The 144,179-nt window shown below is 33.1% G+C and overlaps 11 protein-coding genes across 11 annotated transcripts; 3 read left to right on the forward strand and 8 right to left on the reverse strand.

Moving 5' to 3' along the window:
• Positions 1-12,003: 12,003 nt before the first annotated feature.
• LOC133316421 (ethylene-responsive transcription factor ERF061-like) lies at positions 12,004-13,611 on the reverse strand. The gene has a single exon (XM_061518168.1). The coding sequence runs from the start codon at positions 13,284-13,286 to the stop codon at positions 12,333-12,335; it is 954 nt and encodes a 317-aa protein (XP_061374152.1). The 5' UTR covers positions 13,287-13,611; the 3' UTR covers positions 12,004-12,332.
• Positions 13,612-34,620: 21,009 nt separating this feature from the next.
• Positions 34,621-35,931, reverse strand: LOC133316410 (probable protein phosphatase 2C 8). The gene is made up of 3 exons (XM_061518156.1): positions 35,305-35,931; positions 35,108-35,213; positions 34,621-34,922 (listed from the first exon to the last, which is right to left on the reverse strand). Exons 1-3 carry the CDS (start codon positions 35,920-35,922, stop codon positions 34,621-34,623), a joined length of 1,026 nt encoding a protein of 341 aa, XP_061374140.1. The 5' UTR covers positions 35,923-35,931.
• Positions 35,932-45,786: 9,855 nt separating this feature from the next.
• Positions 45,787-49,098, reverse strand: LOC133316411 (zinc finger BED domain-containing protein RICESLEEPER 2-like). Its single transcript, XM_061518158.1, has 4 exons — positions 48,433-49,098; positions 46,481-47,263; positions 46,051-46,372; positions 45,787-45,953 (listed from the first exon to the last, which is right to left on the reverse strand). The coding sequence occupies exons 1-4, from the start codon at positions 49,096-49,098 to the stop codon at positions 45,868-45,870; spliced, it is 1,857 nt and encodes a 618-aa protein (XP_061374142.1). The 3' UTR covers positions 45,787-45,867.
• A 3,694-nt stretch (positions 49,099-52,792) lies between these two features.
• LOC133316393 (long chain acyl-CoA synthetase 4) lies at positions 52,793-68,058 on the reverse strand. Its single transcript, XM_061518132.1, has 19 exons — positions 67,604-68,058; positions 66,944-67,007; positions 66,742-66,831; positions 65,944-66,000; positions 65,489-65,537; positions 64,740-64,816; positions 64,582-64,621; positions 64,405-64,499; positions 63,109-63,276; positions 62,781-62,891; positions 62,550-62,637; positions 62,063-62,129; positions 61,759-61,834; positions 61,550-61,667; positions 60,272-60,517; positions 60,039-60,178; positions 54,526-54,708; positions 53,967-54,086; positions 52,793-53,039 (listed from the first exon to the last, which is right to left on the reverse strand). Exons 1-19 carry the CDS (start codon positions 67,753-67,755, stop codon positions 52,992-52,994), a joined length of 1,989 nt encoding a protein of 662 aa, XP_061374116.1. The 5' UTR covers positions 67,756-68,058; the 3' UTR covers positions 52,793-52,991.
• Positions 68,059-73,978: 5,920 nt separating this feature from the next.
• Positions 73,979-78,176, reverse strand: LOC133316395 (uncharacterized). Its single transcript, XM_061518136.1, has 7 exons — positions 77,953-78,176; positions 77,345-77,411; positions 77,199-77,254; positions 77,006-77,095; positions 76,766-76,905; positions 75,006-75,060; positions 73,979-74,544 (listed from the first exon to the last, which is right to left on the reverse strand). The coding sequence occupies exons 2-7, from the start codon at positions 77,409-77,411 to the stop codon at positions 74,326-74,328; spliced, it is 627 nt and encodes a 208-aa protein (XP_061374120.1). The 5' UTR covers positions 77,953-78,176; the 3' UTR covers positions 73,979-74,325.
• A 2,856-nt stretch (positions 78,177-81,032) lies between these two features.
• LOC133316390 (uncharacterized) lies at positions 81,033-88,056 on the reverse strand. Its single transcript, XM_061518130.1, has 15 exons — positions 87,980-88,056; positions 87,045-87,202; positions 86,829-86,937; positions 86,659-86,741; positions 86,176-86,239; positions 85,952-86,069; positions 84,014-84,168; positions 83,786-83,837; positions 82,871-82,936; positions 82,627-82,758; positions 82,249-82,286; positions 82,084-82,134; positions 81,652-81,819; positions 81,430-81,542; positions 81,033-81,161 (listed from the first exon to the last, which is right to left on the reverse strand). The coding sequence occupies exons 2-15, from the start codon at positions 87,167-87,169 to the stop codon at positions 81,041-81,043; spliced, it is 1,395 nt and encodes a 464-aa protein (XP_061374114.1). The 5' UTR covers positions 87,170-87,202; positions 87,980-88,056; the 3' UTR covers positions 81,033-81,040.
• Positions 88,057-98,990: 10,934 nt separating this feature from the next.
• Positions 98,991-99,674, forward strand: LOC133316432 (uncharacterized). The gene has a single exon (XM_061518180.1). It carries the CDS (start codon positions 99,027-99,029, stop codon positions 99,429-99,431), a length of 405 nt encoding a protein of 134 aa, XP_061374164.1. The 5' UTR covers positions 98,991-99,026; the 3' UTR covers positions 99,432-99,674.
• Positions 99,675-107,644: 7,970 nt separating this feature from the next.
• LOC133316388 (uncharacterized) lies at positions 107,645-108,129 on the reverse strand. The gene has a single exon (XM_061518128.1). The coding sequence runs from the start codon at positions 108,034-108,036 to the stop codon at positions 107,716-107,718; it is 321 nt and encodes a 106-aa protein (XP_061374112.1). The 5' UTR covers positions 108,037-108,129; the 3' UTR covers positions 107,645-107,715.
• Positions 108,130-119,282: 11,153 nt separating this feature from the next.
• On the reverse strand, positions 119,283-123,660 carry LOC133316398 (uncharacterized). The gene is made up of 6 exons (XM_061518140.1): positions 123,593-123,660; positions 123,270-123,401; positions 122,005-122,163; positions 121,168-121,428; positions 119,772-120,443; positions 119,283-119,612 (listed from the first exon to the last, which is right to left on the reverse strand). The coding sequence occupies exons 2-6, from the start codon at positions 123,348-123,350 to the stop codon at positions 119,523-119,525; spliced, it is 1,263 nt and encodes a 420-aa protein (XP_061374124.1). The 5' UTR covers positions 123,351-123,401; positions 123,593-123,660; the 3' UTR covers positions 119,283-119,522.
• Positions 123,661-129,182: 5,522 nt separating this feature from the next.
• LOC133316412 (putative RING-H2 finger protein ATL21A) lies at positions 129,183-132,337 on the forward strand. The gene is made up of 2 exons (XM_061518159.1): positions 129,183-129,906; positions 131,862-132,337. The coding sequence occupies exons 1-2, from the start codon at positions 129,183-129,185 to the stop codon at positions 132,335-132,337; spliced, it is 1,200 nt and encodes a 399-aa protein (XP_061374143.1).
• Positions 132,338-137,072: 4,735 nt separating this feature from the next.
• LOC133316413 (putative RING-H2 finger protein ATL21A) lies at positions 137,073-138,393 on the forward strand. Its single transcript, XM_061518160.1, has 2 exons — positions 137,073-137,652; positions 137,948-138,393. The coding sequence occupies exons 1-2, from the start codon at positions 137,073-137,075 to the stop codon at positions 138,391-138,393; spliced, it is 1,026 nt and encodes a 341-aa protein (XP_061374144.1).
• Positions 138,394-144,179: the final 5,786 nt, after the last annotated feature.

Below are 144,179 nucleotides of genomic sequence, written 5' to 3' on the forward strand. Positions count from 1 at the left end.
AAAACGTTACAATCAGTAGGACTTTCCTGAAAAAACATGGATTTCCCAATCATGGGCTAGGTGCCCCATGCTAGCTAACTTGTCAGCTACTATGTTTCCCTCTCTGTGAATGTGAGTAAGCATAGTATTCCATTGCCTACTCAACATGCTTCTGATATTGTTTACCTTATCGCCTTTTTTTGTCTATAATCCCAGGCCCATCGCCTTAGCTCAGGAGTTAGGAGTCAGGCCGATTTTCCAGTTTTGATGGTTTAAATATTTAATTTTAATTAACTAGTGACACAAAACCTTATATTATAAATAAAATTTACCATGACATTTTTTTAATATAATATAATATAAATTTATTACTAATATATTAATCATTACTACCGTATTAAGTAGTCCTATCTGTTTTATTTGGTTTAAGAAAATATAAAATATGCTAAACTATTATAAAATTATATGTTGTTATTTATATTTTACATAGAAGACATTTTATACTTTAATAACTTTCTTATTAAGTGTAAAAATCCCACACTAACAGATGGTTCTTTACCATCACATAGAAGTTACAAGTGAAATAGAGGGGCGGGTGGTGTTTGGTAGAGGTTTTTGTTGTAGATGTCCAATCAACTTTCATTGGTATTCTCTCTTGACCATATTTGGTACAAGAGCCAAAAAAATATAACCAAGCAAATCATTTGTCCAGCATTTTGGTTTCTTTGCAAAATTTGAAGAAATTTAATGTTCCAAAAAATCACTTGTGAATTGTGATATGGTATTTTGAGATTTGCTGGAAAACAGAGAAAATGAGACCAAAATGGAGACAAAAATAATCCTAAAATGTACCGTTGTCATCACTCTCTTTCTTTTATTTGAGATTTAAAAATTAAAGGGGTTATTTTTGTAATTTTATTTTATTTTTCCATCAATATTTTACCTTGAATCAAACATAGAATTAGAAAATTTAATTAATTTTTTCAGTAATATTTTACCCTATCAAACAATTTTTTTTTTTTTTTTAATTTTACCAGCAAATTTACTTTCCAACCACTCCCCCAATAATTGTATCTGTCTCGTTAAAAAAAATTCTCCACTACCCCCGTAATACTCATCTGATACTATCATTCAACGAAGAGGCGAGCTGCATATCATGTGAAAAACAGTAAAATAGGGATAAGACATGAAAGGAATGTCAAACAAGAAACATATTTGCAGTAGCGCTCATGTGATTAAAGGTAAGGTTCAAGATGCCTTTAAGGGCCTAAAGCTGCTTTATTCTGTGTTATTGTCCTTCAAGGTTGCTAAAGGCCAACCTATCTTATTAATTATTCTTGCCAAAGGATGCTCGATCCCACGTTAAACCCTGTTATTATCAAATGAAACAAGGCTTAATCGATGTTTTTCTTCGTCTGATATGGTTACCTGATGGAATAAGGTTCCAACTTGAACAATCTTAGCATGGTGTTGAGCGTGTCTAATTTTATATGGGATAGATTTTGGAGATCCACGTAGGAAGGAATGAGATCTGATCTTGCCACAAAACTTCTGCCAAGATATGGAGACCCCACACTGCAAGGTCAATGGCTTCCACATTTTTGTCTTGTAACTTCTACTTTGTGCATAGTATAAGAAGGGCTTCTCTGAACCCTTCAAGGAATAAACCAAGTCAATTAGACAGAAATGAGCATCAAGAGATCGGTTGTTTATATTATATCTAGCTCCAATTAATTCCACGCAAATATGGGCCTGCTGCTGGTAGCACTCATTGCTCACTCTCCCTCAAGGGCTTCTGAAATTGCTTCCTAAGAAGCTTAGTCTGAGGTTCCTGGGGAGAGTGGATAATGTTTGTTACGCCTTAATTTTCTTGAAAGAAGAAACATATACACCGGTGTACCGTGGACTACTTCTTGAGGTTGGTTACATGTCCATTTTTCTCAATTTTAATTATTTGTTCCCTTATTTGTTTGCTGAAGCATTTTTTTGTTTTATAAGGTTGTGCTTAATAACATACAAACCAGTTTTATCAAAGAACAAATCACATACTTTATATTAAATTTAACTCATGGGGAGGTCATATTTTCTATCATTTTTTCTTATTATTTTTTACTATCAATTATGTTATCGTTGGATCAAAATCAAATCAACGGTTCTTATTTAATGTTATTTTGTAACTGTTGAATTGATTTTGATCCAATAATAAAAAAGTTGGTAAAAAGAAATAGTAAAAAAAGAATAGTAATAAGTATAACCTATCCTCGAACCTTGTATTTGAAAGGATATAGGAGATAACAAATGTCAAAATTTAGAACTTATATTATACTACTATATATGCGAAAAACTAATTCTATTAAAAACTTAAACTATGAGAAATAATCTGTTTATAAATTTTTGTAAATTACCTATGTACTCCCGGGAGAACATAGTGTAACTAGTATTCTTCGAGAAGAACATAGTGTAGTTTTTAAAAAAAAAGTTTGTAAATATAACCAGTGGCGGACGTACGTTTCTGCATGTGTCTGCATTTGCAGACACAAAAATTTGAGAATTTTTTTTTTCAAAGGGGTGAGTAATTTAGGTCAAGTAAAAAAAAAAGATTTAGGAAGATTGAAAAGACAAAAGTAAATATAGACCTAACCATGGTAGTTAAAATCGGGATCTTACCTAAAATCAGAAGGAGGATAAAAAATCGTAAAACACAAAATCTTAACATAAAAAAATCGTAAAAAATCATAAAATCGTAAAAGTGTTTGAAATTTTGGTGAAATCGTTTTGATTAAAAAAATCGTAAAATCACATATTTAAATCGGGATTTTAACTAACAAGGGCCCAACCCAACAACCTCTATAATTAAAAGCTTAAAACTTAAACTATACCCTATTGCTTTGTCTCTTCTTCTTTTTTTGAAACATAAACCTTATTAGCTCCAAATCTTAATAGACATCAATGATTCCTGAAATTTAATCTTTATCAAGTAGAGGAGAATTGCATGAGATTTTTCACGTTTTTTTGTAAAACAAAAGTGGCCAACTTTGGATCAAATTGACATCGACAGAGTTGAGTTTTTGATCAATTAATCCCTACAATTATACTATATTTTATAAATGTCTTTTTGTGGTGTTTATTTATTTTTTAATTATCATTATTGATTATTTCTCCAAAGCTTTACTTTTAAAGGAACGAAGAATCGAAGAATATTTTTGTGATCGTTGTATTGTAACAACTTAGTTGACTCTTGATTATTATTTTTTTTTATGTTAAGTTAATTTTTTTTTTTGTTTATATTTTTTTAATACATTTAAATTTTTTTTCAGAAATAATGCCCCGAACCCCATCCTAAACGTGGACACATAGAAAAAATTCCTACATGCGGCACTGAATATAACTCTCCCTTAAACTATTAGATGAAATAACATGTAAACTTTAGACAGAGAAGTAGACCAAGTCACACATAACTTGGCTCCAGTCACGTGGTCGGTTTCCCCACTCGCCCGCTGCTCGTCTATTCTCCATCTTCCGTTCTTTGCTTCAACAATCCGTATTAATTCGTCACAGTATCATTTTCCATTCGAAATTTTATTACTTCAACAATCACCATGGTCAACAGAGGCGTTGCTTCCTCCAGCACCATTCTCGTGTGCTTCCTTTTCTTTTTCTTTACCTTCTCATCTGCCCGTATTCCCTTCGATTCAACTGTGACTAACATTGACCACACCAACAGCGATTCGTTCTTAGTGTCTGAAAATAATCCTGCTGATCAGGTGGACGCCGACGCCATCCTCCTCCTCCCCAGCGACAAACCCGCAACACTGATCCAATGGGAAGCTGTTGAAACCACTGAGGAACCCAAAACTTCCGAGGCCAAAGCTGAAACCGTCGAATCAATGAAGGTGCCAACAGAATCATATAAACCTGTTCCTTTCAAGGTTTTCACTGTTCGTCCCATCATCCCTCGTATCCGTGGACGTCCTCCACCGTTAACCTTCCGCCTCGGTCACAGTTGCCGCCATAAGCATCATTACAAGCCGTGGAATCCGCGCCTCCCTCGCCGTGAAATATCGCACGGTAACGACGTGTTACAGGAAAATAAGGACTTTGATCCAGTAGCAGCACGTGGTGGAGTGAGTGATCAGGTTCCGGCTGATCAATGGATGAGGTTTGGCCCCGTTGAACCAATGTTCTCCCGCGAACGTAGCATGGCCATGGAGAGGAGTGAGTTGTTGAGGAAGCTTTATCATCGTTACCAGCATCGCCGCCCTGAGCCAGAGATTAAGGACACTGGATTGATTATAAGGATCCGCAAGTTCTTGAACCGCTTCTAGTTTTGATATATACAGATTAAAATACATTGTGGTAGACGATAGTCATAACGCTCATGTAACGTGCTCTTCAATTCTTATTTCATCTTTTCTGTTTTGTAAATAATTTTGATCTGCGTGAGATGTGGAAATATGCATGTCTTTTTTAATGTTTTAGAATGCTTTTATATATATATATATATATATATATATATATATATATATATAGCGGCAGTATCCTTTAACATGCCAAACTTCAAAATTTGACACCAAATCTTAACATTTGATTTCCGCCAATCAACGATTATCATTTATTGATAATTATTAATTAATTAATTAGTTTGATTGGTGAAAATGATAACCGTTGATTGGCGGAAATCAACAGTTAATATTTGATATCAAATTTTGAAGTTTGACAGCGGTGTCAAAAGATCCTACCACTATATATATATATATATATATATATCCACTTGTTCATCAATTATTTGAGTAGTGGAGTTCGAGTATAATCGGATTCATTATAGGAGGCGGCTCTCCCAATATCATTTTCTTCATTTCATCAATACCTCATAAAAAAAAAGAGTTGTATCTATATATTTACACGAAGGGGGTGTTTGGTAGGGAGACCCAGACAACTTAAAATGGTTTTTCAACTTGATTACGTTTGGTACAAGAGTCAAAAAAAAATTAGGTAGGAGAATTTTTTGCACAACCAACGTTATTTGTTTGCAAAATATCTTGTTTAGCACTGTTCCAAAAAATCATATTGACGGTGGTATTATTCGTTTATTGGGGAAAGGAAAAAATGAGCGAGAATTTGGTGACGAAATTGTCCCTGGTCTACTGTTGAAAGTATCTTTCGACTCTCTTTCTTGTTTGGTTCTCAGAAAATGAAAGAACATTTTGCAGAAGCCTATTAGACCAAAAAAAGGAAAACAGATTAAAAAACACAAGATTTCCAATGATAACATAAACCGGAAACCCCTTGTCAAGAAAGAAAATTGAACTTACTTACAAAAACTGTATACAAACCCAACAAGATAGAAAAAATCTCGAAAGACCCAGATGGATTTAAAGGCTTCTCTCAGTAGCAGAATGATAAAAATAAAAACTTGTAGAAGAGAAAACAAGATGGTACCTGAATGACCAGAAAAACTCGTAAAGAACCAACAATTTTAAGAACAAGAATTGAATAATCTTTTGGCAAGAGTTAATCTTTCATTTCATATTAAATTTTTTTACAAGGGTTATTTCTGTCATTTCAATTCATTTTTCTATCAATATTTTATTTTCAATTAAATCTAGACTCATAAAATTTAACCCATTTTTTGGGTAAGATTTTGACCTACTAAACATTTTTTTTTTTAATTTTCTTATCATATTTCTAGTAATTGTATTTCCCTAGTAAAAAAAACTTACTCCTCTACCAAACGCAGTGTAGTTTGAAATAAAGAAAGAGAGAGAGAGAACATCCTACATATAGCATCTATAAGGCGTAATTGAAATTCAATCTCTTGTCAAAATAAAATTTTCACCGTGTTTAGCTCCATTTTCATTGACACTTGTTATGGACTTGACATAAAGGTCCACATTTTAAAAGACTCAAGAAAGGCTAACAACTAAGAGGAAAATTAAGGAAAGATTCCTTAATTATACTAATAATAATACGACAACAATGTATCAAGAATTGGACTCCAATATCCTAAGATGACCAAAAATCCATTTTTGCTAAGTAACTCATTTGCTATAGTGGCACAATGATTTGCTGATCTCTGAGATATCTCTTTTATAAATGCCTACTAAGAGAGGGCATTCATATCCAATAGAAATATACCAAATATCATATTGGATATTTCGATTCACATGATCGAACAACAGTATAGAACAATGGATCACTACAAGAAGCTAAAAAGTTAAGTTAGAAATTGTTCAGGCAAATCTCCCGACCCAGCCAAAGTCGGTGGATTCCAAACTTACACCAGTCAATAAGATTAATTAACTGTGAAGATATACTCAATTCTCAATCAGCTTTAATAGGGTGTCTGGTCATAACGAGGGGAGGTCCTCGGCTATATTTATGACTTATTTTTGCTTTATGAACTATTTTATTTTATTGTCTAGATTTAAGTATGTTGAGTTAATTAAGCTCTATTAGACCCTGATGATACAAATTCCCTCAGCTTGGAAAGCTCGTGACCTAACATTTTAAGCTGAATCCTAGTCGTAGAATTATATCCCACCTATCTCTATTAGAGCCAAGGGTTTCCTAAAAATTTAAAGGCCTTATATGTAAGGTTATGATCCGATGACCCGTCACCCGGTAATATATAGATTACGACATATTGCACTATACACTTGCAGCTTAGCCGTGTTCCCAAGTCCTTAACTGCACATGTATGAGCTAAACCGAAGTGCGATCACTATAAGGCAAACTGCCGTTTATTCGCTTTGATTTGGACCTGAGTGTGGGAGACCGTTAGACAATTTTTTATGTGTCAGGCTGCGGGTTGTTGATGTACAAGTTTCAACCATGGATGCTATATTTGACTGATGTAGTGTGCTAATGTTATAACTCATAGTTATGTATTAAAATAAATTCATAGTTTTTGGGTTTGTCTTTAGTGATGTTGGAAGCCTCTTAAGCAGCTTATAGAGTTTGGCAAATATCCATTTTTTTTCACACTATTGTACACAAGAAGGTAACCAATAGACTACTTAACAAAGTTTTGGTGCATCTCATTTATGTAGTTTTCAAGTTTGGTACATAAACCTCCACTTTTAGTCTCTCGCTCATTGATACAAACCCAACAGCATCATGTCCATGTAAGCCACCAGCTCTAGCCCATGATCCCACGTAGCAAGCATGATTTCATTTTCATTTTTTTAGGATTTATTTCTCAGCATGTATCAGTTATTTTTATATTGTTAATAGTGCCTTTATTTTAGGAATCCAACCAATTGTTTGTAATCCCTATTTAAAAAGGTTTGTTATTTCAATGAAGGATAGAAAATTGCTCCATTTAATTTATTTTTCTCCTTTCCTTAAACTTGTCCTTTCTACTGAAAAACAACCTAACATTTGGTGCTCTCGTGCGTCTACTTAGTTTATTTTTTTCCTTTCCTTACGCTTATCATTTTTGCTAGAAAAAAACCTAACACTCATGTTGCCAGCAAATAGTGCTAGGATTGGTTTCTTGAGGAGTTGGTATTGTTTTCTCTTTCTTTTGTACAAAATTATTTTTTATAATTAAAAACACTTATAAAAAATAAAAAATCCAGTGAAATAAACACGTAGTGTAATAAATAAAAAAGTTAAGGCTTTGAGGCCTGGGCGATGCGAAACGATTTAGGCCTATTATCAAATGTGACTTGTGAATTTGGCCCATTAAACGATTGAAAAAGGATCGTAAATATAAATAGGGATATATATATATATATATTTTTTTTTTTGATAACAAGGGATATATTTTTCTTATGCTGTAGTAAAAATATTACCTCATGTTGTAGAAATAAAAGTATAAGTGGGACCCACATGTAAGAGGAGAGAGAAAAAAGAGTGGTGAGAGTCAATCTCTTTTTGTGTGTAGGAGAGTTGTTTATCTCATGTAAAATGAGATAAACATAACCCATATAAATAAGGGAAATATTATTCTATTTATTTATTTTTTCTATCTATTTTTTCTTATTGATAAATATAAAAGAAGAAACACTAAACAGAATATTTATTTCTTGTTATCCTTTTATTATTTCTTATTGATAAATATAAAAGAAGAAACACTAAACAGAATATTTATTTCTTGTTATCCTTTTATTATTTCTTTTTTTTAAAAAAAAAAAAAAAATCTTTAGGCTATGAGTTTCGACGTTCGCAATTTCCCACCACAAGAGCTTTTGTTCCCGCCGTCTCGAAACGAATCTCCTCTCTGCGATTTAAAATTTTGCGAGCCCGGTTCCTCATCATCGATCAGCGCCCACTTCTCTTTCTTTAGAACTCAACATGAGATATATTGATATCTATCACTCATAAAATTGACTAAATAAAAGGATAAGAATTGATAAAGGAAATCTCTCTGTTCTTAATTTGGTTATTAAGATAATGAAAAATTTAATATATTCTCCATAAAATTCTTAAATACAACGCACGCACGATTTTAATTCAATTCTACATGCATTAGATCTTACCTTTTATGATCAAATTGCATATCCACGAGAAGATTGAATGAAACACATGACGTGGTCATTGATGGCTATGAACCACATGGGCCACGGCAAAGACAGGGAAGTGGCGTCAGCAGCGCTGCAATTATCTCAAAATATATTACGGTAACATTGTCTCCTTTTCTGATTGCATTTTGAAATTTACTAGGTTTCTTTTCTATTCCCCGCCCCTTTTGTAGTCTAACTGTAATTTTGGTTCAACGTAACTATAGTCAAATTTTGCTTTTGTTTTGATGCCAAATCAGTTAGTATTTCAATATTTTATATCTTTTCTTATTGGTTGATGTTTTTCCCGTGGTCAGGAAAGCTATTGCATCATGTTCATATATTTAAATGGATATCTTACGGCACGGTAAGCTTAATTCCCTTTTCGAAGAGCGTATCATCTGTATAGATGTAACATCTTGTTGGTGAGGCCAGGCCTAGTGTGGGGTCGGATTTAGATTGAACCATGGCACTTGGATTCGTTGGGTTAAATAAAAGGAGTTGCATCCTATTTAACAATGATATTATATCTTTTGATTTAGTGGTAAACTCTAGATTTAACATTTGGTATCAGAGCTCAACGTCTTTCATTTCCCGAGATAACATATTGCAAAACCTCATTGGCTGCTGTGACCTTTTTTAGTAATTTCATGCTTCTGTTGTTTGTATCCCATAATTATTATTTAAAAGTTCTTAGAAGTCATATTGAATTGTCGAAACAAGTAATTTTTTTTTATGTTTTAGTTAGTATTATTGTTTACTTTCTGCAGGCACAAGGGCTACGTTGGTGCATTGAAGAGATTGTGTTTTCCTTTACTTATCCCAGACTTGATATGGAGGTTTGTCTGTCACCTGGCCCATTTTCCCTGTATTCTGTTGTTAATAACCTTCATATCAGCTTCAGTTGTACACATTCATAGTTCCTCCTTACCAGCTCTGTCTACAGTAGGAATTATTTAATTGAACCTATCTATGTTTTAGGTTTCAAAGCATATGTTTTCAGTATCACTTTTTATTTACAAAAGTTGTTGAATTGTTTATATGCTTGAATATGAGTGTCTACGGACACTAAAATCTTGTTTTATCTTTAATGTTCACTTTCCATGAGATAATTGAAAAAAATAAAGGTACCTTCCCTTTAAAATTAGTGATAAATGTTCTAGTTAATTTATGTTTTAACATTCTATGGTAATTTCTTCTTTGTTCTAGGCCGTTCTTGTGTCCCAATTGATCCAAATCTATGTGAGGAATTTGATCCTACCAATGTGCCAACCCTTTCACCGGTAGTCTTATAATGACAATTTTCTGAGTAAACTGCAGACTGCTTACCTGGGGAGGAGAGAAGAAACTTCCCTGGTCAATTATTTGCTTAACTTCCAATATAAAGAATGTTCTAGTAAATAATTGGGAGTGCCTGACATTATCATGTTGACACTTCCGGTTCCACTCTTTGCTTATACTATTTAACGTGAGCAAGTCATCTTTTGACTACTTAAAAGGGGACGCTTGAACCGGACTACGTTATTGCAACTGAATAATGCTTTTTTCATATTCATGAAAATTTCTTATGTGTATGTGAATCCTGATATCGCATAATTGCAGCTTTTAGAAGAGCTTAATAAGGAGGGTTTGAGAGCTGATGTTCATAGCGGTATGTTAGTTAATACTTGGACAATCCTAGTTTCCTTTTCGTAAATATTTTGCATGCCATGACAATAATCTATCAGCAAATAAGTAATTAGCCATGCATATGATGCTTGTTCCATTTTTTCATCCAAAATGCTGAGGGAAATGGGGTCCTGTTCATTCATATTTACCTTCTAATGCTAATTGCAACATGGCATTCAGTACAAGTGGTTTTAGTACCTTGCCTAATGACAGAATGAAATAAAACTTGCAAACACCATCAGGCTTTTCCGATCGTCATTCTTACAGGCTACAGCCTCTACTAAAAACTCGCAAAGTATGGATCTTTTGCGATCATCGTAAGTGTCAGGCGGGTCCCGGGGAAGCCCGTGGCGGGAGGCCACCACCAATGAGCTAAGCTACTCCAAGTACACCAAGTGGATCCGACACCACATCTCAACCCAAAACCTTAAGGCATTGGATTCATGGGTCCTTCCACTTATATACTCTTCACTTAGCCCATTACCAACCAATGTGTGACTCATCACACTTGAATATCCCACAATCTCTCCCTCAAGTGTGAAACCCAACATTGATATGTTTTCCCTCAACCGAGTACTCCAGGGCCCCTCAACCGAGTACTCCAGGGCCCAAAGTATTCAACCTGCCTCCTAGCCAATCACCAGGCTAGCTTGAGCCCAACCCGGCTCTGATACCACTGTCAGGCGAGTCCAGGGGAAGCCCGTGGTGGGGGACACCACCAATGAGCTAAGGCTACACCAACCGTAGCAAGTGGATCCGACACCATGTCTCAACCCAAAACCTTAAGGCTTTGAGTTCATAGGTCTTTCCACTTATATACTCTTCATTTAGCTCTTTACCAACCAATGTGGGACTCATCACACGTGAATATCCCAACAGTAAAGGTAGCACATGCAAAGTTTCCAGCTAGACAGCAATGTACCACATGCAAAAAGCTTACGGAACATTGTTTATAAAAACATGCTAAGAAGCATGACTCTTTTTCTGTTTCGTACTTGTGCATGCTCTTAAACTTTTATGCTACTAATTTGATTATAATACAAATTATGGTGTATTAGTGCTAATCTTGAACACTGCAGGAGGAGATAGAAAGTTCCTATTGTACGAAATTGCAGCAGTCAAGGAATCTCCTTTGTTGGTTGTGTCACTTGATTGGTTATGTACTCTTACCTAGCGTATGGAAGTCCATTCAATTGGGGTCGACTTGCAATATCTTCCCGAAACCTGTCTTCTTCATGTTAAAGGAAGGTATGAGAATTGAAATATTCATTCCATCCCACGTATAACTTTTGGATGATGAAGTTTCGGTGATGAGAATTATTTGGAATTAAGATTCAGAATTTCAGGTCCATCTAAAGTATAGCCTTAATTACAACCAAGAGGCTTGGATACTAAGAACTACTAGTTTCTTTCTTAGTTGATTTTCTGGAATTTGAAAAACTAAACGCAATATTTTTCACTTCTATATAATGTGTCCGTTCCAGCCTTCCAGGGAAAGGGATATCCATTCAATTACGGGTTGACTTATTTTATTATATTTTTGGTTGCTACGGCGATAGAGACCGAGGCAGGATCAAAGCTAAAAACCTGGTTTCCTGTCTAGGATGAAGGCAGAATCCATAGTTCAAGTGCTGAATGCTGGCATTTTTGTCTGTAATTCAAGCATACACAAGGTACCAAAACATGTTTGGTGTGATGGTGATTGATCAGGTACTGTTTCTGATATTAAATCATATGAAGACCTTTGGTCACTCACAACTGGAGTTCCAAATTAATGTTAGAAAGTATCCTGACAGACTAAATTTATTGCTAAATTAGATATAAACTGCAAGTGGATTGTATTAATTATGGATGAAGAAGAACACAGTTGTAGACACAAGATGCTATCAATAGGCAAAATTCATAATTGACAGAGAACTCCGTATGACAACAACTGTCAGGAAAAACTCCAGAAGCCCTGAGTAAAAAATCAAGGCCGAATTGACAGCCATAACAATCCTACTTAAGATGCTAAAGGATCTCTCACCATTCCCACAAACAAGACCTACACAGCTAAGAAGGCATACATACATACCATACCATACCATACCCAATGAGACCATAATCAAGACTATAATTTTCATTTACAGTACAGCGCTGGCTGAAAAGTAACTACTACTAATCAAAGGAAGAGTTTATCTTCTAAATGGCCAGAACATCCCAAATCAACTCGGGATCGAAGGATGGCATCCTTGCCAAGGAACATTCATCGAACTCTGATTCCTCTGTTACCATTGTTGGACATTCTGTCAAAACAGAGGCCGGGGAGTTCTCCCCTTTCCAAATTTCATCCTCCGAAACAGTTGGTGAAAACAAATCGTTCGCCCAATTATCACAAAAATTTGAATTTGACGGTGACAACATTAGCGAGGAAGAAGAACAGGAAGATGAGTTAATCTTGTGTGATTTCTCACCCTGTCCGCGGTTTTTGTCATTACCTGAATTAAGCTTCTTTGCAGCATTCTTTTTGGCTTTCTCTCTTTTCTTCACCTTTTGACATATAGCTTGAATTTTGGCATCCACGGAGCTCTTCAGAGCATTCAATCTCGCGGAATCTCCGAATCCTAACTTGCTTGGGTCCTTTAGATTTGGGAAATTCAAACGTGCATATTCTCCACGGAGCTTATAAGCTGCACGATCATAGGCATAAGCAGCAGCTTCGGCAGTGTCATAAGTGCCCAACCAGACTCTCATTCTATTCTGAGGGAGTCTAATCTCAGCGACCCATTTCCCCCAGTGCCTCTGTCTCACTCCCCTGTACAGATTTTTCTTGCAAGGATTCATGAAAGAACTCGCGTATGCAGAGCTCAGAGATGGATTTGCCAAGGAAGAGGGAACAAAAGACCCATTCCCTCGGCTTTCGTGGTAGAATTTTTGCAAGATGTCTCTTTGGCGGAGGTACACAGAGGATCCCAAAGGCTCAAACCCCAAAGACCCAAATGGCTCCAAGTAATCAGACACAGGGTTTGTGTTAGTAGTAGTGCCATTCGTTGGTGGATAATGAGAGAAAATTGAGTCCAAGGTGTTTGTCCCACTTGATAGTATGAGCTTTGATAAAGAGGATCCAATATCAGCACCATCTTGCATTCCCTCCATGATTTTCGGAAAACCTTTCAAGTGCTCCTTAGTAGAAAACTAGAAGCAAAAGTGGAAGAGTTTTTATAGGAAGATGGGCACTGAATAAAAATTGGTCCCTCTTCCTATCTAAAGGAAAGAAAAACAGTTTAACAATGCTTCAGATACGAGGAAAATGATATAAATTATGAAGGAAGTGAAGTAGTTATTGTAGCTTCAGAACGAAGTGATCCCGGGAAAACGGGAGGAACACCGAAACAAGGTGGAGAATATGTTTAAAAAGAAAATGGGAAAACAAAGAGAGGCACTCAAAGAATAAGAAGAAGAAGAGGATATGGCATTTGAGGGGGTTCGAAACAGTATGTTACGTCTCTTCCCATATCATGGGTGTATTTATAGCCAACATGAAGCGGTTCCTTTTAATCATACAGCGAATATGTTGGGTATGGCTCATACTTCACATGATGATGTTGGCTTTAATTGTCGGGGTCAGCAAAAAAACAACTGGGGTCCCGCTCCCAGGTGAGCGGGCGGGGGTCCGGGGGGCAGCGCCCCCAGGCCCGTAGAGGCTAGGTAATGTTTAGGCCTCTGTTTCTATTGTAATTTTCTTAGCAGTTTGGGCTTGGGCCCATGAATAGCTGCTGTTAGGGTTTTTTGTAATCCTATTTATATTTGCCTTGTAAACCGAGAGACTTGTAACGAGTGGCGGTGAGGTGAATATAGTACAGACAAGCTGGACGTAGCCTATATTGGGTGAACTAGGATAAATCATCGTGTCGATCTCTCTACTCTTATTTCTTTTTCTGTTTTCTCGATTCTGTGTGATTGTCGATTTCCAATAGAATCCTCGTTCACATCTTGAAAGTCTCAATTCGGCGGTGTGGCCTGGCCTCCTCGTTACATTGACTAATATGCCCTCACTCACCTAATGGTGTATGTGTACGTGATTAAGGATTGGCTACGGAGACTATAAGGTCTTTTTCCATATGATTTATTTTTCACAAAAGTTCAAAATTATTTTCTTTGCAATAATATTCCCTTCAAAAAAACTATGAATGTGTAAAGTTTTAACAAAAGTTCAAAAATACCTTTTTCAATAAAAATACACCCAGGCAAGCTCTGGGATCCAGACAGGAACTGCAACTTTTTATCATAAAATTTGGGGGCAGGTTTTTAAAATGCAATAAAACATTCCCTTCAATAATACTGTTTATATAAATTGTCTCAACTTTACACGGCGTGTACTCATGTAGCACCGATACTGACATGAAAAACCAGACACGATACGACACGATACGACACATGTTAATTCTAAAAAATGTTAGATTTTGACATGTTAGGACACGTTTTGATATTAAATATTATTTTTAATTTATGTAATGTATATTATATTTAATACTCAATAATATAACAAAAAAATGAAGTTAAACTTATAATACTTATCAATTTTATAAAGAAACATAAGATATCCCAAATATTTATATTAAACTCAATAAAATAGTAATAATAATTTAACGAATCTAAAAATTGGAACTAAAAATGCAACGCAACGCAACCTTTGAACCTTTTTTGAGTCTCTACAAGGCATGTTGGAGTGTCGGGGAGTGTCGAAAAATGTCGAACACGACACGTCAGAGTTTTTGAAGTGTCGGTACTTCGTGGACGTGTACATTCACCTTTAACTAATTCTATGATGTATGTATTAAAAAAAAAACTAATTCTATGATATTACAGTTTTACTATTCTTTTTTAATTTATAGACACAAAAATTGAGTCCTAATTAAACATGTTCAAGGGTTAGAAATATAAATTATATTATGGTTGCGTAGGGAATCTAGCGGCAGATTAGAACCAGTCAAAACCCCATAAGTGAGGAGGAGGATAGGAAGCAGTGCACTATTATGATTATCCAAAATCTTAAATTGAAGTCAGCAAGAATTTCAGTTGATCTTAGCCACAAGAATTTACTTAAAAAAAAAGAAGAAGGAAGAAAGCCAGCAAAAAATCTTTATCTTATTCTTTTATTAGGGGTTAAGATTTGACTCTGCGTGGTGGTCCATAAGTGTTCATATCAATGACCTCTGCACTAAATCACCAAAAAGGAAAAGCCTACTTTTGCAATTTATTGCAGTGATGTGGTATGACTTATGAGAACGTGAGAAGAAAGAAGAGGAGAGCAACAGTCTCACAAGTCAGAACAACATATCATGCCGAAAAGATCCTCTTCTGCGTCATAACAACGCGTCTCCTACACCGCAGTAATATTGATTTAAGTTGATATTACTTAATCAATTTATTTTTAATTTTTTTTAATCAAACTAAGTAAGTTAAAAAAATTCAGCCAAAAGCAAAAATTTGTGACAACGCATGGGAAAATTTGAGGCATCCCAATTTTATTGATCAACAGTATCTATAAAATAAGCAACTTTTCAATTTTAGGGGATCGAAAAAGTGGGGGTGAAGGAGGGATGGGGATTTGAGAGAAGAACCGTAAGAAATAATAATAGGACTTATGGGTCTCATGCATCATCATGTTTCTTGTTAGGTATTGAAAACAACTTACACAGTAAAAAAATGCGTATAGCTTAAAGCCAAGACGCATTTAGTTTCCTTAAACCACAATCAGAATCAAATTATGAATGATTTGCTTGAGCAACCATTAATATTTATTCCAGGATAAGCAATTGATACGGGATGAATACTAGCCATTTGTGTTTACTTTCCTTGCTGCCAACAATAACAACAACGTGTCTATGCCAACTATCTCTAAATAGAAACATATATAGCATTCAATGTGATGTTGATACTTCTAAAAAATTTGCTGTCAAAGACATAAGAATTGAGAATTAGTCAAGAGACACAAAATACTTTAATTCCCATAAAAAGAAAAAGAAACAATCACATATTTGTTTAAGTAATAGTAACTTTAGGTAGGAAACCACATGGGGGAATCTAGGATTACAATGATGGGTACCAGCTACGAAGTAAGTTTTAATTACTCTTGTGCCTGGTAAGGTAATGCCCCATTAATAATTCTATGTAAGCGTATGTTGTCTCACGCAAAATCAAATTAAAAATGCTCTCATGCACTTGCAACGAAATGTAGAAGCAAACTTCTTGATTAGTTAGTTACCATCAAGTCAAGTCAGTATGGGGAGCACATGCCGATTTCTTGTCATAAAGTATTTGGAAGATGTGAGATTCAGAGCTAAGTGTTTTAGACTCTGATTTTTTTCTTAGATGAATAAACCAAGCCATACGTTTTTGATAAAGTTATATATATTTATGTGTATACATGTGTGATGTGTCGATGTGTGTAGGAGTGGCCAAGGGAGTTTTAAGTTGACACTAGATGAGGAAGAGGGCAGGGCACAATTATCCACCGAAATCAGATCCGGGATTGATCATTGAATGGAGAGAGAGAAAAAGGTTAGAGATTTTGTTGGAAGGGGTCTTCGATCTCTCTATGTATCATGATTCATGAAGAAGTGAGAAACTCAAACAAGAATAGTACCAAACCCATAGAAGTGGGGATGATAGTCACCAATCAATCAGCATGGTATATTAAAGGCATAAAGGTGACTTTGGAAAGGCATGGGGGGGGTGGTAGGCCTTTTTTGAAATGTGAAGGACAATACTCGTGAAAGGACACTCCTCAGTATTTCCATGGCCAAAAAGCCTTCTTCTCTTTAATTTATTTTTCTGTACAAGCAAGCATGTGACTCGACCTAACAACTCTCCTCACAATGAGATGAGATAGTCAATGGAGAATCCTTCAACATATTTTTTTGAGATAGATATTTACTGATATCGATCCGTACGTGTGCGTGTGGTATATATATTTTATAGCATTAGGATATATCCACGACTTTTCCATCAAAATTTTAATCCTCTTCTAAATTGCCAAACAAATTATATATAATAGAAGGGCAATTATGTAAATGCATGAAAGTCTAAAGAGTGAACTGTAAATATTGGAGCAGCAGCAGACGCAGTAAAAGATAGCATATAGAATGGCAACGCGTGGAAAGGTTCGTGGAATGTGTGGGATTGACTTTGGAAAAGGTTTGTTTTGGCTGTATATGAATTTTCATTTTGTCTAATAAATGCTAAGATGGCAGTATACGGAAGTTAGAAATGCTGCTTTTCCTTTCTTTCTCTGTCGTCTTTCGCCACGTTCACATCATCGAACATGAAGACATAAATAAGACATTGCAATTGCTGAAATACTGGGCCAACTAAAGGCAAAATAGAGGATAAGTTTACCATGTCCTTAGATTATTCAGAAAAAACCAGCTCAATTTTTTTGTGATAATTCTTCTTTTTGTTCGAGGACTGATACATGGATAGAAAAAAAAATAAAAATTATCTTATTAGTTCAAAGTTTTAAAAGTTTGATTGGATTAAACTTTTGATCAAACTTATTATCGTTCTAATAAAAAACGACATGTTTTGTCAATCACTGCATTACGACACGGCAGATTAGATGTCGAGTTATGTAAAACAAGGTCCTCAAATATGTCTGTGTCAGTGACACGTTTAACCGAACAAGGACGCATTACATTTGGAAAAAATTTATCGTGCATCAGGATCATTGCGATCCTTCAATTGAAAATTTGACATTTGGCTTAAAAAATTCTTATTCTATTTTCTCTCTCGTCTCTCATTAACTGTTTTTACTCTTTCTCACTCCTCCGCCCCACTGAATGTTGTGTGGTCCAGGAGCACTAAATATGCTCTCTTACATTTGATGATGTGATCGTAGTGCCAAAGTCCGTAAGAGAAATCTCTGCATCAGACGTGTTTGACCCAAATGTGGTCTTCAATGTAACGTCAGACACGAAAAAATGGCATTGTGCATGCTGCTTCTAAGCGCGGTACGTACAGTGTCGTATTCCTGTCTATATATTTTCCACACGACCCCCTTTCTCCTTACCCTGACCAGCCATTCTCTCACGGTTCAAAATCTCCCCACATACCTCTCAGTTTCATTCTTCATTTACCCAACCTCTCTGTTTCGTTCTCAGTTAATTTACCCCATTCATTATCCACTTGTGCTTCATCTCTTCAAGCTATTTTGAAACACTTATAATTATGATTTTACGTGTGGACAATTCCTCAATATCTTATTCATTCGCAACAACATTTTTTCTTTGTGTGACGGTAAAAAAAAACATGCTTTTTTTGGAGAGAGGTACTATTTCACCAATCGAGTCACAGGTATTTTCATCAACCCTTTAATTTTTTTTTCTCTTGAATTTTAAATCTCTTCGATGTTTATTTTTAGTTTTACACACGTCTTTTTTTTGGAGATCTACATCCATTATGTGGCATACGGGTTTCCCACTAGTGAATAAAATGTTGGATCTAAATTGGATCTCACCTGAGTGGTGATTTAGTGGCAGTCAATTATGTCTCTCCCAGAAGCTGGTTAGGTACTTCTCGTTTTGTTCTAGGATTCTTCCTAATCGTAGGTCATTTATGGCACGCGGGAAGAGCCCGTGCAGCTGTGGTAGGATTTGAAAAAGGAACTGATCGAGATTTTGGTCCCTGCGGATCGGATCATCCATATAATATACAAACAGAAAATTGGTATTTTTTCACGAAAAGCAAACATGAGATAATAAATCCAGTCTTTCGCTAAGATTTCGAACAGCTGTCTCGAATTCAAGTTGATTATGTTTCACCTCTTCTATTCCATGACCGAAATAGGGGGATACACGTTGCACCATGATTTTGAATCAAAAGAGAGATTTCAAGAAGGAAACAGCCCGGACCACCAGCTAAGGCCCCTAAATGACCACTCAGTGATAAAGGAGGTAAGGGTGCAGAGACACCCAGGAGGTGCTTCATTTCTTCAAGCTATTTTGCACCACTTTTGCTTCATTCTTCATTCCAAGTAAGTATGATTTTAGATATTTTTTACTTTATTTAGTTAACTTAAGGTAGCCCAAAAAAATTAGCATGTTATAGAATTAAATTTATGAATGTTATTATTTAGTTTTTAAAGCTATAGGTTAGTGGCCTTATATTTATGAATGTTATTATTTAGTTTTTAAAGCTATAGAATTAAATTTAGAATTAAATTATCATGTGATATTTATATTAATAAAACTATAGGTTAGTCGCCTTAAATTTATGAGTGTTATTATTTAGTTTTTAAAGATTGTATATATATACTATTAAAACCTTAGATTATTGACTTTAAATTATATTAATGTGAAATTTATATTAGTAAAACCTTTAGGTTAGTGGCCTTAAAATTTATGAATGTTATTATTTTGTTTTTAATGGTTGTATATGTATGTTATTAAAACCTTAGGTTATTGATTTTAAATTTTATTAATGTGGTATTTATATTAGTAAAACCTTAGGTTAGTTGCCTTAAAATTTATGAATGTTATTATTTAGTTTTTAAAGGTTGTACATGTATATTATTAAAACTTTAGATTATTGACTTTAAATCATATTAATGTGGTGTTTATATTAATAAAATTAAAATTACAGATTAGTTTTCTACAATTTTATTAATTATATTATTATGTTTTAAAAGGTGTTATATTAAGTCTATTAAAAAATTAAGTTAGTGACCCTAAATTTTATTAATGCTATATTTATATTATTAGTGTACTTTCTTAAAAAGTATTGTTTAGAAATAACTTGAAATCTTTTTCCAATATAATAATTAATAATAAAACTAACTATAATTTTTTGTTGCTGAATTTAATAGTTTAATTACTGTGTTACATAAATTATGTATTTATTACATGCTTATTATTGTTATTTTATTATATTTGTGTATCACAGGTTCATCATGGATGGTGACATGATTAATTCGTGGCCCGAGGTATATGGTGTCTTAAGTAGGGATGTGCAAGAAACTCATATCTCCCAAGCCATATAAAACATGGGACTACTGAGGACCCTGAAGATTCGTAGAGCGACACAGGGTGCTAACGCTGATCCTCATGATCCATATAATATTTCGGAGCCAGTGGATGAGCACCTTAGACGTGTAGGTTCTTACCATGTTGAATGCATGCAACTGATAAACCTCTAGTTTATCATGTTTATAGGGCTAATATTGCATGAAATACATAGTCAAGAGCATGACTATTGAATACTTAGGTTTTATATTCAAAAATCATGGAAGTTGGATTTTAATATAACATATTTTGTTCTTATTGGTTTTGGAGGTAAATTGAGGAGAATTTGAGCACAAATAGAACAAAGGACTTGGAGTAAAAAATAGAAGATGAAAGTAGTCCTGAAATGCATCTCAGAAGCTAAGTCAATAGTGATAGAGTGCGTTCAAATGTGTGACAGCACATTAAAATGCGCTAATTATTGAGCAAACATGAAGAAAAGTTTCTGGATGAGCGCATCTAAATGTGCTATGTAACATTCAAACGCGCTAAAAGGAAACAACTTGTGCTCGAGGAGCGCGTTCCAATGTCACAACCAGCATTTGAACGCGTTATCATGAAGGAAGTTCCACTAGAGGAGCATGTTCGAATGCGTTTTTCAACATTTAAACGCCCTATAACAGTGGAACATTGCACTCAAGCACGTTTTAACGCGTTGTTCAACATTTGAACGCTCTCCTGCGATCCAATTCAGGCTTAACTTCTGCAATTCACTAAGGGCACAGATCTGTTGCCTATAAAAAAGGTTTTTTACACCAATTGTAAGAGCTTTAGATAATTGAGAATTGAGATGGCAATTTTGATTGAACCCGACATGTCAACCTGCCAAAACGGGGTGGGTTAGGTTATACTTTTCAACCCACCAACCCGCCAATTGTTTATTATTTGAAGAAGAAAAAAAGACTATGTCTGGGCGCGCTCTACCACTAAGCTAATAGCCCGTCATGCAGGCCTCCCGCCGGGGCCCGCTATGCCCAAAGCGAGAGAAACTCCATCCCTCTCTTTCCTTTTTTTCGCCCCCATGTCGAAGTATCGTTAATTCATTCATGCTCGTTCCAAGTTCGAAGTACCACTTGTACAAATAAGAATCCCCCCCGTTACAGGATTTCCACTCATTCCCCAAACTACGAGTGCAATGGAAAATGTAAAAAGTAACATTAAAGCAGCCCAAGCAAGACTTATTAGATCCCGCCCCACTTAGTTGTGGGTCAAAATGGGTTGGCGGTGGGTCGGAGCGAGTTGGCCCGCGGGTCAGTTTTTTTTTTACTAATAGGTAGTATTTTATTTGTCACTAAGCTTTTGTGAATGAATTTTTTTGTATCTTAGTACTCTCCTAGAAAAAATAAAGAAGAAAATTTTTATTTATTACAAAGGTTATCCATATATTGAGGCAAAAATAAGTTTTTAAAAAATATTTGACTGAATATTAGTATACATTTAGGTTTGAGATTGGAAAAAAATTAAAGGGATTGTGAAATGAAAATAAGAAATATTATAAAATTAATAAAATATAATTTATTTTTAATATTTAATTACTTTTTATTTTTTAGGCGGGTTGACCCGCCAACCCACCACAAAACGAGGTGGGTTAGGATTTTCAACCCATATCGAAATGCGGGGTGGGACGGACCAACCCATTTTTGGCGGCTTGGCAGCGGGTCGGGGCGGGCCGACCCGTTTTGCCACCTCTAATTGAGAAGAGCAAATCCAACTTTGGTGAGAGAAACACATCTTTCATATTTTGGAGCATCGGGAGCGGTTTGAATTCAAGAACAATCTGAAGGTTTTGAGGGTTCTTCATGCCATCACACCAATGGAGTTTGGGGGAATTTTTTTTTACCTTCTCTTGTCTTTGATTTCGCTATGTTATGCTAGACTTTTATGTAGTTACGGGTAGATGGAACCCAATTGAATTCTTATGTAGATGGATTAAATTTTCTCTGTAATTTTCCTCTTTACAATTGAATGAATTTATCTATTTTTGATGTTTTCTATGAGTTTGCTCCTTATAGACTGATTTAGGGAAATTGCATGACAATAAGGATGTTGGTGCATAAACCCTAATTTGATAAATTCATCATAATCCTTGTGATCTAGGAATAGACATAGGACAATTATGCAATCTTTAGATTCTTAATATTAATGTATGCTTTCTTGGGGAATAGCCGGAGAACTAGAATTCTTCAAGATTACATAGAATTAAGGTAACAAGGGATTGAGCCTTAATTACTTTAGAGGAATCGATTGACATTATATTATGGGCGATTATTTGATTGTTTAATCCATAACATGAGAAGGATATTAGAGGAAATCAAAACCTTAACTATGCTCTTTCTTGATTTTCAAAACCAACTTCATTTTAATTACTTGTTTTAATTATGAAATTTTATTTTCTTGATCAATCTTTACTTCAACTTTAAGTTTCTCGTACGCGATTGTCCAACTAAATCATGAGTAGTGAACTAGTGCTTGAAAATCAATCCTTGCGGGAACGATCTCGTACTCAAAGTACATTTTATTACTTTTACGACCAATGTACTTGCCAAAGTCGCAACAGCAACATTTGTCGGTTAGCAATTTAATTGTTAAACTGAAAATGTTTGCATTTGATTGATTGGATAATGACTATTTTTAATGGGTTAACATATTGCAGATTGATCATGCACTAATTAGTGCGTTGATTGAGCGTTGGCGTCCTGAAACTCATACATTTCACATTCCCCGGTGCGAAGTCGCCACAACTCTTCAAGGTGTTACAACTATTCTTGGTTTATCTTCACAAGGACGAGCACTGATTGGAGCGACGTCCGCTGATTGGGGACAAGTTATACATTGAATGCTAGGATTCCATCCGCAAGAACAGGATATGAAGGGAAGCTATTTGCAAATGTCCTTCTTAGACCGATACTACGAACACTAGATTGTGCATAAGGCGATCCTGTGGCAGAGCTGTTCTACACATGGCCTTATCTATTGCGCCTAATTGGTGAATTTTTGTTATGTGACAAGTCGGGAAATAAGGTTGTAGTACGATATTTGCCACTTTTAGGAAGAGATTTCGCAAATATGACCTCCTATAGCAGGGGTGCGGCAGTGTTAACACATATGTATAGGGAGATGTGTCAGGAATCCAACCCAACCACCAAGGAAATGGATGGTTGCATGACCTTGTTGCAAATATGGGCACAAGTCAGATTCTCGTCCGTTGGAATGGTTATACAACCCGAGTTCGATGTAAATGATCATTATTGCATGAGGTATGATTATTTCGTATTTTTTAACTTGTAAAGGTTGCAATACATATTTATTTAATTGTATTATATTTTGCTCCTGTTTTTTTATTTTGATTTAACAATTTGCAAAGCCGAGTTCGGACAAAAGAATTGATGCACTATAGATCGACATTTGACACCATGGTCAGAATAGATGTAAAAAATGCTTATTTATTTCATTATATGTCCATACTTTAGGTTATTTGATCATTGTTTATTAACTTTGTTGTTTTGCCACAAATCAACTGGCATCCGTATGTGCATTATAATTTTCTAGGTACATTATTTCAGATTCAGATGTTGTGGAGGAGTGTGACACCACTTATCTCCTTCCATATTGTGGAAGCTCACCAGCCGGATAGGGTCATACGTCAATTTGGGTTGGAACCATCTATCCCAAGTGCCTCTGCTAGACTTGGAGGAGTCCATGATATTACTTTGCGTGATAAATATACAAATAATTGGTTAGTTAAGTTGCAACCATTTTTGGCCAAGTGGGAGACGCAAAACATTTGGGTGGTCGTTGAGGAGGATGGAGGACTCGGATACATCTCGCCTCACCATGAGTACATGGCATGGTATCGACCTTGCACTAGAGATATATGACTATTAAGGGGCCCCCCTCGAGCTGGGCATATGGTGAGTTGTTATCTTTTTTAATTTATTGTATATTATAATACTGTATTGATATTTGGAATTTGGATTGTGTAGGTTGATATAGATGAGATGGCATGGTGGATGGCAGACGATGATGACGCTGCAACAAAGACTGAGATTCAGGCGGTTATTGGCATATCGATTAATATGTTGCTTGAGTATGGTCGTTGACCGAGCTTGGCCCGGTGGCACCTCCTATACAATTACCAGAGAAACTAGACGCAAGTGTTGAGGTGCAACCCAGGGCTAAGGAAGGTCACATAATACCTCATCGTCGCACGTGCATCCCTGCAGAGACACACAGTCTAGACGCGCTAGGACCTTAGGCACTGGGGATTTACGGACCACCTAGATATCCCACATGTGCTTTGGTTCCGTTTGATTATTTTTCGCATGTACAACCACAACAATAACCTAGGTCGCAAATATGCCACCTCGACCTCTTCCTCCACAGTCTTTTGGAATTTTTGTTGAAATGCTAATATCAATATTTATAAGTTTGTTGAAATTTTTGTTCTTTTTTTTTGTTTTATTTCAATATTTTTTTTTTGGTAAACATGCATCATGTTTATTAATGTTGGGTGTATATGTTATTCCGCTTATATGATACTCATTCAGTTCATTCTTAATCAATATAGAACTTCATCTACTCACACTTGGATTCCTCATCAATTAAATAAATAAAATATTAAATATTTATACTTTAAAATTATTAAAAATATTTTTTTAGTTGTTTTATTATATGTTAAGAGAATTATTTAAAACAATTGTTTTTTTTAACTCCTTGACTGATTTTCTTGATGCAAACCAAGCCAGCATCGCATTTAGTGTTGAGATATTCAAGTGTGATGAGTCCCACATTGGTTGGTAATGAGCTAAGTCAAGAGTATATAAGTGAAAGGACCCATGAACCCAATGCCTTAAGGTTTTGGGTTGAGATATGGTGTCGGATCCACTTGCTACGGTTGGTGTAGCCTTAGCTCATTGGTGGTGGTTCCCCGCCACGGGCTTCCCCTGACCCGCTTGACATTGGAGTTTGAGGGAACGAATTTCCCAACAGTGGTATCAGAGCCGGATTGGGCTCGAGCTAGCCTAGTGATTGGCTAGGAGGCGGGTCGAGTACTTTACGCTTCGGGTACTCGGTTGAGGGGGAGCATACCAATGGTGGGTTTCACACTTGAGGGGGAGATTGTTGAGATATTCAAGTGTGATGAGTCCCACATTGGTTGGTAATGAGCTAAGTCAAGAGTATATAAGTGAAAGGACCCATGAACCCAATGCCTTAAGGTTTTGGGTTGAGATATGGTGTCGGATCCACTTGTTACGGTTGGTGTAGCCTTAGCTCATTGGTGGTGGTTCCCCGCCACGGGCTTCTCCTGGACCCGCTTGACATTGGAGTTTGAGGGAACGAATTTCCCAACATTTAGTTGGGACAGGGAATTTCAAAGATGTTGGCGCCCGTGGCAGGGAAAGCATGGCACGTCTAAACTCAAGTATAGGTGGATAAGAAAAAGAAGTGTCATTGTAGTTGTTTAATATCAGAGGATAAAGGGTTGATGTTGGATCTAAAGATGGTGTTTACGGCAAAGATGACCGTAGATAATTTTAGATTATTGTGCACGATGAAAAATAAAAAGCCAAAGTGATTATGTGTGTGTTGAGATATATAAAAAACCAATTCAACCAAAAGCTTAAGTTAGTGAGTGAGGACTTTTTAGAAAGAAATTTCACTGCAAAGAAAGTGAAGGCGGTGATAATCGAACCCTGACACCGAAGTTTTGATACCATGTAAAGAACCAATTCAATCCAAAAGTTTAAGTTGTTAGATGATACTACATTAATGATTTTATATATCTCAGTAGCAGCAAAATAGCTAGGGTTTTCGGATGTGTATATGTGGGGTAAAACTCCTTTTATATAGAATTTCTTACCTGATAGTGGACTTAGGCCGAATGCTCATTATACCGCTGCATAACTATGAGTTTATATAGATTAGCAGAGTTATATTATATTTGTGAGTCTTCTATTATCATTTTAATTATATTTCTTATTCCATTAAAACTATGAGAGTTTTGCGTTTTTAGAGGAAATAGTTTCTTTTCTCTCATAACATGCATATTTAGTGATTTTTTTTAAAAATATTTTCAGTGGCATTAATCATTTATAAGTACTTTTATATCCCAATAATATGGATTAGGATCAATTTATATGTGTGTAAGTTATACTTTCAATATTGGTTATTAATTATAATTATATTTAATAGCTCTAATTTATTAGATGTGCGGTAGATTCAAGCAAGTCAACGATTAGAATTTGTTGTAAGACTTTTTATTTTGTACGGTTTAAAAATAACCTGTTCTATCTTTTATATATATGAGAAAAATATCTATCATTTTAAAGGATATAAGCTTATATCATTTTAGATCATAATCGTTGATTTTCGTCTATCAACAGTTATAATCTATTGAGTAAAACTTAATGAGCCAAATTTATTATTAATTAATTAATAATTTTGATCTCATAAATTATAACTGTTGATAGACGAAAATCAACGGTTATGATCTAAAATAATATGAAAGCTTATATCATTTAAAATGACAGATGTTATTCTATATATATATATGTCATATTTAAATTTAAATAAATTTGAAAATTTTGATGTGTTATTTATTATTTCAAATAAATGATTCCATTAATTAATATTATAACTAATTTTGTCCAGTTCATGGTTTCATACTTTAGTACTAGTTCTACCATGAAAATTGCTTTATCGGAAGAAAGGTATATCTTAGTGATTTATCACCTTGTTTTTCGATTCCCACGTATTTGCTTATGTTGTGATCAAGGCATGAGTTTTGGTCTAATTAAAAACCTACAGTTAAATCGTGAGAAATTCTTCAAGCGAATAAAATTGGGCAACTGGGTATGCGTAAATGTTTAAGGAAACCTGTGGCATGGGCATGAATGTGTCGAATCGAATTTTGTCCATATGCTATTAAAATAGAACGATTTAATTTGACACTTCAAGTTGTTGTGGATATTGATCAGAGCATGATATGGGTTCATTACGTTTAGATTATGAAAGGCACAACAAAGAACTCATGTCTTATGAACTTCTATTTGGGTCAAACTATTGATTTGGCGTTAAACATATAATCTTAGAGAAATATAATATAAAATTATTAGTTTCAAGCTCAAAGTGCTCTTGTAAAAAAAAGGATGTATTAGAGAGATATAATATAAAATCATGAAAGGTTGATCAGTTAATCCTTTACACATAAGATCAACATAGGTTCTTCCCCGGCCGGTTGATTTTCTCATGGCAAACAAAGCGACGTGTTTAGTTGGGGAAGGAATTTCAAAGATGTTGGCACCGGTGGGGCAATGAAAGCATGGCACGTAGAAACTCAAGGGTATATGGATAAGAAAAGAAGTGGCATTGTGATGAGGGGCTTGCGAATGGGAGCAGTGAACCCCTCACATGGCCATCGACTAGGTAGGGTCCATTTTACAAGACCTTTCGAGACAGAGTAGGTGACTTGGTCACAGGTCTCCGACTCTAAGGTCCCCTTGCAAATATTGTTGTTGCAGTCTGGTTGATGGGTGTTAGGTTGGCATGCATCATTGCTATATGGAATTTAAATCATATGTTGTCGTTACTGATCTCAAATATTATTTAATAATTTTGTGTGTTGACTGAAATTTGTGGATTGCAATGTAAATAAACTGGACTCTGCTCTCAAAATTTATACATTTTTTTTATTTTTCTTATACTAAATACCCTTTAAAATTCTCATCTCTCAAATTTCACCAAATTCAAATGAGCAAAAGCTAACAGAAGAAAAACTCAGTTCAGATACTACTCAATTGGAAATACCGAAATACGTCTCGTCCGAAAAAAAAGTAATTGTTTGAATTAATTAGTCATATATTATTAAGCCATTGACCATAGTCTTCTAATCGATCCTCTTAACTAAATGTACGACTCATTTTTCAAACAAAAAAATTAACAACGTCATCAAGTTGCAATGAATAAGGAGTGACATATGGCGGTTTGACCTTGGTCTCATGAGGTTTCACCGTTTTTTTATCCAATGAGCTGTGTTTGTACACTCTGGACTCCACACCGAATTTCTCATATGTTACTCTCTGATGGTATGTTTCTGAATTCTGACCAGGTCGGTTTGACAAAATGTATACTACTATTCCTGTTCTATTTTTGTACTTCTGTTGTTTTCTTAAACAGGTATACATAACGAATGATCAGATGGAGACATAGCCTAGTGGAGTGTCTCCCTTTTTAATTTTAAGAAATGCAATGCAATTTATTTGGCTCTTCACTGATTTAGAGATATAACAACCACCTCATTGGGTGGGCTTTCATGATAATATAAAAATTCTACTTTGCGTTGAAGATGTAAGCAACTCAATTTAATTTAATACTACTTGTTGTGATCTTATTAAGCCCTCAAATCAGGGCAAGCTGACTTTGAAACTTGGAGAAGCTATATGGCCTACGGACAACGCCGACATCATGTGGATTGGTCATGAATGACGTTTAACGATTAATGCCATATATTTATTTATAATTTTGCCGCCTCAGGTCTTTGGGTATAATTATAATTATATATTATATAATGATAACAATTATAATTAGATTTGTTGATTTTCGTGTTTCACTGTTTCATGCAGGATCATTTTAATGTTGTAAAAATAGTTAGAGATAATTTCGGAATACGGGTCTTCTGTTTTGGGAGGTAGGATATTCATACTGTCAAATTTTTTTACTATCACTTCGCTACTACTCTAATCACCATTGGATTAGAGAAGAAGTTGAATGAAGAGAGAGAAAAGAAAAATAACTTTTGAATCTAACGGTGATTAGAGTAGTAGTAAAGTAGTAGTAGAAAAATTTGGTAGTATGAATATCCTACACGTAAGTTTGATATTTTCAGAAATTGTAATGAGGTGGCTCATCACTTGACCAATCTTGCTATGGTGAGCAAATGTGTAGTTTGGAGACCCACCTGTTGGGTCGGCCTTTTGGCTTGGACTTTTTATCTTAATAATGAAATTGATTATTAAAAAAGAATATAAATAAATGTATAAATTAAACAATTACCGTTAAATTGAGTGAAATTATGTGAGGAACTCCTTTAATTCTACCTAAAGATGTTAGAATTAAAAATTAATTAATAATAACTGTCCTCAATTATAATATACCCATTTATACCTAGACAGTGATTGTAGCCTCTTGAATTGTTGAAAGACATACTAAATTGATAATACATGACCATAAAGATCTTTCCATCTGTCCCTTTGTAAGGAACATAATGGCTTGGACTCGATTGCTTATGAAATATGAACCAGGTACATAGGCCTGTATGGCCTGCCATTCTTCATATTGTCACATTTTCTGATCCAATATAGATTTTGGTTACAAATGGGCTTTGTTTGTAGTAATTAGAACACAAAAATGATAATTATATACAATATAGGAGTTCGTGTGCACGGAAAAAGATTAATTTATTCGTGAAATAAAAATGAAATAAAACATTAATAATTGAATATAGTTTTTTTAAATTTATAAATTATATATCTTAACAAGTGAAATTGAATATAATAGTAATATTTTAATGCATATTATATGTCATGAAAATTGATCATCAGAGGATTTATTTATAAAAGAAAATCATATAAATTTTTTTGAAAATAATCTTTGAAAATTAGAGTTGTATGTGTATCCGTGCATATGTACGTACGTATACGTGTATTATAAAGCTATTGAATTTTTACCTATATAAATAAATTTTTTAAAATTTACAATATTTTATTAAAATAAAAAATAGTATTAAAATTTAAACATTTTACTATATGAAAAAGCACAAATTCTAACACAAGCAGTAATATTTTAAATGTAATAGTCATGCTTGGCACAATATACAATTATTATTTGACATTAATATTTCAAAAGTTGATATTAATATTACAAATGCTATATATTCTACTTGTGTAAGCATAATAATTTATAAAAATAACAAGAAATATAAAAATAACAAGAAAATTATAATATGTAAAACAAGTCTATAAAAAGGGTGTAAATAAATTGAATTAAATTAGACTTTATCTTAAATAGATGCAAGAATATTTTGAATATGAGAATTTTTCTGTACAAATAATGTAGGGTGATTTTTTTGGGGTAATACTATCCATTATTCTCATTTTTTATTGTATCCTATTTATTTATTTTAACTTTATTTATTGTACTTTTGGATTGGACACATTTTCTCGGGGACACATTCTGCCATTCTAGGCATTCTGCTACAGTATTTACTAGTTTATAACCTTTTAATGGGACAAAAAAAAATAAAGATCAAACATCATGTAACAACCATAAATAATATATAATGTTTAAGAAAAATATTTGATATATTTATAAAGAAGAATTAAATAAGACAATAAAAAAATTGTTGTTTATCACTATGATGCCAAACACACAAAATAAAAAAAATATATATGGAATTGATAACAGAATTATATGTTGTAAATTACAATGATCAAAATAAAAGATATTCAACAATTCTCAATTAAAGCCTCACAAAATCCGTTTATGCAGTTTTAAACAACTCTAAAAATATAACTAAAACTAAGACACTATATTATAAAAAATATTGTTGGAATAAAAATCCCCAAAAAATAACTTCAAAATGTTAAAAACTATACATGCACATAAGATGCACATTCCCATATATAATTTTTATTTATTTTTTTTTTTTTGTAATCTACACAATTTTAATTTAACTTTATGTGCATCACACCTTTTTATCGAAAATACAACACTAATTTTGTCTTTTCCTATCACTTTATACATACAGTTCAATTTCATAACATAAAACATGTTAATCAGAACAATGAATTTGATAAATCCCAAAAATTTTATTTAGTGTCAAAATTTAAATTTAATAGATATATGCAAAGTTCTTTTATTAGAGAGAAATCTGGGTCTATGGACCTCTTCTACAGCTGAAATACATATCTCATGTCAAGTGACTATATCTAAATTTAATAGATATATATAATTCTTGTATACATGAATGACAACAACAACCATAGAGAATATGAAAGTGCACATTCAGTAATTCTAAAACCACCCGAATTCAATTTTCATCTATTCCAATCTCACAACTAAAATTTAGGGTTGCTATAGTGGTATCAGATGAAACAATATTAAATTTCCAACAACAACAGGAGAATTCAAACACATTAAATATCGCACAAACGATAAAAGTAAGCTAAAAAAAGCAGATATATATCGGCTTTTTCTCCATACCTCTATCCTTTTTACTCCACTCACAAAAGCCACACACAAAAAAAAATAAAAATCAAAAGCCCAACGAAAAATAAATTACAAGGGTATTTTCAAAAGGCAATAAAATCAAAAATCTCCACACACATTGCAACAAAAACAAAAACCATCACACAACCATAAGAAAACCAACAGAACCAACAACACCAAACCCCAAAGAACAACGGTCTAAGAAAAAAAGGCCTTACGATCTAAAACCCAAGAAACATGTTACCCCTTATAATTAGAGGTGACAAAGTGGGTGATTTGTTCTGTTCCGTCCAATTATCAATCAGCCAAAAAAATGAGTTAGAGTTTTTGAAAGTAGGCTAAAAAATGCGGCCCACCTTATTGGCCCGAATCTATTTTATACTGATCCGCCTCGTCCCTTCATGTCATTAATCCGCCAAAAAATGAGACACCTCACTCTACCCGCTTTTGAAATAGGTTGTAAAATTGAGCCTATCCTACTCTATTTGGCGAGTGAAACTAAATGGCCCGCCGAACTGAATATGTTTTGTCAGCCTACTTGCAACCATGAACAAAACCTCAAAACCAAAACCAGAAAAACGACAAAACAAAATGTAAGAATAGTCAAAATCAGGAACAGATCAGAGCAAGAATCACCCGCAGCGACACCTACCACGGTACACAGACACTAGTTCTACACATGTAAACCTTATAAGAAAAAATTTCAAAAATCACCCACAAAATAAAACAAAAATTTAACGCAGCCCACAAAGGAAAACATCAAGAACACACCCAATTTTGTACTTCTAAAGAAAATAATTTATAGATTAGTATTATACTTTTTTGCCGCACAATCCTAATTTACTTATTTTAAGCTTAATATCCACAACAACGTGCGCAATTTACTTAGATCTTTTTAGGTTTATTATATTAGGGAAGCGTGAGGTTTATGAGAATTCATTTACAGGAAATTGTTAAAGAAAAAACAATAATACTAGTATCTCAATCATTGATTCTGAAGTATTTGTCAATTTATATGATAATCATAAAGTTGATTAGGACAAAAACTTTAAATTAGAAATCGAAGAGCTGCGTTTTGAAATAAGGGACGAGTAAAATGCGAGGATGTCTAATTCCTAAAAAATACTATAGTTAAAAATCATATTATTTCTCCGAGCCATATTCACTCATGAGTTTGCTCAATTTTATTTTAAATAAAAAGTTAACAAAAAATTTAAAAATAAATTCTACATATAAAAATAATTAAATTACATGTATAAATGTGCTAATGTTGAAATTACACTTATTCGAAGTTCATATATGACCTTATCAAAAAGTTCATTTTTTTAGTATATCGAAAAATTCCCATATATTAAAGTTAATTTAAAATAGTAAAGAACTTACCTTACTCATGGTCAGTATTCAAAAAAAAAAATTTATAATGAAGATATTTGAATATTTTTTTGTTTATTGACTTACGTAGGTTACGTATTTACAGTACTAATACTATCTCAATTATTAATATGTTTGATTTATAGCTAGAGATGTCGTTTACTGAACCTGAAGCCACGTATCACGATTATTATATTTTATTTGATCCTTTATTGGATAATAATATATGATTCATTATTTTTTATATTAAAATATTTGAAATTTTTATCGTTATTTTTTTTAGATATTTGAGTATGTTTATAATTTTTTAATATAAATTATAGAATTGCATATAATTATCGGTCATACTATTCAACCAGTGATCTAGTACCTCGATCGGGCCAATGTGGCTGAGAAAAAGAATTGTGTATAACACATGGTGACTTTATATTTTGATAGAATAAAGGTAAAGTGTTTTTTCAATAGGTAATGATATACATATAAATAAAAAAAATTCTAATAATGAGAAAAAATATAAGTTATAACAGTTTTGTAGATTGTTTAGTGCGTGGGGGCTAGTAGCACTGAGTGCCATGATCCCTCCCCACCACGACACTCACACGTTTTTTTTTCTTCATGTGAGTGTCATGACTCTTTCTCCGTCACTCACACGATTGTGCCACTTGTTAGTCTTATTATCGTAAAACTTCGAAAGGCCATACTTTTAACTCAGGTATCTAAATCATATAATTTTTTTTATTTCACATAACTTTTCGAGATCTAAGCAATGATATCTCATTTGACGTATTTTATCGCTCACAAATATAATTCGAATTGTAACAATAGTACCACAAATATAGCTTCAAAGGCATCAAGTATGGCCAGCATGTTATCATCTATCCCTGCTTTGTTCCTTAGAGTTCTCTATTTTTGCTCCCACTTTTTCTTCGTTTTTTTTTTCTTCACAAAAACAAATTTTGAAATTAACTATTGTCTCGCAACTCTAATAGACCAAAATTCAATTAATTAAAATCCCAACAAAACTGATTTAAAAATCGAGGAAGCTAAACAAATCAAGAGTTTCTACCTCTTCTTGCCAAAATTTGGATTTAAACGCTCTTGTTATTTGGACTATATTTATATAATATAAAATATGTCAAATGAAATGTCATTGCATATATTTTAAAAAGTTACGAAAAATTAAAAATAAAAATCTGATATGAATACCCGAGTCAAAAATTACAACCTTCTAAAATTTTACGATAATAAAATTAATAAGTGGGAGAGGGGTTCCCGACACTCACACGAAGAAGAAAAAAAAAAACTTGTGACTACTATTAGGAGAGGAGTCGCGGCACTGAGAATCACTGGCCCCCCATGACACTAGCCCCCCACGACACTAGACAATTTCCATTAGACAATTCCTATTGGTAAATATCAAAAATAAAATACCAGATAAGAAAATTAAAAGGGTAAAAACTCAAATGGGTCAAAGAACCCACACGGTTAAGTGGTAGTTGATGAATTGTTTAGGAGATAAAGATCTTCTATATATTATGAGGTCCATAATTCGCACACTAGGAACACAGTAAAATAAATCCTTAAATGGGAGTCTAAAGGCCAGGCCAAAACACACGCGATCTTTTCAGATTAATGTACTCATCCCTATAATACAGACAACTTCACTCTTAATTAGAAACAATTAGACATGAAAAATTAAAAGAGAGAATTAAATTAGAAACAAAGGGAAAAAGGAGTTTAAGAAAAATAAGATAAAATAATATAAAACTAAGCCCTTGAATGGCGACCATATATTAAGCTGAACTCTTGAGCTGAATGACTATAACACTGATGTTGTCTTTGCTTCCCCGAGCCATAGCCAACTCTGCTAACAACGCTGCTGCCTCTGTTGCATAACTTTTAATTGAGTCCTCATCATCTAAATTCCTCCTTATTTGTCCATGGAGGCAACTTCTTACCACCTCACAAGCAAAACTGTTGGATACTACATCCCACAGACCGTCACTCGCTATTACAACAAACTCATCTGACTCTGTTCGTTCGTAAACATTGATCTCTGGTTGAGATATCACAAAAGGTTTCATGCAGTGATCCCCTGCATTGTGTAAAATTCTCCCTATTTAATTCATACTCTTCCACACACACTTGTTTAAGACAAATATTCTTATACACTCTTTTTATGTAACGTAAAATTGACTAGTAGTTTCTCAGAATTTAACACATAAGCTAGTCATATATCATATCATGCATGTATACGAGGAAGTGAGAAGTGAGGAGTACCTATGGATCTGGAAGTAGCAAGTACTCCTAAAACACGATTCCCGTTCCAATCAATGACTATTCCACCTGCTGCTTCTATCCTCTCTTTTTCATCTGGACGATCAGGCTGATTCAATAACCAAAATAAAATAAAAATATTAAACCAAACTATAATTTTATACTATTCACAGACGTACCAGTTCAAACATCTTTATCACCTTATGATCACGTGAAAGTGGCAAGGCCACACCGCCACGGCACAATACAGCTCTCGAGTCTCCACAATTCGCCACCACAATCTCCTCCTTCCCTACCACCACCACCGCCGCCGTCGAACCCATCGTGTTCCCGCTCATTCCCGCTTTATCATTACCACCACCTCCAATTTCCTGATCCATCTTCATGAAACAAGAACACATCACCTTATGCCAATCCAACCCACTCTCCCATCCCTCCTCCTTCACTTCATCTGCCAACAACACGTGCAACCTGTCACGGCAAGCATTCGCCACCATCGTCCCACCGTGACCGTCATAAACAGCGAAGAAATCGTAGCCGCCGCCAGAACAATTTTCAGCCGCCACAAAACCAGTAACCACCTTCACGGCGTCTTCCATGACTCTCCGCCGCCCTATCACTGATATGAAACCGTGTGATGCGGAGGAAAGTGTCTTGGTACAGTACTCATCTTCTCCGATGATGCTTGATTCTATGTTGGGTATCACAGCCACCTCACAAGAGGATAATCTGATGATGGGTCGCTTTCTCTTCCTTCGGTAAGTATCATAGCTTCGTTCAATTTCTTTAGATTTGTTGGTGGTGTTACTACTCTCCATGGTTTTAGATTTGGTGTTAGTGGAACTGTCTATTTCTTCAGATTTGGTGTTAGTGGTACTCTCCATGGAACGCTTCGATTTATCACCTTTGTACTTCTGCATGTGTTACTATTACAAGAATCTGAGGTCACATATTCAAAGAAACAACATCTTCATTCTCTTTTTCTTCCGATTATAAGTTTGCTTCTTCTCACGGGAAACTCTTGCTTGTGAAATCCTAATCGTACATCTGTCTTTCGAAGTTGGATTATCTGACAAAAACGTGGACGGCTCAGATTTTTCATTTTCATACGTGGCACCCTCCTGGAAAGACGATGGTATTGACTAAGGTTAACTGGAAATGAATCTCTAGTGTATAATTTAACATGATCATATTATATAGAAGATTTTAACTATTAATAATTAAATTAATAATTGTGTAATTTTCTATCCTTATATTTTTCTCTCTCCTTCTTTATTATCATTAACTCATCTATATATGATTATAATTGCTCCACATAATATAATCATATTAATTAACACATAAAAAAATTCACTCCCAGTTTAAATAGTTTGAGAGTTAGAAAAATTAGTACTGCAACTTAATTGCATAAAGGCTAATAAACTCAATATTAAAGAAGTGGCGGCACAGTTGCCAACGGTTTGATCCGCACGAGGGTGTGAATTCAAATTTCTGTGGATTTAGGTTAGTGATATATAATTTCTGGGAAAAGTGTCTATACTTTTAAATTACACAACTTACATCCTTTCACTCTCACAAAGAGGTGGGACCCACAACTTTATTTTTTTTGTCAACTCTCTCTCCTCCTTTATCTATCTCTTTCTCTCTCTTAAAATGACACAACTTTACATCCTTCAAAATTATACACACTTTTCCCATAATTTCTTTTCAAAATCTTTAAAGATGTTATTAGTGAATTTTTTCCGATCCTAGTGAGATACCAATATTTACTCCATTTAAATTTTTAATTACCAAAAGAAATTGCTATTTTAAACAAAAAATAAATTAGTGAATAGGGTAACAACATCATGGTTGTATGGAATTTGATCATTTTTTTAGATAAATAAGTATTTTTAAATTATTTTTGACATTTAATCTGTTTGTTCTCGATAATAAGCTTGATTTTGTATATATAAAGATGAATTTAATATTTTTTCTTTTGTCAAATTTTTTATTTATATTTATATTTTTGTCAAATTTTTATTTATACCATATTTACATAAAATTTAATGGATCCTATCATAAAAAGAAAAATAAGACCCATTAATTTTTATATGAATATAGTAGAAAATATTTTTCTGCAACAAAACCATATATTTTTCCTATCTTTTTATTTTTTATTGCAAGTAAGGATTGCTTTGGGGGAGAAATAATAATTCAGCTTACCATGTCGGTTGGGCTAAAATGACGTGTTCTCGCTATCACATGCAACGTGGCAATTTGAATGACAGCTTCTTTGGCTCTCTTCAAGGGAAATACGTACCACTATCTCATGCCGAACATTGTATTACAGTAATCCAAGGATCAAGGGCCTACAAGAAACCATGTATTGCCTGTATTCAGAATCTCCGTTCCACCAGATTCTTCTAAGACCATCATACATGGAAGTCTCATTACTTACTTTAACATCAACTTTTTAATTAATGTACACACTCTGTTTTGAAATTTAAGAGACAACGGTATAGTTAATTTAGACCTTATATTTTCCCCCAAATGATTCTAATTAATTTACATTTCAATAAAACAAAAAAAATTGTTCGTTCTAGTTACAAATAAAACAGAAATTTTAGTATTTTGTATGAGAAATATTCAAGATACATTGTCCTATCAAGAAGGTTGGTGCAAACCAACAATTTCAAAAGGCAGAAGCTGCAGGATTTTGGAAGAAGCTGAAATGCTAAGATTGAAAGGTCTTGTTTTTAAAATACAGTTTTATTATTTATTTTTTAAAAAAATCAAGAACTGAAAAAGAAAAGTTGAATCTTTATAATTATAATAAAAACATGTAAGAAAACAGAAAATAATCCAAATACTCTGGAGTATTTAGTTCTCCATAAATCCTTAACAGGGTGTTATTCAAACATGCGTATGCTATGGCTAGAGGGAACAAATGTGGCAGATGTCTTAGTCAAGGAACTGCCAAAGAACTTTGTATTATGTTGTCTTCATATCTCTTCTCCCTAGATTATGTTTTGCTTTGGGACAACATAAATGGCTTGTGCAGACATTTTCATGTTAGCCTTCCGGGTATTCTGCTACAGTAGTTACTAGTTTATAACCTTTTAAGGGGGAAAAAAAAAATTCATGATCAAACATGTAACAACCCTAAATAATATATAATGTTTAAGAAAAATATTTGATATATTTATAAAGAAAAATTAAATAGGACAATAAAAAAAATTGTTGTTTATCACTATGATGCCAAACACACAAAATAAAATAAAAATTGAATCGATAACAGAATGTTGTAAATTACAATGATCAAAATAAAGGATATTCATTTAAAAAAAAAAATAAAAAATAAAGGATATTCAACAGTTGTCTCAATTAAAGCCTCACAAAATCCGTTTATGCTGTTTTAATTAACTCTAAAAATATAATTAAAACCAAGACACTAAATTATAAAAATATTGTTGGAATAAAAATCCACTAAAAATACTTCAAAATGTTAAAAACAATACATGCACGTAAGATGCACATTCCCACGTACAATTTTAATTTAACTCTATGTACATCACACCTTTTTATCGAAAATACGACTCTAATTTTGCCTTTTCCTATCAATTTATACATACAGTTGAATATCATAACAGAAAACATGTTAATCAGAACAATGAATTTGATAAATCCCAAAAAATTTATTCTAGTGTCAAAATTTAAATTTAATAGATATATGCAAAATTCTTTTATTAGAGAGAAGTCTGGGTCTATAGACCTCTTCTATAGCTGAAATTCATATCTCATATCAACTAACTATATCTAAATTTAATAGATATATATCATTCTTGTATACATGAACGTCAGCAACAAGCATCACGCATTTAAAGTGCACATTCACTAATTCTAAAATCACATTTATGATAAGGAATTCAATTTCATCAAGTCCAATCTCACAACTAAAATTCAGGGTTGATATAGCGTCATCCTATAATGCACCGACACGGGACACGACATGACACGACACTCTGACACGTAAATTTTAAAAAATGTCATGTTTCAACACGTTAGGACACGTTTGATATTAAATAATATTTTTAATATATATATATATATATAATATGATTTACATTTAATACATATAGCAGCACACAATAAGTCATATAATCAATCAAATACTCAAATTTCATAACATAAATATAAAGCAAAAATAATAAAACATCCAGAGTGTAGAGTGAAAACTACTCACAAGTTCAATTATTTTCATCTCCATCCTGAAGAATCATGGCCTCTTTCTCTGGCTCATTAAGTAAAAGACTAGCAACTTGAAGATCTCCAACATCATCAAGTGAATCAAATGTATCTCCAGCAATGTCCCACATTTGATTTGCTCCTTGTGCATAACTAAGGCTCTTTCTTGATAAGAGTCGAAGATTGCTATGCACATAAACCAAGTCTTCAACACGCTTTGGAGTGATCTTATTCCTCTTCATGGAATGCAGAAAAGAATAAGTACTGCAATTGCGTTCATCACATGATGAAGAGGAGGGTTGTTGCATAAGTCTCAATGCTATCTTTTGAAGCATCGGTGTAAAAGTACCATAAAGTAGCCACCAAGCTTTTGGATCCATAGAGTATTGAGTATTGATGACATCAAAATCGCCAAAGGTTCCAATATTGCTAATAAAATCTGCATACTCCAAACTAAACTTGTTTCGGTCATCCATGCTAGGAAAGAATCTCCTTAAACATTTTTGTCCCTCTTGAGTAAGTTCTAAATCCATATGTGGAGGAACTCGACTAGAATCTCCCTGAAGCCATTGTCGACTATAGTATCTAAAAGAGAAACAAACAAAATTAACATTTTTTTCATACATATGGTATTAATTAATGGGGGCAAATATACTTACTACTGAAAAGTTTTACTGCTTTTACTATTAAGTTAATCACTGTTAATTTTCGTCAATCTAACAGCTATAATTTATTGAGAATTAATAATTAATTAATAAGTGTGACCCAATAAATTATAACCGTTAGATTGGTGAAAATCAACAGTGATTAATTTAGTAGCAAGAGTTGTAAAAATTTTCAGTAGTAAATATAACATTTCCCATGAGGCGGCTTTTTGACCCTTTTACCCTTTATTAATTAATTAATAACCATTTTGTCCTTCATTCAAAATTATCTATCAATCTGCCCCTCTTTAATCAATTAAGTTGAAGATTTAATCCATTAAATGATCAAAACTGACAAAAATGATTGAGTTGAAGATTTAATCAATTAAATCTTCAATCCAACACTCAACGGGCAACAAAACTGGCAAAAATGTTCAAACCTCAGCCACATCGAGATTGAGGTCATCCATGATTCTAGATTGAGTAGGGGATGAATATGCCACCTGCAAAATTAATTACTACTCATGTGACAGTAGTCATTGATGGATTTGCCTATTTAACTATTTTTCAAGAAAATATCACATAACCTCGTTTGTTTGTTTTTGGTTGCACAGATTCAAAGAGAGAATGATTGCTGGAACGGACATTGGTGAAAGATAGCATTGGAGAAGAAGAATTATTGGAGAGCAGCAGAAGGCATGGAGATTTCTTTGGTAGTGAAGTGCAAAACGAAGTTCGGCGATAGAAGAAGGTGCTTTGGTGCTGGCTTGTTCTTCCCTCCAACTCCAACTAGCCGGTCTCACCAACTAGTTACTGTCCTGATTCCCTTCTTTTTCTTTTTTATTTTATTTTTATTTTTTCGTTGCTTGAATTGATTGTTTTGGTTCCTTCTAATATTCACTCATGTTTTTTTTTTTTTTTTTATCGTTTGCTTCATTTGTTTGTGTTTTGATTTAATTTCAGTTTTATATAAGTAATAAAAAAACACTTGATGTCAAGATTGAGGCTGACGAAGAAGAGGCAGTTGAGTTTTTCCAAGAGAAAAAAATGGAGGTAGTAGATGCTAATGATGTAATTCTTGAGGAGGATGGTCAATTATCGTTGTTACATGAGACACTGGGTGTTGCTCAAAGAAATCAAGGTGAGGAAAATGGAAAAATTTCTGTAACTGATGAGGAGGATGTTCTAAACACTTCCGCCACCAGGGGTAATGGAAATGTTAAAAATGCTACTGTTGGAGATTTAATCGATTAAGTTGAAGACTTAATCGATTAAATCTTCAAGTCAATTATTTTTGTCTGTTTTGACCATTTAATTGATTAAATCTTCAACTTAATCGATTAAAGAGGGACAGATTGGTAGATAATTTTAAATGAGGGACAAAATGGTTATTAATTAATTAATGAAGGGTAAAAAGATCAAATACCTCCCATGGGGCGGTTATACTTATTACTAAAAAGTTTAACTACTAAATCAATCACCGTTAGTTTCCGTCAATCTAACGGTTATAATTTATTGAAAATTAATAAGTGTGACCCAATAAATTATAATTGTTATTGGTGAAAATCAACGTTGATTAGTTTAGCAGTAAGAGTTGTAAAAATTTTCAGTAGTAAATATAGCATCTTCCTTAAAGGGGGTCGTTATACTTATTACTGAAAATTTTTACTACTATTACTACTAAACTAATCACTGTTAATTTTTAACAATCTAACGGTTATAATTTATTAGGAATTAATAATTAATTAATAAATATGACCCAATAAATTATAACCGTTAGATTGGTGAAAATTAACAATAAAATTAGTTTACTAGTAAGAGTTATAAAAATTTTAAGTAATAAATACAACATCTTCACTTCTTGAAGTATTTCCCATACAATTGGTTCTTTTTCCCGAATTTTACTCTTCGCAACCCTTATATTTGAGGCTAATTGTTTTCGAATTAGACCACAAATGACAAATGTCTGGAAAAGCTCTATTGCTATTAGCTATCGTCCTACCAAAGAAAATATTCTTATGGTAGGCCCTGTTCCTGGTCAGAAATATAGTGAAATCACTTTTCCTATTCTTTCCCCCCGTCGTTACTTGGACTAAAAAACAAGTAAGTGTAATTCCCCCTAAACAATAAAATATGTTGACAACCGTTCTTTTTTCTCTGACAGATGGTCAGAACGTCATCTGGGGTCGAATCCTACTGAGAGGTCCACTAGAGATCATAAATTGTTTCCCATTCCTATTTCTGAAGTGTTTCTTTATATTCTCTGTCTATTTTTTATGTTTAGTACCAAGTACAAAGAATTTTCTGAATATGTCCCGTAATAAACCCAATTGTTGCTGATACTTTCTTCCTGGTCCCTTCTTCGATAACCCGAGCTCAAATAAGGAAGAGATACGACTGGAACAAAGGGATCAAAACCCTCCACACCCCATGCGGGATTTACGGATTGTACCCTTCCGGTTAGTCCATAAGGGTCGGACACCCATATTGTTTCATGCTTGTTTGGGTAATAGCAATGAGATTCCCCAATATCATGCTAAGAATAGCTAGGATTTCCAGAAGAAGATGCCATTCGTTTGATGAGAAATAAAAAAAAAGGGTAAAAATTTCTCTCTTATCTGTGAATTCGAATTCTTTTTTGAACAATTGAAAAGGTTAAGTCGGAACTGCTTGGCGTTGCATATTAGAACTCATTAAAGCCCGATTCACATCATTATGCTCAATAAAAGGAATGAGGGAATATATATTCGTGTCTGTTCACAACACAAAGTACGAATAGTAATTGATAATTTTTTTTGATAAGGAGTTAGGATACTCAAACTTATGCTTTAGTGATTTTAATATCTTCTTCTATTTTTTTTTATACAGCAGGAAATAGAAATATTAGTCACAATATAGATTTCAACAAACTAAGTCAATGAGTCATAAAGATCTATTTATATATAAATAAGAAAGGCACGCCTTATTATCCTTACTACTTTATAAATATACTGAATTACTTAAGAAAAAAAACTGTATGAATAAAAAAAGAAAGTATAAAAATAGGACATATCATTTTATGTATAGTAGTGGTCTCAATCAGAATACTCGTTATTACTGTTCATATGTTATGATTTGAATATACCACACCAATTCGTTATGTATGGATGATGAGATTCCATTGATACAGAGCCAACCGTTCTTTTTTCTCTGACAGATGGTCAGAACGTCATCTGGGGTCGAATCCTACTGAGAGGTCCACTAGAGATCAGAAATTGTTGAAGAAAGAACAAGATGTTTCTTTTGTTCTTTCCAGGCGATCGGAAAAGAAAGAAATAGTTAATACTAGAATCGGATAAAATTCATAAACATAAACAAAATATCTGGAGACATCCTTCAAAGTATTAAGTTAATGGATATCAATCTATATTGATTGACTGCCTCCATTATGTTCTTGCTAGCAAAGACCACTATTTTTGGCTTTGGATCTTCCAAATCATTCCCGCAAGAGGTCCGGACCCATTTTTTTATGATCCTTCGATAAAAAGATTCATTCTCTTCATAAAAAAGAGGAGGTAGAACCAATAAAGATTTTTTTTTCGATTCATCCCTGGAGTTGAATACCTCATTCAAGAATTGTTTTTGATCCAATCCGGAGGAATCAATACAAAAGGCAAATCCCAGGTACTATTTCACCAATCGAGTCACAGGTATCTAACATATTGATACCTAACGATTTTCCGCAAAGTGGTGACGAAGGGTATAACTTGTACAAATATTTCCATTTTCCAATTCGATCCGATCCATTCGTTCGTAGAGCTATTTACTCGATCGCAGACATTTCTGGAACACATCTAACAGAGGGACAAAGAGTCCATTTTGAAAGAACTTATTGTCAACCTCGTTCAGATATGAATCTACCTGATTCAGAAGGGAAGAGCTTGCATCAGTATCTATTTATATGAAGAAGCAATCCTGTAACGGGGGGGATTCTTATTTGTACAATTGGTACTTCGAACTTGGAACGAGCATGAATAAATTAACGATACTTCTTTATCTTTTGAGTTGTTTTGGGTCATATGGGATTTCCCTGTTCTCTCCCCCGATTGAGATATCCTCCCTTTCACCCCGGATTGATTTAATCATCAAAAATTTGGAGCGTGAAGTGTAATTAGATCGATTTTTTTTATTTTTTTTTGGGGGGGGGGGGGGGGGGGGGGTATTGAATAGTTAGTTGATGATATTTTTCAGTTTTTGCTGCTTCCATGTTGAGCTGTTCAGCTATGTGGGGCTATTACTGATTTGATTAATAAGGTCTCACAGAACAACGAGGCTTTTCTATCTTCCCTGTCATTGTTTCATATTATCATGGGAATCTTTTTTTGTCCCTAACGTTACTATGCTCAAGGAGAAGAGTTTTGCTAAGAAGACATGTGGTAAGTACAACAGGCATTACTTGTCTACAAGGTGACTTTCCCACACGACATAATTTGCTCTGGGTTTGAACGCTCAGGGTTAATGTTCATGGAATCAAGCATATTCTTTCGGTATCAAATTTGGAAAAGTTACACATTGCAGAAACAAGTATGACTTGTTCAAACTTCTTATCTGTCTTAAAATCTTGTCTGTTCTTTACTTGGGTAATTTTCTCGTTATTGATCGGTCATTAAGTTCATTACAGGCATTTATTAGATTGATTAAGACTCTTCTAAAATAAGTTTGTCTCTAAAATGAACAAGTAATGGTGTATTCACCATTGATTTAATGTAAAGTACTTTGAGATATTAATCAACAAAAATTCAAGAATAGACACATATACTTGTTCACTTTAGAGACAATCTATAAGAGTTTCTTTCTCCTGAGGTGAGACATTGTTTGGTGCATGATTTTGACTTTTATTTCTAATATATAGATTTATGTACATCATTTGTCATGTTCTGCATCTGAACTCAAAGTAACTTCATGAGAACATCATTATTTAATGCTTTATTTCTTTCTTGATTTGTTATGGTTTCGTATTTAATTGGGATCAGTTGCCTACTTTATTCTAAGTTGTTAGACTCTATTATGATTTATGAGTACTCAGGCAATTCAAAAATTTCATTACTGTTGTGTACATGTAAGCATCCAGTTCACACCCAATCTCTGGTGTCCTCTAAATTTTGCTTTAGGAGTGTGTTGACAGCTCAGAAATAATTTTTATTTCTTTTTACTATCTCCTTTTACATTCACCCCATCTCAGGAACTAAAAAGGCTGCATTATCATCTCTGACCGAGATTGTAAAATATCAGATGAAGGAAATGCTATTCTCAATTAGTTTCCCAAGTTAAACCATCTAAATATTGCATAGACCAATGTCACAAAGTTGCCTATAATCTTTTGAATGCATAAACACGGGTAATTGTACTATTGATTCAATACTTGAAGATGACGAATGTACTTTGGAAATGCCTAATCTCTTAGGGGCTGCATTCCTAGATAACGCTTAGCTATATTATAAGTAAATACAAACTTCGTACCCACTCTGGATGTAACCCATTCTTGCCTTTGTAGATTCTTCTTTATAAGTAACATCAAAGTAATACATCTCAAAACTTAGCTTGTGCATGATGCATGCTCAAAGTTTTGTCATATACAGCAATGGATGACCCTACCATCACATATAGGTGCCAGATTAGGGATATTAGAGGTTGACCGCCTCGGAAGTTACAAAAATGAGATAGGGCGTATTGCCTCACTTTACAGAAAATGTTAAAAAAAAGAAAAAAATTAAACAAAATATTTCTCCCATAGATTTAAGTCAAAATATCAAAATAACATAATACAAGGAAATTAGTCATGGAATTACAACCATAATTACAAAACAAACAACACTAAGTCCATCAGAAAAACTAAATTTATAAACAAATAAGTCAATCCTCCTCCTCATCGAGGATATTGGATGCTTCCTTTGAAAGATATTCCACACTTAAAATTTCATCCTCTTCATCATCATCATCTACAAATCACAATACAAAAAATAAAATCAAAAAATTGACAAATAATTATTATTATTCAAAATAATACTATAATTGCATTGAAATTAAACAAATTACCTAGGTTAACAAAACCATGCAGCCAGTTGCGAGCACAAATAGAAGCTTGGATATTTTTTGTCATGCGACGACATTTATATTTGTTAAAGACACGTGCACCAATGCTAAATGTAGATTCAGAACCCACTCTTATAATGGGAATGCTTAACAAGTCTCGAGCCATTAATGATAGATCTGGAAAGCGATAATTATTATCCTTCCACCATTGCAATACATCCAAATTTTCATGATAATCAAAATTCAAATTTGGTTCATCCAAATAAACATCAAGTTGAGACCTTCCGCTTTTAGTTGCAAGCTGCTGATGGTGCATTTTGAATTCCTATCATATTTGACAAGTAAAGCATATGAAAAGAAAAGCAAGATAAAGTTTAAAAAATATTCAATATAAAGCAAATATAATATCAATTCAAAATATGCATAAAATTACCTGGAATATTCCTTCACTTATTTCCTTGAATTTCTTTTGTATGCTTGAAGATTGAGTTGGAACAGCACTTTGAACATTGGAATTGGAAGAATTGTTACCTGAATACTTCTCAAAGAGCATGTACAACTTTCTCCTTATATGTTCAAGCGTTTGGTCAGAAGCAGCTGAATTAACTTTTGAGAAGCAATAAGCCAATGAAGAAAGCTTCATCCGTGGATCAAGAACAGCTCCTAGTGCAAGCACAACACTATACTCATCCCAATATTTTTCAAACTTTACTACCATCCTTTCAGCCATGCTTTTTATAACTTCATCTTCATCACTTAAAGTATCATTTAAAACACATTGAATTTTCCAAACCAGCAAAAAATACCAATTGGAAGTAGGATAGGATGTGCCACAAATCAAGTTGGTAATATAATAAAATGGTAGCAATAATTCACAAATTTTTTCACCTCTTTTCCACTCTACTAACGAAGGACAATATTCATAACTTTTATCAATCAATTGGAGACTTGCAAATACATTTTGGTATTTGAGAGCACTTTTAAGCATCAAATAAGTAGTATTCCATCTAGTAGGAATATCTATACGCAAGCCAATTGTTGAAGTGTCAACACCATCAATTTGTTCAATGCATTCTTTAAATTTTGTCAATCTACTCTCTGAATTCCTCAAATAATGGACACTCTCTCTTATTTTATGCACAACATCGCCAGCTACTTCCAGCCCTTCTCGAACAATCAAATCCAAAATGTGTGCAAAACAATGCACATGAAAAAACTCTCCATCACATCAACATCAACATCAACATCAACAACACCTTTATCCCAAATTAATTGGGGTCGGTGGTAGATGAACCCACATGAAAGATACAAAACGGTTGAAAAAAAAAAAAAAAAAAAAAAGCCAAAAATAAATAAATAAAAATAAACAAATAAAATAAAAATATAAAATAAGATAAAATAAGATAACAATATATGTATATATAAATAAATAAAAGTAAAAAAGAAAGGGACAAGAAGAAGTGGGGAAAAGGACTAAAAAGGGACCATCTGGAACATAGGAATAACAGCGGGTCTAACCCTCCACCATACTTATAGCTTTTCTCCATTCCGTTCTAAGACATATTGTCCGCCAATCTATATCCCACTCCATTAAATCTTGTTTTACTACTTTCCCCCAAGTAAGCTTCGGCCTACCTCTGCCTCTTTTTGTGTTGAGCTCTTGGTAACAAACTTCTGTTCTTACAGGAGCATCCATGGGTCTTCTCATCACGTGCCCAAACCACCTCAATCTATGTTCTCTCATCTTCTCGGCTACCGGTACTACTCCGACCTTTCGTCGAATATCTTCATTTCTTATCTTATCCATCCTTGTGTAACCACACATCCACCTTAACATCCTCATCTCTGCTACTCCCATCTTATGCTCATGTTGCCTATGTGCTGGCCAGCATTCTGCTCCATATAGCATTGCCGGTCTTACTGCCGTTTTATAGAATTTTCCTTTTAACTTCAGGGGGATTTTGCGGTCACACAAAATGCAGATGCACTGCGCCATTTCATCCACCCTGCTCTGATTCTGTGATTTACATCCTCATCAATCTCTCCACCGTTTTGTAAAATGGAGCCCAAGTATTTAAAAGCATCTTTTTTGGGTACCTCTTGACCATTTAGATGCACAGGTTCTTGGTCCTCATCTCGTACCAGAGAAAACTCACACTTCAGATACTCAGTCTTGCTTCGACTTAATGTGAATCCTCTGGATTCCAATGTGCTTCTCCACAATTCAAGTTTTCTATTAACACCCTCCTTGCTCTCATCAATAAGCACAATATCGTCTGCAAAAAGCATACACCATGGCACTTCCTCTTGAATATCTTTTGTTAGTTCATCCATAACTAAGGCAAAGAGGTAAGGACTTAGAGCCGACCCTTGGTGTACACCTACCGTGATAGGAAAAAACTCTCCATCACATAACAACCAATTTTCCGAAGCAAGTTGATTTTTTAAAGTTTCTGGCATATTGTCTTCGGGAGATGAATCATCCAAGGTAATAGAAAGAATCTTCTTCTCTATTTCCCAATCCTTCAAAATATCAAGTAACATTTGAGACAACTCAAAGTCAGGATCAAGAGGAGGTATGCAAAAATTGAGAATTTTGCTATTTAACTTCCAATTTGTGTCAACAAAATGAGCAGTCAAACATATATAACCAGGGTTAGGACAAGATGTCCAAAAATCAAAAGTTAAGCATATTCTAGTAGGAATGCTAGCCATTATTTGTTTAAGCTTCTCCTTCTCTTTCTTGTAAATATTTAAGACATCGGCCACAATCATATTTCTAGAAATAAGAATAGCATCAGGATTCAGGTAATTTACCCATCTCCTAATCCCCTTCAACTCAAAAAAGTTAAAGGGCAAACCCAGCTCAATGATCAAAGCAACACCCATCTCACGAACTACCCTTTGATCTATTTGTTGAGACTTCAATATCCAACCATCCGATGTTGTTGATTTAACCCTTTTCTTACAAGGGCTAATATGAGATTCTTCTTCAATCTCATTGTCCAAATTTTCCATATCAACACCAATAGGGCTACTGTCTGATTCCATTTTGCAATTTCAAATTACAAACAAAATATGTCCACTGCAAAACAAACGATCACAACCAAATCATAAGAAAAGTAAATTATCCTCGGTCATAGCAGTACAAGTCAAGACAATATATCTTAATGGATACTGAAAGACGAGATGTCTCAGCCACCATATATTTCAAAACGAATAGTCACTTTAATTGCAGAATCTCAAAATAATTATAGAGACTATGAGTGCAGGAAATATCAGAAATAAGATCTCATTCCACATGATCATAATCTCAATATAATTGTATGTTATTCTTTTCTTCATGTAAGTTAGAGGACAAATTCTGGTACACTTGTTAACATGGCAGCCACTAACTGCGTGCTCCACGTCTCGTGACAATGCAAGTGAAAATTTCATGAGCATACAAAATGCTCTTATAAATATCTAAAAACTTACAAGCCTATATCAAGCGAGGTCTCATTACGCACAAAGACCTAGCATTACCCCATGAAACAATGTAGAAGTTCTGGTAGTCATAGATAAAACTAACAACAACCAAGTCTTACCTCGTATGTCAATGGGGTTGGCAATGACTCAACCTCTGGTTCGACCCCACCAAGGACTTGCACTCCTACTTTTATCTTCTGGAACCAACACCAAGTTGTGTGAGCACCTATTATCCATGTTAAAATGCAGTCAAAATCGTAAATAAATAAATAAATTAGCACATGAGTAATTAAAATTAGTGATTCTGTTCCCAGGGTTCCATAGAAACAAACAAATAAATAAAGGAGAGAATGAAATCTGTTTCCACGGGCTTGAAAAAAGCTGTTACGAAAACACGAAATTGCATGCTTTTATTAGTTGTTTCTGTGTCCCCACATTGGGTCACACAAAAACAAACTCATGGAAAAAAAGAAGAAGGAATGTTGGGTAATTTACTACAATACTCTTTAAAATGGGTCTTTTTAGCGGAAAAGAGAGGTACAGAAAGTGAGACACAGATCTTTTTTAAGAAAACTGTTACCAAAAAGTGACAGAGAAATGAGAAGCACGTACTGTGTTGTGGCAAATGGCGAGTGGCGAGGAAAGGAAGGGATCGTCTACTCGTTCTCTATGTCGCGAGGAAGGAAGGAGTCGCCGGCGGGAACTTGCGGAGGCGGGGCGGTACGGAGGGAAGGGGAAAGGGGTAGTGTTTGTGTGTCCGTATATGGCTCTGGGAAGGTAAAGAAGAAAAAGGAAAACCATAACTTAACCCAAAACCCACCTTCATCAACTAGTAAAAAGCCCAAAGGGTCCATTTGACCCGACCCATCTCATCAGTCATCATATCATGTTACAAGAGGCGTAAGGCCCAAATTTAAATTCAGGCTTTACAGCCCATGATATGGGTACTTGTGTCTGGTTGCATGCTGCTCTTTCTGCAGCCATGCGTGGAGCCTTTTTATATTTACTATTCACTTATTCAATGTCACGTTACCCCAAAACTTTCAACCGCTGTATGGTGTAGGAAGAATTGGTTGTGTGCTTGTAAACATTCTCATACGTGAAGCTAAAGATACTTTCTTTTCTGTACCAAAAAAAAAAAAAAAAAAAAAATTCCTTTTTGCATTTTTTTTTTATTTGACATTTATTGTCATGCAATTCTAGAAGTTGATTTTGAAATCCATCTCATCTATTTTCCTAAAATATTGTAAAACTTTATCTTTAATTATGAACAGTAATTCAACTTATTGTGTGTGTATTGCATCAATATGTCGGGAGGTTACAGCTCATTTGCTTGTATTTTGTGATTTTGTCTTGTGAAATTACCTTGCACAATCAAATGATTTTTACTGGGCACAATAAATTTATATATCTATTTTCACTTCAAGAAATTTAGGTTGTCACACTAGTGCAAGCATACGTGTCATATTAAGAAGTTTGATCGTTGACTTGTTAGCTAAAGGATTTGATCTCTATTCTTTTTAGATGACCTGTGTTTGTGCATTGAACTTTATTCTCATGTCATGCTGGGCCGTGGAATATATCTGTATAGGAGGATCATATAAATGTGTGAAAAAAATTTCCCACGGATAAAAACCTTCATACTAATTAAGCATTTATATTATGTAATTGCATCAATCTCACCTTCTTGCGGTGTTTGTGTGAAGCAATAAATTCAACTCAAAATCTTAGTTGATAAGTAAAGGTCTATAAGTGATTTTTAATATCATAAAATAGGAAGCAAAGAGAATTAAATTATGGACATGTAAATCAATTCAATCCAAAAATTGATGCGAGTAAATGAAGACTTTTTTAATAATTTTATATTTCTCTATATGCATTGCATTTAGTTATAATAATGTCGCTTCAAGCTACCTTCATGTTCTTTGAATTATTTTTTGCACCAGAGATGGATTTTTTAGGACTGGTCTCTCTCTGTAATGGCTCTACAATATCTTAAAACATTCAAAAAGTTATATATGTAGCATGAGGTAAGATATTCTTACTACTAAATATTTCTATTATCACTTTAATCAATGTTGGATCCCACTTTTCAACTGACAATCTATCTGAAAAGTTTCTGAAGAGAGAAGAAAAACAGCTTTTAATATATTCTCTGGAATATATAATTTATATTAGAGTGATAGTGAATTCATAGTAAAAACATTTGGTAGTAAAAATATCTTACATCTATGTATCAAAAATTCTTCACTTGTAGGTATCTCACTTCTCTATTTATCCTCAATTCCTAAATTAAAGAATAAAGTGATTTTGACAAATTTTGTGCTTAATATGTTTCAATTTCGGGCAATTCTAAAACTGATGGACCTCGGATTGTTGGCTGTTAACTAAAGACGCTTTCTTACCATGTTTCCTTTCAAACAAAATGGACATACTTGATACTCTCCATCTCCATTTTTTTTTAACTTCAAGGACCATGCATGCAACGGTGATAGCTGTGTAACTTTTCATCCATATATTTTTTTTATCTCTTCCTTATCATCATTAATTTATTCATGTATAATTAGAATCCTCTTACATAACATGATTATATTAAGGGGATGAATTTTCTTATGTTGCAGTTGATAACACTATTTTCCAGCAGATATAAACGGATGCGGGTCCCATCATTTATGATTAAAGAAAATAAAAAACAAAAAACTCAAAAATCAATCTCTCTCTGCAAGAATTACTGTTCACATTCCTGCGGATGGAGAATTGTATTTCCGTTATATTAAATAACACACAAGAATATCCACTCTTTAATTTCTACCATCTGTGCCTCTTATTGGTGACCAGTTCGATAAGGTCACAACGATGTAATCTGTTTCCTTTCTTTACAAGGTTCTGGTCCCGTGTTACCACAAATTTTAAAAAAACACAAGTAACCATTTCCCTAAAATCATCACTGGACCGAATAAATTTTCATTGCCATTATAGGAGAAGGGGATTGATATCGTCTAGAGTTTTTAAAAACTGTACGGAACCTCAACTACAAAAACGTTTTATTATATTGTAAAAAAGAAAAAAAAAAGAAAAAAAAAGTTGTAAACATAATAAAAGTGGGCGGTGAGATTGAGAACTGCATCTCATGCAACTTCTTCCTTAATCCAGAGAGGAAGGATAATTGCTGTCCCAGGAAATTAGAGAAAACAGTTGCAAGAATAAGCTACACGATTGGCGTCATAGGATGAAACAGTATTTTCCTAACAAAAGCGCTGAAAGAAATAATGTCATGTCGAGCCAATAATTTGATTAAACTCTAATTTTATATTTTCGTATCCTCTACAGTTGAGCAGAATCTAAGCATGAAATATTGTCTGTCATCTCTGAATAATCATATATACAGTCATCAAGAGGAGACAATTGAACAGAGGCAAATACAATAACATGCAAAAAATAAATTATCTTCATGGCATTAACTCCCAAAGCGGATCTCAGGCATTGGGTTTATTTCCCGTCTTGTACATGTTATCAATGACATTCTGTCCACACAAAAAATATTGCAGTCAGTACTTTCACCATTTCCCACCCCATCATTGACGCAAAATTAAATTCAGTAAGCATTATCATAAAATGGCTTGACACTGAAAAACATAGATGGAAAGGTGAGCCATAAAATTGCAGTTAAATGTGGAGTAGAATCAGAAAGAAATTCATGCTCGCAACTACTTAGAGGCTAACAACTCAATTTAAATGACCTATTTATTTCTACAGAAGATCTACACACGAGCATGCATGTCTCTCCAATAAGCGTTTGGATGTGTAGCAGTCCATTTGACATTCAAAAATGCTCAGAATTCAACTACCATGTCAAGTGTCCAATTTCACATCTGTTTGTCTACGCATATATATGTGAGCAGCTGTATTGGGTGTATGCGGGACATATCAAATGAGGAGTGGTTGATTGTGAGTTAGATGAACATATCTTGACTACTGGATCATATATGTGTGATCCGCATGACAACATAGTGATATTTTAAGTGGCCGCGAGACTACAAATGAATGTTCCAGATTTGCTCCTTTCACAAAAAAAACCACTCGTGCATGTACATATATGATCGTTTTACATATATACACTGATAGTATACGGCTATCTTAGCTTACTCTATCCCATTTTTCAACAAAGATTATTGGTAGGTTGGCCAAAGCAACATCTAGCCAGATACAATTACAGTAATGTTTCTATGGCCATAGGACCATACTGGTCTGATCACACTGACTAGTAGACAACTCAATCAATACAATGGGAATTGATTGAGATTTCCCTAACTCTTTTATTTGTTGCTTGGTAGAAAGAAAAAACTGAGGAAGAGAAAAAAGAACCTTCCACTTATGAAGGTGATCCACTTTACTACCTATTATATTAGAAATGAAGCAAAATAAAATCCTGAGAATTTGACAACTTTTACCTGATAGTATTTAAGCAACTGAGGCCTCTTCTTCTTATACGTAGGAGTGATAAGGTCACGTTCCATGTCAAATGGAACCGGGTCAAGATGGACTGCTCTTATAAACTCAAAACCTTTCAACTGCCAAAAAAATATTCACCATCCGACAAAGCTTCAGGAAATGTACTTAAACACAAACACATATGTACATATTGAATAGGATCATTTTATGCTGGTGTAAGACCAAACACACATCACTCAAGGCAATCCCTTTATGCATAATGTTTTTGGTCAATCCAACCATGGAATCATAGTTAGTTATATGTTAATATTTCATGTTAAATATCATTTTGAACAAAAAAGTATGTGATCAAATGGTTGGTATTTTCTATTACCAAAAAAAAAAGGTTGATATTTTCTCTTATTTGAAAAGCATATAATATGTGAATTATAAATAATCTTGGTTGTAGAAGACCACTTTAGATTAAGGTGAAATTTTATCACCATGATATATACATACATATATACTCCAAAATATAACATATTAGAACAATGATAAGAAAATTTAACTAAATAGGACCTTCTTTCCCTTCGCAATCTTTGAAAGCTCTTCAATGATGTGACTTTTTGCCCTAGAATCTTCACAGAGAGAATTGAAGTCCAATGATATACCATTTTCTTCTGCCCAATGCTCAAGTGCTTGCTTGCTGGGGTTAACAACAGCAACAAGGAAGGGCTCAAAACTGTTTCCATAAACCCATATCTGAAACAGAGGAGAAATAAAAAAGTTTATATCAGCATGGAACAGAACATTTCAGCTCATGAAATGAAGCTGAAATTAAGTACTTTGTTTCTATCTGCGAACTGAGCTAAACTTCTTGAAATCATTCATACATTTGGATGCTACAACAAATAATTGCACCGATACATGCCACTAGAATAGTCTTAACTCTTAACCTGGACAAGTGATCATACTAAACTACAGAATGTGGACACCATATATAGTATATCAACATGCAGCAGTACCTCTGAACGTAGGTTATGGCCAACATCGCATGTAATTGCTGATGGTGAAAATTTCAAGAAGCTCTACGTAGTTAAAGAATAATCTGTCCAACACGAAACAAGAATGCAATTTTGTATATGTTTAGGCATGAAAGAAAAACATCCAAGCCTAAATATATCGCTTTTCACTAGGCTAGGATGTTTTTCTTCCATGCCTAAACATATCCAAAAGTGCATTCTTGTTTCATGTTGGACATATTATTCTTTAACTACATAGAGCTTCTTGAAATTTTCACATCAGCAAGTACATGTGTATGTTGGCCATAAACTGAGAATCACACTGAGGATCAGTCTGCAGCTTGCTTAATGTTAGAAATAATATTAATTTATTATTATTAGAATAGTCTAGATTGTGGGCTTGACCCATTAGGTCATCCCATTAGGTCTTTTAGTCTCTATAAATAGAGAGCCTCCTTGTACAGACTTACACACTTGAATATACAATATATTTTCAGATTCAATTTGGTATCAGAGCTCTCGATCTGAGGGCTCTGCTTCCGCATATATATCTTTTCCTTTCTTTTTACTGCCGTGCATCATACCGGCAACCATCCTTTCACACCTAATTCTTATTTAGTCACAAATTTCTTGTCCTCAACCTCGTATCATCAGAAAAAAGATCGTCAGCCTCCGTTCATCGCCGGAAACCGCCACGAAACCACCGTCCGCCACTGTTCACCGCCGTCAGACTGCTTTTCCGGCGACTTTTTCGAACAACCACCACGCGATCAGGAGCGGCTCAGGGAGGCGACCCTGTCTGTCCAAGCCGCGTGTTAATCGGAGCATCCACGCGCCGGTGGAAGTCTCTGGCGGCCGAACCACTGTTCCGGCGCGTGAGCCACCGTCCGGCCACCGTTCCAGGCCGGACCACCACCATCTTGCTCGCCTCCTCACCCTCTTTCCAGATCTGGTCTCCGTTCGTTGTGGGTCCCATCCGTTTGAAAGATATCAGTGAAAAACCCGTTGTTTGGACACTTTTGTGCAACGTTTTTGCGCGATTTCTTGCTTTCTTGTAGTTCTTTGCTATTTTCTGGTCATCTCCTTTTATTTTGTGATGGAGGGCTCAAATAATGCGTCCAAAAACACGACTGGCATCATCTCCGGTACTACCCCATCTCCATTCTTTTCTCGGGCCAGTGATTCCAATTGGAACAGTGGACGCGGTCACAGACGTGGCCGCAGACAGAGGCCTCGTTGCAATTATTGCCAGAATCTTGGGCATTTTGAAGAACGCTGCTATAGGAAGTACCCTCATTTGAAGCCACCATCTGCCAAATTTGCTCAAACTGATGTTACACCACCTTCAACTGGATTAGTAACTCTTTCAAGTGCCGACTATGAGGCACTTCTCAAGAAGGTTTCTTCTCAGCATCCTACTCAAGACACTGGTAATCATGTTGCTTGTTTTTATCAATCATCTCTTGGACCCTAGATAATAGACTCAGGTGCTACTCATCATCTTTGTGGTAATAAAGATCTCTTCACTTCTCTTTCTTATTCTAATAACCTACCCCCTGTCACTCTTGCTGATGGCACTAAGGCTCCTGCTCGTGGAATTGGGGAAGCCAACCCAACTCCCCTTTTAACTTTGAGTTCTGTTTATTATATACCTGGCATTCCTTTTAATTTAATCTCTATTAGTCAGTTGATTCATTCTCTTTCATGTACTATTACCTTCTCTAAACAATCATTTTCTATGCAGGATTCGGGTACGGGGAAGACGATTGGAGCAGGCGTTGAGTCACGAGGTCTCTACTATCTGATTGCACCACCTTCTCCAGTAGCCTGTTCTCTCACAGAGTCTCCTGAGCTAATTCACAGCCGTCTGGGTCATCCAAACCTCTCCAAGCTTCAGCATATGGTTCCCTTTTTATCCAATCTTAAGTCTTTAAACTGTCATTCTTGTCAGCAAAGAAAACACACTCGCTCCTCCTTTGCTAATAGAGTCAATAAAAGAGCTGATGCTCCTTTTTCTATTGTTCATTCTGATATTTGGGGTCCGAGTCGAACAACGTCTGTTTTGGGTTTTCAGTATTTTGTCACCTTTATTGATGATTTCTCCCGTTGCACTTGGATTTATTTAATGAAAAATCGTTCTGAGTTATTTTCAATTTATCAAAAGTTTTGTGCAGAAATAAAAACTCAATTTGGTGCTTCTATTCAAATCTTGCGCAGTGATAATGCAAAAGAGTATGTGTCTCTTGAATTTTCTAAATTTCTGGATACACAAGGGACGATACACCAGACTACCTGTCCCCACACTCCACAACAAAATGGAGTCGCTGAACGTAAAAATAGAAATCTAGTTGAAACTGCACATACCCTTCTCATTCATATGAACGTCCCACTCCGTTTTTGGGCAGATGCTATTATCACCTCATGTTTCCTTATCAACCGCATGCCCTCTTCTGTGCTAAATAATGATGTTCCCCACAGTATTTTGTTTCCCGGAGCATCTTCTTATCCTCTGCCTTTACATATTTTTGGCTGTACTTGTTTTGTTCATGATCTTACTCCAGGTAAAGACAAGTTGACATCCAAGGCCTTCAAATGTATTTTCCTTGGGTATACACGTTTTCAAAAAGGGTATCGTTGCTATTCTCCTGATCTCAAGCGTTATATCGTTTCTGCTGATGTCACTTTCCTTGATCAGCAGCCTTTTCACTCTACTCTGTCTCCAGTGTCCCAAGTTGATCAGGTCCTTCCTGTTCCTTTTCCTGACTTGTCTTTACCAGCTGCAGGTGACCCTATTTCAGAGGAGCAACCAATTACCTCCATACCTGCAGATCGTCCTCTCCTCACATACCAGCGTCGTCAGCCTGCACCTCCACCGACTTTGCCTCTTGATGACTCATCGCTCTTTCCCGTCGGCTCTTCTCCTCCGGATCCTCCATCAGAGACTCCTCCCATTGCTCTTCGGAAAGGTATTCGATCCACTCGAAATCCTCATCCCCTTTATTCTTTCTTGAGTTATGACAGACTTTCTTCACAACATTTTACTTTTGTTTCTAGTCTCTCTTCTGTTTCCATCCCTAAAACCACAGGTGAAGCACTATCTCATCCAGGGTGGCGCCAGGCGATGCTTGATGAAATGCAAGCACTTCACTCCAATGGCACTTGGGATCTTGTTCGTGCTCCTCCCGGGAAGTCTGTTGTTGGTTGTCGATGGGTGTTCACAGTTAAAGTTGGTCCTGATGGCACTGTTGATCGCCTTAAAGCTCGCTTAGTGGCCAAGGGATACACACAGATCTTTGGTCTTGATTATGGGGATACCTTTTCTCCTGTTGCTAAGATGGCTTCTGTTCGCCTGTTTCTTGCCCTTGCCGCCATTCATCACTGGCCCCTTCTCCAACTTGATATTAAGAATGCTTTTCTACATGGTGACTTGCAGGAGGAAGTTTATATGGAGCAACCACCAGGTTTTGTTGCTCAGGGGGAGAGTTCTGGAATGATATGTAAACTTCGAAAATCTTTATATGGCCTGAAGCAATCTCCTCGGGCCTGGTTTAGCCGCTTTAGTTCAGTTGTTAAATCCTTTGGATTAATCAGAAGCAAAGCCGATCATTCTGTCTTTTACCGGCATAGCTCTTATGGCCAGTGCGTTTATCTCCTGGTCTATGTTGATGACATTATCATTACAGGCAGTGATCAGACCGGGATTGATCAGTTGAAAGAGCATTTATTCAATCAATTTCAGACCAAAAATCTTGGCAGCCTTCGATATTTCTTGGGGATCGAAGTTGCACAGTCTAGGCGGGGCATTTCCATCGGTCAGAGGAAGTATGCACTGGATATCCTAGATGAGACTGGCATGTTAGGCTGTAAACCCATTGATACACCTATGGACCCCAATGTTAAGTTATTACCAGGACAGGGGGAGCCACTGCCAGATCCTAGTCGCTACCGCCGACTAGTTGGAAAATTGAATTATCTTACTGTGACAAGGCCAGATATCTCCTTCGCAGTGAGTGTTGCAAGTCAATTTCTTGGTTCTCCCTGTGACTCCCATTGGGATGCAGTTATTAGAATTCTCCGATATATTAAAAAGGCGCCAGGAAGAGGTTTATTATATACAAATAAAGGGAGTTCAGAGATCTCTAGTTATTCAGATGCTGACTGGGCAGGTTCTCCTTCAGATAGACGATCCACCTCAGGGTATTGTGTTCTCTTCGGAGGAAATTTGATCTCTTGGAAGAGTAAGAAGCAAACTGTGGTCGCCAGATCCAGTGCGGAGGCAGAATATCGGGCAATGGCAAATGCAACCTGTGAGCTCATCTGGCTGAGTCAATTGCTGAAGGAACTCCATCTCTGTGAACAAAGGCCTATGAAGCTCATTTGTGACAACCAAGCCGCTTTGCATATATCCTTTAACCCAGTCTTTCATGAGAGGACCAAGCATATAGAAATTGACTGTCATTTTGTTAGAGAAAAGATCCAGTCAAGGGAGATCGAGACAGCATTTGTCAATTCCAATGATCAACTTGCGGATGTATTCACTAAAGCTCTTAGAGGTCCCCGAATAGATCATATTTGTAACAAGCTGGGAGCTTTTGATATATACACACCAGCTTGAGGGGGAGTGTTAGAAATAATATTAATTTATTATTATTAGAATAGTCTAGATTATGGGCTTGACCCATTAAGTCATCCCATTAGGTCTTTTAGTCTCTATAAATAGAGAGCCTCCTTGTACAGACTTACACACTTGAATATACAATATATTTTCAGATTCAATTCTTAATTTGAACTTCGTAATCAAATAATATCAAGCTGAGCCATAAGATTAATTGCTCAAGATTGGACCCATTCATCTCAAGCCCATAAAGGGCACAATTACTGTAATTCTATCATGAACAACCGAGCTCACCAGCTTTAGTAGTATATGAGTAACATTTTCCAAACACCTTTTCCCATTTTTATATAAATAACAGATCATCTATCACATATTTTTCCATCTTGCTATGGGCAATAAATTCACTGCAAGCTAGGAACATATCCAAAATCATTGAAAGGGTTACCAGGACATACAGATTCAATACAAGAAAGTTGACCATAAATATTTTCCAGGTTTTCAACAGCAACATATTCTCCTTGTGAAAGCTTAAATATATTCTTCATCCGATCAATAATTCTCATGCTTCCATTAGGTTGCCACTCTCCAATATCACCTGTTGGATATATCATTCATAAAATAAAAAAATGTGACCCTTTCCAATTTAAAAGAGTATCTTTAAACTTCAATTTTGGAAAACATAAACAACCTGTATGGAACCATCCATCAATCAGAACCTCTTTCGTGAGGTCTTCACGTTTGTAGTACCCCGAAAACAAGGTTTTTCCCTTTACACAAATTTCTCCTCTTGGTGTACTTGCAAGGGCATCGTACCCCATTTCAGGAACAGATTCCAGACACACATCCACATTTGGTACAGGAGGGCCCACTGTTCCAAGCATTTCCATTTCATTTGGTAATGAGACAAAGGTTCCCGCACAGGTTTCAGTCAGACCTATTTTCATTTTTAAAAAAGCAGATTAATCAAGTCCACAGGCTAGTACAAGGGCCGTAAAGAAGTCTAACATTTAAATAGCTACATTATCTTCGGCGCACATAAACTGCATTAGAGTGAAGAGACATTAGAATAATTTCCATATAGGTTTCAGTTAGATATCATTTGTACTAGTAACATGCAATAAATCTAAAAGTATTAGCTAATTGCCACTGCTCTTATCAACATTAATCAAGGATAATTTTAGAACCATATAATTACCACTTGATATTCAAAATTAGAGTCAACTAAACATAAACGGAGATTCAACTAATATAAGAATACATTTTATGCAATTAGGGCCGTTTATATGAAGCAGTTATTGCCCCACATCCAGAACTATACTATAAGCTTTGTAACAAGTGAAAAGTTCCACACTAATAGTGTTTACAAAAGACTAGTGGCAATCACACAAATTTAGAACGGAATAAGAACTGTTTTAAGTTGAAAGTGGTATGGTAATTCTGTATAGTTTAAAATGGTTTTAAACAATTTAGTTAGTCAAAAATTTCCTAGTTTAGTATCGAAGAAAGTAAAATGACAAATGGAGAAAAATAAGGAAGTTTATGGTTTAAATAAAAACCAGCTAGTTTGACTTTGTCCTAGGTTTTCTTTTGAAATAGTGTCACTAAACTAATCAAATAAGAACTGGTTTCTCAAGTTTTGAGTGAGTATGAGAAACATCTACCTAGTTTTCTTTTGGATTGTGAAAAATACTCTTTAATACAAGATCTGCAATTCTCAGATAAAGATATTACTATTTTCCTTTACACAAATAAAATAAAAAATCACCAATCAGCATATGTTGTCTGTATCACATGAAAATAGCATTCAGATTTAAATGAATTTATTTTTGTTTAAAAAAAAATCAATTATTGTTAAATAGAAACGGTTTAGTTTAACAGATGTGCAACTAAAATGAGTATTTAGCATGTTTTTGAAAAAAATAATGGCACGGTAAATGTTTGATTTTCAAATTTAAAAAGAGCATACCGTATCCTTGTAGGACATGAGCACAAGACACCACCCGCAAGTAACCTTCCACGTGTGTAGAGAGAGGTGCTGCTCCAGACAAAATAAGACGTACATTACCCCCTAAACCTTGCTTTACCTGATCAAATTACAAAACCATGATTAGTCAGAAAATACAACAACTCTGTCATACTGAGGGGCTTCGGAATTAAAATTTATAGTTTTACCACCTTGTCAAATACAATTCTGTCAAGAAGTGGAGATGCCTCTCCATGCTTAAGCCCTTTATTCATGTTATGCAACTTGCTGCAATCAATTAAAAATTGCACTGCTTACAGAAGGACCACCAATAATTTAGATACAACCTAATAAAAAAAATTAATACTAATCTAAAAGAGAATTTGTGTGTGACACATAGGAAAAATCTTAGTTCCCTAATATCTTACAGACGATTTGTGACCGGGACAGTTCATTGTGGGTTTCTCATGATTTCACCAAGAATCAAGTAATCATTTACAATAGCATAGTACTTACTATGAGTAAGCACAGTTGAATAATGTCTTTTTAAGGAAGCCCCCAGAAGAAATCTTCTGCGTCAAACCTGTGTAACAGAAGGAGATTGGAAGTCTTCATGCATAATTTATTTTATTTTCTTCAATGGGTTTGGGGGAGGCAGCTCAGGAAAAGAAATGTAAGAAAAATGACACTCCAATGATCAAGAAATAATTTACAGAGTAGTCTAGTCCTCCTGAAATCACAATATGACCATCAACATCATGTGATGCTAGAAACATGTTGGAGAGAAATAATATAAAACCATTAATATGGCCTTTAACCCAACAACTTAAACTTTTGAGTTGAAATGATTCTTAACATGGTATCAGAGCCTCTCTAACCAAGTGGTCATGAATTTTATCCTCACCGCCCCCCGTTCTATTAAAAAAAGATTAAACATTTTGGAATTTCTTAACGTAAGCAAGGCCTGTGCATTGTATAACTGTCAACAATTACAAGAGTCTACCTGAGTACACTCTATCAAGCACTCGAGGAACAGCACAAAAAACAGATGGTTTTAGCTCCCCAATGTCTTCAATTAACAATTTGACATCCTGCAGCCATTGTGTAAATGATGGTCATATTCCACATCCAATCAAAACAAAAGTTTGACATTTTTGAGATAAAATCAAATCCAAATTTCAATTATCACATAAAATCTTCATTTAGTAAGGATGGATTTAGCACATATACTCACCCCACGCCAGAAACCTATTTGGGCACCATGCCATATGAATGCCTCCTCAATTACCCTATCAAAGATATGAGCAAGAGGAAGGTATGATAGGTATACATCCTTATCATGCAACTGCAAAGAAGGAAAAAGGAGAGATTATGAAAGCTAAAGACAGGACAGCTAAGCATTAGTATCCTAAAACTGGAAGAAGAAGAAAAAAACCACACCATTCAAATTAGATACGCAATCTACCTAGCTTGGAATGAAATGGGATTGCATATTGGGAGTTCTCTGTACATTCATGTATCTACGAGTAAAATCGAGGAGTTGTAAATAGAATAATACTTACACGTTCATTGACACTTTCCAGAAATCGTTTAATCCCAGCTAAGAGGGTAATAATACTCTCATTGGATATTAACACTCCCTTGGGGTCACCAGTAGTTCCGCTAGTATACATTATTGTACAGATGTCACTACTTTTCTTCACAGGAAGATCAAACGTCTGATTTTGACCCTGTGACAGATATTAAAAATTGAATTAGAAATGGCAACCACAAAATATCCATAGAAGCAAAAGAGACTTTACTCCCCACTGGTCATGACTGAACTGAGCTTTAGAAAAATAAATTCCAATATATATATATATATATATAAGGCTTATCGTTTCTCAAGTTGCTTGAAATAATCTTATCTCCGGCTACTAAATCATAACCGTACAAAGATGGATCAATGGTGATAAAGGAAGAGAGAGAAAAAGGGAATCATAACCATTCAAAGGTGAATCAATTAATATAAGAAAATAAATAAATAAAACGACGTAGTTTTGGGATAGCCGAAGATAAACTTATCTCAAGCTGCTTGAGAAATGTTTTTCCCATATATATATATATATATATATATATATATATATATATATATATATATATATATATGTGGTAGGATCGTGTGACACCGGTGTCAAATTTTAATTTTGACACCTCATCTGAGAGCCGTTAGATAAAAAAAGATCAATGGTGTCACATGCTTGCAAATCAGAGTGGTTGATTTTTTTTGGTCTAACGGCTCTCAGATGAGGTGTCAAAATTGAAATTTGACACCGGTGTCAAAGGATCCTATCTATATATATATATATATATATATGGGTTTGGTGTTTGTCATTTTAAATGACATAAGTTATGTCATTTTAGGAGAGAAATAGACATAGAAAAACGGAAATCATGGGAGAGAGAAAGTGGGTGGTTTTTTTAATTTAAAATTCAAATTTTTTGTGTCTGTATCTCTCTTAAAATGACATAACTTTCTGTCATTTAAAATGACAAACACTTTTCCTATATATATATATATATATATATATATATATATATATATATATACCTAACCAAACAATCCACAAGTTTCCATTTTACAAGATATCATCTTTATATTTTTCATTTTCATGGCCCGTAAACTATATTCACTAATAGTTTTCCACATACACCACTATTACACCAACAGAAGGTGGATCAAGATAGTGATACAACAATTTTTGCTATGTAAGAGTAATTCCAGATAATGCCAAGTAATTATAGAAGGAGCAGCTTTCATGTCAATTTTACAAGTAATAGTAGAAAAAGAGTAATAATACATGAAATGAAAAACCCACCACTTGTAAAAATTCCTCCCAAGAATATATTGCCAACCCAAACTTTTCAACTTCTTGCTTTTGTTCAGGGGTAACATTCCCAAAGCTCACAAGTGCTGTAAAAAGAGATAAAACTGATTGTTTCTTTCTCATACATATGCATTTTTGGAAAGAAAGGAGATAATCAACAAAACTTACTCCTGAGATACTTTGTTGTATTTGGAAATGTCTTCAATAGCTGAAAAGTTTCAAGAACAAATATGGGTAAGACTGACAGTTTACAGAAAATTGTACACAACTCTCTAATTCTTCCAAACAATAAACTGCTACAAAACAGATAATTTCAATTTATGAACCTCAGGTATCTTCTTTTCTTCTGCAAATGCAATTGAGACCTCTGCATGGCATATTACAAATTCTACAGCCCCAGCACCTAAGTCATATATATGAGTGTCAAAGCCAATGGTAATTAAAAAAATTAAAATTAGAAAAGTAAATATTGACGTATTAGGATGGAATGTATTCTCGGTGAAGTGCAAAAAAGGACCCAAGAAACTTCTTGCAAGGGATTATCAATATCTGCACAATGGGACATTCTACCCATACGGCCATACCATGCACGGTTTAAATTTTTCAGCATGCTAGTAAATTTGAAAAAAATTATCATTGTTGTGAGGAAAGTTATCAAGGTCAAAGGTAAGTGACAGGTTTTGGTGTAAGTTTAGAACTTACATAATTTTTCAAAAAGATCTGTTTTCAAATCAGGTAAGATTTTCAAAAGGGTACTTACTTATTTGTTGATATAAATTACCAAAAAAAATATTGCAATAAAAGTTCTCAATGAATGTGTGAATTTAACACTTGCATAATTAATACTTTTTCAAAAAGATAAAGCTTTGTTTATAAAACAGGAAGTTTTCAAAAGTGCATAAACTATTTATTTTATTTGTTGCTAAATGTTACATTAAAAAAATGCAACGTCCATAAACATTGTAACTTTTCCCACAAATCTCATGTACAGTAGATTTGGAAAGCTAATTTCAATTGCGGCTGAGTAAAAGCATCACCATGATGTACAAACATGCTAAAGAAGGTGTTAACATACCTAAGGTATCATATAAAGGAACACAATAAAGTCCATGTGCATTGCAGGCCTGCAATTATTCGGCAATATGTCAAAAAAAATTGAGTAGAAGAAGCTAGTTCAGCAACATTGTTGCTAGGTGACCAGGGATACCAACACCAGCACCACACAAGCATAGAGCAACAAATAATAGAAGTGGAACTCTCTATAGAAAGTATATATTGAATAAAAGAAACAAAGCTTCAATCCAGAAATACCTTATTTTCCTTTATATTCGAGAAGGACTATAAACAGGCAAGAAGAATTAAAGAAACAAAGCAGTACAGTAGACATTCAAATAACAATAAACACGAAATACAAGCAAACATCAACATATAAATACAATAGAAACCTCAAACAAACAGAGTGAACAGAAAAAATAGATGGAAAAAATTAAAAAGACAACAAAGAGGAAAGAAATTCAAAATAAAATGTACCTCCATGCTCATAATCCACTCAGCAGAATTGGCACCATAAATACCACATTTAACACCCTGCAAACCATAAATATATGACTTAAGCTCACAAGAACAAATTGATTGAAATGATAATTATCTGCAAAAATGAAATATGAAAATCATATAAAACAAGGACCCATTATGCAAGCTTAGATGCAAAAAGAAATCTGAGTCAAAGAGCCAAGCATTCGAAATCACTTGGCCATGTTTCTGATAAGTAATTCACTACTGTAGTGAGCTATTATGAACATGCAGATAGCAACGTTATCAGGAACATATTTTCAAAGAAATTATGTACGAGGTGTTTGAAGTTTTCACTGGCATGAAAGCATGCATATCACACGCCAGAGTTGATGTAAATAATAGAAGTAATATTGTATCAAGTCAGTTTTGTATTAAGTCAGGAGTTCTGTTATGATAAGTCAGTTGTGATTGTTTGTATTCAGTTAGAAATGTTGCGTTTGTAACAGCTTGTCGATAGATCTAGAATATTCTAGAAGCTGGTCACCAAGTCTATATATGTGGTATGACTTGTTTAATTCATTATTATTCAGAATATACAGATTCAGTTTTCAGTTTACTCTCTCTCTCCTTCCATGGCCTTTCTTCCCTTCTTTCTCCTTCCATCTCTTTGAGTAAATAATGAAAAAGTGAACAACGCAGCATGTACTGAGAATCCAAGAATTGGAATAAAGTATTAAAGAAGATAATACTATTAGAACAACCAAAAACAAAACATGGTTTCATTTTCCGGTAAGAGAAACATAGCTCACTTACTTCTCCATAACCACAGCTGCGGATGGAATTCCCAATTTTCATCACCACATCATATACTTCTTTGTAAGTTTTCCACTTGTACTTGCCAGGCTATAAAGAGTCATAAAGAAATGTGCATTTAAGTCAACCAAAAGCCATAACTGGTTAAGCAATGGCAATAATATTTCCAGAACACAAACTTAGACAGTGCAAGAGACTTTACCTTCCCATCCACAATTTCCCGGGTACCAAGCATTGGATTTGTTGGATATTTCTCAACAGACAATCTGTAAAATTAATATACATTAAGAACTGAAATTACTAATATTTTATCGTACTATAGAACGAAATAGCAGGAATAATACATGTCAAGGATTTTGAGTCCTAGATCGGGTTAAATTAAACTATATATTTAGTTCCTCTTCGTGCGCATGAAAAGTTCAACAATAATTGTTTAAATGTTGAGTGGGAAAAAAAAAATTAAAAAAACTGGAGAATCTGATTAAGAAGCTGTGGTTCACGAAATGATTACTTTATGTGCCAAATAGATAGTTCAGATTGAAAGTCTACCTAACTTGATAGTCTGATATACAGATCAGAGAGCTCTGCTTAGCAAGTTGGCATAATAATTAAAGAATAAAAAAAAAGGAAATTAAAAGAAACGATCTGATTTGTATTTATTTAGTGGAATAAATAATTTACTGATTGTGTCCATAAAAACCAGTGATCATTTGCATCGAGCAACAAAAGCTTCCACTCAATTCTCAGCTATCAAATCGAGAGCATATAAAAATGAAATTAAGTGAAGTGAATCAATAGGTTTTCGAAACGAAATAGAGAGAAGAAAGTGAGGAATAAAATCGAAGTGATAGATTAGATTCACCGGAAAACATCCCAGCAGCTATCGAGACCGGGGATAGGAGCAGGGAATCCATCCTTGGCGAAAAGGCTGCGGTAAACAGGTCCCCTCGATGGCCTCCCTTCACTCGCCCCCTTAGCTTTCTCGACCTCAACGATGAAACTCCTTTGCGCCATGACTGTGATTATTCCTCTTCCTCTGTCAATCCGATAGAAGAACAATCACGGCGAATATCGAAGGGAAGAGAATTTGGAATTGAAATGAAGAATGGAGAATGGAGAATGGAGAAGGGAGATAGCAGAAGAGAAGACAGAGAATTTAAATGCAAATTAGGTCAGCTTTGTGGCTTCTGTGAATGCCGGTGTTGACTAGCAGACTTGAAAGACGGAGAGAGAGAGAGAGAGCGGTGTCGTGTGGTGTGCCAGGGAAGAGAAATTCCTCTGCCTTTACCACTCACCAGACTTCCAAATGAATTAGGTTTGGATTGGTCAACAAGTTCTGAATCAATGACGCAATTTATTCTTTTTAAATTCAATTACGCAATTTTTGGGATATGCTTACGTTCCTTCATTCTTTCTTTTTTATTTTATCGCCAGGTTAAGAATATTGCAATCGATTCAAACCTAAATGTCGAATTCGTTATTATCCAAATAATAATAACAATAATAATCAAAATCGCAGAGAGTAAAAATCGGAATAAGTGTGTTAATTTAGATTTTTGTTAGCATTAACTAGATTGCTGCGAGTTTATCTATATATATATATATATATATATATATATATATATATATATATATATATGGGCCACAAGGCCCAAAAAAGCTAGAAAATTAACTATAAATAATAGAAAAAAAGGGAATGTTTTAATCTTTGTTACTCTAGAGATCATTAGAATATCTAGGAGGAATATAAATAAACTGAGTTCCCAAAGTGGAATGCAATGCATATGTAGCTCACTATTATTTTACTCTCTGTGAACATCGTAATCCAGCCATCTTCAATTTGTGGATTAAAATTTGATTATCACATGCTAAAATGAATATTTTATATCTAATATCCCAAGTCAATTGCTGCACCCAGCTTCTAGAACAAGTATGAATAAAGTGATAAGACTATTATGCAAATTAAATTGGTACCCGATTTCACTTGCCTTCAGTTCAACCACCTCTATAAATGCCAACACATAATAGACCATTTATTTTTGCAATCAAACACGTGAAAGCACCAATTGTATTACTGTCAAGCCATTTTTGCTAGTTCCAAGTCATAAATTCATAGTGCAAATTCGACGTAGTACATTGCCACAAAATTACTTGTGCAGGTGGACAATCACAATTAATGTGTAACAACGACTCTTTTCCCCCAAATAGCAACACTTGCAATTCTGATTTCCTTGCAATTTACGACCAATAAAGGCCTTCTCTTTAGCCTAAGTACGATTCATCATTCAAACAAACATTTTGATACTATATGATACTAGGATGTGTGGAACTCTATATCACTTAGGTTACTTCCATTATAAATCAACTATGCTAAGATTAATTTCCACACACAAAAAAAAAAAAAAACTATGTTAAGATTTAATATGCTAATTTTACCGGGGATTGGGGGTTAGAAATCATTAGTGAATACATACAATCAAGGTTGTTAAAATCGAGATCTTAAATAAAATCGGAAAGGAATTAAAAAATTATAAAATGTAAAATCGTAATTTAAAAAAATTATAAAAAATTGTAAAAACATAAAATCGTATTAATAAATCGAGATTTTAACAAGAATGGATACAATAATGTATGTATTCAAAATGTTGCTTTAAACAATATATTACTTTATATACAATTCTAATAAATAACACTTTTGAAGAACTTATATAATTTATTCATTTGAGAAGTTTTTAAATAACGGTTGTCTAGTTCACAATATTCTTACCGATTGGTAAGGGAACTGACTTGTAAATATTAGTCTTCATCTAAATTGGATTTTAATCCGATTCAGATATGTGTAAATCGCGAGGCAAGACGACTTAGTATTTCTCGGTAGAAATGAGTCACATCACAACAATTTAATGGTATCGAATGAATAAAAAATTAAAAAATCAGATATACTTGTTTGGCCATGACATGAGTCCCATTTTTTTTTTTTTTGGTAAGCAATGAGTCTCATTTTTATTATTCAATCAATATGCCAGCAATACCACTATCACACAAACCACTAGTCTGAAATCTTTTTGTTGAACTCTTCAAAGCACGCATTGAGAAAATGAGTAATCTTAATATTTCTAGATTTAATATCATTTTTCCTTGAATATATATATTGAAATTGATTAACTGATTAGTTCAATTTATGTATTATCATGTTTATTATAGGGAATGACTCTTTCAAAATTATTTTCTTCATTTTTAAGACGAATTTAAAACTTTTTTTTTTTTGGTGAAGAAAATTTAAAACTTTTGATTGAATGAAACAAATTCCTTGCTACTTAAACCAATTATTGTTGATACAACTAAATTTTTTTAAATATTCGGAGCTAATAAATTCAATTTAAAAGAATAAGATATAAAATATTATATATATATATATATATATATATATATATATATATATATATTATTTCTTAACACATGCCTTAACGTATAAGCTTAAGTTGTTGTTTCAATTCAAGGTATATTTTTTAATCGTTGCTCGAATTAATTCAACTTGTAAATTTAAATTAGTAAATGAAAACACGTGTATTATTTTTGTAGTATTGTTTTAACGTATGCGTCTAGATAAAGCATCGCGCGATTTCTTTTTCTAAATGAAGTTATTCATCCCCTTTTGGGAAGATGGATAAGTCAATAGTATTAAGCCAGAGTCTCTCAAGACTCTCAACAAGTTATTTGTCCCACCTCTTGCAAGATGAACAAGGCAATATTACGCCAGGGTGTGTAACAATAAATAAATATTATATTATTTACGATATCAATGTCAGCTCGTGACTTCCATTCTTGGTCCACAAGGTAAATAGATATTTATAGAGCTTTATTAATCTCATGCAATAAGAGATAAGCTTTATCATGTTATAGACACAATTACGTGTGAGACTCACCTACTTATAAAAAATAAATAAATAAATAATAAAATAATATAAAAATTGATGTATGTGTAAAAGAAAAAAATAGTCTCCTATAACATAAGAGTATATTTTTCTCATATTTATACGTAGGTTAAATGTCGGCTTGTATCTTTTCATTCTTGGTCCACAATGTCTGCTTATTTTCAAATAGTATTTGTCTAAACGGTCCAAACAAGTATCGTTCCGAACCCCAAGCAAAAAGCAGATGTAACATATATATTGTCATCAAGTTATAAATATATATATAAGCCTATATAGGCATTCTTTAAGTTGCAATTTTTTAACCCGTTCAAATGCTTGTTCGCAAATCTCTCACTGGAGCCTATATTAAAAGAAGATTTTTAAGAACATGAATATGGGCAGTGTAATCGTTCTTGTATTTTTTAAATTACAGTCAATTATATATAGGTCAAAATGAAAAGTTTCATAAAAATAATTTTTTTATAACTTGACTTTAATTAATTAGCATAATTAAGATTCTAACATATACGTATTTATCAGTGCGAGTTTGCTGGACTGATTAGTATAGTCTCCTTTCACGGTAGTTGATAATAATTTCTTTGTAAGTTTCCGGTGTGGGTGGAAGGGGATATTACTTATATTTCGACACTAAAATTAGTATTTTATCAATTAAATATATGTAAATGAGAGATAATTTATGAGTTTGGTTAATTGTATTTTGTTTTAAATTATTTTGTAGAGTAATTAATGAAATGTGTATTTTGTGTATTTTAAAAAAAAAAAAAAAGTCAAAACATAAAAAAAGAAACAATTGAAATATATTTTTTAAATTTAATTTTAAAAATTAAAAAAATAGAAAAAAATTTTAAAACTACTTTTATAAAATAAACATTATCAAACAAATTTTATTTTATTTTTATCTAATAATTTAAAAATAATTTTTAAGTAAAGACTCTTTTGGATCCCTAACAAAAAAATATGATCACCATTTTCATCTCTTACAAAAAAATAATTATATTAATCCTTTTTTAGGGACTAAATTAAATTTCTGAGGGATCATAGTTTCAATGAACTGAAATTGTAGAAGGACCAAAAGTTATAACTAAATTGGGTCTTATTTTTTTTTATAAGGGATAAAAACAAAGACCATATTTTTTATTAAGAATCCTTTACTCAGTTTATTTTTTTTATAACACCTTCACTCAGTTTTTAAAACAGAGGCTCGTGTGACAGGATGCACGAAGTGGGTGTAAATGGGACTCTACTCATAATTTTTATAATACAGAGGCTCGTGTGACAGGATGAGCCTCATGGCTCATGCTACATATCCTTCTATTAGTTGTTAAAAAAAAAAAAAAGGTGTCGAAGTGTTAGATATGTTTAGTAAATTAGTATAACCTAGCGCCGAGGTATAGGTGTTGATGACTGTTGACAACTTGACATAGATACAGTGTGGTGGTTGAGTGTCATTTATGTATTCACCGGAGTGTTCGCTGTGAATACAGCAGTGATTTAGGCATTTATGACTAAATTACTGAAGGACATTAAATTGGAACCGAACCATTCATGTATGAAGCATTAAAGTGTTCCGTCCACGACACTAGCCCACAACACATCTACACATGTTTATCTGTTTTTAATCAAACAATTGGAGTTGTAATATTATAAATTTGAACCGTATGTCATTTCATTGAGTAATGATATTTGCGTAGTAAAAGATATAACACAATCTTTAGAGTTAATTTAGTTGGCTGAAAATATTGTTAAAATATGTATTTATTATCTAAAAAAATAGTATAAGAACGGTGTAAACTTTTTCGGTACGCGAATCTCATTGTTGTCAATTTATAAATTTTCTAGCGTGCTAAACTATATTTCTTTGTCATTATCCATGATACCACTTTTTTTTTTCTGCGATGACGATATATTATTGTTTCTTCGTTATCCAAGTTTCATTATCTCTCTCTCTCTCTCGATGAAAGGTGGGTACATAACTTTTTAATTATTTTTTATTATTATTATTATTATGAGAGATCTAATGCTATTATGAAGGAATAAGAAAATTTGATTAAGTATGAAGATGTGAAACTGACTTGAGATCAAACTTCATACTTACAAGATCACTCATTAAAATAAAATTAAAGAGTTAAAAATATGACAATATAGACACTTTTGTTCTTTATTTCATTGTTCGGCTAAAACAGAATTTAAAATTGGAGAATATATTTCTCATTTGTATGAGATAATTTGTTGCATGTTGTCTCATGCAACATAAAAAAATAAATATGTGAGATTTACTAAAAAAAAAAGATAAGAAAAAAAATATAAAACCTACATATTTTTATGTGTGTTTAGAAAATAATTTAAATCTTTTAAAATTACATACCTCATATGAAACTAAAGATTAACTAAAATATAGTAAATGAAAGAGGGAGAGAAAATTAGGACAAAAATAAAAGAAGTATCATTTTCGTTGTCTTATTTTTTTATTTTTTTTACGTACAAGATCTATGTATAGACTCTATTCATAGACTCTCAATTATCCTATGTTACAATGGAATAAATAATAATATTGAATCCTCCTAATTGTGCATTACTACTTTATAAGAGTTACAAAAGTTATACATCATTTTCTGTTTGGTGTGTGTGTTTTTTTTTTTATAAGTTAAAAGTGAAACATAAAATAAAAACAATTGAAATATATTTTCTAAATTTAATTTTAAAAATTAAAAAGTTGTTGTAATTGTTAAAACTACTTTTATAAAACAGACATTATCAAAGAGTTAAACATATGACACTAGAGACACTATTATTTTTTATTCAATTGTTCAGCTAAGATATAATTTAAAATTACATAACTTCATATTGGACACATTTGAACACAAGCTTTTAACAAGAAATAAAAATCAGCAATCAGTTTGTTATATATATTCTTTATTCCATGATATCACATTTGTATTTAATAATAGTAAGATTACTAATAAGAGATTTAAGAGTTAAAAATCTGACAACTCCCCGTTGATTAATCTCACGGTACAGTACGCCAAAAATTACACATCAATTTTATACCTATTTGCGTTTAAATTTGAAGTACCATACCATATACTATTTGATTAAGGGGATAATATTTGTGTTAACCAAAAATTTTACGTAATTATCTGGTCAAGTGTATTGGTATACAAATTCTGGTGTCCATTAATCATTTTTAAGTTATTGCAAATTACAAAACACATAACATCTTGGTATAACTCACTTCTACCTTGAGTATAGAAATAGTAGACCATTGCACTCTACAAATGCAAAAGCTCATCATATACTTGTGGTTAAATAATAACAATGCAAAACCATCACAGTACAGATCAACTGCTACGACCTATTAGGGCATTCAGATGAAATATAACCCCTGGGATTTTCGTGTAAACCACATATGGACTAGACGACAAACAAGAATCACAATCAAAACATTAAGCCACGGAAGAAACAAGTATACAATAAACTGCATTCAAATTGAAAGGAAACGATATTCCAATTACGGGGAAAAAATCTATCTAGCTTTAGCATCTGCATACGAGCAAATTTGGACTTGCATCAACTTAGGATCAGGATACAGCAGAGACCAAGACATAAGCTGCGACAGTGACACCATGAAATTCCCATTCCCACGAGTATATTAGTAGCCAAATCGACCCCTTCCCCATGAGAGCCTCCGATTCCCACCTCCATTGCTCCGATTCCCACCTCCATTGCGCTGCACAGTATTATGCTGCCTTGACAAAACTCTCATTCTTTGCTCCTTCATGTTTGCAAACAGTGAATCCAGCGTCTGAGGCCTTTGCTTTGGCATTTTATTCACGTTCTCCTGCTGCTTCTGAGGGGAAGGCAGCGGTTTCTGCGTACAAATTTACAAAATATTTCAGCCATGCACATCAATGAGTCTGACTTCTGAATGAAAGCTTAGTTAACCTTAAAATGTAAGATATCTTAAAAGACTATAAATGTTATAGGTAACAGCGAGAACAGATTAAAAGCAGGACTTCAATTGAGATGCACATGGACCACAACAGTAATCAAGATTAAGTGATTGATTGCTTCACTAATTCTACAAACCCATTTACCCTCGCAGTTTCAAGATGTCAACCTCAATCCCCAACCCCCAAGTCCCAACAACTAAGAAGAGCATCCCATTCAATATGAACAGTAACCCACATAGCCAGCTTAATGGAACCTCCACTGATAATGGTTACATACACTGGCAGCATTCTGTCCTTCGGAATGTTGACACAGCTAATTATGAATACAGCATTCAAGGCTAGAAAACAATCACTAAACCAGTAAAGAAAACTGACACACCTTGGCAGCAAAACCTCCACTAGCAGCCCTTCTCTGACTTGCAGGAACTCGAAATCTGCACCCAAAAAAGAGAGAGAGAGGATAATCCAAGTGTAGAAACACGAAACATTCAAAATACTCCATCAAGATCAGTGACCAGCAACAAGATGCTCAGCATTACCAGCTACTATTCGTAAATCGTAATAGAAACACACTACTCAATTCTTTCGCTTACTAGAAAGGTAAGTCACTTACCATCAGATTTTTCCTATATCCAACTATAAAGAAAGAAGAATATAATTTAAGCATAAAGACAACACTCGCTACAAAGTCGAAGACCAACTCAGTGAACAACTTTTAAAATTTGCAAAGAAACCTGCCACTTGCAACATGATCTGGAGTTTGTACTAGCCCCCAACAACTTGTATTAAACTTGCTACATTCCATAACTGGATAACACCATTACTACATTCCATAACTGGATAACACCATGGAGGCTGTCAAGCAAGTAGAGACCAATTAAGATTTTTAAGGCTTCCACAAAGATCATATCACTGTATAGTAGTAGCAAGATTTATCTGCATGGTGACGAGGATAACATTTCCCCACCAGCAACCACTTTATGGCACCTCTGCAGAAGCTAAAAGAACTTGAAACAATTACTTAGACAGTATCATCATCCCCCTACAATGCTCACCAGACCAAGAAGAACTCCCCATTCATTAACTTCATTGCCAATCACAAAAAGTTTTCTTCAAAGACAAACCCGTGAAGTGACTTCGGATTCTTGGGCAGAGAAAAATATTTTCTTATTCCACACAATGAGCATAGAGATCTTTTCAATTATCAGTCAACACAAAATATTAAAATGGCATGTTGCAATTTATGGATGCCCCCACGGAAAAAATGATTGCATATTTCATAGCAAGCGCCTGCATCCTTGCAGCATGAACTCAACTTGGATAAACCATCGGGCATTTAGAGCCAATATTATTTTGAAGTGGGGAAGGTTCATAGCAAATAGATAGACCAGTAAGAATCACAACCCAACCGCAAAGAATACTAACAGCCAAAGAAACAGTAGCAATTCTCACTATGAATGTAGTCTAAAGGAGATTGACCATAAATGTAATGCTAACATCAGCTCATACCTTCAAAATGGTTAAATTCTCTAAAAAAAGCATGCTTAGTTAGTTAGTGCCACAATCACTATGCTTGCTTCTAAACAACTGAAATAACGCAGAGTTGTTTGAGTTGTTTTTTCAACGTGAGCCAGCCACTATATATTAGCAACATTATGGTCATTACTTAAGTGCATATGAGATGGTGCAGTGGTACCCTCCTTCACAAACTAGGATGATATACTTCAGAAAGAATATTATTGTTTCTAGCAACGTGTTTCCAGTGAACCAGACTCCATCTAACAAGAAATTGATTTCCATCACCAGCCAGCTCAACCAACTCCAATTATCTAGCATGAATCCATGGTAATATTCAACATACCCACTCAAACCATGATGCATTTGGCACAATAGATTTATGAGATTATATGCAAGCATTCAGAATTCCATAACATGTGGCTGGCCCTCATTCATGATGTCAAATGGCTCCTTTTGCAGAGGAAAAAAAAAAATGGAAGGCACATTAAGTGGGGCCATGTTTTACCTGCAATAATGCAAAAATCAATTTACAAATGCTGTTACGAATGCCACAACACACAAGAACATCATTCAAAGTTAAATGTTCAGCTCCCAACTATTACAATTGAACAAGATTAATACCTTGCTTTATTCCAGTTAGCCACCCTATTGCGATTAGAAACTCTAAAGCGCAGAGGAGTAGTAACAGCTTTTCTTGCAATCTCAGCTGTAACTGGAAATTGGTTTCCAAGGAAATTAGTCCTTCTTTTTGCAAGAGCCCCCTGATGACAATATTTAAACATGAAAATATTAGAAACAATTGCACAAAAACAATACAAGTAAGAAATTTCAAATGATTATGCTTTTCATAAACTAACGCACCTGTCTAAGAGATGATCTTGACTCCATATAACGCCGTACCTTAGAAGACTTATCTTGAGTAAAATTGTTTGAAAACTTTTGGCTTTTGTTCTGTGCCGGTATAAGAATCAAGTGAGATGGTAACCACCATGAGCGTTACAACGCAACAACATGACCAGAAAACAGAAAACAATTTTCCAGAACAAATTCTTACCAGAACCATTCTTTGCTTCCCGGTCTTCTTATTTTTAGACATTTTGATTATATCATCTATTAATATCATGGGGTGATGAATATTAGATATGTCAAGCAGAATATGAGAAAGAAAAGGGGCTTTTCAAAAGGTTCTATTAAGCGCACCTAGTGTCATGGCCATCTTCTTCTCTGTAAGCGCAATTGCCGCGGTTGTAAGAGGTTTGGCTGCCATCTAATAATGCATAGAAAAGTTAATACAAACAACTATAAATATCCCAGAACATAATAATTTAAAACTACCAACCTAGAAACAAAATCAGCTACCAAGAACCGAACAGAAACAAGTCCATTTACGAAAGAAAACATGGGTAGACACCAAGATTTTTCAAGAAAGAGTGAAGAAGCAACAAACATCGAGTTTATTCAACAATTATTCATCACATGGGTAAAGAAATATGATAAAGGAATGAATACAGTACTCTAAATACAAACAAAGGAGCAAGCGATAAGGTCCCCTCAGTGAAAACCATAAATTGCTCGAGCAAAATCGTACAAAAAAAAAATCAAGTTAACACAGTAAATTGATACCTTTTCATCAACACCGTTAAAAAGATTTTCGACTCGTCTTTTTTTTTTTTTTTCCCTAACAGATTTAAAAGAATAGAGAAAGAACCAAATATCCGCTTCCTGGTAAAACTTGTTACCTTAGATTCAAATTTTCGATGCAAAAAGATGTATAAAGAAGAGAAAAACGTTAAAGAAAAAAGGCTTACTCTTCGGCGAAGATGAAATTCAACAACAGAGATGAAGTTTTAATCGCACCGAACTTGATTAGGGTTTTGCTTGTTCCTCTCGAATCGACGATAAAATGCAGAAAAACGCGAAGAAGAAGAAGAATCCAATGCAGAAACTAAAACAAGGAGAAAGGGTAAGGTTCCGTATATATGCTAAGTAGATGGCGGTGAGTTCAGCGGATCTCTTTTTGGATCCCCCGAACCCGAGACGGTTATGTAGTACACTGCTATACTAAAAATGTAACGCGTATTATGCTAAATATATATATAACGCGTGGCATAACATAAATATAGTAATACAAAAAATTGATTAAATTGAATTAAGTATAAACGTGTTTATCAAAATAAATAAATAAAAAAAATCAAATACAAACGTGAACAAAACTGTCCATTACAATCGGAGGATCCATTCTCCCTTTATAAGATAAGGGGGAAATAAGTTGGAGAAAATATTTCTCGCCATTTATATATCGATTTACATATTTTGTTTTTGACTTTAATGTTTTTAAAAATAAATGTAGATAAATTATTTATATTTACTCCTAAAGTGATATCTTTTTGAGTTGAAAAATTAAAAAATTATAATAAAAAATTATTATAACCCGGAAATAAATTATAATTATAAAAATATTTTAATTTTTACTTTAAAACAACGTCATTTTAGACTCAATATAAAAAAGTTATCTATAGAAAAATGAATTCTTTATTTTTTTTGTTTTTTTAACGGTGAAAGTGAAATCCACTACAAATATATGTACGTAGAAAAATTATTTCTACTCTCAGTAATTTGGAGAAAAACAAAGCCCTAAGATAATATGATATTTTGTTTCCACCGAGGCAAATAATAAACCGTACTTTCTCATCTTAAAATTAACCTGTTTTAAAATTGTTTCAAGTCCTCGCTGGATTTACAAGTTGCACACCGCGCCCGCGGTGCTTTCGTGTAACCTTTTCTTATTCTCTCTGGTTCACTATAAAAAAAAAAAACCAAATTTTATTATTTCATTTAAAATAATTAGGGAAGAAATATAATAGTCCATGCCGAATTTAGGGATAGCAAGCAACCCTCAAAATCTCATAATTGAAAAATAAAATAAAATTATACATAAATAAAAAGTGATTTTTTTTTTAAACAAAGTGAACTTTACTTTTGATGTTATACATCAAATGATAACTTATTTAATAAATTTAACTATATAAACATTAATATAAGATATTAAACCGGTTAAATAATTTAAGGGTTTCAATTTGGTTTCAATTTTCTTATATTATAAACACATCTTATGTGGGGCCCATATTTATTAAAAATAAAATAAAAAAATACTGCACAAAAATTGAATGATTACATATAAAAGAAAATAATTCTTCTATAATTTGAGAATTTTTTCCCCATAATTTAATAATATATTATTTAATTTAAGAGTAAACTAACAGTACTAAATACTAATGAATAATAATTAAATTCGTTCACAAAAAAAAAAGAATAATAATTAAATTCTTTAATTTTTTTAATATTTGAATCCTGCCCTACAAATAAGATATTTGTAAGTCAATTTTGTGCTTGTGTCATTACTTATTAAAAATATTATCTATCAATTTTAATATCTGTTTTGACCGTAATAAAAGAAAACAACATAATGCAAAGTTTTCTTTTTTCTATTATAAGCAATTCTTATGTTCGGAACTCGCTTTATTAGCCTAACTTAATGCACCGGTTAAAGTTATTCTAGCAGCTAAACTCAACACCATGGTAGTTAAAATTTTTATTTAAATTTGTAATTTTACGATTTTTTTTAATCATAACGATTTCATTAAAATTTCAAATGTTTTTACGCTCTTACAATTTTTTACGATATTTTTATGTTAGAATTTTACGATTTTTTATCCTCCTTCCGATTTTAGGTAGAATCCCAATTTTAATTACGATGCTCAACACCTTTAAAATGAGATAAAATGGTTAAGGCTCAGGCTCACCACTCTTTTATAAATTTTCATTTCTATAATTGAACATGCACATTTCTTATACTCTCTCACCTAAATGTTACTCGATCGAAATACAACCACATGGAAGTCACCGTGCTAATATTCGTTTACGTTGATTCCATTGTAGAATTTTGATCTATATCATTACCTCATTAATTCATTATTACATCAACCTACTAAATTCCTATTGAGAAACAAATCTAATCCGAAAATACAAAGAAGGATTCTGTTATTACTTAGGAAATTATTACTATGAAATGCTCAACGAAAAACGTGGCATTTGATAATTTTTTGTTCAATCAAAATATAGGCAAATATCTGTATAAAAAAAATTACACGAGCATTTTTCCAATTATAAGTCCATATGGAAATTAATCCTTGAAAGTGAGAACTCATTGTATGATGGGCAATTCGGCAAATTTAACATTCAATTTGCTTGTGGTAAACTTACAGCTTATTGACAATTTATCAACGACCTTGGTGCATCGTGACACAAAATTAGGTGATAAAAGACCCTTCAATTTAATCAAAAATAATAAATTAAAAACTTGATACTTATATATTTGTAAAATTAACGTACAATTTATAGCTATTCATAGAATGTATATATGAATGTAAATTTTTTTAGTAAATATTTGAGTTAAAAAATACATTTTAGTGAACATAGAAAAATGTAACTAATCGACCACAAATTTTTATTAATATAAATTAAAGTACGAATAAGATTGTGATATTGAATAAGTTTTCTTTTATTAACCTAAATCTAGAATGAATTTTATCAGTATCAGTAACGTAATAACTTATAATATGAGATATTTGATATTTTAAACTATTTTTTTATCATATTTATTATATATTTCAAAGTTTATATCATACTTATAAAAAATTTAAAATTCGTTCTAATTTAAACAGTTACAGGTTAGATTAAATTGAATTTGAATTTAGAACCAAATCAATTCGATCTAATTGTTGCCATTTGCATTTTATTTCACACAAAAAATTTATTCCAAAAACTATGCTTCCCTCTTTACTCCATGCTAAATCAAGCTTCACCACAAGTTGAATGGGTGAGGGAAAGAATCAGTTAGACACCATAAATCCACTTCTCCCCATTGCCAGTGTAATCAACCAACTCCTCTGGCTTAAACCACAACTTAATCTCGTCCTTGGCAGTCTCTGGACCATCACTTCCATGGATGGTATTTCTGCATGTACGTGTAACAATCATATTATGATACAATTAACCAAATTATGGACAATGCATGTATAGAAAGAGATTAGCTTGAGCAAGAACCATTTGATCACGTGATAAAGAGTTTGTTCTTGTTAAATATATGTCTCGAGTACTAGCTCTTAAATGCAGAAAATGGTTTTACTAGAGCCACCTCATATGAGTCTGATCATGCTCGAAAATGAACATGAAAATTCAAAAATAAATAAATAAAATAGTATGTCTAATTGAAAAAACAATACCTTCCAATAATGACAGCCAGGTCACCTCTAATAGTTCCGGGTTCTGATTTTTGCGGATCTGAGGCTCCATTTAGCTTTCGGCCATAGGGTATAACTCCCTGGCCTTCCCAGACCTGTGACATGATTTTTTTGGGGAATAAAATAAGATAGACAATATATTAAAAAAGTTAGGTTGTTTTGAATTTTTCAATCCCTAAGGGACAAGATTGAGTCAATTCTAACCATTGCAACAACAGGTCCAGAGCTTAGGAATTCACACAACTCATTGAAGAAGTGTCTTTCCTTCAGGCCATGGTAATGGTTCTGGGCAATTTCCTTCGAAGGAACTAATACTTTAATTCCCACAAGCTTGTACCCTTTCCGCTCAAAACGAGATATAATCTCTGCAACCTACAAAAGAAACATTTATGGCACCAGGTGCAAACAAAGTTATATATAATTATATGAGAAGGGTTATATTGACAATTTTTTTTTTTTTTTTGTACAAATTTAAAAATTACACTGTCTCATAAGTAAGATTTCATTCAAAAGTGTCTTACCGGTAAGACATAGTATAATTTGTAAGAATTTATAATCGCTTAGTTATATTCTATATACTCAATGCCTCACAAACAAAAACCATAAAGAACTGCTAGAAATATAGTTTCAATTTACCAGCCCTCTCTGCACTCCATCAGGCTTAATGGCAATGAAAGTACGCTCCAGCTGAGCAGGGAAAAATGAACACATGATTTGCACATAAGAATCATATAAAGAAAAAAGAAAGAAAAGAAATTGAAAATAGACACGCAGATGCAGTTAGAGAAATATTGAACATACCTCAGCAGCATGCACCTCCTGATCTTGGAGCATGTAAGCTGCAAGACAAAGAAATTGAAAAATAAAGGGAAACATTTAAGATATGAATATATGTAGATGCACACTAAAATTGCATTTTTTATAGAACAAAACCAGATTATCTAATATTACATTTTTAAACACCCGAGGCTTTATCTCCTTCTCAATAACATGCAATTTAAGAGAAATACACGACAATAAATTGTAGTTGTCAAACTAGTATGCAGGACACGACATGGCAATTCATAATGCACTTGTTTATCTTCAGTCTTCATGTATGTACTTTAATACATTTGCCAGATAATAGAAACAGAAAGTGGATGTCTTATTTTTGAAGAAGGACATTATTATTGTCGAAACCTGCAGCGGGAAGAGCGAGAGCTCCTGAAATCCATGATCCGGGTCCACTTCCTGAACCGGCCCTTGCATAACTTGAAGCCAAAAAAGGCACTTTACTCGTGAATGAAACTGCAGCACCTACCGCACGCCCTTCTGCAAAGATAATGATGGGAATTGAAAGAAGAGTGAGACAGTGAATTGGGGGACAATGAGACAAAAGGAGTGTGAGATTAAGAAGAGTGAACATGGGAAACGCATGAAGTACCACAGTAAAAACGAGAGCCCTTAGAAGCAGAGAGAAGGGACCTCACGGCTCTAGAAGCAGACCTGCAAACCTGAGTAGTCATGTTTGATGGTTTGAGAGAGTGATGCCTAATGCCGTATGTCTCATTCGTACATGCCACTAGTGTCCCTCGCGTTGCTTATAGTTATTCTTTTGTTTAAAAAAATATATATATTTTTATTTGAATAAAAAGAAAGTGGAACCAATTGCATTTCATTTCATATTGGAAACATATTTTTCAGTTAGATGGAAGGTGGACAAGAAAAAGGCAAAAAGAATAAGAAGCACTAAACGGGAAGAAAAGAAAAGAAGGTTCTCCAGAAAATGACCCCACGGACGAAGTCGATTGGGGGGGAAGAACAAGTTCAGTTGTGTAACACAAGCCAGAAAGCTCTTTCTCACTAAAGAATGGTCTTCCCGTCATATTTGATTTTCACTCTTTGAGTCCATGCTTTGCTTAAACAATTGACATTATGCATACAAAGTATGCCACCAGCATATACCATATTCATAATTCTATTTAAATGATCCATCATCAAACCCAACCCATATCACTAAATGTTCAGGCATAAGAACTTAATTTAAGATTCCAATGCTAAAATATATATATATACATGGAAGATCACCAGCATTGCAAGGTTTACAAGTTTAAAACCTAATGGGTCAATCAAGTCCCGGGATGAGCCGAGACTGACAAACAAATCATCGGTCTCTATTCAATTACTGCCATCTTATGTAGTATGTACAAGAATTTTTATTTTTATATTTTTTACAAAAAGAGTTCATAGCATTAGTGCCATATTTACACTTGTAGCTTGGCTTTCAAGCCATCTTGAACTCATCAAACAAGGTGTAAAATATGTTACGTCTCTATTGAACCATTGGGAGTTGATGTATTATCAGATTCCAATTTGCAGTCAGATTGTAAAGCTGATATCCATGAGTCCACCTGAAAGGAGAATAATGGAGGGAACTGTCATTTAATATGATGACAATGTGTGTTGCATGTGATTAGAAGTTAGAAGTTCATCATCAAAAAATAAGGATGTAAATTACTTAGTATCAGCTCAGACTATGAAAGGTAATAAAAAAACTACCTCTGAGAAACCAATTAAGTTAACACACCTGCATCTCAGAACTGCTTGAGCATTCATATCGTAATCCATGTCGTGTTAAAATATAAAAGGCATATCGCATCTCATCATCTTCACGCTTAAAACTTGGTAATTTGTCTACTTCAACAATATCAGATAGAAGCGTTGAGTCCAGAGGACTTAGATCTGCAATTTTTCCCCCTTCATCAGGAATTGTAAATGAAAGCCGGTCATCTGAAAGCTTAAGAATAAATATATTTGATAGAGCCAACCATGGGTGCACATTTAGTTTTGTTAAAAGATATTAGTAAAAACCAAACTTGGGCCTAAATTTTGACAGTTTGGTTCATGACATGAAAGTTTTTTCTACCAATCTAGGTGAACTAGTCAAAGAATGAAGATGGAGATCTATTTCCCGTATGGGTTAAATATGTTGATCTGACAGAGACAGGAGAGACAATGGTTTGGACTAGAACTCTAAAGGGTTACCATACTCGTCTCAGATTGAATGGGAGAGGTGTGTTTAGGGCTTGAGGAAGGATTTCTGCATAGTAATAGCAGTAGAAGGCGAATGGAAAAGATGGAGATTTGGAGAGACGGATGTTCCTTTATATATGATGGAGGAGATTCCCTCCGGTGCGTAAAGCGTGATGTCATAACCATTTTCAGCCCTGCGGATCCCACTAGGGTGTGAGACTGTGTGACCCCTAACTTGTAAAAGGTCATGTATGCATGGGAGACGTGAGGGGACACGTGTACAGGGAAGTCATGTGCTCTACGAGTTAAGTGGTGGTGGTGGTGGCCTTGCCAGGGCAGCCATAGGGACTGGACGGGCAAGGCCATCCGACTAGTCCAGAACACTACGTAAGAGGCTTCTCTAAAGTGAGCTTGTTTCAAAAGCAAACCAGTAGAAGTGTATCACCCATGAGTAACTTAAGATCACGATTCACTTTAAATTAAATCAAGGAGAGATGCATTCTTATTTTCTCACCTTAAAAATAAGTTCATTTTAAAGGAGTCATATCCCAAAGTACTTCCCTTGGTGCCCCTACTCTGGCAGGACATATGATCTGTCTGGGCTTTCATGTCTGTTACGGATATTAATTAAAAAGATATTACTGGACCTTTCGAAAGTTACTTAATCTTTTCTATTTTTCTTTTTCCTGTACAAAATATTTTCGAAGTGTTGGTTTTCTGATTAGACATCTTTAACGGAAGAAGTTTCAGTATGAAATGTCGATTTTCAAGAATAAAAGTCAATGACAAAGACAAACACAAACCAAGTATTGCAAAATTAACTAGCCAGTAGTGAGCAGGAAGTGTTCCATAATAGCTAGGAATATATTAAAAACAAATAATAAAAAAGGAAACGCGTAAATCTGGCAATCAGGAAGTTTTATCTCATCCACCATAAATGGGAAAAGCATAAATGCAATTTATCTACAGAAAATAGAAGTGTAAGCCCAGTAAATCTACATGTTCTGGTAAGTAATATCATACATATAACTAGAAAATTAAGATCAAGTTACTCCATAGTAAAAACAAACATCAAGAAACATGTCAATCCACAAAATTTTCATTGACTAAAACAGTTGAAGTGCTGCATGTTTAGCAAAATTTGCATACAATTCATATCAAGTACATTAACAAATAGAATCAATAACCCTAAATAAATTTTTTTCCTCATTCTACGTTTTGTCATTGAATTTTCTTACATGCATTCCAGGATTAGCATTAAAGATTTGGGACGAACACAAACATATGCACCAAAAGAATATAAGTTACGCAATATATTAATAAGCCAGTAAGAAATGAAAAAATAGAGAGGAGTGAAAGAGCAAAAGGAGATATAAAGAACACATATTCACTTCTCTAAAGTTGAATACACTAATCCGAAAACAAAATAAATATGAAAAATGAAAACCTAACAAGATTAATAGGAGTTGGTAGCAAAAGAAGACTACATTACCTGTACACAGCAAATATAAGAATAGACATGAACCGTGAAGAACAACAAAGCGAGGAAGCCAATCGTCTATATCAGTATCATCCATAGGTGGAGGTTCGCCTGGAAGTGCTGTCCATCTCTATAGAGAAAAATCAAAAGCAAATTAGTACTAAACCTGTTAGGTAAATAATATTACGAAACAAACTGATACAAGGCAAACTAATGGAGGTTTGGACAGTCAGTACAGTTCGAATGTATAAATAGCCACAGAGACGAGCTGACCGCAAAATTTCATCAACATTCTCCAACCTGTGTGAAACAAAAATATTAAAATTATTTATGCAGAACACATCTGTGACTCTCAAGGCATGTAAAAATTCCCCAAGGGTAGGGAAAAGATTGAATACTAAATTTCCCTGGTTTTTCAATGTAGCAATTTCAACCTCCAACAGTGAGAACCTGCCTTATATTACAGCAGGAAAAGTCATTATTAAGGAGTGACATGGAGAACAATGAAAGAAAAAGGAAATCAAACCTCATTTAATCCCTATTCCCTACTACTCAAACAATCACACATGTCTAGCCTCCAAATCTATAGCTAGCATTTGAATTTGTTATATACAATGTCTTTGGTAATCTTATCAATAGAGAAATAAACAAACACAAGAAGAAAGGTAACCCACAGAAAATTGCCATTTGACTAATAGTTTAAAGTTCGAATCGCTTACTGAGCTTTCAAGTGAGCTTCCCTCTCTTCTATATCAGCAAGTTCTGATCGAAGTGACTCTACTTCAGCAGCTGTTAGCTCAACCTACAAAATATAATTTGTCTTGGTAAGATATAAGAGAACCTTCACCAATGACAAAGGAGCAATGTGCAAAAGCTTCTCAATGCAAACCTTTTCCTGACCACCATTACTGAGGCCCCATGGCAGCCCAGGAAGAGTAAACGATTTCAACATGAAAGCAGCCCTTAATGTTCTTCGAGTCCACAGATGGTACCAGGACCTAAACTAAGCTAGGTTGAGTGATTGATTTCAAATAGAGTCAAACTCTCTTAATGACTTTCTAATTATTGATTTCTTCTTTTCCTTTTTTCCATGAGGAAACAATACCTCAAAGATTTATCAGGTCCAGATTCTGCAATTGAAGGTGTTCCACTATCAAGAGATTCTACACCTGATGTTGGAACTTGAAAATGATCAGGGATGACCTTTATTTTTCCAGGACCATCATCCATGAAATTGACCTTCTTTAAGAAGGAAAGGCAAACCTATATAAGAGGAAGACAGTAATGATAACTGCAAACAATGAATTATCCTGAAGATAAAAGCTTGTTCCATTGAATTAACAGCAGTCTTCCTTTTCTTTTAAGGTAAAAAAGAAGCAACTCTTCAATGAAGCTCACATAAGCATATTATTCTCTAACAATATCCTCCGCTTATTATCTCACAAAGCAAGACTAATACATGGTTAATTAGTTAGATTAAAAAACTCCAAAGAAACCAACACATTGCATACTATTTTCTCTTTTAAAAGCAAAATACCGATTCCCCCAACATAAAAGCTCTGATGCACAACTAAAATAGTTAGAAGTAAATACTAAACGACATTTATACACCTTGAAGAATGGAAGTCAGAATAAAAAGCAGATCACTCCAAAATAACTCTGTTTCACCTTGAACGAAAAATAAAATAAAATAAAATAGAAAAAAGAGAGAGAGAGAGAGAGAGCAAGGAACAGTACAAAGCGAAAGCCATATTTGCTAATTTAACCCCGTTTCTCTAACAGCAACGATCGCAGATAAACTCGTACATGTGGTTTGTATGAATCGTTAAGGTGGGTGGGGGGAAAATAATGAAAAGCTTATTCTTCAATAAATTAAACAAGTACAAAACAGCACGCAAGTTACAATCCGCAACCAATAATTCTTCGAGGATAACAAAGAATAAAGTGAGTTATTTATTTATTTATTTTAGTTAATAAATAATAATACAAAGAATACAGAAAAAAAAAAAAAAAAAAGTGTTTTTGTGTGTTGGTTGGTACCTGTGGTTGTGGAAGGAGGAGGAGAGAACGAAGGTAGCTACTGTTTACGCAAATGAATTTCCTCGAAGCCCGAGACACGTCACACGGGTGTTCGGTATCCTTGATTATTTAGAATTTAATACTTTATTTGCTTACGGCGGTTGGTTGTTGCTCAAAATGGAATATTTTCTCAAAAGAAGAATCTCTCAATGGAATATTTTGAATTGGTAATTATATTTGATTTTGTTAATTGAGACCGTTGTATTTATAAATTTTTACAAATTATATTATATACTTTTGTTGGAAGTACACTAGTTTATATTAATTTATAAAAATTTGTAAAAAAAATTATAAATGGATGTTTTCCCTTCTTAGATAATGGACTGGGAATTTCACAAACTTGCAAGCAAACTAAATGACAATTAACGTAGCACTCTTCACGAAGATCTGACTAGTATGAATTAAAACATAATCAAATGAAAACTTGGACGGAACAGAGATCAAAAACAGAAAAAGAAATTTATTTTTTTAGTTTAAGAAAAAGAAAAATTTAATTACATGATACCATTGACATAAACAACCCTTTTTAATAACAACCCTTTTTAATATTGAACTTGACAAGAGTAAATGTAATAAGGCTTATTGTTCTGCACTTTGGCGCTATTAGCATGACCATTAGTATTCTTTTTTTTTTTTTTAGAAAACTAGTATTCTTCAATGGTATGGAAAGGGCCTTTTGAATTATCCAAAAGCACGATCCAAGGGCCCTTTGGGCCTCATTATAATACGTCCAAGGACAATTTAAGGAACAGCGTATATGGGAAAGACAAAAAATAAATAAAAAAATAGCAATACAAAATTACAACGAAAATGATACTTCTTAACTCAACGAGAATCTATGATGCACGGACACGGAACACGACACGATACGCTGACACGTTAATTTTAAAAAAAGTCATATTTCAACACGTTGGGACACGTTTTGATATTAAATAAAATTTTTAATATATAATATAATTTATATTTAATACATATAAGAGTCCATAATAAGTCATATAACCAATCAAATATTTAAATTTCATAACATAAATATAAATATAAATATAAATAATTTTTCGTACTTTATTAATTTTTCATCTCAAATTTTATAACAGAAAAAAATTAATTTATAAATTATTTCTTTTATATTTAGTTAACAAAATAAAATCAAGATTAAAAAAAAAAACGTGGTCGAGCGTGTCCGAGCGTTGATTGCGTGTCGAAAAAAATTGACTGCGTATCGAAAAACGTGTCGGAGAGCTAACCGCATGTTCCCAAATGTTGACCGCGTGTCCGAGCTTGTCGGAGTGTGTCCGTGTCTGACACGCAAATTTTCCAAAAAGGTGCGTGTCGTGCTATATAGACGAGAATATTTCAATTGGCAACATAGACTTAGTAGGTGGAGAAAGAATCTGAATTTAATTCTTATCAAATATATCTTGAAGCTTATGGAGATATCTTGTGGACGCCTTGTCTTAAACAGATAATTAGGATTCGGTATACCAAAATAATAATAATAATGATACTTCTTAATTTGGTATAAATAACTTTCTCACAATTCACAAGCTCTCGTGTAAGCCATTAATCTTAGAAGGTGTATTGAGTTGAGATTTCAAAGAATTTTAATAGATTATTTTTGGACAAAAAATATCCAATGGTATTCAATTAGGATTTTAAAGGATTGAAAAAAAGTCACGTGGTATTCAATTAGAATTTTAAAATATTATTTTAGAGTTCGTCCAAATCCGTTGGTATTCAAACATGATTTAAAAAAACGGAAAAATAATCTTGTGGTATTCAAAAATTTGACGATTTTAATGGATTTTCTATTGGTGTGGATTTCGTGAGACTTTTTAATGAGAAATATAAATAGGATGCCTCTCTCACAATCTCATCCTAACCCCTAAGATTTCTTGAGATTTCTCTATTATAGTGTCTTCTTCTTCCTTTGGTAGGTCAATCTGCTCTAAATCAGATTCCGTCGTGGGAGCTTCTTCAAAGCTTAAAAATAACATATTTTTTAGCGATTTTTATCACAAAACAACCAAGAAACAACAAACCAACAAGATTTTAATTTAATCCATCTCAAAAACCACAGATTTTTGATAGTTTTTGGAAGTTTAAAAAATAATTTTTCAAGCTATTGGTCGCAATTTTTTTGGCACTAAAATGTTTGCTTTTTGTAATAAAAACAACATAAAATAGTGGAAAAACAAAAAGGGAACAAAAATCCCCCAAATCAATTTCGATTTAAAGAATGATTGAAACTTTCATAATATGAACCCTATGTTTCATAACAATTCATTAATGAACGAAATTCATTCGCTACAGGAAACGATTTCAAACAATTTTTGTAGCAATAGACCATTAAAAACTTTTTTTGTCAAAAGCCCCAAAGCAATTTAAGGTTTCAATGTATTGATTGAAAATAATTTCAGAGATTTTCTAAATTTTCATGTAATAAAATCCAAAAATTCAGATTCAAAATTTTCTTAGAATACTCAATGAAAACATGTTTATGATATACGGTTAGAAAACTCTCATCACGTAGAATAAAAACCCCAAGGTTTACAAGATCAATTAAAAAAAATTCCAAAAAAAATTTTATTACGAAATTTAGTGATTGAGAAAATTATATTAGATTTTACTCTCTTTTTTTGAGTAAAGTCCCTTTTGGGTCTCTAACAAAAAATACGGTCCCCACTTTCATCCCTTACAAAAAAAAGTCAACTTTTGGTCCTTCTACAATTCCAGTTCTTTGAAAATATAATCCCTCAGAGATTCAATGAAGACCCAATTTAGTACCTAAAAAAGGACTAATATGGGTATTTTTTTTATAAAGGATGAAAGTGGGGACATTTTGTTTTGTTAGGGACCCAAAAATTTGGCTTTACTCTTTTTTTTGCTAATATCATTGCGTTTCTTTGTTATTTTTTATTGGCTCCTGTAATTTTGAATGTTTATTAAAAATTCATATGGTAAATCTATATTGTCCTTTAAAATCTTATAAATTCTATTAAAATCCTTTTAAATCCAATCTTACGAAATCTTGATTATAAAAAAAAGTCTTCTAAAAAAGTCTTTAAAGTTTCTTTAATTCTAAATAGTCTTTTAAAATTTATAAAAAAATTTATCTCAAAAAAATCTTTTAATTTCCTAATCCAATACACCCCTTTAGATTATAACTTGGTGTTACTCTGACATCTTTTAAATAATTTTGATGAGTCCTTTTTTTCTTTTCAGATAGTCACTTTATCTTAAAATGCAAGAAGAGTTTAGGATAATAAACTTTATGTAAATATTATTATTAAATTATAATGCACAACATTTCTGTTGGATATGGCTCATACTTCGCATGCTGATGATGACCCTTGTTGTCGGGGTCAACAGATCTATTGTAATTTTCTTAGTAGTTTGGACTTGGACTCATGAATAACTGTTGTTAGAGTTTTTCTAATCCTATTTATATTCTCCTTGTAAACCTAGTGACTTGTAATGTGTGGCGGTGAGGCGAATATAGTACAGTTAAGCTGAACGTACCCTATATTGAGTGAACTAAGATAAATCACTCTGTAAATCTCTCTTCTCTTTTCTCTTTTTTGTTTTGTCAATTTTGTGTGATTGTCGATTTCGAACCATTTCTGCTTTGTTGCATGAGGAAAAATTAGGAAACAAAAAAAAAAAGAATTTTATTTACAAAATTTTAGTCTAAATCTCTTTGCTAGTTAAAATGTTGCAGGATCGCAAACATGCCAATTAGGTTTTTGATAACAAGATTGGTTGGTGATATTCTCTATTGGTATATTCAAGTGTGATAGAGTCTTTTATTGGTTGGATAGTAATAGGTTAAGTGAAGTGTATATAAGTAGAAAGATTCATGAACCCATTTAGTATGATTGGTCTAACTTAGCCTATTATTAGTGGTGATCTCTTGTCATAGGCTCTTCTTGACCTGCCTAATAGTAGTATCATAATCGGGATGTTCTCAAGCTATTCTGGTGTTAACGAGATGCGGATTTGGTATGTGGGCTTGTAGTATTAGAGAAGAACATACTAATGTGGGGTTTCACATATGAGGAAGAGATTATTAGGATATTCAATGTGATGTTGTCTAAGTGAAGTTGATGTAAGTGGAAGAATCCATGAACTCAATATCTTAAGGTTGATGTTTTGGATTAAGAAATAGTATCAGACCCACTTATTATGATTGATATAACTTAATCCATTCGTAATACCTTCCGCCATGGACTACACTGTCTGACATTTTTATTTTTTTTTGGTCACCATAGTAGAGCCGGACGAGATAAGCAAGAACTAATGCTCTTTTTAAATTTTGCTCTTCGTTTTAAAGCAACTAATACAAAAATATATATTGTGCGCAAGAGCGCTGCTGTCTTAGGTTATGGTCAAGAGTTTTGTGCGAAGTTAAGTGAAATAATTTATTAATTTTTAATTAAACGTCCGTTTGAACTTGGGTAGAGTGAAATGGGGAACAATATGCTAAAAAAAAATTTCTGTGAAAGAAATTTTGCTATCTTTTATCTAACATGAAAAAAAAAATGAAAAGTAATAACGTTTTCATTTTAAACCTTCCGATTCTAGACATATAAAAATAGAAGATTAGGAGAGCATGATTTGGTTTGCGTTACTATCATTTTTGTCAATTTTAAGCTTTATTACTTTTGAAACTTTCAAACAGTGGCTTTGTTCCATTTTCTCTCCGTCCTATAAATCGAAACATATATTGGCCTAGGTAAAATTAGAGATGGGGATTAGCTGTTTTCCAAAAGAAAAAAGAAGAAGAAGAGAGAGATGGGGGATTAGCATGTCAACATATTTACACACAATTACTAAACAATTATTCAAATATTGTAACTATTAAATCAGAATATTGTGATTTGATACCTTTCACTCAAGTTCTGTCATTTCTTTGAAGCATATTGCAAATATATATTGATCTGGTTGTATACTAAACGGCACAAAGGTAAAGACGGAAATATGTCTATAACGTGTGTGCTCAATCCCGGAAGTAAACAGCTAAACTTGCAACAATATAAGACACATGCGCCTCCCTAATAGACAATAGCTAAAATACAAACACAAAATTTCAACCTAACCTAAGTATCATAGTTCATCAAAAGGCATTCTGCAAGCGAGATAGAATGACAAAATTACAAGAATCTACCAACCTGAAACATGTTAATTATATCTTCATACTAAAGCTGTTATTTTAGACAGCGGGTAATATTACATCACTAAGAGATTTGAATCCATATATAGAACAGAAGAGATAATGATCAGAAATATCATACACAGTACAATTATGAAGAATTAGAACAAACTTACTTGATGTCAGTTTAATGGAACAGATAGATGAATGTATGCAGTATGAGAAATTAAATACGAGCTCACAGAACGTGTCTCCTTAAGACAATTTGTCCCCTCACTGATGCCAAAGGGTTGATGGACAAGAGTCTCCCAGTATAGAACGAATTTCGTCTGAGGAACGAATTTCGTCTGAGGAGTGGTGACACTACTAGTCAACAGTCCAAACGAATACAACAATTGCTAGAGGAAAGTACACCGGAGAAAAGTGAAAGGAGGATGCAAACCGGAAGAAGGAAAAATTCTGGCAGAGTAACAGTGCATAAAAACTGGATAAATTTTTGGGGGGTAGAGTCTATTTATAGATACTGACCGGTCACGATGAACCGCTGCCGGCGGCGAACTGTCGGCAGGTAGAAACGTTTGGGTTTGGAAAAAATTGGAGGGAAGCAACAAATAGTCACAGGGGTATTTTGCTTCGATCCAATCCGACCGAACGGCGGCGCGCGTGTGTGATGGACCTAGCTCCTCCCCCTCCACAAAATATGTAGTGACCCAAGGGCCAATTTAGTAGTGTGAGGTGAGAGCTTATAAACTCTCTCACCTCCTACTAGTTGTTCAATGGTGGACCTAAGCCCACTTAGCTCCTCCCCCTCCACAAAAGATGGGTGTAACCCAAGGGCCAATTTAGGAGTGTGAGGTGGGAGCTTATAAACTCTCTCACCTCCTTGTTTAATGTGAGACTTCTTAAATTCACACACCCCTTCAACTTCATTTTTCTATTTTTTTTCCTTAACCCACTTCTTATTCATAATCAATAGATTCTATACAATTTATATGTAAATTCCAACAAAAGTCGCATAATAAGGCATTGAGCAAGTCATGCCGCACCATAAAAGAGATGTTCAAAACATAAGTATGATCGTATTTTTTCAATATACTTAAGCTCATTAAACATAAAATGATTGAATGTCAGGGTGCCGTGAAAGTACTTATCCCCTCTTGTATAAGTCAAAGCTCACCTCAACATTGAAAATCCCATCTCACACAACGAAGGAGATCCCATGAGTTCAACTCCTTCAAGTCACCTATTTGGACCAGATTTAACCTTATGTGATTAGGAATTATACATAAACCTAAATTTTTTTAGGTTAACCTTTTTATGTCAAAAGAAATCATATGCATAATCCTGATAATCGTGCCTTGTTTTTCGTAGATGCGTGTGTCATGTTTACCTAATTTTTATCTCATACGATAGCGAAAGCTAAATTTTTCTAGGTACCACTCTATAATATGGACTAGACAAATCCAATAAGCGTTAGTGCGTGACTATTTTTTCTACGCAAGTTACACATGATATAGCTTATAAACAGGGTGTTCGCGGTTTGAATTGAATCGGTTTTGAAATCAAAAATCATTCGATCCAATTCCTTCGGTTTGGATTTTTTTCAATCCGATTCGATCCAATCCAATTTTTTTCGGTTTGGATTGGATCAGTTTTTGATTTTTTGAAAAATCTTAAAATTTATTTCATGATTATTGTGCAAATAACATCTTTTGTGTATATTGGTTTTGTAATATATTTTTTTAAATACAAAAGCTTTAGATAATATAGTTTTTTTTTGGACTATAAGATATGAAGCTCTACATAGATGAAATTTTGTTGATGAGATGTGACTAGATTTTTTCTTGGGTTTAGTTGATGGGTTAATGGGTCTTGGGTTTAGAAATTTTGGAGATATGATTGAAGAAAGACTCAAGTAAGTAAAGAAAAATTAATATATTGGATCAGTTTGGATTGGACCGGTTTTCATCTACCAATCTGAAAATCGACCAATCCAATTAAAATTTGCGATTTTTATTCGATTTTTGATTTTTTGATTTTCGGTTTATTCGGTTATCGGTTTTTCGGTTCGGTCAAACGCGGTTTGAATTGGTTTGGATCGGTTGATGAACACCCCTACTAATGAAACATATAAGTAAACCTAGGGGTGTAAATGAGCCAGGCTGGGCCGGGCTTTAGCCTTCCTTGCCTAAGCCTACGTAAAAAAATACTCAGCCTATCTAGCCTACTAAATGCTTTATTTATAGCCAAGCTTAGCCTATTTTTAAAAATTATAGAGCCTTATATGGCCTACAGGCCTTGTAGGCCTCCCTAGTGATATATTTTTAAATATTTTAAAAAAAAATTAAAAATATTTTTAACAATTTTTAAAATATTCGCTTGATATTACAAGTCATTAACGTGTTTATAAATTGCTGCATTTTTTTACACGAGATATAAATTTCACTAGTGAGCATTAAATAAAGCCACCTAAAATAAATATATTATTTTATTTTATTTTAAAAAATTAATTAGGCCAGCCTACAAGGCTTTATGTCAGGCTTGATAAAATTGGCCTATGGCTTCCTTGTTAAAAATGTTTTCTTATTAGCCTAAGCCTACTCTGCTTTTCAACGTAAACCGGGCTAGGTCAGGCTCAACGTAGGTCGGACTGTAAGCTAGGTCAGGCCAGTCTGACCCATTTACATCCCTAAGTAAAACAAATCTGTCCCAGGGATTGTTTTTTATATTTTATAACAAAGAATGTTTATGACATAATAAGATGGTAGAACATAAGCTAGTTACTAGACAATGCTGCTTGGCTGGATGCTATTGCCCATTAATTAATGGCTCCAAAGGAGAAAAAAATTAAACACTTTTAAGTTTTAACAGATAAGACCTAGCATAAATTTTTTATATAATATTTTAAACTTAATCTAAGGATGTGTACACTTATCTTATCCGTGTTATTAGGGGTGTTAACGGGCGGAGCTGAGCCGAGCCAAACTTTGGTCTTAAAAGGTTAAGTCTGTGTTTAAATGTGTTAGCCTGATTAAGTCTGTTACTTGTTATGAATATAATTATTGGCCTGTGGTATGACTTATTTACAAAAAATAAAAGTATGATTTAGCCTGTTAGCCTATTTAAAAAAAATAAGACAACAAAAATTAATCAAAACAGAATATACAATCAACAACACTAGTAATTTCATAAATTCAATGTATATCCAAACAGCATAATATAGAACAAAATCATTCAAAAAGTCTGTTTAACTAATAAAATGAGATGAAATGGATTGAGGAAATAGAGAGAGCTATTACTAGTAGTATAAAAAATATAAAATAAAAATTAATATACTAGGTCAACCTGAGAGGCTCTAAGGCCGAGCTTTTGAATTGGAGCATGTGATCTTTTTATTAAACGACCTTTTATACAAGTCCAAGCCTGGTTCCAACAACCAATATTAGGCATATAAACTCAGGCCTTCACGAGCCGAGTCAAAGTTCCTGAAAGGCCCTTGGTTTATTTATCACTCCTCCTACGTGTTATATTTGAAGAGAATTAAGTGTAATACTCTCGTAATAAATAAAAATTAAATATAATGTTATGTTATAAAAAAAACATAAAAACAATTACAATATATATATATATATAGCCTACTATTATTTGTATATGATCTATATTAAATTTATTTTTATATCTTTACTTCCCCATGACATCACCTTGTCATCTTAATAATTATTATTATCTGATATGGCTAATAATATAATGAATTATTAATAAGGTTATAACAGTTGGACGAACCTTTCGTCGATATTAGGAGTAACTGGATTCGATTATCAACTTTTCCCTCTTATGTTTTTGTCATCTTAATCGCCTATTATTGTTTTTTTTTCTTCTTATTCTTCTAATTGAAATAATGAATCTTTTGCTAATACTTTCTCTTTTAATTTATTTTACAAAAATATAATTATTTATTAGAAGGAGAGAGAAGAGGACAGAAAGAAGAACTGCAGATTTGATTCTGTTCTTTATTTTGCTGATGTTTCTCGTACTGTTTTCCATAGTAGTTAGGTGTTTGATTTTTTATTTTTTTTTGTTGATTATGAGGGGGGCCAAATAGGCCCGAGAAAAACTTAATTAGGACATTATCAAGTTCAGAAAGAAACTAGCTGTAGTCACAGCATCAGAGGACAAAAGTTAGGTGTTTGTCTTTGTTTATTGGGTCTTTGACCCCATTTTCACTCCAGAAAAGAAAAGAGTCTCTTGCCATAAGTTGCGTCGTGCTCCTTGATTAAATTGAACGGTAATTTAACCCTACGAAAAGATGGATTACTCTTCAAAGAGGGCCCCCTGAATACTTGATTTCAAGAGGGTAAAACATTGAAGGTTTGAAATCTCAACATTATTATTGATCACTGAATTAGTCCCGCGACCTAGCTAGCCCAATTTCAATCCAAACAGCACCCGGGGTTGCCTAATTTTTTCACGTCTCATTCCTCGTTTCACTTTCTAGCGTGCCAAACTTTGGTCTTCAACAAAGACAGAAGAACAAAGGGATGAAAAAGTAGTCAATATCTATGAAGAAATATTTCAAATAAAAAACACAATTTAAGAGACATATAGATGAGTTTGGACTGTGTCAACTTTCAACACGCACTTGATTGATGGCGATTTTTCAAGTGCCAACTTCCACTGTCTGCTTCTTGGGTTTTCTCCTGTTACGCTTCGAGAATCAAAATTTACAAAATGCAATCAGCCCATGCCATAAATCTAACAGCCCCCATACAAAGTGAATGATATCTATTATACAAAGTGAGTCTTTCTCAGAAGCACTTTCAATTTATAAATTAAAGCCTTGATCAAAACTTCCAAAGTTTCTATATAAATGATATTGCCTCAAGTATATAGTTTACGGGCGTTATACGGAATTGTAAGATAGCCACATCCGATGCCACCTCACTAAACTTTGTCGATAAAATTAAGTTGAACGAGTCTTGCACGATAAATAATTAAGCAACTGTCAAGTGGTGACAATCATATCGTATAAGAAGGGCTTCAAACATCAAACTATATATGTGGATTGCAGGATTAGATCAAGCCGCTAATTTGTGGCTCTAATAATGGATATGTCACTCTCTTGAACTGGCCAAACTAATGACTAGAGAGGTTGCCAACGTATTCATGTTACCTGACAAATGGGATGAGTAATAAACCATCAACGACCCTAAGGGTATTTACTAGTATTGACCCTTTCAAGATTGGCTATTTATTTAGTTTTTTAGACATCAATGTAGTGTCACTTGTTATAATTGGTTTTAATTTTCATGTTATAGAAATATTTATTACATGGGTCCACATCTATTTAAAAATAAAAAGACAAAAAAAAAAAAATACTGCACCGTTCTTCTACAACATAAGAAAATATTTTTCCTATTATAATATATACAAAGAGGTAGGATCCTTTGACACCTCATCTGACAGCCGTTAGATAAAAAAAGATCAACGATTCTGATTTGCAAGCATGTGACACCATTGATCTTTATTAATCTAACAGCTATCAGATTAGGTGTCAAATTTAAAATTTGACACTGATGTCAAATGATACTACCTCGTATACAAAATAGGAGCCAAATCCCCCCTCCAAAAAAAAAAAACGTTACCCACTAGAAGCTTGACTAATAGGGGCGCAGACATGACCTTTCTCTACCTTGATTCCTAGCTCACTAATTCAGCAGCAAGAAGTTTAAGGTAAATTTATGCCCCGGTTGACACGTCACACTTAATTATAATTGGTAAGTGGCTATTTATAGAATCACTCTTGCATTTCCATTTTGCTTCACCCTCTTCCTTCTTGCTAGTATCACTCTTTCTAAAAACATGTTCCCCACCATGTTTGCTTGCCTTAATAGCAAAATATCAGATGAAAAAATAGTAGAACAGCTCAAAGTCACAAAGGCAGTATACAGAGACGAGTTAACCAAAAAGAAATCTCCACCGCCAAGCAAGGCAGTGAAGAAGAAAAGTGTTCGGTTTGCGGATTCAGAATCTACGGTTATGGGAGAAGAAGACAATGAGAAGAACCTCGTGAAAGGAAGATGTACTGGTAATGAATTAGGAGAAAGAACAGGGATCAGAGTGAAGGTAAAGATGACAAAGAAAGAAGCGGCTAGGTTGCTATCAAAATGCAAAGAAGGAGGAATTCTCGAATTCAAAGATGTTGCTCGTGAGCTTGTGGAGCTCCCACAGAACCGAGTTAGCATTATGTCTACTTGTACTAAATGATAATGTTGAAGTTTCACTAGTGGGAGGGAGAAAACTATACATAGCAATGCGTTGTACTCTAGGTCTAGGAAGACTTTGTTAAATTCTAATGTTTTGTTCTTTGCTGAGGAACGAAGAGAGCATGAGTTCATTCAGTAAATTAATGCTATGTGATTATGTATGGAAGTGTACTCACTTATACATAAGAAAGTTTTGTTGTAATTCTTCTTCTTCGATTACTCTTTAAGTTTTGCAAATTATGATGATAATTTGTCCTAGTTCGAAGATGCATAGAAACTTTTTATTGTAGAAAATGAGAAGTCAAGTTAATTATACCATCATCCTTTCGGTGTCTAGCAACAAAATAAAAATAAGTAAACTTTGAAGTGTTGTTTTCAATCCTTCGCCAGTAGAGCAAGCTCCTAATTAAAGGACAAAAAAAATGCAACCTTTGATTTGTTAACCTGCAAAAGTCTGCTCCTGTTTGCTCTGCAAGGTTACTCACTGATTTGTTAACCTTTGCTTTTTCCCTTACGTTTGTACAAGTTGGTGCTTATCCTTTGTGTCCATAGTATTCACTGATTATGCAATAAAATTATAAAAATGAAAAACACTTTGAACTCCCTCTATTTTAATCTATCTTGCTGTTATTCTTTTTTTATCTCTGTCAAAATTTTGTGAGTTACTTACCCGGTGTTTAACATTTGCCTACTTCTAAAAATCAAATATCTTGTGCATCTCTTTGTTTGGTTTCTAAGTCTTTCCCTGTCTGGTTGAGCAAGAGTGGAAGTTTATATATTTTAAGTTAATTGCTAATCTGCTTAGTTATAGTTTTATTCGCTGTTGCACATAAATATTTGTAAACTAAAGTTTGAAATTTTGAAGTATAGAAAATTACACTACAAGAGAAAAAATTATTAGTGACGAAATTTTTATAAACCCGATACAATGACTACCGCATTTTCTTGTATTTCTTGCTTTGACTAAAGCCTTAGCACATTACCTTTCTTGAAGAGTATGACAAATTTGCATTGGCTAGAAAAATGATGAGTATTTTTACCGCAAAAGAGAGAGAGAGAGAGAGAGAGATATTAAGCTTTTCAACAGCACAAGAATTAGTCTCAGCAATCACATGAATGTATTTGATGATCCAAAGCTAAGACATGATCACCTGAGAAATATATCCTACACTAAAATAACGCGACAATTTTTAGCTAATAGTATAATCTAAATTTGATTACTAAATTCCTAGAATGGTGAATGGCGCCCTATGCTAACAAACAATATTATATTCAAATCCCGGACTGGCGATTTGGATGGACAACAAGGACCTTATGTTTCCAATCGGTGATATGCCTTTCTAGAAACACACTGAATACATATTTGTAAGTTTGAAACTTTGAGCATTGACAAGGTCAAATAACCACAAATTTCTCTGTACGCTCCACTTTCCTCTTCTTCAGGTTAAATAAGATGAACTATGCATCGAATCATTAAATGGACATTGACAATGCTTCAATTCCATCCACCCCATCTAACATGTTGGTTGAGATTTTAATCACCGATATATATGTAGTACATCGTATCATTAAATGGACAATGCTTAAATTCCATCCACCCCATCCAACATGTAGGTTGACAAATATTAGCATTTATTATGTTCCAATATTTCATTGGTTATCTGCAAATCACATTGATATACATGTGTATACTTTTCTTAATTTTGAAAAAAAATATACAAAAAACCCAATAAAATGTATATATATTTGCGTTTATCTTTTCATAAAAAAGAAATGATGTAAGAATAATGTAATAAAAATGAGTTGCAAATAATTATTATTGTTTTTGTTAATAGTTGTTCCTTCTTCAATGTTTGGCTCAAGTTCCAAAAGGTTGGAACTCTCCATTTTTGGTGCAAGGCTCAAAGGTCATAACGTTTGAGTGATTCAATGTCTCTCCATAAATGAAGGTGCAAGACTCAAGGGACACATCCTTAAATGGTTTAATGTCTAGAATCATCTCCGTCTCCTATATAAGCTTATAGTGTGTAAGATTTAGAGATATGAAAAAGAATTTGAATACCTCTCGAGAGAAATTTGAGTGAGACCTCTTTAGGAAAGTTTGATATTACCACTAGGGGTGGTAAACGAGTCAGGGGCCTTTGGCTCGGCTCGTAAGGCCTGAGCTCGTTTAATAAAAGCTCGTGTTGGAACCAGGCTTGGACTTGTATAAAAGCTCGTTTAATAAAAAGGCCTCAGGCTCTAATTCAGAAGCTCGGTCTTAGACCCTCCCAGGCTAGCCTAGTATATAAATATTTATTTATACTTTTTATACTACTTGTAATAACTCTCTCTCATCAATTTATTTCACCCCATTTTATTGGTTTAACAGACTTTTTGAATGATTTTGTTCTATATTATACTATTTGGATATATATTGAATTTATGTATATTTATGGAATTACTAGTGTTGTTCTATATTATCTTTCATCTTCCTTCACACAAACAAACCCACAAAAACTCATTCGTTCCACTGTGCACTGCTCGTTTGTGTCAATTTATTTTTTATTTTATTTATTTTATTTTTATTTTTGTTGGCACTTTTTTTATAATGGGCTAAGATAATATAACCTATTATCTACCTTCTCTCACTTTAATTTTATTTATTTATTGTAGACTTTGTAAATTATTGCTGCAATTTGGAAGCTAAGGTTTCTATCTGGAAATTGATTTTTTGTGAAATTCTGCTCTCTTATTTATTTTCTTTAACATGCTAACAGGCTAAGACAGGTTTCACACAGGCTTTTATTTTTTGTAAATAAATCAGGCCACAGGCCAATATTATATTCGTAACAGGTAACAGGCTAAGGCCAGTCGGACACGTTTAAATACGGGCTTGGTTTGTTAAGATCAAAGCTCGGCTCGGCCCGTTAACACTCCTAATTAGAACCATTGTAGTGAAGTTTGATTGTACCTCCGGTGAAAGACTAAGGATGTTTGAATCTTATAACTCATTATTCTTATAGTGGAAGTTTGATTCTGAACTAGTATCCCGTGAGTTTTTATTTCTTCACATTGGAGTAGGTTTTCCCACATTAAATAAATTAACTGTGTTCTTTTCCATCTCTCTCCTCTTACATTTTACTATTTTACTGTTTCGCTTCTGCAATTGACTTTCTTGACCCAACAATTTTCACATCGACCAATGTTCTTGTGGTGTGTACACAATAGAAAATAATGCTACTCATTTATACACATCATCTTGCATGCATAAATTTATTTACTTTTTTTTTTTGTTTTATTCAATTTATTTACTTTTTTATTCATTCAAATAAGCAATCTAATTCAATCGCAAACAATTGATACGAAGATATGCATTTTACAGGGACTTGCATCTAAAAAACTGCTACATTATGGGATAGTTCTGAGTCTTCTGACAGTTTGAGATACAAGAACCGTGGGGGGTTTGGTACATTTTGAGATTTGGACATGCCTTATGTCCACTGAAATGAAAGTTACGCACACCTCTTACCTTTTATGAGAATAAAAGCGATAGTATTAAAAAAAAAAAAAAAAAACTTTGCTTCCATTTCTACACCTATACCAAACTCAATCTTACACTTATATTTTATACTCAATTTTAATATTAATTTCACTCACATTAATGACTTTAATTTAACATTATGTTAATACTTTATTTACTAAATTTAAATATATTAACAAATATTTGATATTAAATTATATCAAATGATGTGTATTAGTGCATGAAAATATACAAATTTTTATACTTTCTTAAATCCAAATGAATTTCTTAACATAATTGATTAATCGTGTATTAGTGGAAAAAAATTAATTTAGCGGTAAACTTTTCTTTGTAAAAGTAAATTGCATTTATATTTGAATAAAATCCTGGGGCGCTATAGTTGTTGGCTGATCGCCAGCTGTTTTTCTTTTCCACCTTTTCATTTGTTGATTGAATCATTTTATATAATTTCGTGATATTGTTTTTTGAATCCTCGGGAGTAGTCATCGGTGACGTTATTAGGTACTCAAATAAGATTTTGGATTCTTTCGCCCGCCCGGGGCCACTTCGTAAGTGTTCACATCAAGAAAATATGACGTTTTGACTTCGATGAAATAAGCAAAGAATTAAATATTTCAGCTTCTCTTTTCTTAACTTTATTGCTCGATCTTAAAAATAATAAACGGAAACTGGACAGGGTAGAGAACATTGTCATGAAATTTGAGTTGAGTAATGATTTTATGGGATGGAGCAAGGCACCAAAATGCCCATTTGTTAATAGGGAAGACGAGGCAATGACCATGGCCAAGGCTGCCATGGCATTGCCTATGGATGCCTAGCACTAAAAAAATGTTTTAAATTTTTGACAAATTCTTAATTTATCGTGTTTTTAAGATCTAAAATCACTCTTTTATTTAGTTAAAAGTATAAAAATTTAAGTTTAACGGGCTAAGAAATATGAAGTTTAAATTATTGACTTATGTGAATGAATTTTTCATATTTTGTAAAAAAATTGAGTTGAATGCGATAAATGAAGAGTAATCATTTACTTAAAATCTTATTGAAATTGTCTTTTGGCCAACTTTTTGTATTTAGGATGATGGATTTGGATTTTGTGTTCTTCAGAGAAATTGTAAATATTTCTTTTATCTTTTCAACGAAATCAAGATCATATCAATCGGACAAATATAGATCAAGTTATGCCCAAAATATAAAATCATATTTTTGTTGTCAAAATAGCGTGTTTTAACGCGCTTCAGCCCATATTAACGTCCGGTTGCAACCATAGTTGGTCTATTACGGGATTTTTCCCCAAAGATCGGATTCATACACATATTTAATATATTTTTATGAGGAATCACAAAACACTTGTACCTGAAGCATAGTTTTCATCAGAGAAGCACGTTCTTCATGCTTTTGAGAGCCGAAGACGAGTCAGAGTCAAGATTACGCTGGGATCCTTGAAGGTTCACTGTGCCATCACACCAGTAGAGTTTGGGGAAGCCTTCTTGGTTTCTTGATTCTATTATGTTAGGCTAGTTTTCTTTTGTAGTTAGGGTTAGATGAAACTCAATCAAATCTTTATGTTACAAATAATTTTTAATGTCTAATTTTCTTTTATATTGAATGAATTTATCTTTTTTCCAAGCCTTCTATGAGTTCGATCTTGTAGATTGATCGAGGGAGAGTGTATGACAATATAGATGTTGGTAAATCAACCGTGAATGGTAAATTCATCGTTAATTCTTATGGTTCTAGGGATAGACATATGAATAATGCAATCTTTATGATTCTTAGCTTTAATGCTTATTTTCTTTGAAGAACAACTGGGGAACTAGGATTTTTTAAAGAGAGTAAAGAATTAGGATTTTAAATGATTGAGTCTTAATTAACTTAGGAGAATCGATTGGCGATATGAAAAGTATGTTTAATTCATAGCAAAAATGTGAGATTGGGAGAAATTGAAATCCTAATTGTGTTTCTTGATTGTTAAGTAACTCAAATTTTGCTTTCTTGCTTTGTTATTTAATTTAGTTTTCATATAATATTCTTATCGATTGTCCAACTTACGCGTAAATAGTAAATTAGTGGTTGAAATCTAATCCTCATAATGCTTTTACTCATTATACTTTATTACTTGTACGATCGATATACTTGTCATGATCGCAATATAAAGTAGGAGGCAATAACCATGGCCAAAGCTACTACGACATTGCCTATGGATGCCTAGCACTAAAAAAATGTTTTAAAATTTTTTTTCCTTCAAACAAGTTTTTCTTGATTTTACTTTTGAAAATTAGGTCCATGTTATATTTATAAATTTTTTTATTTACAAACTCAATTATCTACTCTGGTAGTACAAACACTTAATTGTGTATCCTCAGAGCAATAGTGGACCCAGAAAATTTTATTTATGTCTGCACATTTAGTGGCGCTGAATTCCTTTTTCTAATTTTTTTAAATTCATTAAAAAACAAAAAAAATATAAACAATAAAAGAAATAAAATGTTAACTGTTTCACCATGTTTAGTGTGGGTCCGCTAAAAAACTTCAGCGTCACACTTGCAATAGAAGAAGAGAGTTGCAAATGATAATACGTGTATCAAAAACTTGTGTCTGCAAGTGCACTCACTTGCAATAGTGTGGGTCCGTCATTGCTTCGGAGTATATAATTGAGTTTGTAAGAGTTTGTTAACAAAATATTTGTAAATATAATCTTCCTCTAAAAACTAAAAGCAGTGTTATATTTACAAACTGTTTGTTTACAAACTCTTACAAATTATACTATATATTTCAAGGAGTACAAACATTTAAATATGTACTCGTACTTCCCGCGGTATACAATGTAATTTGTAAGAATTTATAAATAAAAAATTTGTAAATATAACCTATTCAAAAAATTAATATGCAGCAAATTTAAAAATAATATTAAAAACAAGTATTGAAAATTGAAAACAGAATATCATCCCAAACAGGTTTTGCATATAATTAATGACCGACATGCAGTTTGTTCTTTCTTTCTTTTTTCAAGTCGGCGAGTGTGAACACCTAATTCTTTTGTACAAGTCTGATGTCTTGGCGAGGCTTCCAGCTTGGCACTACTCGCTAGTTCTACTGAATAAGCAACATAGTTATTCTGGGCTAAAATATAGATATGCTGTTTGGACAAATTACTCTTTTTTCTAATATAATTAAAAAAGGATGTTATTTAATCAGGTATAAAATTCCTGAGCTTGATATCATGACAATTCCTTAGGTGTTATATCATGACAACGTTCTTATCTTTGATAGCGCAACAGCCTTAAATTCCTCAATTCTTATCCAAATGCAATAATATATTATTTTAAAACTCTATGTATCTAGTTTTATGTATTTAATTTTCAAGATTTTATATCGCGGCTCCCAGATTTGAATATAGACCGCTAAAACTATACTTGCTCTATGTGTTGTCCAAATTAATTATTATCACGTTTAAAAGCGGAAATTGCTGTTTGGACTTGTTTACTCGTTATATATGTTTTTTTTGCCTGAATTATCTTTATCTCAGGCGAGTTTTCTTGGATAACATGGAACAGTGACCATTGTGCCACCGTTCCTACACAAATTTATCTAAATATCACGCTTCTGAATTAATTTTCCAAACTGTCACGCAGGCAAGGTCACTTGCAACAGTAGTGAACTATGCATGATGATGTGTCAAGAAGCTGGTGGTGTCAGAATTCGCTTCTGACACAGGAGTTTTTAACTAAGTTTGCCTACCATGTAGGCGACGTTCATTTTTTATTTTTTTTTAAAAAAAAAAATTGATACTTGTTATCCACAAAAAATGTGACACGTCAGTTAACCGAGTTCGCCTGTGTCAGAAGCGAACTTGTCCTTATGACAGATTGAGAAATAACACTGTTCGCGTAGCATTTAGATAAAAAAATTGGTGAACAATGACATTTTGATCAGTTATCCGGATAACATCAACTATTTTAGAAGATTGTCTGACGTTGAAAATTATCGTTATAACGTATGCTTCTATTCATTTTATATTTCTACTGTTTCATTACGATAAGAAATTAGTAAATACTACACTTTATAGTATAGGAAATTATTGTAAGAGAATAATTCCTACATACTAAAACGCAAATTTTCACATGACATGAAAGCAATTGCATATACGTAGGAGTGTAGGAGTAGGACCCTCATGGTATAATTTAGCTTAACTGGGCTATCATTTAACAAAAAAAAACCCCTAGAAAAAGGGATCCGAAAAACAAAAGAAGGAAATCAGGAAAAGATTGTGAAGATCCGTTTGTTTTACAAACAAACAACTTAATAATGGGAAAGACTCAAAAGAGTATGTGTAGAAAAATATAGCTAGAGAATTTTTTTTAAATTGATGACATACAATATTTTTATATAAAAAATGCAAATTCTCTAATAAAAATCTTCTACAAATTTACTCGTACTGAAAGAAAACTTCTCCTTTTTAAAAGACGAGTGTTTTTTCTGTCCCCTGAATGATTAATTACCATCGATATGAAAAATAAAAAAAATAAAAAAAGCAAGAGAGACTATTACAGTAAAAATTAAGAAAATAAAAATACAGAAATTCTACATCAAACAGCGGAAAATACATACATCAAGTATTTCCTAGAACTTTATTTCTTTTTGTAAAAACGAAGGAGAACATAGATATTTACCTCATTATCTCAACACTCTTCACTCTAAGTGAGATTTACAAATGTGATCTCAACATTCATTACAAAAAAAAGAAGAAACCGATCGAAGGAAATCATCTTTCTATCTCAAGCATTTCAGGAGCCTCCAAAATACTCTCTAAAGAAGGCTTCCATCCCTCAACCTTTTCTCTGCCTCTCTCAATCTCTTCCATTACTTGTTCCAATCTCATCCCTCCTTTCTCGTTGAGTTGAAGTATCAACCATTTGAGTTCCTCTTTTGTTAACACAATTTTCACCCTTCCACCATTCTTCCCTTCATTATCATTTGTCTTCACAAATCCACTCGATGTTCCTCTTTCTTCTTCTTGCTGCTTCTGCATCTCCACCACCACATCTTGTTGCCTCGTAGTGTGTGTCTCCATGCAATTTCCCATTACTTAAATCAACTTCAATTTTCTTCTGAAAACTGTCCCTTGCTGGATTTTCAGTTTGAAAATTTCTGGTTTTTGAATCTACAAAATGAAACTACTCTGCATATTACAAGTAACTACTAAGAGAGAATTGAGAACTGGGTATTTATATATGTATAAACTTCAATTGGAAATTTAACTAAATCAAGAAAATGTGGTCCACATATTCAGAGAGGGTTCACGGATATTTGTTTCATTCTAGAGAGTAGAGTCTAGAGAAGATCTTAAATATATATTTTCTGCTCAATGAGTGACGGATTTCATTATTTTATTTGTATTAAATTAATAGTCCCATCTCTCTTATTGTTTTGCCTTTTGTCGTTGCTTCATTTTATTAAAAGCATAGCACTTAATAATAAAAAAATGTAAATAAAGAAAATTCAATAATGAGGGTTGAAATTGGGTTGCCGGTGATGTAGATTTTTAACTTATTATTTGTCTGGAACATGAGCTTGTCGGAAGGTTGATTGAATTTGAACATATGTATATGTGCACACATTGTTGTACACTACTTAAGTTTATTTGATTTGGATTGATAAAATAATAATAATTTCATTCAAATCTAAATTGCTACGTATACAAAACTAAAGTTTAAAAAGTTTTTCAATATATGTTAATTATTATTTTATAACTTTTAAAACAACTACCTGAAAAGTGGGGTTGAAAATTAAAAGAAGAAACGGCAAAGCGTACTTTAAACTAGTATTAGATCACAAATCACTACTTTTGACCCCACATTAATTCACAGTGATTGTTGTGTGCCACTCCAATTATCTGGCTGCCTGCTTATAAATTTATTTATTTATTTGTGAAATTACTTGTTTAGAATTTTATAAATTTATTTATTTTTTTGTGAAATTAAATATTCCAATCCATTCATTATTTTGCAACTAATCCAATTCGGGACGGGTTCAGGATTAAGACTTTAAACCCCTCATCTCAAAAGTGGTACTGGGGTGTTTAGAATTTATTTAAGTCTCATGTTGCCACATTATGTTTTGGTTTTGCTCAATACGGTGTCATCAGGGGTACTGCTAAAGTCCCAATGCCCACAAGTGAAGAGATTACGCATATTTGTTTAACATTGTTTCTAAAGTGACAAGACATTTAATACAATTTGTATGGTTGAGATTATAAATTAGAGGCATGCATCTCAAACACGTTCAATTGAAGCAATTCGTGTGCGGTGGGTAGATCAAATGTCACGTAGCTTCTCTTTCCTTCATAAAAGTGTAGTGATCCAAAGGGCAATCTAGAAGTGTGAGATATAAGCTTATAAATTCTCTCACCTCCTACTAGTTATCTAATGTGTGACTTCTTAACACCCACACACTCCTTCAACTTTCCTCTTTTTTTTTTCCCTTAATTCACTTCTTATTCATAATCAATAGATTATGTATACAAATTGCAACAAATAAAGCATTATATATTATTGTGATTTATTTGATCAAAAAAGAAAAACAAAAAAATTAGCATAAGTTGATATCTAAGATTTTGAATGTGTTTTGAATAATTTAATTGTAGTTATTTATCAATTTATTTTTAAAAAATAGTTATTGTTATAATTATTTTTGGGAAAAGTATTTGTCATTTTAAATGACATAAAGTTACGTCATTTTAAGAGAGAGATAGACACAAGAAAAAAAAATCAAAATTTAAATTAAAAAACTACTCACTTTCTCTCTCCCATGATTTCTATTTTTTTGTGTCTATCTCTCTCTTAAAATGACATAACTTATGTCATTTAAGATGACAAATACCCAACCTTTTTTTTTCTATTTTAAGATTTTAAATTTTTAATTGATTTATAATTAATTTATAAAAAAATTTAAAAAATTTCATTAAAAAATTGAATATTTATTATTTTAATAATTAAAATTGAGAACCGAGAATTTCTCTTTATCAAATTCCGTTTATTTTGTTTACTCATTTTTTATGTGCTTTCCACATCCATCATTTTAAAAATAAAATAAAATTGGTAAGCACGAATATAATATTTTTAATATTATTTAGGAAAAAGTTCATCAATGTCCTTGTGGATTGCTCCAGAATTACCTATGTCTTTGTGATTTTTTGTTTATCACATAAGCCCCTGTAGTTTGTAAAAATCACAGGGACATATATAATAAAAAATATACCCTTTTGCAAATTACAGAGGAATATGTGATAAAAAAAAATTACAGAATATAGATAATTCTGGAGTAAATCACAGTAACATCGATGAAATTTTCCATATTATTTGTTTTGAGGTATCAAGATTTTTTACAATTAAAAAATAATTGTAAAGGCATGTACCATAAGGGATCTCTACCGTAAAAATAATTTAATATGTAAAAAGAATTATAAATATAATTTTCATTAAGAAAATTATACTTTCATGTTACATGATATTCATCTCTATATGTTATATTTATGTAAAAAGATGTGTTTTTTTTTTTAAATTAATAAACTTTATTTCATTTATCTCACGGCATAAAATAACTTTTCTAGCGCGAGAAGTAAAAACTTTTCAATAATTTGAATCGTCGATTGCAGCTGCGTGTTTGTGCGGTTCCGATGCAAATCGTATTTTGCGATGGGAACTATGAACGTAAATTATGCATAAGCATGATATCATGGTTTTTGTATGCACCCTTTGAATGATTCACCTCACATGTCATTTTTTTTCCTTGCAGTCTCCGCAGAACCTGAAAATGAAAGAGTTACTTAAATATCAATCTCTTTCTCTAAACTTTCATTCTTTAAAAATATACAGAAGATGAACAAAAGAACAGATAAAATAATAGCGTACAAATTAAATATTTTAAAACAATACTTAAACACCGTACAATTTTTTTTATCATTTAATTTTAGAAAAATATTTATCATCTTAAATGACACAAAATTATATTTTTAATGAAATTATGTCATTTTGGTGTGTTTTTATATTCTCTCGTCCATTAAAAAAATGACAAAACATACCAAAATGACATAGTTTCATTAAAGAATTACATAAAATTATGTCATTTAAAATGACAAACATTAAACCTTATAACTTTAAAAGTTAAGTAATAAAAATTTATAACTTTAAAAGTTAAGTAATAAAAATTCTTTCTTTCAATAAGACAAAAAAATTCAATATATTGCTTCTCCCTCGAGTAAGAAGAACAAAAAGTGATACTTTTCAGTACGATCCCTTGAAATGCCATTCCCCTAACCATAGTGGCACACAAAGAGGGAAGCACTTCTGAGTCACTTTTATATAGCTATCTTTGATTTGTGAAATATATAGAGAATTATACTCATGCAATACTACTAGCTTGTCATTGTCATTTCCATCAATAATCCACATTCCTCAGTAATGTGTTGAATCATAACTCTTCACCATAATCACCTAGGGCTCATTTTATTTTATTTTTAGTTCACTCAATCCAATCTTTAAAGCAAATTACATTTCTCCGTATCTTCACAAGCTTCGATGAATCGACTATGTGACTTGTTATGGACTCATATATGAGACACATTTACTACCAGGCCTAACAAGGGCAATCCAAATATGAATCAATATAATTAAAGGAAGATATTCATCAAATATATCAATCATAATATGATATCATTAAGCATGAGCTTGGGTCGCTAGAAGAGACACAGAAGGTCCAGAATCCAATACCCACAAGTAAACTCTATAAATAAAAGATAAAGCTTACAAGTATGATATTCTCTCTTACTATTATGTTGTTATTGTGCACACACACCACCCTTTTGACAAAAGTTGTTTGTTATTTCTTTGTGCACAGTGATCTGCTAAACTCAAGGATATCTAAGTCATAGATATCTTAGAGAGCATCTAGATCCAACATAAACTTACTAGCTCATTGGACTAGACATCTCTGTCTTCGGAATAGTACTAATTCAGAATGTTAGACGGATAAAAAATGAAGATATTAAATCTCTATCAAATATAACATATGAGAATTGTACCAAAACCCTTTTCTTTTACTTGCAACCAATTGAGCTGCCATACTTAATACTTCTAAACGATTTAATGAGATAACAATGATTATTTGTTTTATGATGTCATGTCCGTGAGACCGTGACCTATATATATCGGATGTGTTACTAAGAATATGTTTCACTTTATTTCAATGTTTTGAGTTGGTACAAAACACAACCTTGGTAGTAGATTGACTACAAAAGCAATATATATCTAATTATCTTATAAATGTATATATTTTTAAAAAAATATTGTTTATGTATGACTAATTTTAAAGAAATTTTAGGTAGAGTTACATTAAACCTATGATTTACTAATTTAGTACATTTGCTTGTAAAATTATGTGCTCAACACTTTTTTAAACTTTTATCTCCCTGTCGTGGCGAAAAAGAATCAGTCTGTGCCGCGTGACAGCTTCATAGTTTAGGTAAGATACGACTAATTTAATATTATACCAGACATAATGAACTGTTGATACACATGCACACAATCCTAACTCTGATGCGCATAGGATCCACAAAACCTACTCTTGTCTCTGCCTCAAATGTACGTTGAAAAAGTTAACCTTCGTGTTGGGTTCGGGAACAGTTAGAGAGTCCAGTCAATGGGCAGATCTAAACCAGAGATTTAGGTTACCCCACATCAATATCAGAGTGTCTAACAAGTTCTCCCAAAATTCATAATGAAAAATTGTACTGAAAATAAAATATAAAAAAATCATAAACGAATATGAAGAACACAGTGATTATGCAATCAGAGAAGCTCGCCATATTTTCTTGAAAACATTTGTTACCACTATTGTAGGTATATCCGTATTAAAAAATAAAATAAAATTGGAATTTAAAAGGAATTATACAAAAAAAGGTAAAATTGATTGTTATTATTTCAATAAAAAGGAATACCAAATTCGATACCCACATATACTACAAAAATTTCCCATATTTTCCAACACGTTACCAATATGTGACAAAAAGAATTTTTCAGCGAGTATGGAACTATCGATATGTATGCACCGATGTGACCAAATTAAACGATAGTCATCCAGTCAACTATCAGTTACGGAATATTACGAATCTTCTCGATTTAACTGCATAGACTGTTGTTAAAATTTTGGTTGTAAATTAATCAAGAAAAAAATATTTTTAAACTATATGTTTATTTTCTATTTAAAATAACGGAAATCATGTTCTCCCGTGGTAGGAAAGCAAAAAAAATTCCTACACAAATTCATTTTTCGTGCTAATTAATTTTTTTATAATGTGGGACTCATTTTTAATTTGTCTCTACTTTTCTTCTCTCATGTTTCCATACAATATAAGAAAACATGAACCCTTAAAATAAAATCACATTCATGGGGTAACTAACTTTTTATTTTTCAAAAATTATGACTTATGAGTCTCAGTTATTAAAATTAACTTTATATTATTCATTATAAATAGTTTCAGAAAGTTTGATCTTCTCCACCTCGGTCAATCTTTTTCACCTGAAAATTAGATCTAAATCACTTTCAAATTTCAATAGAATAAATACTAAATAGTAACAGTTAGAGTCAATTTTAAATCTAAAACACTGTATGCCTATTGACTCACATTTTTTATTTATTTAAGATAAAAATAGTTAATATTGAAGAGTGTTTGATGTAAATTATTATATAATAAAGAGTTAGGGAGTGTTTAAAGACAATTATAATTGGAGAATAAAAATATTTATAACTTTATATTTTCTATATTTTTTTAAAAAATTGAAATAGGTAATATTATATATATGGGTGTGTGTTATATATGTATGTAAATTATTAGATAATTATATATATATATATATATATATATATATATATATATATATATATGAGGCAGGATCCTTTGACATTAATGTCAAATTTAAAATTTGACATAATAAGATCAATGATTTTGATCTATAAGCATGTGACACCATTGACATATATATAATGTTGAAATAACAAAAATATGATTTGAATTTATATGATAAATCATTCCTACCTAAGCATTACTTCAGCAAATTGGGGTATTTGTACGTATAGATTACATGCAATGAATGACAAAAACCACATGCATAACTAGGGGTGGCAATACAGGTATTGACCCGCGGGTTGATCTGTGATCCGACCTGTCAAATAATGTGTCGTGTCAACCTGCGGGTCAGGACGGGTCGTGTCAGGGTTGTGTAAATGTGATCCGTTTATTTTCGTGTCGGGTCACGTGTCAACCCGCGGGTTTGCGTGTCAACCCGCACAGTGTCATTTTTTATTTTTTATTAAATATTTTATTATATTATTATTTTTATTCATTATATTATTATTTTTATTCATTTATATATTGATATATATAGTCATTGTTTAGTATAGAAAAGAATAGAAGGAGTTAAAAATCTCAAAAAATAGAAGCTAATTTTTTTTTTTTTTTTATTGTTCTTAATTTATTTATTTTTCAAAAAATCCCATTTTTTTTATAAATTTTAAATTTTGCAGGTCGTATCGTGTCGACCCGTGACCCGCAACAGGTCGTGTCAGGATTTGTGTTTTACGACCCATTTACAAAACGGGTCGTGTCAGGATCGTGTCAAATAGTATACGGGTCAAAAACGTGTCGTGTCGTGTCGAGTTGACCCGTATTGTCACCCCTAGATATAACGAGAATTTGAATAAGTAAAAATTTACAAATGCCAAAAGCACAGCCTAACAGATCATAGGTGTTGTAATCAATCACATGTACACATTGCTGTTCATCTAACTTATGTCCTCTTATTGTGGCAACTGGCAATGTTGACGTCACGATGACCATTCCAAAATATGCTTATTTATTCATACTCTTTAAGAAATTATTTTATCCATTATTTTAAAGATTTGCTTTTTCTCACAGGAGATAAATTACTTACAGTAAGTTCAATACGATGTCGTTAGTGAATAGAAATTATGATGTTTATATAATTTTAATTTATTTCAGGATTATTAGAGTCTTTATAATTATAATTTTTAATATTTCATTCCTAAAACGACGTCGTTTTGGAAAAAATATAGATAACTTATCTGTATTAACTGCAGAAATATTTTTTTGTTATTTTAATATTTATTCTTATTATTTTATTACTCACCACAACTTCACATTTTTTTTCTTCTTTCTCTAAATCTATTTCTATTATGATTTATCGAGGGAGGTTATATTTATTATTTTTTTGTCTTACAATCACTTTATAATTGTTGAATCAAAATCAAATCAACAATTCTTATTTAATATTATTTTATAACTATTGATCTGATTTTAATATCTGATTTTAATATAACAACCATAAAGTGGCTATAAGAAATGGTAAGAGAAAAAGGTTATAAATATAACTTCTCTCGTGATTTATTTTTTCAAAATGTAATAAAATAAAATATGAGAATACAAACATAAATATTGTTAACTCTAATAACTCATGATTTAAAGGAAGAACTAAAATCAATCTTGTTTGTTTTCATTTTATATGTTTTCTAACAATCACCTAACATTACCAAAAAAAACATTTATTGAATGGGTGATTAAGCGATTCCTGTAACGCCTGGCAACTTGCAAGGATTAACGACTGTCCCCACACACTAACACGAGACTTTTCAGCGTGCTTTGTCCTCACTCGCACACTTCCCGGGAAAACTTCCCAGGAGGTCACCCATCCCAGAATTGCCCCAAGTCAAGCACGCTTAACTGTGGAGTTCTTCCGATCCGGGCTACCGAAAAGTAGATGCATCTTGTTAGTATAGGTAGTACTAATTAATTCTTATAAGTCATTCCCAACTGTACCGTCCCATACCAGCACAGTCTCTGGAATCCCTCTCTTTCGGGTGTTGATTCGATTCATTCATGTACCCCCGTCCCTAGAAGCCTGGCAGGAGCCGCTCCTTGTCCATGCCCTTTCGCACTGGCGATCACTCCCCGCCCTCGTAGCGCCCGGGATGTTACATGCCCACCAGCTTCCGTCTGGTTCGTCCTCGAACCACACCGTACTGGATGAGAGGCCTTGCTCTGATACCACTTGTAACGCCTGGCAACTTGCAAGGATTAACGACTGTCCCCACACACTAACACGAGACTTTTCAGCGTGCTTTGTCCTCACTCGCACACTTCCCGGGAAAACTTCCCAGGAGGTCACCCATCCCAGAATTGCCCCAAGTCAAGCACGCTTAACTGTGGAGTTCTTCCGATCCGGGCTACCGAAAAGTAGATGTATCTTGTTAGTATAGGTAGTACTAATTAATTCTTATAAGTCATTCCCAACTGTACCGTCTCATACCAGCACAGCCTCTCTTTCGGGTGTTGATTCGATTCATTCATGTACCCCCGTCCCTAGAAGCCTGCCAGGAGCCGCTCCTTGTCCATGCCCTTTCGCACTGGCGATCACTCTCCGCCCTCGTCAGGGCCCGGGATGTTATATGCCCACCAGCTTCCGCCTGGTTCGTCCTCGAACCACACCGTACTGGATGAGAGGCCCTGCTCTGATACCACTTGTAACGCCTGGCAACTTGCAAGGATTAATGATTGTCCCCACACACTAACACGAGACTTTTCAGCGTGCTTTGTCCTCACTCGCACACTTCCCGGGAAAACTTCCCAGGAGGTCACCCATCCCAGAATTGCCCCAAGTCAAGCACGCTTAACTGTGGAGTTCTTCCGATCCGGGCTACCGAAAAGTAGATGCATCTTGTTAGTATAGGTAGTACTAATTAATTCTTATAAGTCATTCCCAACTGTACCGTCCCATACCAGCACAGTCTCTGGAATCTCTCTCTTTCGGGTGTTGATTCGATTCATTCATGTACCCCCGTCCCTAGAAGCCTGGCAGGAGCCGCTCCTTGTCCATGCCCTTTCGCACTGGCGATCACTCCCCGCCCTCGTCAGCGCCCGGGATGTTACATGCCCACCAGCTTCCGCCTGGTTCGTCCTCGAACCACACCGTACTGGATGAGAGGCCCTGCTCTGATACCACTTGTAACGCCTGGCAACTTGCAAGGATTAACGACTGTCCCTACACACTAACACGAGACTTTTCAGCGTGCTTTGTCCTCACTCGCACACTTCCCGGGAAAACTTCTCAGGAGGTCACCCATCCCAGAATTGCCCCAAGTCAAGCACGCTTAACTGTGGAGTTCTTCCGATCCGGGCTACCGAAAAGTAGATGCATCTTGTTAGTATAGGTAGTACTAATTAATTCTTATAAGTCATTCCCAACTGTACCGTCCCATACCAGCACAGTCTCTAGAATCCCTCTCTTTCGGGTGTTGATTCGATTCATTCATGTACCCCCGTCCCTAGAAGCCTGGCAAGAGCCGCTCCTTGTCCATGCCCTTTCGCACTGGCGATCACTCCCCGCCCTCGTCAGCGCTCGGGATGTTACAATTCCCAACGACTATCTTGCTTGTTGTTTTTTTTTTTTTTACAAACTTATCTTTCACGAGAAATAATTTTTTTCTCAGCCTCTATGCACCGAGTACCAGGTCTTATTTGTCGTTTTTATATATAGAATAGATCTAATATAAAAATGTCAATCACCATAAATTGCCACCATCTGTTTTCATTTTATATGACTACCTTGTTTTCATTTTATATGTTTTCTAACAATCACCTAACATTACCAAATTCTTTTTTCATTGAACCGGTGATTCAGTGATTCCTGATAACTACCTTGCCTGTCGTTTTTATATATATAATGGATCTAGATCATCTCACGTTAAATTGGCACCATCTGGACAGTGAGAAATTGTAGGCCATAAAATTTAACCCAAAAATGTAATCTCAAATATGTAATGTTGGGATTATGTTCAGAATGCTGTAAAAAGTACTTCAATAAAAGACTTGTGATTGGAAGATTTCAATGACCTCAAATAGCCGTTAAAGCTTTTTTCTCTCATCCTTTTCTGTACATAAATCTTTGTTCAAAGAGGGGTCAATTTCAAGAAGAGCTAAATATATTTACAAAAAAGAAAAAGAAAAAAAAAGCTAAATATCAGTATCCAATATCTATTAAAAAAAAGGAAAAACTTCATTTTCACCCACCCACGGTGATTTTGTGATTTATCATTTGATCGCTTGTGATTTTAAACTTATCAGTTATACCCACTGTGTTGAGATATTTTGTCATTTAACCCTCTATGGTTTCAAATTTTCACTTAAACCCTATCTGATTACAAAAATTTTCACTTAGACACCTTGTTGTTTAAAAAATAAATATTTTAAAAAATAAAATTTCAAAATAAATTTTCTCTCTTTTTTTATTTCAAAATATTTCAAGTTATTTATTCTGAAATTAATTTATAAATTATTTTATTTTTTAAACATATTTGAAATTAAAAAATATTATTTAAGATAAATTAAATATATATTATCTAAATAAGATATTTACTTTGTTTAGATAATTTTATAACGATATAGGGTAATAAATAGATAAAATAAAATAATATTTGATTTGAATTGAATTTATTTTCATGATAAAAATAAATGAATTTTTTAAAAATTTATTTTTATTTTTAAACCCTAAATGCATTAACTGAGGATATAAAATAAAAAAGAGAGAACATCTATTTTAAATATTTTTCTTGATAACCACAATTAGTCTAAGTGAATTTTTTTAAAAAATCATCTAGTTACTTAAAAGAAAATTTTTCTAACCACAAGGTGTCTAAGTGAAAGTTTGAAATCACGAACAGTTAAATGATAAATTATTTAAATACAATGGGTCTAAGTGATACGTTTATAACCACAGGGGGTCTAATGATAAATCACAAAATCACAATAGGTGAAAATGAAATCTTTGTCCAAAGAGGGGTCAATTTCAAGAAGAGCTAAATATATTTACAAAAAAAAGAGAGAGCTAAATATCAGTATCCAATATCTATTAAAAAAAATATATCAATACCCACTGTCACCGAGTTTCCTACCATTTCAAAATAAAGAAAACAACTAACAAAAAAGAAAATAAAAAAAAAAAAACATCCCAGAAAAACAATATTTTAAGCTATATAATTGTAACAGACAATCTAATATTTGATATTTGATATTTCTTTTAAATTACTTTAGCGTTGATTTCATTATTATAAATTAATAAAGCATAAGAAATTACATAAAAAAATATCAAGTATTAATTAATTTTTTTTAAAATATTGATATAACTTTTAGCTTTATTGGTATTATATGCAAATTTTCTTTTTAAAAAATAAAATTGAAATGAATCTATATACCGAATCTACGAACAAAGGATCTATACATATAAAAAGCAATTCAGCAGCTAAATAGGTATATGTTAAACCTAAGTTGACTTTAAGAAACCAAAATACAGAGTCTACGAAGTCAAATAGTTAATACAAGGAGCATTGTAATATAAATATCATGAAGCAGGCAGGCCTTCTGAACATCAGATGATACAAATCACACTAAACAGTTTGAATGTTTTGACCGACACGCCCTTAAACTGCCAAGACAACAAAAACTCACTGTACACGGCGACGCTTGTTCTTAATGTCATCAAAAAACTGATGGACATCAGCAGCAGTAATTGGCTTTGACGAGTCCGCGGACTCCTGTCATGATAACATATAACCAAACACAACATGAAACTAATTAAACAAGGTCATGCATCCGTCTCATTTTTTTTTATTAAACTTGTTTCACCTTCCCACCATTCTGAACAAGTGAAAACACATGATATAAGAAATCTACTCTATATAGAGAGAACATACCAGGAAAGCACGAAGCCCATCCTTCATCTCTTCAATGCCCTTCAAGATCTCCACTTTCTCTACATGTCCAAGTTTATTAAAGAAGTTTAACTCAGCACCCTCCTGTTGCTGCAACTTTTCTTCTCTCTTTTGCTTGGCCATTTTCTCATACTCCACAATTGAGTCTTCCTTGTCAAGTAGAAAAACAATCCTCTTCTGATTGTAAAACTCCAAACAATTATTGCATTTGCATAGAGAATCTCTCCAATTTTTGGGAAGGAACATTGGTTTACCATGTAAAACCGGGGAAGCAGCACCAATGTTAACACCAAGGAGACATTTAACATGCAAATTGGTGCTCTTTGTGCATTGATTCAAGGCCGTACTGTTATAACAATTTCCTCCCTGAGGCAGACCCTTCCCACCAGATATAGATTCAGAATCAACAGTAGCTTCTGCATCATCAATTTTAGGAGAAATGTATGAAGTATCACCCGTTGGCTTTTCAGACCCGCAAGTTGAAGGCACATCTTCCAAAACACCTTTGTCCTTGCTAACATGGACAGTATTATCTGCCTGCTTTCCAGCTGCCCATATTACTTCAGGATATAATTTTAGGAAGAAACATACTACAGAGCATGCCTTGCATATGAAATCCTCATACAGCGGCTCTCCCTCGTCATCCTTGGGAATCTGAGGTAAAGCAAGAACGATAGAAAATCAAACTGGCAAAACATAAGGAGTGATAGATACATCACAGTTCACAAATAAAATTTTCCTTCAGACCAACATACCTGAAGTGCAAATAGTGTAAAGTTCTATTACTTGTTAGGGATTGTCTTTTATTATAGATTATAGATACATGATTAAAATGAAAAGGAGAAGAAAAAAAAAGGGAACAAACAATCATCAATAGTTTCGGAAAAATACTCTGTTCGAAGGGAGGAATAAAAATTAGAAATTAAAAGTTCCGCATCACGGCATCAGACTATTTAGATTTTAAAAATGTATAATTTGTAAGTTCTCTCAAGCTCAAGTCTTCTTTCTACTTTACCAAATAAGTTTGAAGAAAAATTGTTCCAGGCAACAGAAGCATGCAGCAAATGGTTATCTGAAGTCTAAACCTATTACTTTGGCAGGACATCCAGCATTTAAAACAACAAAAAGAAAAGAAAAGAAAAGGAAACCTTCAAGTTTACATCCTCATGGACATACCTTAGTTACAGAGATATATGGATTATTGTCAACATGAACTGAAAGTACAATTAACATAAAACCTGGCAACTCTATTCATAACAAGAAAGTCTTACATTTTTTAATTCTAAGAATGCATGAAATTCTCCTGGAAGACTTATGTACAAAAACACAATATAAAAAGGTCAAGAGAAGACCAAACACCACTATCCAAAATACCAACCTCATCAGACGATTCAAGACCAAGATGCTCCTCATGAAACCAGTCCTCACATATACAGCACTGTATCATCTCTACTTGTTCTTCAGCATCTGGATCTGGATAAGGGCGACCACATGTGCAATATGAACCTTTAAAGTTGTGATTGTATGAATTCTCAACATTCTCTACATCTTTATTTGGGAAAATCTTGCAGAAGAATTCACCAAACTTTGAATTCCCACAATCACACCTGAAGTTTCTTTTTGTCCATAGTTCCACAATCTTTGCAACATAGTAATAATAATGAAACCATAGGTTATTAGTATGCATATTGTTCAAGCAAACAAAATCACACCGGATTTATATTCAATAAATTTTATTTTAGCAAATAAAGATCAAGCTATCCCACACAAAGTGTATCGGTCCCAGCATCATAACATGTGTAACACAAGTAAACATCACATAACCCCCTGAAAAAAAATGGCTACTTTTGATTAATGCATCAAACCTAATCATGATTTAGGTGTAACTTAGAAGCTGAAGAAAGTGTGTGATGGTAATATCACCAGCATTTAATCAGGGACCCAACACGGACTACAGATCAGTTATTTAGTGTACAAGTCAAATCTACAATTGAAAATTTTAGGAAATTCAACATCCGAAATATACATGATTAATTAATAATTGAAAAAAGTTATCAAAGATTCCTATCTTTCTTTACAAAAGCACACAATAACAGGTAAATTTCCTTCCAAAACACCTGCTGTCCTCACAAATCAAAAATATATTTAACTAGCACAACGTGAATTAGTCTCGCATTTCACTGTCAAAAGTAAATATCAATACAAAATTCACTACCTGATGACCATCATGGCAAGACAATGAGCAAGCTGTGCAAACTCCAGCATTCCCATCTGGGGTACAGGTGAGGCAAGAGAAAATTGCTTGCCTTTTCATATAACCTTTGCTATAGGTACACTCCTTACCGTCATCACCCCCTAAAACTAAATCAGCTTCCTACAAATTGAATAAATTATATAGGAAAAAATATATGATTAAAGAGTCAACATTTTCAACTCATACAACATTCTAATAACATAGTACCAAACATAACAACAATAAAATCAGTATTAAGTAGAATAGCTTATGCAAAATCACAATTTGCTTATAGCTTGAATCTCAACGAGCAGCTTCTTTCTAATAAAATAAAGTGCAAATGAAGAAGAAAACAATTTCAATTAGATGCAAATTATACACCAGCCACCACACTCCAATAATACTATCAAAAACCATCTATGCCCCACATTTGTAGTCCATAATAGAATAATAGATGATTACCAAAAAAAAAAAAAAACAGAACTTCATTTCATTTCAAATACACCAGTTAATCATCTTTGATATATACCCACCATTCACTTTTATTTGCCTCTAAATAAATTGGTGATTAACACAAATGAAGAGCAAGAAACAAGCACAAAGAATGTTTTAAATTTCTTGGAACATAATTTACATTTTCGCAAGTATTACAATAGCCAACAGAATACATACACACACTAATATCACAGTGTAGATTATGAGTTCTCAGATATCTTCAAGCATAAGCCCGAGTACGTGCTTCAGAATGGGATTTCCATAGTTCAGATTTGAAACAGAACTCATAATCTCCAGGTTTTACAACGAAACCAATCTACACCAAAGTGCAACCAGTGATTTCTCATCCCATCCAAAGTCTGCGAAGTGCAAAATAGTTTGAATATTGTCTTCAGACAGATATTCCATATCTAAATGAGATATACAGTATCACTAATCCAACTCAAATGCCTATACAAAATTGTCAAAATCTTAACAACTACAAGGTTACTCGGATAGTCTCATAGCCTGAACACTTCAAATTCTCCAAGAGAACCTATAGGTTCCGGTTACTGGTTAAAAGACCATAAGTAATTATGCTGGTCTTTATCGTAACAATGATAAAAGCAAAACAATATTACATCTAATTCACAATCATAAATAGATCTTGACAATAGATTTATCAACCAAATGAGTTGCAAAGTAATCATATCGGAGAACCATTATCAGAGATACGTAACACCGTTCATCAAAGAGATAGAAAAATGACTGACCAGCTCCCGTTCCTCAACTTCCTCAAGGTACTCGCCGATTGTAACAGCCGGTTCAGCTTCATCGTCAAACGCACCATCCATTTTTATTTGACAAGTTTCGGAGTTCTGGTTTCGAAGTTTAACGATCCGTTCCTAAAATACAACACCGGGATAGAAATTAATGAACGGAGGAAAAGAAAAAAAAATGCATCCGAATAGGGCACAGATTCCTTTTGCGAAGAGCTTACTGGATTAAGAAACCCTAGATTCCACGAAAACAAAGAGGAAAATTGAAAATAAAGGTAAACAAAATTAAACAAAGAACGGAAAAATGAGTAACGCACCAAATTTTGTGAGTGAAACGCGTTGATGAAGTGGAACCCTGTGTGCGTGCGTGCTTATTCCTTTTATGATTTTAACTCCGGTGTAAGGTTTTATAATTTTGATATCGAGGAGAATTGAAATCTCATATAGTAGAGATAAAAAGCATATGGGACTCATGTGTTAGAAAAAATTATATGTAAGACTCATGTCAGCACGGAAATCGAAGGGTGTGTAGGAAAATTGCAATTCTCATGTTAAATGAGAATTATAAAACCCATAGGATAAGCGTAAGGGGGACTAAGGACCATACAGACATTTTCCTGCCAGATATTGTAAGCGATACAGCACGAGTAGCGGTATTGGAAGCATTGATTCGCAAATCAAATGTCAAATTACGTCCTTCCCTCCAAATTACCATGTAATACCATTAAAATTTTAATATTTATCGTGTTTTTTTGTATTATAAATATTAATCCAAAATGTGAATCTCAACATAGTTGTGTTATAAAGTTACATATTATGTCTTTAGTTGTTTTGTTTAATTTTCTTTGTGTGCGTGCGTGCTTGTTCCTTTTATGATTTTAAGTCCGGTGTAAGGGTTTTATTTTATATAGGGTAAGCATAAGGGGGACTAAGGACCATACAGACATTTTCCCGCCAGATATCATAAGCGATACAGCACGAGTAGTGGTATTGGAAGCATTGATTCGCAAATCAAATGTCAAATTACGTCCTTCCCTCCAAATTACCATGTAATACCATTAAAATTTTAATATTTATCGTGTTTTTTTGTATTATAAATATTAATCCAAAATGTGAATCCCAACAATTATTAAAAAATCTAATATTTTCGCTAAGCTTGGTTAGTTGTGTTATAAAGTTACATATTATGTCTTTAGTTGTTTTGTTTAATTTTCCTTGTGTGCGTGCGTGCTTGTTCCTTTTATGATTTTAAGTCCGGTGTAAGGGTTTTATTTTATATAGGGTAAGCGTAAGGGGGACTAAGGACCACACAAACATTTTCCCGCCAGATATCGTAAGCGATACAGCACGAGTAACGGTATTGGAAGCATTGATTCGCAAATCAAATGTCAAATTACGTCCTTCCCTCCAAATTACCATGTAATACCATTAAAATTTTAATATTTATTGTGTTTTTTTGTATTATAAATATTAATCCAAAATGTGAATCCCAATAATTATTAAAAAATCCAATATTTTCGCTAAGCTTGGTTAGTTGTGTTATAAAGTTACATATTATGTCTTTAGTTGTTTTGTTTAATTTTCTTTGTGTGCGTGCGTGCTTGTTCCTTTTATGATTTTAAGTCTGGTGTAAGGGTTTTATTTTATATAGGGTAAGCGTAAGGGGGACTACGGACCATACAGACATTTTCCCGCCAGATATCGTAAGCGATACAGCACGAGTAGCGGTAATGGAAGCATTGATTCGCAAATCAAATGTCAAATTATGTCCTTCCCTCCAAATTACCATGTAATACCATTAAAATTTTAATATTTATCGTGTTTTTTTGTATTATAAATATTAATCCAGAATGTGAATCCCAACAATTATTAAAAAATCCAATATTTTCGCTAAGCTTGGTTAGTTGTGTTATAAAGTTACATATTATGTCTTTAGTTGTTTTGTTTAATTTTCCTTGTATTTTCAAAAAAAAAAGTTACATATTATTTTATTGTACAAGAGGATTATATTGATTTTTTTTTACAAACTTACAAATTATATCATATCTTATCATAAGATTTTATTCAGAATATCTTACTGGTAAGATATAATATAATTTGTGAAAAAAAAATTTAAATATAATATTCTCCTTTATTGTAAACCATAACATTTTTAAAACTTCTTTAATGAGTGACTTTAAAATAAAGTTAATAATTTTAAAATAAAAAAAATTAAATAAAAGATTAAAAAAAATAAAATAATTAAATTTTAAAATCATTATAATATTTTATATTTAAATATAAATATTATTTCATTAATAAATTTTGCAGACACGTGTTTATAAAACAACTTTTTAATCTTTACTACAAATTCTTATTTTTTATCATTCCTTGTGTTTAATAATACTTTTTTCTAATCAACAACTTTAATGGATAATGTACCAAATAATAACGTTAATAGATAGCCTATGATTTTATTATAAATTTTTGTTAGTTTTAGACATTTGTTCTTATTTTAAAATAAAAAAATCATCACATATTTTAAACATGACCGGTCATACTTAGTGTAGTTTGTAAACAAAAAATTTGTAAATATAATTTTTCCATTTAAACTTAGGAAAAAATGTTTATCCTTTTAAATTACACAACTTATATCCTTTCACTCTCACAAAGAGGTGAGACCCACACCTTTACTTTTTTTTTGTCAACTCTATCTCCTCTTTTATCTATGTCTTTCTCTCTTTTAAAATGACACAACTTTACCCCCTTTAAAATGACACACATTTTACCCTTAAACTTATTATCATACCAAACAATAAAGAGTTTAATGTTTTTCATGTTATTGTAAAAGATAAAATTATTTTCTACATATATATAAAAGTGTGTGGCATCTATATTTCTTTTTATCTTTCTTTTTTTATATGTACCTCACATATTTTTATATGTGTGTAGAAAAAAAAATTATCTTCTTTAACATGAAAAACATCAATTTCAATAATAAAACAAGACCTTTAAAAAATAAAATCACACGGAACTCTATGTTATATTTAAGTGATATTTGGCAATTGAGTATTTGATTTTGAGACTCATTTAAAATAATTTATAAGGAATTTGAATAATTTGCATAATATTATAGATTTAAATCTCAACACTATTATTAAAAAAAAAATTATGACTTTTCTAGAGATAGAACAAAAGGATTTGTGTAGATTCCTTACAATGGGCTTTGGACCAAAATATGTGACAGGCGGGCCTTGTTTGATTGACCCTTATGTTATTTTACCGCTTGGTAATAATACCAAGGAGCAAGACCTATGCAATACATATTTTGGATAATTGGACGTTTGTGAGGGAAAAGACACAGCAGTTGCATTTAGGCTTCCCAGACCCCAACAACAAATTTTAATTTATTATGACAATAAGCAAGTATACAATAAATGTCATGGTTAAGTTTGTTTATTTTTTATAGATTTTTTTAATATATCTCATCAAAATTTTGATTATGTTATTTTAAACATAAAATAATTAACTCGAAAATTAAGCCATAAAATAATAAATTAAAAGTAATTTTTAACATGATTATTTATTTTTAAAAAAATATATTATAAAAATGGTTCCAAGTTCCAACAAACAATAATAATTTTAAGCTTTGGACCTTAATATTCAAGAAAATATTACCCAAAATTATTTTATTTCTAAAGAAATCAAATAAGGATGTATCTATTTCTTAAATTTTATGAGTCAAAATTATATTATTATTTTTTTCGGTAAATAAATTATATTATGTTTTAAATTAAATCAAGAATGAACAATGTGCATATTTATTTATTTTAAATATAAGCTCACTTTAAATAAATTTTATCCTAATCTTCACATTTCAACAATTCACACCTTCAGAAAAAATAAAAACACTAGCTACTTTTAAGCTCATGATATAATAATTGGATTGCATAAAATCGTTCCCCAAAAAATATATTGTTAAAAATATAACAATCTATTTCTCATCAAAGGATAATTTTAAATATTTAATATAAAAATTATATTTCTAAACATACAAACAAACATTTTTAGTGGAATAATAAAATATAATTTTGGTAAAAATATATACTTTGATTATGAACTCTAATTATTAGTTTTATACAAAACTAAACTTTAAATAATTTATTTTGATGTCTTATAATTATTTTTAACAACGTATGTTTTGAAATATACTACACCCATGTTTGAATATATCCTATATTCATATTAATTATTTTAATTAATAATATTGCTAAAATACATATCACAAACATAGCTGAAATTATATTATCAAGATTTATAAATAAATAATAATATTATTATAATTTATATTATAATTTATGTGAACATCATGAGTCATAACCACTTATAATAATTAAATAATGTTTAAAAACATTTTATATTTGTTTAACATTTAATAAATTTATTAAATGCTAAAAATTACAAACAGAGATTCACACACACATATATATATAATAAAAATATTTCTTAAATTAGTTATTAGAGTCGATCATAATATTTTTATTGTTATTAATATTGTATTTTTTTAATCTTCCTGGCTCCCTATTAATATAATAATTTACTATTATCTCTCTTCATCAATATAATGATATTTAGGGGTATAAACGAGCCGAGCGGCTTATCAAGGACTCAAAGCTTGACTTGGCTAGTTTAATAAATAGAACGGGCTCAAATTTTAAAAAAAAAAACACTTGTTTAGCAAACAAGCCCAAATCTAATTTAATGAGGCTTGGCTTGAAAGTCCGTGAGCTGACCTGATATATTATTATAATAATTAATATATTTTTATTTCACTAAATCATTAACCCTATTTTTTTTATATAAAGGTGCTACTGTACTTTGGGATAAGTGCTAAGTTTTCCTGGAGTAGCATGAGGTCTGGTATTAGTGCTAATAGGTAGTTTGTATTTTAGATTAGGTGTTGTAAGTGGATATTAATTGTTAATCTTTTTGTTCCAATTTGAGGATGTGAATGATGGTGACATGAGATAAGATTCAATTGTTTGTCGGGTTTGTTTAGTTATTTTAATAAAGGTCATAGTAACTGTTTTTTTTTTTTGATATTATAAGCTATTATCGCTTAAAAGTTTTAAAGGTTAATCAATATTACATACTTTTCTTAAATATTCTTTCCCCACATTCTCTATTTCTTAAGCTGGATCAATGTTTAAAAAGAAATTACGGAACTCATTATTCGATTTTAAAATATATGTGGACTGAGTGAGTTTTATGATTATTTTTTCTCTGACGAAAGAATACAGAATTTGATTCATTTATAGTCTTAACATTTGAACGTATGTGAGTTTGAAAAAAATATATTTTATAAGTATAAATGAGTTCAAGTCAAACTTTTAATTTTTTATGAACAAGTCAAGGCAAGCCTAGAATTTAGCTCATATCAAGCTAATGAGCCAAGCCAAGTTCAAAATATTTTTCATGAGCTTGACTCGTTTAAACTAAAGCTCAGCACGGCTTACATCATTTAGACCCCTAATAATATTGAATAATTAAATACAAAAGAGATAATTAATAAAAAAAAATGGATATAAATTTCTAGACTAGTTCTCCAAGTATATAATCCCTCTCACTTATCAAATAATACTACAAAATGGAGGTAGAATTCTTCGTCATTTTATTCATTTTTATATATTGATGGAATTTGGGCTCTTAATTATATGTTCCATGGATCCAAACTTTTGTGATACAATGAATAACATTATACCTCAAGTGATCCAAATTTACATAGAAAGAAAGTAGTATTGGACGTGTGAAACTAGGATTATTAGCAGGGTCTCGGACTACACGGAATTCTTATCCTATTCCATATACTTACGTAACTTATTAATTGACAACATTTCGATTGTTCACTCAATTGATCACATATATCTAATGGCTACCTTGTCAATTTCTTTCTTATTTTCCATGGTACTCTTGCTTCCTCACTCAACAAGAAGCACAACTCCAGTTTGCGACAAGAGATATTGCGGAAGCCCTGATCGGGAACTTCCTATTGAGTTCCCTTTCCAATTAATAGAAGGCAATAATCAAAGCAATCGATGTGGGTACCCAGGGTTTGATGTTTTGTGTAATGATAGGAAGCAGAAATTGCTTAAACTCTCACAGGAAATAGGAGAATTCGTTGTCAACTACATATCCCTTGAGAAGCAAAGAATTTGGATTAACGACCCCGATGCGTGTCTCCCTAGAAGGTTAATGCAAAACATGGACCTCAATGATTCACCTTTCCGATGGGACAAGGACAGTTATGATAATTTTGAAAAATTAACCACTCTCAACTGCACGAAATTAGCAGCGAAGTTAATAGTTGAGGGGATATTATATCCTATACCCTGCCTAAGCAATAACAATTATTCGATCACGTATGCGTTGAACTCGTCTCTGGATTCGTGGAAATCATCGTGCAATGAGATTGGCTTTGCATTGGTTCCAGTTAAAGATCATTCCAAAGATTCATCCATAATCGAGGAGGGACTTTACTCTGATATCATGTTGCAATGGAATACACCTCTGTGTGAATGTGAAGCAGACCAACGTTGTGGCTTTTTAACGGATACGGGTCTTACCGTTACTTGTTACAACTTTACTAGCCCGGGTATGTATATTCTTCAATTTTTAATTATACATATTAAATGCATATATGAGAGAGAAAAAATCTTTTATGATTTATCTCTTTTTTTCTCACACACTCATTTCATGTTTAATTTCCATGAAGGTGAAATATGAGGATATAGATCCTCTATCTTCTTTCTGTGTGTGCGTACTTTCCCATGGCCTGTCCCTGATGATATAGTCATACAAAGGAAATATTATTAAGTAATGGAAAATGATATTTCTTCACTGAAATACTTACACCACAATTGCACTTTATATAGTTGAGTAAGCAAGGATAGAGGAAGTGTGTCGGAATGTGTTTTGCTTGCTTTATTATCTAAAATGAAATTTTAGCATAAGAACGGTAAAACAAAAAATATAGAAATATATAATAAACCAATGGCTTAATATAAATATGGGCTATTTTCTCTCATTTTACACGAGAGAAACTAAGTTCCTACACACACAAAATAGAGGTGGGTCTCACCTCTTTCTTTTTTTCTCTTTATTCTTATCCGTGGGTCCCGCTTATGATATTATCTCTGTTACATGAGATAATTCTTTTTATATAATATGAGAAAATAATTTTTCAACAAATATATGTATATATATATAACGCGAATGTTATATTTACAAACTTTTTATTTACAAACTCTTACAAACTACACTAAGTATGACCGATCATACTTCAATCAAGAGTATATGACCGGTCATACTTAGTATAATTTATAAAAAAAAAAAAGTAAACGAATACTTTTCCTATAGATAAATATCATCCTATAAGTAACATTGTAATGTTCAACAGGGTTCTCTAATAAAATATAGTAACAAAAAACAAGTTAATATTAAGATGCGATTAAATAGTCGATATCATTTCACTAGTGTAATGTTCATACGCATTTAAATTTAGATCACTTAACTCTAATTTGACACACACAGAAGAAATTGAACTGATTTATCATATTTCTAACTGTCAAACTAAAAAAATTTCATTAAATCTGAAATCAAAGATACAAGATACACGATAAAATCAAATGAATTTGATTTTGATACGTTATCACTATCAAGAGCACAAATGTCAATTTTGATTTGTAAAAAGTAAAAACATACTTCTTCTTCTTCTTTTTTACTTCTTCTCTTTTTCTCTCTAATTTCTCTTTATTTCTCTCTATTTTTCTTCTCATACTTATTTATTTATTAAGTGCCTCCTTTTTTTATTTTTATTACTTTATTTCTTTATTTTATTTTATTTTTTGGTAATCATTTCTTTAGTTTATTTATTTTTACTTTGTATTATTTTTCTTTTTGATTGTTTATTGCTTTTTTTTTAATTTTTAGTATATATCATCGATATTTTTTATTTTTTCTCAATCTTTTCATATTTTTTTTTGGGTTTAGAACTGATTTTGAACAGTTTTAAGAATGTGTAAAAGAATCAAAAGAACTGAATTGCATTGCATTTAAAAAAAGCTAATTTTTAAAAATCAGTTCATGAACTAAATTGGTTTTTGAAAAATCAATCATTTCATGAACAGAATTGATTTTTTTTCTCTTTTTTTCTTTTCTCTCTCTCTATGTTTATTCTCTTATTCATTTATTTAGTGTCTTATTTTTACTTTATTTTTATTAATTCATTTCTTTAGTTCTTATTTTCACTTTTCTTGTTCTCTTATTTATCTTTATTTTATTTTATTTTTCTTTTTAAATATTTGTAGCTTTTTTACTTTATTTATATATCTTTTTTTCTCTCAATATTTTCATATTTTTTTATTAAAATTTAAATTTGATTTTAAAAAATAAATCAATGTAGTTTTCAATACTAAATTATTTTGTCCAATTTAATTTAGTTCGATAAAAAAACCGTATAGAACAGAACTGCGCACACCCGTGATTGAGCTGTCTTGTCTAGTTTGTTGTTAATGAATTAACACTGATATTGAAGTTCTATGTACGTAGGTGGAAGTCCCCCAATTTCTCGCCCTGGGCCTAGGAGAGTCATTTTCTTTCTAGTCTGGGGAATAACTGGATTCCTGTTCTTCTTCTATTGGATAGTTTTATCTGTGTTTAGAAGGAGGAGGCATAGCCAGCAACGATGGACAAACATAGAATCAAATATCCGGGAACCCCCTGGGGTAGTGGTGGTGCTTGATGGATCAAGGATAGAACAATATCCAAAGTTCCAACTAAATGAAAGTGGACAATTTAACGACTCATCCATCGACAAAGTATGTTCAATATGTCTTGGTGAGTACAAGCCCATGGAGACATTAAGGAGCATGCCCCAGTGCAATCACTATTTTCATGTCCATTGTATAGATGCTTGGCTCAAGATGAATGCTACCTGCCCCTTATGCCGAAATGAGCCAGAGGGATCTGTTTTGGTTACCTCTTCCTTGCCTCCTTCTACAGCTTCACATGAATCACCAGCATAAATATGTTCATAAATATACCTTTTTTTTTCCCTGCTGTATTCGGCTACCGATATCTTGTGCCATTCATCATCATAATCTATTTGCATTCTTAGCGTAGGCAAAAAAAATTAAAATATTATTATTTTAATAAATAATTATGAATACATAGTTGTTTCGAAACTATCTACGAATCTATTGCACTCATTCACGCTCCAAATTAGACGTGACTCCCAAGGCATTCACGCCTAATTTAGACGTGAATCATCTGGTGTTGACACGTGGAAAAAAGTCAAATTACGAACCGTAAAACTTTGGAAAGCCATAACTTTTGACTCGGATATCCGAATGAGGTAATTCTTTTTTTGATTCCACATAACTTTTCAAGATCTACGCAATGACACCTCATTTGATATATTTTATCTCTCACAAACACAATTCAAATTTACAATAATTGTATTATATAGTGTATTACCAATAAAAAATAAAAAATTATTATTAATAAAAAAACAAAATAAAGATTTAATTTGTGATTTAAACTCAAAAATCAATTTGAAAAATCTGTATTAATAAAGAAAATAATTAAATAAATATTCTAAACACTTGGTAGAATATTATATAAATTTGTATATATTTTAATAATTAACTACGAATAAGTTGTCGTTTTGAACCTAATTACGAATATATTGCACTCATTCACGCCCAATAATGGTACTATAACATTAAATTCAAAATTCAAATAACCTCTAATAAGTTGATTGTATTTTGTATTTAATAGGAGTTGATTGCGTTTTGTATTTAATAGGAGCTGATTGCGTTGTAATTTTATGAGTTTGTTACAAATTGTCGCCAATTTAAATAAATTTGCTGGAGGTTATTTGAATTTTGAATTTAATGTTATAAGAGTTGATTGCGTTTTGTATTTAATAGGAAATTTGGTGTCATCTTATTTATAGATGAGTTAATTCACTTTGGTGCCATCTTTATATTATCATTGTTGCAAATTTGAATTGTGTTTGTGAGAGATAAAATATATGAAATGAGATGTCATTGCGTATAGATCTCGAAAAGTTATATGGAATCAAAAAAAAGAATTACCTCATTCGGATACCCGAGCCAAAAGTTATGGCCTTATAAAGTTTTACGGTTAAACTATTTATTTTTTGTGTCACGTGTCAACATCAGACGAGTCACGCCTAATTTAGGCGTGAATGCCTTGGCAGTCACGCCTAATTTGGGCGTGAATAGTCATGTCTAATTTAGGCGTGAATGAGTGCAATAAATTTGTAGATAGTTTCGAAACAGCTATGTATTCGTAATTATTTATTAAAATAGTAATATTTTAATTTTTTTGCCTTTAATGTTATGTTAATTGATCAGATTAAAAAATTCATTTATAAACATGAATTTTAATTTATAAATGAATTCTGTTAAGTCAAGTCGGACCCTCAAGTCGATTGCAGAAGAACAACAGTAAAATGCAAGAGGAGAGATGGAGAAGAACACAGTTAATTTCTTTAACATGGGAAATCTACGAAAATCTTCTCCAATGTGAAGAAGTAAAAATTCACGTGACACTATTCCCTAGTTTTTCACTAGAGGTACAATCAAACTTCACATGTAATGATAGTAATATCAAACTTCCCTAAAGAGGTCTGTTTCAAACTTCTCTATTCAAATTCTTTTTCATCTCACTTAACCTCAAACACTACAAGCTTATAGAGGAAGATGATTCTAGACATTAAACCATTCAAATGATGTATCCTTTGAGCCTTCCACCTTCATTTATAGAGAGACATTGAACCAGTCAAAGGATATGACCCTTGAACCTTGCACAAAAAATGGAGAGTTCCAATCTCTGGGACTTGAGTTAAGCATTGAAGAATGAACAACTCCCAACAAATTCAAATCCCGTTTTTCATATAAATAAAAAGTATTTTGTCTACAAAAAAAAAGTATTTTCTAAATCAAGCCAATACAATTAAATTTAAATCAGATTAAATTATTTTTAATGATTCTAAATCCAAGTTTATTCAAGATTTGAATTTATTTACTTTCAGTTTCTCCGACCCGTTTAATTTGAAAACCAACATGGAATGTGAATGCTTTTAGGGGGTGTTTGTTTCAAGTTTTTGAGGAGGATTACCGGTAATCCTTCTTTGGTAAATGTAATTACCATGTTTGGTAGAAGGAATAAATTACGATTCCCGGATATCCAAGGATTACCGGTAATTTGATTTATAAAGAAAAGTCACTATTCAGATTACCAAAAATAATATGGTAATTTGGAATACCAATCAGAATACCAAGCAAAAGGGAAAACACAACAATAAATTTTGAAACAAAAATACCCCAATACATATAAAATTTAGCCCAATCTATCAATTACAAAAGTAAAAATAGTTTGGGGTTATTTTTGTAAAATAACCTTATATTCCAAGTCATATTTCGTTCTAAACCAAATATGGAATCAGTAATTTTTACCCAATATTCCCGGTAATACTTTGGCGAACCAAACACCTCTTTCGTAAGATTCCAAGTAAACTCAATTTCTACTGAATTCCCATTAATCATGATTCCCGGTCACCAAAAAATTTCTCTTGTGCCAAACACACCCTTAGTAGAAAATTGTCAGAATCGTAGGAATTAATAGCCAAGCCACCTCAATTGGCAAATACCAACTGCGCTGCCCTTACATAAGATTTCGTTTTTTATATTTACCGACGAGCTGACTTTGAATTAATGTAAGTCACGCCATAAAAACCAATTAGCTTCTAACCAATAGGAATACATATTTATAGGAATAATTCCAAATTAAGGGGATTGAGGGTTTTATAGTAACAAGTACAATGGTTGATTCCAACTAATTTTTGTTGAAATAACATGACTATCTTCTTGGATTGTTAATTCTGTTTGATTGTTAGAAGAACTTGCAGGTTTTATATTAAACAAAAAGGCGAAGATATCTTAATAGTACAAGCTCCTTCTAGCTATTAATATTTGATTGTTAATTCTGTTTCTCTAGGCCCTAAATTGTAAAACGAATATTTTTGCAAATATTTGTTTTAATATTAATATTATTTATAGGAATAGGTTATATTTATAAAAAAAATTTGTTTACAAACTGCACTATATATTCACGAAAATACCTTCCTAACCTGAATCTATTTCCGAAAATACATAATTAAGTTTGTAAAAGTTTATAAATATAATATTTTTTTATTTATATAAAATACAAAAGTTAGTCGGTGCACGTATAGTAGTTTATGAATTAATAATCTACTCGGGAAGAATATGTTTTCATGTGACATATGCAGTCGGATGGGGTATGGGAAAACAGACTTACACAATATTTATTTGTATTTTTTTTTAAATGTATGTTCTTTTAAATGATATAAACTTAAGTCATTTTAAGAAAGAAATAAACTTAAAGAGATGTGAGTTTCACTGAAAAAAATAAAAATATGAATCTCACAGCTTCATGTCTATCTCCCTCTTAAAAAATATCTAAGTCGACGTGCTTGTACACACATTTATCCTCTCTCTTTTTTATACATGATTTGTATTAATTAGACGCGCTTTTGACTTGTGTAGTGCAAGGCTAACAATTGTTGAAGCGAAAATAATAATTAATAATAAAGAAAGGAAATACTCCATGTGGATTGACTACCGTGGGAAGATTGAAAATTTCCCAAGGGGGTGTTTGGTAGGAGGTTTTGGCAAGGATACCTAGGCAATTTGAAGTGGGTTTTCAATTTGCCTAAGTTTGGTACAAGAGTTACAAAAATTTGGATAGCAAAATCCTTTCCCCATCCAACTTGATTTCTTTGCAAATTTTTTTGGTTTGCACTGTTTCAAAAACCCATGTTGAAGGTTGTATTTTGGGGGTTTGACGGGGAAAGTAAAAATTGAGTATGTATTTTAAATTTCAGCGAAGTAAAATTTTTTGAAACAATGACACCAATTAAGCTGGCTTTTACAAACTGTCATTTTAGACAAGGGTTGATCAGATTCAAAAAATAAAAAGGGTTAATTTTGTAATTTCAACTCATTTTTCCATCTATATTTTACCTTCAACCAAATATGGAATTCGAAAATTTAAATCAATTTCTCTGGTAATATTTCGGTCTACCAAACAACTTTTTTAAAATTTCCCCACTAATTTGAGTTTACAACCATTTCCCCACTATTTATATTTACCTGGTTAAAAAAAATTTCTCTTCTACCAAACGCCCCCTAAAGAAATTTAAAAACAAGACTAGCGGAAACGTTAATGTATAGATTTGCGTTCACAAACAAAATACTTTTATACAAATTCTTTATTATTATACTTTGGTTTAACTGATTTTTTTAAGTAAAAAATAAAATAAAATGGTCAAAATCATATAGCGTGGAACTTAGATAGGATAGGAGACAAAAGATTTAGTTCAGCAGCATGTTCCTTGTAGTTGTTTCGTCTTTTCTTATTAGTTCATTAATTAGGCGTTTCAGTTATTCTAAGCTATTAACTATAGTTTGACAAAGAAAATTAAAGCGTTGGTTTGGGTTTCCATTTATTTCTTGTAGCTTTGTAATTGGATGCAACAGTGAAGAGGTGCTAGCTTCCTCATCTCATCTCATCACATCCCAATTCTATTTACAGTTTTCAGTCTTCACTTCGTCTCAAATTGAATTGATGGCTACCTTAGCGCAGTTCTGTTTATTGTTGATCATTATATTCTCTCTTCAAAGCACAAGAGGGGGACAGATTTGCGATAGCATGTCATGCGGTGAAATTGATATTCAGTTTCCTTTCGGTTTGAAAGGAGCCAATAAAGGTCGTCGATGTAGCTACCCAAGATTCCAACTTTCATGCGACAAACAAAACCAGACCATTCTTAAACTCTCAGATTCAGGGGATTTGGTCGTGAAAAGCATCAATTACGAGGACCAAACCATTAAGGTAAACGACCCCGATGGTTGTCTCCCAAAACGTTTCTTAGAGAACTGGAGCCTTTCCGTGTCCCCACCATTCATGTTTGATGCCAGCGTTTATGGGTTTTATGACCTCACTTTCTTTCGTTGTCCTTACAACGTAACAAAGACATATCCAGTGCCATCAATTTCTTGCATCAGCGATAACTCTTCATCGGTGATATTTTCATTGTGGAGCAGACCTATTGACATATCACCGTGGCATGAGTGTGAGGTGATGTCATCAGCGCTTGTTCCCATTCCAAATTCAATCATGGAAACATCGCCCTTCTTCTCCCCTGATCTTAACAATGATATTGAGTTGAAGTGGAACAAGCCCACGTGCGGGGATTGTGCTGCTCGTGGCCAAGTTTGTGGCTTCAAAGGTGATACTACGACTCTTCAAGTTGGATGCTTATCCAGTCCCAAAAAAAGCCAAAGTATGCCATTCTTTTATTCTTTCGCCTTTCCACTTTTCATTTCATTGATATCTCTTAGTTGCTGTCAATTAAATTAATTGCTGATAGCCTGATAGTATTACATGATGGTACTCAAATTTTAAAATATAAATTAAAAAAATATTTTAAATTATGAGAAAGGTAAAATTAAAAAATATGTATTAAAAAATTTTCTAATAAATTTCTGGCGCTGATTTACATGACACATTCATTACAGTTACAGGTCTTCCAAGAAGTGCCAAATATGGCTTAACTATAGGACTGGGAGTACCTGCACTCTTGGGTATAATTGGGATTTCCTGCTTTATCTGCAGTAAGTACACGCATCGCCACCAGACCGGGCCCAGCATGGAGCTTTCGAACTCGATTATTGCCGTGCCCTCGTTCATAATGGGCCTTAATGGGCCTGAAATTGAAAAACTTCCCAAGACTATTATTGGTGAGAGTGGGCGCTTACCGAAGTCCAATGAGAACACGTGCTCAATATGCCTGTGTGAATACGAGGCCAAGGAGACGTTGAGGACCATACCTGCGTGCAACCATTATTTTCATGCACACTGCATAGATGAGTGGCTCAAGATGAACGCTACATGCCCCATATGCAGGAATTCACCGGATGCGTCCACAACTGTTACCCCTTCTTATTCTTCTTTGTCTTTCTATTCGTAATTGTCATCTTTACCGTAGGTAGTTAATCCAAGTCCAACTCACTTATTTGAAGCAGTGAAGAGAAGAGTGTTGGTATCTGTACTATCTATCTAATACATTTTATTTTTCAAATATAGTAAGGATTTTATTCTAAACTCATCATACGAGTTAGGAGGTTTTCAAGTCTAGATAGTATCATTTATTCATATTAACGCATGGCTGTAGAAATACTGTAACATCGAAATTTTAGAAATACATATTTATAATTGTATGTTCTTTCTTAATAGTTATACTATTATTATTTACTTGAACTAGCATGCACGCTCATATGGTAGAGCGCTCGCTTCGCATGCGAGAGGCACGGGGTTCGATTCCCCGCACCTCCACTTCTTTCTTCCAATCAATTTTTAAATCCTAAATCTATTTTTGTTGAAATTTCGTGAGAAGATGAACAGCGTCTTGCAGTGCAGTGGGAACCATTTGGCCAAGACTCAAGAGTTGCATCTGCAAAAAAATATGCCAATGAGGCATTGCCAGATGGTCACTGAAAAGTCCGCAATTTTTTTTTTGCTTTTTTAAGATATTTGTTTTCTCTATGCCTATGTTATATTCTACTTTCTGATTCGATTATATACCTTACTTGGAAGAAAAGAATGAAAGACATAGTGTCATATCTAGCTCTAATTTGGGAGGACATCTGTTTCCAACCAGTCTTGTTAAACTTGATTTGGGCATCGACCCGATCGAGGTACTGAGTCACTGGTCGAACCGGTTATCCCAGATATATATAAAAAATATAAATATATAAATTCAATTATATTCTTCATATATAAAATGAATTAAACAAGGTTCATTAAATAAGCTAAAAAACATGAAATATAAATAAATAAAAATGCATGCTATTGTCAATTTAAATTGCAACTCATAATCCCCATAAACATACCTCTCAACAACATTGAACTCATATTTTTCAAATTCAACTACATTAAAATGACATGTGTCACATTCTCTTAGTTTATTATTCCGCAAATTGTTTCAGTATTGAAAATTGAAATTTGAGTTCATCGTAGAAAAATACACTAGCAAATAAAATTATAAAAAGTTTTTAAATAGAGTTCTATAATTTTTTTTGATAAGATGAAACAATTTTGGTTTTTTGATTTTTTTTTTTTAAATGCATGACCCGACCGGGTCACGGGTCACCAGTTTTGACTAGGTTTCGCTGGTATTGTCCGAAATTTGACCAGATTTGACAGGATCGATGCATGACCAGTCCAATGCTTGACCCAAATCGGTCTGATGATCGGTTCACCGGGTTCCGAGTCGACCCGGCCGGGTCGGGTTTTACAACAGTGTTTCCAACACAACTATATCGGTCATTTCGAAGTAATAAAATAATGAGTAAGTATCGTTCTTACGAAAATTAAATTCAAGTAATAATTCATCACTTTTATTTAAGTTAGACAATTCAAAAGGTTTCAATAAATAACCCTTATTTAATTAAAAATTAAATAAAGATGACAGTAGAAGAAATTAATTAAAAGATGGGTTTGAAATCAAGAATAGAGATGCATTTAAGATTTACTTCATCTCCGATCCCCCCTTAAGTAAATTAAATTAATTTAATAAAATTTCAACTTTATTGTTACAAAACGATTCATCATCTAAATGATAATTGGTTAAATCTCTAATGTCTTATTTATTTAATCCTTTAACCTAATTATAATCCTAATTTTTTAGAAACCCCTTTTAAATTAGGTTTTATGCACGATGAATTTCACAAATTTGCAACTCTCACAAGTCTATGTCTAGAACATGTACAAATTGGTATTTATATTAGTCCAGATTAAGATCCTAAGTATTTCTATTTAGAACTCAACCCTCTTTTTCCTATGTGGTTGATCAAGTCATACAAGAAATTGAACAATTGATTCAGGATAAACATATAACAATTGAGAAAGATTTTTATTGAAAACAATTTAAATCAAGTAAGAGTTAAAATCGGATTCATATCCCTAACTACAAAAAGATTTAGCTAGACATGTTCAAATCAAAAGCAAAACAAAAAAATAAAGATTCCCCAAAACTCCATCTCTAGGAGCGTACTTTTTATGCTCCCGGTGCAGGCGCACCCTAAGAAACCCGGACACGCAATTTTTTTTTAAAAAATGGCGTGTCGGACACGTGTCCGACACGGACATGCTCCGACACGTTCGGACACGCGTCCGACACGTGGTCAACATTTTGGGACACGTGGTCAACTCTCCGACACGCTCCGACACGTTTTTGGACACACAATCATCTTTTTCGGACACGTGGTCAATGTTTGGACATGCTCGGACACGTTTTTTTTAGTCTTAATTTTATTTTATTAACTAAAAATAAAAAAACATTTATAAATCAATTTTTTTCTGTTATGAAATTTGACATGAAAAATTAACAAGGTACGAAAAATTATTATTTTTTATATTTATGTTATGAAATTTGAATATTTGATTGGTTATATGACTAATTATGAATTGTTATATGTATTAAATATAAATTATATTATATATATTAAAAATATTATTTAATATCAAAACGTGTCCCAACGTGTCGAAATATGTCATTTTTTAGAATTAACGTGCCGTGTCGTGTCCTGTGTCAGTGTCCGTACATCATAGGGTGCACCTTTCCCAATAAAAGAAAAAAAATCAAGACATGAAAATAAATAAACAAAATGATAAGGATAAAAATGTCATAAAAAATTTCTTTTTTGGGAAAATGGAACACCCAATGCAGGTGCACCCGGTCCACTTTAAAAATTCTCCATCTTTAGATGTTGACGGTGAAACTCCTAAATGTGTCTTCAATCCTTCCATTGAATCTCCAAGATGATGAATTTCTTCATCTCCAGCAGTTCCCAATCGTCTCTTACACTCTCTAGATGCAGCCTCCCAAACAAAATGAACTAAAATCGCTTCCCCCATCATTTATATCAGTAAAAATGGGCTTTTCGCATTTTGAACCCGATAGAGCGCGCTCTTGCAGGTGCTGCAGACCTGTCTCTCGTGTTTTAGCTCGCTTAAGTGCGCTCAAGGCGCTTAAGCGTGCTCCATTAATGGCCAACTTTTGTCTTTCGATCATAACTTGAGTTGTACTTATTCGATTGACATGATCTTGGTCTCATTAGAAAGTTAAGAAAAAGATCTACAACTTTGATGCAGACCGCAAGATCCAAATCTATATCTTGGATATGAAAAGATTGCTGAAAGATAAGGAGATTTTCTTTGAAAATAATACTTCCATGAAAATGCTTGCTTGTTCAAAACTCTCTCAATCATCTTGATTATGCGTCCTTGACTACCCATTGTCCTTGTCTCATTGAAGCACATCCTTGCTACAATTAACTAACTTCTCCTACAAAAATAGCAAAGATTACTCTAATATGACGAAGGAACAAGGATAAAGCTTTCTAACCAAATAATTCTAAATTTTCATGCTTTAGGCTAGATATAAAAGTTATAACTATGATTTAAATCCATTAAAACATGATAAACTATAAAGTTATCAACATCTAATTAAGTGATGATTTACGGAAATACCATATCGATTGAAAAATGAATGCAGAATAATGTTATAATTGAATTTTGTATTTAAAAAATAGTTAGAGTAATTGTTTATTCACTATTCACATCTATAAATGCATGTTAATTTGCTTTGATCGATACGGTTTCTTCCATGATTGAAATAGAGGTGCATATGGAAAATGATATCTTCGCTGCTCAAACTGCTAACGAAGCAGTAAACCACTTCATGCTCAGGAAAAATAATTGTTCTTTTAAAAATAGTTATTTTAGTTAAAATTAATTTTTTTTATTTAAAATTTAAATTAAAAAAAATTCACTTTCTCCCGCTATAATTTTTATTGTGTATCTCTTTCTCTTACTTAAAAAGACAAATATCAAACCCTATATATGTATAGGGACATGATCCTTTGACACCTAATCTGAGAGTCATTGATCTTGTCTTAATATAACGATTTTAATTTATAAGCATGTGGTACCATCGATCATTCTAGATCTAATAGCTCTTCGATGATATGTCAAACGATCTTGTCTCATATATATACAGAGACAAAAATACCCTCTATTAAAAATATATATATTTATTTTTAAAATTGATTTCTTAGGTACTTAAAAATGGGTTTTGGGTTTTGGGTGATCGGTGAACAACAACCCATGATACCATATCAAAATCAAAGTGAAATCCACGAGAAAATTTAAGCTTAATTTGTAAGCAAAAGTCAAAATGTGAACTAAGCTAAATGGGGAAAGTTCTACCTCTAAAAATACCAAGATTCCAGGAAGACCCAATTTGAAAAAATGAAAAATTGAATCGAAAAATGGAATGCCCAAAAAAAAATAAAAAATATTGAGAGTACTCCCTGAACACCAGGAGAATCGAAGTTCATAACCTGGAGAGGCAGAGGGATGCAGCGGTGCCGGTGACATTTGGGTCGTTGGAGGGTATGATACCCACATATTGAACCCCAACTTGCTGGAGATCGAACTGTGGCTTCACGACGATGATGATAAGAGAAGTCAATGATAAGTCTATCATATCCTAATATCTTATTGGTTCACCAAATAATGGACGAGGACATGATAAGATAGTCTATCCTATTCTATTCCTCTTATCATGTGCACCAAAAAGGCCCTAAAGAGTAAGATTCTAAGGGCTCGTTTGGTGGAGGGTAGGATATGATATGAGGCTGATAAGCCTATATCATGTTTTGTGTTTGATGAGCACTGGTTAGCAATCTGATAAGATTATGTAAAAGGAGAGAGAGGAGAAAGAAAAAACAAAATATAATGCAATAAATACAAATATATTGGGTAGCGTGGGGATATTTTAGGTATTCAACAAGTCAAGAGTTGGGGTACTTACCACCAATGATCTCTAAGGACTCCTAGGATGCGTTTTCAAGCATCAAAGCAAGTCAAGGTGCCTCCAATGGCCCACCAAAGCTTCAAAAACGTCACTTTCTAAAGGGAGGATCTCTTCACACAGTTCTCCCCACTTGAAAATAAAGGGTAGAAATGTGTTCCTCTCAAAATTTTACACAACAACCACTTTGATGACTAACAAATCTACCGTAATTTAATTCCAAAACTTTAATATTTTCTGAACAATAATAGAATTAAATTTTCACATTCAGTTTTAATTCAATCCAATCATATAATCATTCAAATCAATATGAAAGGCTCTGTTGTTTTTCAATAATCCATAAAAGTTTCAACTTTGTCCATTAAGCATGAAAACCGAGAAGACATTGTGAAAAGAAAACAACGTGCAAATCGGTTCAATAAGCCATGCATTCTTGATTTTGATACAGTAAGATATGATTTGCTCCTTTTGTGCAAATCGGTTCAACAAGTCATGCACGAAAACCGTAAACAACTTTGTCCATTAAGTAAAATCAATTCAAAAAAAATGCTTCAAATGCTTTACACGAAAACCGAAAAGTCGTTCAAATCAAAATCGAGGAACTTCTCCATTATACAATGATTCATACAAACCGAAAAGCCATTCAAATCAAAATCGAGGAACAGATATTGATAAATCGATTAACTCGGTTGTAAAAAAAAATTGAGAAGTGACTTTAATATATTTATTTTCAAAACCCTAACTTTTCGTGAACCAGAAATACATTCATAATTATTTATGAAAAAACACAAATTCTTAAACACAAGCTCTGTTACCACATGTAAGTAATCCTATTGAATCGTAATTTCATAGGATAAGAAATCATGTATTGAATAATA

This window comes from Gastrolobium bilobum, unplaced genomic scaffold, assembly GCF_033153095.1.
Source record: "Gastrolobium bilobum isolate Gb01-03AN ecotype WA unplaced genomic scaffold, APGP_CSIRO_Gbil_v1 utg19495, whole genome shotgun sequence".
In the NCBI taxonomy this organism is placed as follows: Eukaryota; Viridiplantae; Streptophyta; class Magnoliopsida; order Fabales; family Fabaceae; genus Gastrolobium; species Gastrolobium bilobum.

Excerpts from the sequence above, each read along its gene's own strand:
- LOC133316393 (XM_061518132.1), bottom strand. The coding sequence starts at position 67,755 with ATGGCGCAAAGGAGTTTCATCGTTGAGGTCGAGAAAGCTAAGGGGGCG. Across the intron at positions 66,001-66,741 it reads GCAGCTGTGGTTATGGAGAA|GGTGTTAAATGTGGTATTTA; the intron begins GTAAGTGAGCTA and ends TATGGTTTGCAG. Across the intron at positions 54,709-60,038 it reads AACTTTCTTGTATTGAATCT|ATATGGGTTTATGGAAACAG; the intron begins GTATGTCCTGGT and ends CCTCTGTTTCAG.
- LOC133316411 (XM_061518158.1), bottom strand. The coding sequence starts at position 49,098 with ATGGAATCAGACAGTAGCCCTATTGGTGTTGATATGGAAAATTTGGAC. Across the intron at positions 46,373-46,480 it reads TAAGTGAAGGAATATTCCAG|GAATTCAAAATGCACCATCA; the intron begins GTAATTTTATGC and ends CAAATATGATAG. Across the intron at positions 45,954-46,050 it reads GCATGGTTTTGTTAACCTAG|ATGATGATGATGAAGAGGAT; the intron begins GTAATTTGTTTA and ends TGTGATTTGTAG.
- LOC133316413 (XM_061518160.1), top strand. The coding sequence starts at position 137,073 with ATGTCATGCGGTGAAATTGATATTCAGTTTCCTTTCGGTTTGAAAGGA. Across the intron at positions 137,653-137,947 it reads CCAAGTTTGTGGCTTCAAAG|GTCTTCCAAGAAGTGCCAAA; the intron begins GTGATACTACGA and ends TTACAGTTACAG.
- LOC133316410 (XM_061518156.1), bottom strand. The coding sequence starts at position 35,922 with ATGGAGAGTAGTAACACCACCAACAAATCTAAAGAAATTGAACGAAGC. Across the intron at positions 35,214-35,304 it reads CACTTTCACGTGATCATAAG|CCTGATCGTCCAGATGAAAA; the intron begins GTGATAAAGATG and ends TTATTGAATCAG. Across the intron at positions 34,923-35,107 it reads TGCTACTTCCAGATCCATAG|GGGATCACTGCATGAAACCT; the intron begins GTACTCCTCACT and ends TACACAATGCAG.
- LOC133316390 (XM_061518130.1), bottom strand. The coding sequence starts at position 87,169 with ATGGATGATGGTCCTGGAAAAATAAAGGTCATCCCTGATCATTTTCAA. Across the intron at positions 84,169-85,951 it reads CTTATATTTGCTGTGTACAG|ATCTAAGTCCTCTGGACTCA; the intron begins GTAATGTAGTCT and ends GAAAAATTGCAG. Across the intron at positions 82,937-83,785 it reads CTGCAAATTGGAATCTGATA|GCAGGTCTGCTTCTAGAGCC; the intron begins ATACATCAACTC and ends CTACTCAGGTTT.
- LOC133316388 (XM_061518128.1), bottom strand. The coding sequence starts at position 108,036 with ATGGGAAATTGCATGGAGACACACACTACGAGGCAACAAGATGTGGTG.
- LOC133316432 (XM_061518180.1), top strand. The coding sequence starts at position 99,027 with ATGTTCCCCACCATGTTTGCTTGCCTTAATAGCAAAATATCAGATGAA.
- LOC133316412 (XM_061518159.1), top strand. The coding sequence starts at position 129,183 with ATGGCTACCTTGTCAATTTCTTTCTTATTTTCCATGGTACTCTTGCTT. Across the intron at positions 129,907-131,861 it reads TTACAACTTTACTAGCCCGG|GTGGAAGTCCCCCAATTTCT; the intron begins GTATGTATATTC and ends CTATGTACGTAG.
- LOC133316398 (XM_061518140.1), bottom strand. The coding sequence starts at position 123,350 with ATGGATGGTGCGTTTGACGATGAAGCTGAACCGGCTGTTACAATCGGC. Across the intron at positions 122,164-123,269 it reads AAGTTGAGGAACGGGAGCTG|GAAGCTGATTTAGTTTTAGG; the intron begins GTCAGTCATTTT and ends TTCAATTTGTAG. Across the intron at positions 121,429-122,004 it reads CTTGCCATGATGGTCATCAG|ATTGTGGAACTATGGACAAA; the intron begins GTAGTGAATTTT and ends TATGTTGCAAAG.
- LOC133316395 (XM_061518136.1), bottom strand. The coding sequence starts at position 77,411 with ATGGCAGCCAAACCTCTTACAACCGCGGCAATTGCGCTTACAGAGAAG. Across the intron at positions 77,255-77,344 it reads GAAGATGGCCATGACACTAG|ATGATATAATCAAAATGTCT; the intron begins GTGCGCTTAATA and ends TGATATTAATAG. Across the intron at positions 75,061-76,765 it reads GCTAACTGGAATAAAGCAAG|ATTTCGAGTTCCTGCAAGTC; the intron begins GTATTAATCTTG and ends TTTTGGGTGCAG.
- LOC133316421 (XM_061518168.1), bottom strand. The coding sequence starts at position 13,286 with ATGGAGGGAATGCAAGATGGTGCTGATATTGGATCCTCTTTATCAAAG.